Source organism: Somniosus microcephalus, chromosome 6 (genome assembly GCF_052327205.1).
Source record: "Somniosus microcephalus isolate GS21.2 chromosome 6, FLI_Smic_1.0, whole genome shotgun sequence".
NCBI lineage: Eukaryota > Metazoa > Chordata > Chondrichthyes > Squaliformes > Somniosidae > Somniosus > Somniosus microcephalus.
In genome coordinates, this window is record NC_140992.1 from 162,657,471 (window position 1) to 162,801,649 (window position 144,179).

Here is a 144,179-nt window from a genome sequence, read left to right on the forward strand (position 1 = left end):
ACTTAACAATTCTCGGCGGATGAGGTACCTAGCGAGGTCTTGTGCACCTTGTGGCTCGGGTGAGTACTGCTTGGCTGGATTGGCCCAGTGCTGTGGAGGTCTCTGCAAGTAAGTCTTACTTGTTTCTTCCACTTTAAGCTCAGTGTCTCCGAAAACAGGCTGTTTGCTATTGTGGTGATTAGCTGGTTCTGCGTCGAGATACCTGGATGTTTCCTTGAAGAACAATTTGGAGTGTTGCTGGACATACTCACTTGTACGTTGCACTGGACTGAGGGGCTGTTCTAGAACATATGCTTCATGACTGGGCTCCCCGCCTTTGTTCTCCTCACCTTCTTCATAAGCTGCAGCTTCAGCTTCAGCGGCAGCGGCAGCTCTCTGGCTTTGGAGAATGTGGAGACTGGCGTCGAGGTCAGCTCTCTGCTTCATCGCACTAGCGTCGAGGTCAGCTCTCTGCTTCATCACACTAGCTTCTTTTTCAGTGAAGGACAATTGAGCCTGGGCAGCTTTTGCCTTGGCACGTGCTTTGGCGGCTGCAGAAGCTGTCGATTACGACGGTCTGCGGGACCGCTGAGATAATCTAGAGGATGCTTTAGAGGACTGTGACTTGGCATCATTTGCTCGGAGAGGCTCATGCTTCTCGATTGGCTGGTCGACGTCCTCTATGGTATATTGTCATCCTGAGCGTAGACTCATGGTAGCTGAGAGGTATCTTCTTGTGCTTGAGTGCGCTGTGCTGCTGTCTTTTCACTGTTCTGCCCTCGCAGCATGTTCCTATGCAGAGCTAGACAGTTAGCTAACAACTTGATATCTTCCCATAAAAATCACAAGGCTTGCCTTTTCTTGTAAACCTTACTGAAAGATTCTTATTGTGAAACTGAAATACAACACAGAAATGGAAACACACATTAGTATACAAGTACATAACTGATATGCATACACAAATTTAGGTACGCCTGAGCAACACAGTACATTTGGCATGTAAATTACCCAACACGTGGAAACACAGCTTACTGTGAATATACATTTAGCAAACTGGAAGGCATTCTCTTTAAATTAGCCCTGTACATAGTGCATCAAAATACAGCTACTAGTTAACCAGCTAGACAGAGAGCGAGCACTTCACGGCTAGCTGTGTAAGCTTGCTGACAGAGAAAAGTTACAAACTAAACATTTTCTGCAACATATAGTGTACACTAATCATCTATAACATTCTCAAGTACTTACAGACAAATAATATCCAAGGCTCAAGCGTGGGAACAATATAACTTCCCAGACCATGTGCAGCTGTAGGTCTGTAATGTACAGTAGTTTACTTTACTGCACTTACTGTGCTTTACTGCACTTTACTGCGCTTTTACTGCAGTTGCTAGGTACCAAATATCCTCTAGGTTGGGAATCGACCCAACTTACTCAAACCCCTGAATTAACTGGAGAACTAACATAAATTGCTAAAGAGAGACAGCACACCGGTACTGGGATAAGAGGGAGCTGTTCTGTTTGGACGGGCTTCACTTGACCCATGCTGGGGCTAGAGCCCTGGTGAATTGAATAACTAGGGCTGTAAAGAGGGCTTGAAACTAAATAGTGTGGGGGGGATCCAGGTGAGCGGGAATTTAAAAAGTCAATGAGAAATGAGAAAGCAATAGAGCAGGATAGAGATGGGGGAAATAATAACCAGAGTGTGACAGGAAGGGACAGAACATTTAAAAATAAGAGTGCAACAGAAAATTGGGACAAAATAAGGAGAAATGGTAAAAAGACAAAGTTAAAAGCTGTATATCTGAATGCACGCTGCATTTGTAACAAGATAGATGAGTTGACGGCACAAATAGATAAAAATGGGTATCGCCATTACAGAGACGTGGTTGCAAGGTGACCTGGGCTGGGAACTGAATATTCCAAGGTATTTGACAATTCGGAAGGATAGACAGAAAGGAAAGGGAGGTGGGGTGGCTTTATTGATAAAGGATGGGATCAGTGATGTGGTGAGAAATGATATTGGCTCAGAAGATCAAGATGTAGAATCGGTTTGGGTGGAGATAAAAAAATAAGGGTAAAAAGTCTCTGGTGGGCATAGACTACAGGCCCCTGAACAGTAGCAATACTGTTGGATAGAGTATAAATCAACAAATTATGGAGGCCTGTAAAAAAGGTATGGTAATAATCATGGGTGATTTTAATCTCCATATTGATTGGACAAATCAAATTGGCCATGGTAGACTAGAGGAGGAGTTCGTAGAGTGCATCCGGGATGGTTTCCTAGAACAGTATGTAATGGAACCAACCAGGGAGCAGGCTATCTTGGATCTGGTACTGTGTAATGAGACAGAATTGATAAATGATCTCATAGTAAAGGATCCTCTAGGAGAGAGTGATCATAGCAGGGTTGAATTTCAAATTCAGTTGGAAGGTGAGAAAGTTATATCTCAAACCAATGTCCTGATCTTAAACAAAGGCAATTACAATGGCATGAGGGCAGAACTGGCTAAAGTGGACTGGAAAAATAAATAAAGGGTAAGACAGTTGAAATGCAGTGGCGGACATTTAAGGAGATATTCCATAACTCTCAACAAAAATATATTACAGTGAGAAAGAAAGATTTTAAGAGAAGGGAGCACCATCCATGGCCAACTAAGGAAGTAAAGGATGGTATCAAATTGAAAACGAAGGCATACAATGTTGCCAAGATTGGTGGGAGACCGGAGGATTGGGAATTTTTAAAAAACCAGCAAAGGATGTATATAAAAAGGAAGAGAGTAGCTAAATTAAACGTTGGTCCCTTAGAGGATGTTGCTGGGGAATTAATAATGGGGAACGGGGAAATGGCAGAGACTCTGAACAAATATTTTGTATCTGCCTTCACGTAGAAGACACTAACAGCTTCCCAATAATGGATAATCAAGGGACCACAGGGAGGGGGGAACTAAAGACAATCACTATCACTAAGGAAATAGTACTTGGTAAAATAATGGGACTAAAAGTCGACAAGTTCCCTGGACCAGATGGCCTGCATCCCAGGATCTTAAAAGAAGTGGCTGCAGAGATAGTGGATGCATTGGTTGCAATATACCAAAATTCCCTGGACTCTGGAGAGGTCTCAGAGGATTGGAAAACTGCAAATATAACACCACTATTTAAGAAAGGAGGGAGACAGAAAGCAGGAAACTATAGATCTTTAGGAAGGAAGCAGTAGCAGGGCATTTGGAAAATCATAATGCAGTCAAGCAGAGCCAGCATGGTTTTATGAAAGGGAAATCATGTTTAACAAATTTGCTGGAGTTCTTTGCGGATATAACGAGCAGGATGGAGAAAGGTGAGCTAGTGGATGTGGTGTATTTGGATTTCCAAAAGGCATTCGATAAGGTACCACATAAAAGGTTACTGCATAAGATAAGAGCTCAAGAAGTTGGGGGTAATATGTTAGCATGGATAGAGAATTGGCTAACTAACAGAAAGCAGAAAGTCGGGATAAATGGGTCATTTTCTGGTTGGCAAACGGTAACTAGTGGGGTGCCACAGGGATCGGTGCTGGGGCCTCAACTCTTTACAATCTACATTAATGACTTGGATGAAGGGACCGAGTGTAATGTAGCCAAGTTTGCGGATGATACAAAGATGGATGGGAAAGCAAGTTCTGCAGAGGACTCAAAGAATCTGCAAAGGGATATAGACAGGTTAAGTGAGTGGGCAAACATTTGGCAGATGGAGTATAATGTGAGAAAGTGCGAGGTTATCCACCTTGGCAGGAAAAATAAAAAAGCAAATTATTATTTAAATGGAGAAAGATTACAAAATGCTACAGTTCAGAGCGACCCGGGGGTCCTTGTGCACGAAACACAAAAAGTTAGCATGCAGGTACAGCGAGTAATCAATAAGGCAAATGGAATGTTGCCCTTTCACAGAATCACAGAATCACAGAATCTACAGTGCAGATAGAGGCCATTTCGACCCATCGAGCCTGCACCGACACATATCCCACCCTATCCCCATAACCCCACGTATTTAATCCCCTAACACTAAGGGTCAATTTATCATAGCCAAATCAACCTAACCTGCACATCTTTGGACCTTTATTTCAAGGGGGTTGGAAGCTATCGGCCGTTCTGAGCCATCAGGGAATCTATGTGATTATACCGCTCCTACGCCGTAAGGGGATGCATCGCATGCCAGTCTGATTGGCAGTGATGGGTTGTAATGAGCCAAAACTTCCTTGGACGTGATCAAGCCTTTACATTTATGGAAGGCACGCTTACAGTCCTCGCTCCATTCCCAAATTACTCTCGTTTGTAGCAGTTCATTAAGAGGGTGCAGAATAGTTAACAAGTTCTGTAAAAGTTTATGGTAGTAATTTATCAATCCCAGGAACGACCTTAATTGTGAGACATTTTCAGATGCTGGTGCTTTTATGACCACTTCAATTTTCTCAGGGGACTTATGCAACCCTTCTTCATTAATTATGTGTCCACAATATGATATTTGTTTCTGGAAAAATTCGCACTTCGGGCGGTTTGCTCGTAGGCCCCGTTCTCTCAGCCTAGTGAGCACCTTCTCCAAATTGGCAAGGTGTTCGTTGTCATTTTCTCCTGTTACAAGGATATCGTCTAGGTAGCATTGAGTCCCAGGAATCCCTTGCAGGACTTGTTCCATAGATCTTTGCCAGATAGCTGGAGCTGATGCTATTCCAAAAACCAGTCGATTTTACTGGTACAGGCCTTTGTGTGTGTTTATTGTGAGATACTTTTTAGAGGCCTCCTCAACCTCCATCTGTAGATATGCCTGTGCCAAGTCAATTTTTGTGAAACGTTTCCCTCCGGATAGTGAGGCGAAAATATCTTCTATCCTCGGAAGAGGATACTGTACCGTGTGAAGGACTGGGTTTACAGTCACCTTGAAGTCCCCACAGATGCAAATTTTTCTCTGTTCTTCAGATTTATCATTATTTAACATTTTCTTCATGACCGGGATGATGGGTGTTGCCCACTCGCTCCAATCTATCTTGGAAAACACGCCTGCCTTTTCCAAATTCTCCAGCTCTGCCTCGACTGCTGGACGAATTGCGTATGGCACCGGCCTTGCCTTAAAAAACTTGGGAATTGCCACATCTTCCACCTTTACTGAGGCGGTGACGCCTTTCAAGGTTCCTAGTTCCTGTTGGAACACTTCTTTGGCGTTGGCCAAGATGTCTTTTAATCGTTCAGGTATGATGTCATCATCATTTATTTTCTTACTGGTCACCGTCAATGCCTGAATGGATTGCCAGTCCAAACGTATCTTCCTGATCCATTCACGTCCCAACAACGGTGGACCACCATCTTGCAGAACGTATAAATACAACTTCTGTAGTTCCTTGCCGTTGTATACAGCAGGCACCTTTATTTTCCCTTGGGGTATACTTTCTGCCCCGTATATGTTTTCAAGATAATGGATGTGTCTTTCAAAGGTATATGCGGAAATAGCCGCTCGTAATCCCGTCTACTTATGACGGTCAGAGATGATCCTGTATCTAGCTCCATTTTAACTGGGGACCCCGCTATCGTGAGGGTAACCCAAATGTTCTGGTAATCTTCTTTGGCAATTACATTATGTAATTTGAGAGAACTTAGTCTCTTGTTTCCGGAGTCGCTATCACTCTTCTGGTCTTCGGAGCTACTGTCCGTCATCATTTGTACCTTTTTGTACTTTTCCTTATTGATTTTTTTTCTGTCAGTGGATTTTTTGTTTCCAGATCGGCATACACGTGTAATGTCCCATCTTTCTGCATTGCCTGCATGCTTTGTCCTTGAACCAGCAGTCCCTCTGGTCATGGGTGGATCTGCCGCAGCGATAACATCTCTCGAAACCCCGTGTCATTTCATGGGTGCCGAAGTCCTGTGGCTTTTGCTGTATCTCTGCAGCTCCTCTTGCTGCTGTTTTGTATGATACAGCTACACTGAAAGCCTTGTCCAGTGTCAAATCTTTCCCAGAAAGTAGCCTTTTTTGTGTTCCTTCACTTAGGAGACCGCAGACGAATTTGTCTCATAGAGAATCTGCCAGTCCTGCCCTGAATTGGCAGTGTAGGGTATCAACAATCTCCTTAAAATTCTTGTCCATCAGTTTGGCTGGAGTGATTAAGTTTCGTAACAGCCTGTATGTCCTTGTGCCCATTAGATTTAGAAGTACCGATGCCTTTTTATCATCCTTTATTTCATTCGCTGTGCAATATACTTCCACTCTTTCCACATATGTGGCCCAATCCTCTACATCACTATCGAAAGTAGTAATGTTGCCAGTCTTAGGCATCCAAAAAAGAAATGGCGCCTCCCGCGCTTTCCTTTCTTCCTTGCTGAAAAAGAAAATGGCGCCTCCCGCGCTTTCCCGCCGCTGTTGCTGCTGACAACGCTGTTCTCCGCGGTTTTTATTTATAAAAATATTTTTAATAGCCGGAGACTTGTTCCCGCCGGACTCTCTGGGACTTTCCCCGCCCTCTGCGTGGTCCGAACGCCGATCTGCTTTGCAGAGCTAGCCGTCTCCCGAGTGCTCCACCCTTTGTATTTGTTTGACTGTGCCTTCACTGCTTGGCCCCGCTGTAGAGCCAGCCAATCAAGCCCCAGCCCGCCGCCCAGGAAGGATTATTGCAGTATCTGCCACCAGCCTGGCTAGCTGGTGAAACCACAGTTTTTTTTCTTTTTTTCTTCTTCCTTCGTCTGTGGAATCGATCTCCTTGAGGTTCTGCCAAATTGCAGGTAAGTCCATTTCCAATTCGTCGCCACTGTTGTATCCCTGTGTTAATGAAGACACAGAATGCAGGAGTTGGTTTACAGGTGTTTACTGGACAAGGTCTGGAGGTGAACTAAAAGATACAAAACACTATACAGGCTTATATAGCCCGAGTGGCCATTACCGGCATTACAGTACACAGGGGCTCTTAAAGGCACATACACCACAACTGGTAAGACACGTCCACCAGGTCCGCTGGGCAGCAGGTTTTGTTCCAGCAAGCTACAGATGTCTGTGATGAACTAACGTGATAGCCTGAGCCTTCTGAAGAACTGCTGCACAGTCATGTCCAGGAAGCTCATCCTCTGCCTGAATACCCTGTGTTGGGGGCATCGCCTCCGGCACGGTGCAGCCCTGTGTTGACCACCTCCTGTGCAGCATCAGCATGGTGAGGAGAACTCCTCAGTGGTTGCTGCTGCTGCTGCTGGTGTTGTTGGTGCTGCTGCTGGTGTTGTTGGTGCTGGGGCTCATCTTGTTCTGATTCTGAGGTCCAAGGTGAGACAGCATAAGTAGCACCCATGCTGATGTAATAGATGGCAGGTAAAGTGGAGATCAAAGGGCCAATCCCTCAATCATAGCGACTAGCAATGTGGTGGGTGTTGTGTATGTTCCTTTAAGGGAATAACTGGTCTTAGACTGCAGTACCGGCAGTGAACACACCTGTATAAAAGGCCCTAGCAGGCTTCTGTAGTTGCAGTTTCAAGCTGCCTCTTGTTCAGTAAAGTACCTGTTAAACTGTTCTCCCGAAGTCCATGTGTTATTGAGGCGTGGACTTTACAGTGGCGATGAGTAAGTTCAAACTCACCTGCAGTGTGGCATCATCTCACGGGGATCTCGCCTGAAAGGAAGGTTCTGGAAGGTCGTAGTCTGAGCAACGGGCGTCGACCGAAGGCAACCGCCCAAAGAATCCATCGGTGTTTGGAGAATTGCGGGAGAGACTGTGGTTCCAGCGAATCGTGCTGGTAGCAGGTAGTGCGCTGACCCTTCCGGACTGCGGCGGGCTCAAGCTCGATCGAGCGGCTCTACAAATCGGGCCGCGCAGCATTGCCGGGAAAAGAAAACAAGAGAGAGAGGGTGGAGCGCACAGGGCGCGGTCGGTGCTCGAGAACAGGACAGCAGAGAGAAACTGAACGGGTGGGAAGGAAAGCAAGATGCGCCAAAGCTGCGGGTTGCTGCAATTACCCCGTAGAACGCTAGGAGCAGCATGGCAGTAAGGGGAAGAAGCAAAAGCGCAGGAGGCGCCATTTTATCCCGTTGGGGAAGAAGCAAAAGCGCGGGAGGCGCCATTTTATTCCATTGGGGAAGAAGCAAAAGCGCGGGAGGCGCCATTTTAAATCGCCCAAGATGCCGAAAAGTGGCAGTATCACTGCTTTCGACAACGAGGTAGAAGACTGGACCACGTATGTGGAAATAATTGAAGTGTACTGCAAGGCAAATGAGGTGGCTGATGGAAAGAGGACGTCGGTATTATTAAATCTGATGGGTGCGAGTACGTACGGCCTATTGTGGAATTTAATTACCCCATCTAAACCAATGGAGAAAAGTTTTGAGGAGATTGTTCATATCTTACAGGAACATCTAAGCCCTACACCACTGCTGATAGCAGAAAGATTCAAGTTCCATAAAAGAAACCAGCACAAAGATGAGAGCAATGCTGACTATCTTACGGAACTACGCAAGTTATCAAAGCACTGCCAGTTCGGAGCAGGACTGGCAGACACCTTACGGGATAAGTTTGTCTGCGGGCTCCAGAGTGAAGGAACCCAGAAACGACTACTTTCAAAAAAGGACCTGACACTAGAACAGGCTTTCAGCGTGGCAGTATCCTACAAAGCAGCAGCACGGGGAGCTGCGGAAATATAACAGAAACCACAAGAATACAGCGCTAACGAAATGGCGTATGGAGCCGAAAAGTGCTATCGCTGCAGCAGAACAACCCATGAGCAGAAGGACTGCTGGTTTAAAGACAAAATATGCAGGTAATGCGGGAAAATGGGACATATAGCAAGAGTCTGCAGGTCGGGAAAGAAGACAAACATGAAAAGAACTACTAAGGAACAGTACAGGAAAGTAAAGAAACTGACAGATAGTAGTTCAGAAGATCAGGAGAGTGATAAGGACTCCGGGTACAGGCGACTAAGTTGTTTAAAGTTACACAACGTGATCGCAAAAGAAGATCACCGAACCATTTGGGTCACCCTCATGATAGCAGGGTCCCCAATGAAGATGGAATTGGACACAGGACCAGCCCTAACTGTCATGAATCGACGAGACTATGAGCGGCTATTCTCACACATACCCTTAAAGGACACGTCCATTGTATTGAAGACATACACGGGGCAAAATGTCTACCCCAGAGGAAAAATAAGGGTGCCAGTTGCATATAACGGAAAGGAAACACAGAAACTATACATGTATATACTACGAGATGGACGACCACCATTATTGGGACGTGAATGGATCCGAAGACTACAACTGGATTGGCATTCCATTCTGGCACTAACTGTGACTGACAAAAAAGATGATGACGTCGCACCTGGACGTCTGTCACAAATTCTATCTGACGCGGAAGAGGTTTTCCAATAAGGACTTGGGACTCTAAAAGGAGTAAAGGCAACCATAAAGATTGAGGATAACACAACCCCAAAATTTATCAAGGCCAGACCTGTGCCATACGCGATACGCCCAGCTGTGGAAGCTGAACTGGAGAGTCTGGAGCATTCGGGGGTGCTGTCTAAGGTGGACTGGAGCGAGTGGGCCACACCCATCATTCCTGTAATGAAGAAAGCATTGAGCAGCACGCCTGGGGAGCCAAGGAAGGTTCGCATCTGTGGGGACTTTAAGGTGACTGTGAACCCAGTCCTGCACACAGTACAGTATCCACTTCCGCGGATAGAAGATATTTTCACCTCACTATCTGGAGGGAAACGTTTTACAAAGATTGACCTGGCTCAAGCATATCTACAAATGGAGGTGGAAGAAGCATCTAGGAAATACCTAATGATAAACACTCACATAGGCCTTTACCAGTACAATCGACTGGTATTTGGGGTAGCATCGGCCCCGGCTATGTGGCAGAGGATAATGGAACAAGTCCTGCAAGGGATCCCGGGGACCCAGTGTTATTTGGACGACATCCTGGTTACGGGTGAAAATGACAATGAACACCTTGCCAACCTGGAACAGGTGCTCACGAGATTGCAGGAATATGGGCTGCGAGCCAACCGTCCCAAATGCGAGTTCTTCAGGAGACAAATCTCGTATTGTGGCCACATGATTGATGAGGAAGGGTTGCATAAGTCGCCGGACAAGATTGAGGCTGTAGTCAAGGCTCCAGCACCAGAAAATGTGTCGCAACTGAGGTCGTTCCTCGGGTTGGTGAACTACTACGATAAGTTCTTACTGAATTTATCCAGAATTCTGCACCCACTGAACGCCCTCCTTCAAACTGGTGTAACATGGAAATGGAGTGATGAGTGTAAGCGTGCCTTTCAGGAATGTAAATGCCAAATCACTTCAAAAGAAGTATTGGCCCACTACAACCCAACACTACCGATTCGGTTGGCATGTGATGTGTCACCTTATGGCATTGGAGCGGTGCTGTCACACAAATTCCGTGACGGTTCAGAGAGGCCAATAGCCTTTGCATCGCACTCGCTAACCTCAGCCGAGCGTAACTACGCCCAGATTGACAGGGAGGCCCTCAGCCTGGTGTGGGGGGTGAAGAAGTTCAATCACTATCTGCACGGGCAGAAATTCACCCTACTGACTGACCATCAACCCCTGGTCTCAATTTTTAACCCAAAGAAGGGCGTTCCGGTGATGACGGCGCAAAGGCTGCAAAGATGGTCACTTTTTCTAGGGGCACATCAGTATGACATAGAGTACAAAGGTACGAAACAACATGGAAACGCTGATGGGCTGCCGCGCCTACCGTTGCCTACGGCGGAAGAAGCACCTGCAGTGGACCCGGTGGAGATATTCCATGCGACCATAGTCGAATGTTTGCCTGTTACAAACGCAAGCATTGAGAAGGAAACCCGAAATGACCCAACACTCTCTCGGCTCTATGATTTGACGGTGAAGGGATGGCCAGCATATGGCGACTCACTGTTGCCAGCATTCTCGCCAAGGAGGGAACAGCTGTCATTGTGCCGGGGAACCTTGATGTGTGGATCCCGAGTGGTAATTCCACCCAAGTTGAGAGATAGAGTACTCAATGAGCTACACGAGGGTCATCTGGGAGGGGTAAAAATGAAGAGCCTAGCCAGGGCGTTTGTGTGGTGGCCAGGAATCGATAAAGAAATCAAGGATATTACCAAGAGATGCACAGGATGCCAGATGGTCCAAAACGCTCCACCACAGGCCCCGCCACATCCATGGGACTGGCCCTCATCTCCATGGCAATGGGTACACATTGATTTCGCTGGTCCATTTATGGATTCAATGTTTCTAATCGCTGTGGATGCCCATTCAAAATGGCCAGAGGTCATTAAAATGTCCTCCACCACCACGGAGAAAACTATTGCAGTCCTAACGACCATCTTCACCAGGAATGGGTTGCCAGAACAGATCTGTTCCGACAATGGCCCGCAGTTTGTGTCTGAGGATTTCCGGAGGTTCCTGAAGAATAATGGGGTGAAACATTAAACAAATGCCCCATATCATCCAGCCACAAATGGATTGGCTGAGAGGTTTGTTCAGACCTTTAAAAAGGCCATAAAGGCAATGTATAATGACGACATACCACTGCAACACAAGGTGGATAACTTCCTGTTTGCTTACCGGAATGCAACACATGCCAACCAAACTCCAGCCGTACTGTTTTTCAACCGGAGACCAAGATGTCGCTTGGATTTGCTCAAACCAAACATAAGACGAGATGTTGAGGATAAGCAGTTCCAGCACATAAATTAGAAGCCAACCAGGAGCTTCAAGATAGGGCAACCAGTCTTGGCCCGCCATTACCGAACAGAAAAATGGCAGCCAGGCACGCTATGCACACAGCAGGGACCACTAATGTACACAGTGGACATTGGAGAGAGCATCGTGAGACGCCATGCTGACCAGATTCTAGAGTCACAGGAACAAGCCAAACCTGTACCACAAGCATGTGCACCTGGTAATGAGCCTGAAGTACAGATTGTGTCTACCTCAAAAGCAGGGGTATTGGAAGCTGACGAACCAACCAATGACAATGAGCCAGAATTGACTCCACCGCCAGAACAGGATACTCGAGAAAGGCACTATCCAGTCCAGATCAGGAAGCCTCCTCAAAGACTGAACTTATAAATGTCTATTTCAGTTGATGTATATATTACTGAGAAAATTGTAATTGTAATTAATTATTATTTAGTTGTTAAATGAATGTTATGTACTGTTTATCTAAAAGGGGAGGAATTGTTGTGTATGTACCTTTAAGGGAATAACTGGTCTTAGACTGCAGTACTGGCAGTGACCACCCCTGTATAAAAGGCCCTAGCAGGCTTCTGTAGTTTCAGTTTCAAGCTGACTCTTGTTCAGTAAAGTACCTGTTAAACTGTTCTCCCGAAGTCTGTGTATTATTGAGGTGTGGACTTTACAGTGGGGTTGGATTCCAAGGTTACAGAAATGGCCTGCAAACTGCTGACAGCTAAATCTCTGCATAAAATTGAGCCAGCAAGATCCTTTCCATTAGTCAAATAATCAGGTGTAATGTGTTTTTCCCAACTCTCAATTAATGGACTCGCACATTGGCCACTGAGCTTCCACCTCCCTTTCACAGGTTAGGTTCCCGAGGTGCATGAAACCCATGCTCCTGAAGTTAAAGCCAACAGCTGCTGGTAAAAACCCTCTTAAGGATCTCTCATCAAGCATTTACGTACTTGAATGAGGTCGCCCGCCTCTCCCGAGTGGGTCCGTGGCGCATCTCCAAACACTCCCGAGTTAAATGCAGAAGTCGATGGGATGACGGCGGGTTCCCGGGACGCTGTCAATTTCCCTGAGTTTAACTGCCGATCTGCCCCCAAACCCGCACGCTCAGCGACGGGAAAATTCCGGCCATAGAATACAGAAGGAACGAAGTTATGCTGAACCTTTATGGATCACTGGTTAGGCCTCAGCTGGGGTATTGTGGCCAATTTTGTGCAGCACATTTTAGATAGAATGTCAAGGCCTTGGAGAGGGTGCAGAGGAGATTCACCAGAATGGGTACTGATGATGAGGGACTCCAGTTATGTGGAGAGATGAGAGAAAGTCAGATTGTCCTCCTTATAGCAGAAAAAGTTAATGGGAGATGTAATAGAGTTGTTGATAATCATGTAGGGTTTTGATAGAGTAGATCAGAATAAACTGTTACCACTGACAGTGGGGTCAGTAACTAGTGGACATAGATTTATGATAATTGGCAAAAATCCAGCAATTTTTTATAATTTGGAATGCACTTCCTGAAATGGTGGTGGAAGCAGATTCAATACTATCTTTAAAAAGGTAATTGGATATATTCGAAAAGGAGAAATTTGCACGGATATGGGGAAAGAGCAGGTGAGTGGAAGCAATTGGATAGCTTTTCCAAAGATCCAGCACAGACGCGATGGACCGAATGGGCTCCATCTATGCTGTATGAGTCTATAATCCTATGCTACGACAGATACCTTGTTTGGGTACTTGCTGCACAGAACGATGCAAGCTGGCATAAGAATCGCGGGTCAAAAGACCATCCATTAAATTATTGGAAGCAAATTCAGTCACTATGGGCCCACAGCCTGCCGGCCGGCATGCCATGCCAGCACCTTCAGTGCCCAAGTGGTGGAATCAATCCAATTAACTCAAAAATAAGGGATGATAGTTCATTCTTGTAGTCCACTGGTAGGACTAGTCTGGGGCAATAACCTGCAACTGGCAAGGTTTATATACTTGAAGTTACATTTTTGCTGCAGCAAATAGTGATAAAACCATTTAGATTATTTGTGAAATTGAGCATTATAACCTGCAATTTTCCGACAAGCTTCTCCATGGTTGCTTGGTCGTCTGGGAGTTGGAGGCAAAGACATTGGGGTTGTCCAAGTTGGATGCTGTGATGGGTAAATGAGGCAACTGAAGGTTATGCCGATTTCTCGCCATTTTTCGTGTTCAACCGCTGCATAATAAAAAAAGTATCTGTGAGTGGTGCAAACTGTCGCACACTGGCACGGCCAGCCATCAATTCTGTCATGTTTCTTATTCATTCTCAGGGCGCGGACATTGCTGACAAGGCCAACATTTATTGCCCATCGCTTGATAGGATACTTCAGTGGGAAGTTCAGAGTCGACCAAGTTAGTGTCGGATTGGAGTCAGATATAGTCCAGACCGGGTAAGGACGGCAGGTTTACTACCACAAAGGACATTCATGAACCAGTTGGGTTTTACACCAATCCAACAGCTTTGTGGTCACCTTTACTAATACCAGCTTTTTGTTTACAGGTTTTATTAAACTGAATTCATATTCTGAAATTGTCATTGATAACTCGCGTTTTCTGGATTTAGGTAGTTTAGTTAGTCAGTTAATGGGTACAAAATTATAGACTATGCTGGTACGATGTCACAACATACGCTGGGTCCAAGAGGTAAAAGCAGGTTTTTTTTACTATTCAATGCAGCTGATGGTATCTTTTAAACTACACCTTACTTCACAATACACAGGTCACTTGTAATTCGGATGCCTCTGACCTAGAGTCACAGATAATGAAAAATGTTTCCATGTGTGTGTTGCGTAAGTGCTGCTCTCCCTTTGCACTATTTCTGTATGTATCTTTAGAGCGACAGAATAAAATGGGGCCAATTATGGCATTTAATAGATTAAAATGTTCTTATGTATATCCTTACATTTGAAATAAGTTAGGATGAATACCTGTTCATTTCCAATCACCTAACTTTCTCCCTACATGAAACCGGAAGTTGCAGCTCCCGGTTTGAAAGTTGTGCTTACTTTAGTAGAAATACTAAATAATTCCCGGAATTTGCGGTCAGCAGCGAAGTGAAGGTTTTCGCTACTGGCCCCGAAGTTCGCTTCCCACAAAGATATTGCAATCCATGTGTCCAGAACTTCGGGTTTCCCACGGTGCAATTCAAATCAATGAACTATAATGGGGTTCCCCTTCTACAAACTGCTGTGACGTCAACTAGCTGTCTGAGCAGGCAATCAAAACACAGATTTCACAGACAGTGAAAAAGGAAATGAGTAAGCTCTTAAAATTCTAATTTTTAAAAAATAGTTCGAGGGAGGAAAACAAAGATTGGGACTCTCAGATGGTGAATTGAAAACCTGAAATAAAGATTGCCAAACTTGATAAAACATTTTTGGAAAGATTTCTTTAAAAAAATCATTTTTTATTAAAATGGACTAATTTCATATTACACAAAATTAAAAGTAGTTTTCGAGGCCCTTAAAATTACTTTAGCAGTAATAATGCTGTGAAAACCCCAGTTGCACCTAATCCCTTTGGGTTTAACTTTCAGTGGGGAATTTAACAGCGTACTCACTGCAGAAGAGCTGAAGTTTTCATCACTTTCCCTGATTTGGCTGATTACACGGATTGCTGGCTCTGTTGAGGGTGTGGGCACAGCGTAGCCTGTGACGGAGCTGTCAATGACTGACCGCAACTTTGGGATTTCCACCTGCATTCCTGCCAAATCCTGAAGTTGCGGCCAGTTTCAAAGGTGGAACACTGCCAGTTCACCGTCAACCCGACCGCAAATTTTGGGCCAGTTTACCTTTATTTTTCTTTAAGTGACATCGCTTCCCAATGATGAGAGCCAACACCAGGAAAATCGACCCTCCCCCTGCACATGCAGAAATCAGCAAGTAACAGTTTATCTCACCACCTTCAAGATTTAGATGAAATGTATAAATATGAGGTAGTACACTGCACATTTCAACAAGAATGTAGCCTAAAAGATCAGAAACATTTCAATCAATTGTTGCTATTTTAGTGTTTTTATATTTACTGTATAGTTTGATGAAACAAAATAAAAAGTGCTGTGCTATGTTTAATGTTTTCATGCTTGATCAATATTTGTTTCGGCATTACCGTGCCTTTATCCTGCTTTCTTGTTGATATCAGCGGCCAATTGTGATTTTAGCCGATAGTGTATTGAAAGGCCGTTTTGCCTCACTCCCGATTTCTAAGAGATGAAATTTGTCCTGGCATTATCTGCAGATCACTGGTTAAATGCGCATGCGTGAAAACCCGGAACTTGTTAAGTTTCAGCTAGACAGATGTACGATCCGAAGGAAATGGACATTCGCTGGCGCAATGTTGGGCTATTTGCCCAACTACTACCCGGCAAATGCCCATGAAACTCTTACGCCTCGTAAAAGTAGGCATAAGGCCTTCTTTTACCAACGTATGGGTTTAAATAAACATTAAAATAACATTTTAAACATTATTTAAACATTCAAAAACTTTAATATTAGTTTAGGTTAATTTCGGACCCCTTAAAATGTTTAATTTATTTTTCTAAAAGGAAATGTTTGTTTTAAATATTTAATTAAATTGCATTTTAATTTATTTCAAAAAAGTGATAATTAATTTTTATTTAGGTTTTGTGAAAATGTATTTCTTATGTGATTCCGATTATGCTTACGGGGATTCCGTACCTAAATGGAATCATCATAAGCATAATGGGAATCCCCGTTCTTGATTGGTTGGGCCGGCACACGTGATCCCTGGGACTGTTGTGCACCGCATGCGCCCCCGGAATATGTGGGCCTTTAGGCAGGCGTACGCCTGCAGGCCCAGGAGCGCGAGTATTCGTAGATCCGGGGCTATCAGTTAAGTGCGGATTTTACTTACAGTTCAGAGATAGTCGCCCGCGGGAAGCCTCCACCCACAATTTCACCTCCATAATACATATGATCCATTATTGAGCATTTGCAACTTCATTACTCACAGCCACTTTCTTGATTATCCCCTGGTTGGCAGTTAGGATTGACTAATGAGTGGCAGCTCATAGAAATCTTGATGCCCTAGAATTTGTAGAATATCAGATCACATCCATCTAACTTATATTGCCTGTTTGTGTAGTGAAATGTATATTAAACAGCCATGACAGTCTGGTAGTCTCGCTCACAATACTGCTCATTGGTTAGTATATGAATACATTAACGAAATGTCTCCAGAACGTAGAAAAATCTATAGTCCCAGTGGGAATGCGGGTGGAGGGTTGGGGGAGATCAGTATCTCACTGCCCGGATCTCTTTATTGAGATCTTTGATATTTACAGGTTTTGGGAAATGTACACTTCTCAGGGAGATGAGTTTGGAGTGTTGTTAGCAGATACCAATGTTCTCAAATGAAATATAAGGCTAGAGAGCAGGGCAGCGCCAAGTGTGAAAAGAAGGGGAGAGGAAAACGATAACCCCCTGAGCAGGAGCGGAGGAGAGAGAGTGGTGAGCCAAGGCCCGAGAGCATAGGGAGAGCGGTGGGGTTAAAAGGAGCGGGAGTGGAGGAGAGAGATCAAAAAAATCCTCACAGGACAGCAGGCCCAGTCAAGCAGCGGCAGCAGCGGGAGCGGCGGCAGAATTCGAGAGTGACATCACAGTACAGAAAGTGACGCCAGCACAGGGGAAGAAGCTGATTGGTGAGCAGGGGGTGAGTGCTTTTTTTTCTTCAATTTTAAGTTTATTTCTTTTAAGGTAATTCATAGTTAAGGTAGTTCAGGAGAGCGAGAATCTGAGTTTAAATTCGAGGTAAGAGTTTTTTAATTAAAGGTATAGCAGGGGACCTCAGTCCCGTGCGTTGCACAGCATGTGGGAATTCCTAGATGCTTCTTTCACCACATATGCAGTAAGTGCCAACGGTTTGGCCAAATTGAGATCTGGTTTTCGGAGCTCGAGCGTCAGCTGGAGGCACTGCGGTGTATCCGCTAGGCTGAGACTTACATGGATTGCACGTTTTTAGACGTGCTCACCCCACAGCTTAAGAAAGTGACGTCAGAGAGGGAATGGGTGACCACCAGTCAGAAGAAGGGTGGCAGGCAGGTAGTCAGGAAAGCCCCAGAGTGCATCTTACTCAACAACCGTTTGTCTGTGTTGGAAAACGGAGAAAGTGACGGTTCCTCTGAGGAGTGAAGCCAAAGCCAAGTTCACAGCATTGTGGGTGGCTCAGCTGCACAAGGGGGAGGAGTAAGAGTGGAAGGGCATTCGTGGTAGGAGACTCAATAGTGAGTGGTGCAGACAGGCGTTTCTGCGGCCACAGATGTGACTCTAGGATGGTATGTTGCCTCCCTGGTGCCAGGGTGAAGGATGTCACTGAACAGCTGCAGGGCATTCTGAAGGGGGATGGCAAACAGTGAGAGGTTGTGGTTCACATTGGTACCAACAACATAGATAGAAAGAGGGATGAGGTCCTGAAACAAGAATTTAGGGAGATAGGAAGCAGATTAAAAAGCAGGACCTCAAAGGTTGTAATCTCTGGATTACTCCCAGTGCCACGTGCTAGTGAGTATAGGAATAGGAGGATAGAGCAGATGAATGCGTGGCTGAAGAGTTGGTGCAGGAGGGAGGGCTTTAGTTTCCTGGATCATTGGGTCTGTTTCTGGGGAAGGTGGGACCTGTACAAGTCAGACGGGTTGCACCCGAACCGGAACGGGATGAACATCCTTGCGAGGAGGTTTGCTAGTGCTGTTGGGGGGGGGTTAAACTAACTTGGCAGGGGAATGGGATACGGAGTGGAGCTATAGTAGGGGGTGATGCACAGCCAAATATAGAGGAAAAATCAAGTCAGTCTGGAAGGCAGAGTAAGTATGTAATGGCACAAGGGAGTGTGGCAAGGCTGGATGGCATTTATTTTAATGCAAGGAATCTTACGAGCAAAGTAGATGAATTAACGGTGTTCATGAACACATGGGAGTATGATATTGTTGCTATCACAGAGACATGGTGGAGGGAGGGGCAGGACTGGCAACTCAATATTCCGGGGTATAGAATCTTCAGGCGAGACAGAGGGGGGTGTAAAAGAGGGGGTGTCACAATATTAATCAAGGAGTCAATTATTGCAGTAAGGAGGGATGATATCTTAGCAGGTTCCTCTAATGAGGCCATATGGGTAGAACTTAAAATCAAAAAGGGGGCAAGCACTTTCCTGGGAGTGTACTATAGGCCCCCAAACAGTCAGGGGGAGATAGAGGAACAGATATGTAGGCAAATCTCAGAGAAGTGTCAAAATAATAGGGTAATAATAGTTGTGGGTTTCAACTTCCCCAATATTAACTGGGATAGTCAGAGTGTGAAAGGCTTAGAGGTTGCAGAATTCTTAAAGTGCATCCAGGAGAGCTTTTTGAGCCAGCATGTAGAATGTCCTACAAGAGAGGGGACGGTACTGCATCTAATTTCTGGGGAATGTAGCCAGGCAAGTGGTAGAAGTGTCAGTAGGAGAGCATGTCGGTGACAGTGACCATAATTTCGGTGAGATTTAAGGTAGCCATGGAAAAGGACAAGTATGGACCAGAAATAAAGGTTCTAAATTGGGGGAAGGCCGATTTTAGAATGATAAGGAAGGATCTGGCCTAAGTGGACTGGGATCAGCTACTTGTAGGAAAATCCACATCAGAGCAGTGGGAGTCATTCAGAAAGGAAATAGAGAGAGTACAGTGCTAACATGTCCCCGTAAAGGTCAAGGGTGGGACCAACAAACCCAGGGATCCCTGGATGTTAAGGGATATACAATAATGGATTAGGAAAAAAAGGGAGGCTTTTGGCAGATACAAAGGACTAAAAAGAATGGAAGCCCTAGAGGAGTATAGAAAGTGCAGGGGGGTAATTAAAAATAAATTAGGAGAGCGAAGAGGGGACATGAATAAACAATGGCAGGCAAAATAAAGGAATATACCACGGTGTTTTATAAGTATATTAAGGGCAAGAGGATAACCAGGGAAAGAGTAGGGCCCATTAGGGACCAAAGTGGCAAGCTATGTGTAGAGCCGGAAGATGTAGGTGAGGTTTTAATTTAATATTTTGCACCTGTGTTCACTGTGGAGAAGGATGATATAGGCATAGAAATCAGGCAGTGGGATTGTGATATACTTGAATAAATTAGTATTAAGAGGGAGGAGGTACTAGCGGTTTTAGCAGGCTTAAAAGTGGATAAATCCCTAGGCCCAGACGAGATGTATCCGAGGCTGCTGCGTGAGGCAAGAGAGGAGATTGCAGACACAAATTTTCAGAAACTCTCTGGCCACAGGGGAGGAGCCAGAGGACTGGAGCACAGCTAACATAGCACCTTTATTCAAGTAGGGTAGTAGGGATAAACCAGGGAATTACAGGCCAGTGAGCCTAACATCAGTGGTAGGGAAATTATTGGAAAAAATTCTGAGGGGCTGAAATGAAGAGTAGATTTGCCTTTCTAAATCTAGGCTTTATTAACCTTAAAAACCCAGCAGCACATCTTCAACACCCAGTCCCAACCAAGGCTGTAGAGAACTGAATTTAAGATGGCCACCACAAATCACATGACATCAACTACCAATGAGTTTACAGCATATATCTCAATGGCAGGAAACAGACAACCAATCACAATACTTCTTACAAAACAAGAATAATCACCACATTCACCCCTCCTTTTAAAACATACTCCAACCTAAGTAGCATTTACAATTTACAATTAATTATTTATAACTAAAACAATACAAATATAATATTTCAACAATTTTAAAACATTACTATCAAATTATTTTAAAAGTCCATTTTCAATCGGTTGACCGGATATCTTGTTCGTGTCGACCTTCTTAACCTTGGTGAAATTCCTTGCCCTCCCACACCAGGAGACACGGAAGTATCTTCTGCAGGAAGGCGATCCATATCCCCGATTATCAACGGTTTCCGGATTAGAAATCCCATCAGGAGGTAAACTGGGACAGTCATGAACATCCATCGAGGGCTGACTAATAGAATTATAATTATCTGCAATAGGATTGGAAATATTCATAGTATCTGTGACGACATCCACATTATCTGAATCATGACTATTGTTAATATCCTCAGAAGAGGGCTGGCCACCACAAGGAGCCAAGTCTTTAATTGAAACAGTACTTTCTTTCCCATCTTGGAATCGAATATGAGCATATTGGGAATTTGCCTCCAACAGCTCCACCTCCTCCACTAAAGGATCATATTTTGACAATCTAACATGGCGTCGAAGCAGCACAGGTCCCTGCATAGTAAGCCATGAAGGTACCGAATATCCCGTAGTAGATCTCCGTGGATAGTTAAACAGCCTTTCATGGGGGGTCACATTAGTAGCCGTTGAAAGCAATGATCTAATGGAATGCAGGGCACCAGGCAATACCATTTCCCACTGTGTATTCTTAAGGTTCCGGGATGTCAAAGCCAACATAACTGCCTTCCAAATCACCCCATTATATCGTTCGCACTGTCCATTACCCTGGGGATTATACGGGGTAGTTCTACTAGTAGAGATTCCCCGACTCTGGAGGTATTCCTTCAACTGGGAAGACATAAAAGAACTTCCCTGATCCGAATGGATATACGCAGGCATCCCAAAGATAACAAAAAGTTGAGTCAGACATTTGATAACTGTAGCAGCTGATACGTCTGCGCAAGGAAAAGCAAAAGGGAACCTTGAAAACTCATCCACAACAGTAAATATATATCGATTCTGAGTCGTTGAAGGAAGAGGCCCCTTAAAATCAACGCTCAAATGTTCAAAAGGAGAAGTAGCCTTTATAAGATGAGCTCGTTGAGGCTTAAAGAAATTCGGTTTACACCGAGCACAGATAGAACATGATGAAGTCATCCGCTTGACGTCTTCAACTGAAAAGGGCAAATTCTTACTGCGTACGAAGTGTATCATCCTCGTAACACCAGGATGGCACAAAGCCTTATGAAGATTAATAAGCGTATCTCCGTGAATCACAGAACAATAAGCCCTCGACAGCGCATCAGCAGCAACATTATCCTTCCCCGGACGGTAAACTATATCAAAATGGTAGCATGCCAACTCAATCCTCCACCTCATTATTTTATCATTCTTGATCTTTCCAAAATGTTTGACATCAAACATAAAGGACACAGATTTTTGGTCAGTTACCAACGTAAAATGTCACCCCGATAAATAATGTCTCCATTTACGCAGTGCTTCCACTATTGCATACACCTCTTTCTCTATTGAGGAGTGTCTTTTCTCACTATTGTTCAAAATACGTGAGAAAAAGGCCACAGGTCTTCCATTTTGGTTCAGAGTAGCCCCAATTGCAAAATTGGAAGCGTCCATCTCAATCACAAAGGGAACCTGCTCATCAATAGAATGCACAACTGCTCCAAGGATATCCTTTTTGAAATTATCAAAACACGTCCTGGCCTCCCATGATAGAGGATATGTCGTAACCTGAATAAGGGGCCGGATCTTCTGTGAAAAGTTTGCAATCCAATTAGAATAATAAGAAAACAGTCCAACAACTCGTTGCAAAGCCTTAGAATTAGTAGGACAAGGTAAATCAATCAATGGTCGCAGGCGTTCTGGATCTGGTTTAATCTTGTTTCCCGAGATAATATACCCCAGTAGATTTACCTCAGTGGTCGAAAAGATACACTTCTCTTAATTGAAAGTTAAACCAACTTTTTCCGCAGCTTGAAGGAATCTTTCTAAATTAGAATCATGCTCCACTCTTGATTTCACAGAATCACAGAAACCCCACAGTGCAGATAGAGGCCATTTCGGCCCATCGAGCCTGCACCGACACATATCCCACCCAATCCCCGTAACCCCTACACCAACACATATCCCACCCTATCCCCGTAACCCCATGATTTGCCACACACCGTGATGTCATCTAAATATGAAAAGGTGTCAGAGAGAGAGTTATCACTTGTAAAAGCATCCATTGCCCGTTGAAAACAGGCAACACCATTAGTAACACCAAATGGTACTCGGCAAAACTGATACAGCTTTCCACCAGCCTCAAAGGCCGTATATGGTTGATCCCTCTTAACAATAGGAATCTGATGATAAGCACTCTTTAGGTCAAAAGTGCTAAAAACCTTATACTGAGATACTTTGTTGATAAGCTCATCAATCTTAGGCAAAGGGTATGCATCTAATTGAGTATAGCTATTAATAGTTTGAGAGTAGTCTATCACCATTCGTTTCTTATGTCTCTCGTTAGTGGTGACAACTACTTGTGCCCGCCAGGGCGAACAACTAGGTTCAATGATTCCTTCCAATAAAAGACGTTGAACTTCAGAATTAATAAATTCTTTATCCTGACTGCTATACCTTCTTGACTTGGTAGCAATTGGCTTACAATCCAGCATCAAATTGGAAAAAAGTGATAATGGAGAAATGGATAAAGAAGTTAATCCACAAATAGATAAAGGTGGCTTAGTTCCTCCAATAGAAAGACTGAGAGACTCGTGTAATCGAAGCACATCATGACCAATCAAAATATCTGCACAGAGATTAGGCAAAACAGATAGGCGTATATCAGTATACGTATTACCTAGAAGAATTAATTTCACAAGGCAACAACCAGCTACTTGTGAGGTGAGAGACGTCTGAGCCATACACACCTGATAAGTAACAGGCAAAATTTTCAAACGCTTCTCCTTCACAAACTGAAGACTTATAAAACTCTCAGTACTGCCCGTATCTATAAGGGCCTTCACTTCTAACCCATTAACTTGGGCCATAACTATAGCTTTATTTAGGCCATGAGCAAAGGCAGCAGAAACTGATGCAATAAATGCCCTATCTAAAGGCTGAATAGTCACAGAGAAGGCAATTGATTTACAAACACGTGCATAGTGACCTCTCTTGTCACATTTACTACACACAGCCTCCCGAGCAGGATACTTCAGACGAGGGTGCCGGGCGTTCCCACAAAAATAACACTTCTGAATCCTAGAGGCAACAGCAGCCGAAGTAGAAACTGTTTCAGAATCTGGTAAACCATGCCTATTAAGTCCACATAATTCCTTTTCATCCGGAACTGCCGAAACCACAGTCGCAGGCCGATTAAAAAGAGCGTAAGAATCTGAACTTCTCTGAGCCAAATCCAATGTAGAGGCTTGCTCAAAAGCACCCTTGAGATCCAAAGTCTTATTTTCTAATAACCGCTGACGAATTGATCTAGACAGTAATCCATTAATAAAAGCATCCCGTACCGATTCAACCTTATATTCTTCTGCCGACACGGCCTTATAATTACAGTTAGCACCAAGGCGCCGAAGTGCTTGTAAATAAGCATCCAAAGATTCTCCCACCTGCTGCCTACGGGCAGATAGAAGATGACGTGCAAATACCTCATTCTTTGGTTTAACAAAAATCTTTTCCAATGTAGCAATAGCCAATTCGTAAGTTTCACATTCCAAGATATACTTATACACATCCGGAGCAATGTAGTTGATCAGTATATTCAACTTATTTAGAGACTCTTGATCCAACACACCCAAAAAGTTTTTAAATGTACGATACCAGTGTTTCCATTTATCATCCACTCCTGCAGAATTAGGGTCAGCATTAAATCGTTCCGGTTGAAGATATCGCTCCATTCTAACAAAAGGTTAATAAATTGAAATGAAGAGTAGATTTGCCTTTCTAAATCTAGGCTTTATTAACCTTAAAAACACAGCAGCACATCTTCAACACCCAGTCCCAACCAAGGCTGTAGAGAACTGAATTTAAGATGGCCACCACAAATCACATGACATCAACCACCAATGAGTTTACAGCATATATCTCAATGGCAGGAAACAGACAACAAATCACAATACTTCTTACAAAACAAGAATAATCACCACAGGGGCAGAATCAGTCTCCACTTGGAGAGGCAAGGATTAATCAAGAATAGTCAGCATGGATTTGTCAGGGGGAGATCATGTCTAACCAATTTGATTGAATTTTTCGAGGGTGTGACAAGATGTGTGGATGAGGTTACTGCAGTTGATATAGACTACATGGACTTCAGTAAGGCTTTTGACAAAGTCCCGCATGGGAGATTGGTAAAGAAGGTAAGAGCCCATGGGATCCAGGGCAATTTGGGACATTGGATCCAAAATTGGCTTCGTGGCAGGAGGCAGAGGGTGATGGTCGAAGGTTGTTTTTGTGACTGGAAGCCTGTGTCCAGTGGTGTACCGCAGGAATCCGTGCTGGGTCCCTTGCTGTTTGTAGTGTACATTAATGATTTAGATATGAATGTAGGAGGTATGATCAGTAAGTTCGCAGATGACACGAAAATTGGTGGAGTGCTAAATAGCGAGGAGGGAAGCCTCAGGCTACAGGACATTATAGACGGGTTGGTCAGATGGGCATAACAGTGGCAAATGGAATTTAACCCTGATAAGTGTGAGGTGATGCATTTTGGAAAGGCAACTAACAAGGCAAGGGAATACACAATGAATGGTAGCACCCTAGAAAGTGCAGAGGATCAGAGGGAACTTGGTGTGCATGTACATAGATCCCTGAAGGCAACAGGACAGGCAGATAAGATGGTTAAGAAGGCATATGGGATACTTGCTTTCATTAGCATAGGCATAGAATATAAGAGCATGGAGGTTATGATGGAGCTGTAGAAAATGCTAGTTAGGCCACAGCTGGAATACTGTGCGAAATTCTGGTCGCCACACTATAGGAGGGATGTGATTGCATTGGAGAGGGTGCAGAGGAGATTCACCAGGATGTTACCTGGGCTGGAGCGCTTCAGCTATGAAGGGAGACTGGACAGGCTGGGGTTGTTTTCCTTAGAGCAGAGAAGGCTGAGAGGGGACCTGATAGAGGTGTACAAAATTATGAGGGGCTTAGATAGGGTAGATAGAAAGGAACTTTTCCCCTTAGTAGAGGGGTCAATAACCAGGGGGCATAGTTTGAAGGTAAGGGGCAGGAGGTTTAGAGGGGATTTGAGGAATAACTTTTTCACCCAGAAGGTGGTTGGAATCTGGAACTCACTGCCTGAAACGGTGGTAGAGGCAGGAACCCTCACAACATTCAAGAAGCATTTAGATGAGCACTTGAAACGCCATAGCATATTAGGCTACGGGCCAAGTGCTGGAAAATGGGATTAGAATAGACAGGGCTTGAAGGCTGGCGCAGACACGATGGGCCGAAGAGCCTCTTTTTGCGCTGTATAACTCTATGACTATATGACTGAAGCCAAGCTTGGGTTGTTAATCTGTTGTTCCTGAAATACTTTACTGTGCAGCTGATTTTGCACGAGCTGAAGGAACCAAACAAAAGCAAAAAAATCCTGTTTCACAATCAGGATATTACAATATTCATGATCAGCATTATTACACGATTTAAACAACTGGTTCTAAACGATTTATGGGTAAGCATTGGTGTTAGGCAATCTCCTTTCTCCTCTGGTTCACAACAACACGTTTTGAGGAAGCACGATACTTTTGCCCAGACATTCAAATCATATGGAGAGCCTACAGAATGGATCCACCGAGGTGCCAGGGGTTAGAAATTACAGTTATGAGGAGAAAACTGAGATACTTCTTGGGGAAATGTATTAAGGGTTATGGGACCAAGGCGGGTAGATGAAGTTAAGATCCAGGTCAGCCAATTGAATGGTTGAACAGGCTTGAGGAGCTGAATGGCCTACTCCTGTTCCTATGTTTCTATGCTTCCTATATTACGATACAGAATAAATGTGATCGGCCTTTACTGTATACAGAGATTGGATATTCGGTTTCTGTATCTTTCGAGCACACTCTCACAAACTGTTGAAAACCATCCTCCTTTATACACCATATAATATTTTGACTACATCAAAGGAAAATATCAAAATGACCTATCTATTTCCCAAATCCTCTGAAAACAGACTATGTATGCAAACAGTTTGCCCGTGTTTACCTCAGAACCACTTCCTTTAAACAAGACTTCCTTTAACTACTGTTAGCTTTAGCATAAGGACTCACTACCCGTTTTGCTACCTGAAAACTAAAATGACATTTTATTACTAACACTTATTTCCTTACACAAGCACTTTACATAGCAGAAGACAAGCCATGCTTTCACCTCACGACACTTCAAAGTCATCCTGTTCATATCTTGGAAAGCCTGTTGCTTTAAGATGCAAAGAAATTTGACTGTTAACCCTTAACTCTCCAAGATTTCCAACATACATGTCTCCAGGATGTGTACAACTAGTATAATTGTTTAATGGATATTTTTAATTAAAAAATTCGGATAAATTTTCTGCGTGCGCTTTGTGCAACAATATGGTGCAACAACTTTTAGAAAAGAACCATTAGTCATTCCCTCGCATAAAGCTACCAGAAAATATTTCCCCTGAAAGCGACATGTGTTACAGGGTATAATAATTCGTTTTTTCGCCAGGTTCTCTGCGATTTATTCTGTTAGGCATTTTAGGAAAGGACAGTCACATAAGAGACAGAACATTTCTTAGCAATATTATGAAACCATGTTTGAGATTGAAAGTTAGTACTGCACATTTCTCGAACATTAACTGATAGTTTGCTTCAAATTTAACACGCCCAGGTGTCAGGAATGATTGGACTACACACGGTGTTCAAAAATTATTACAAATAGTTTAATCTTGCTGAACACAAATGAGTAAAATAGGTTATAAACAGTCACAACTCATAATGTTAACACTTCATCATGTGTAAATTCTGTTAATAGCGGGTAACATTGGATTACAGATTCTGTTAGTGGAATTACAAGAACATAACAATAAAAAGGCCCGGAGCTGCTATAACCAGACCAGACTGCACACAGTGGATTGGATATCCAACATGCTGCCAGGCGTAAAAGTGGCGTTGCGAATCGGGCGTCCATTATAAAAACTGCCCGATTACTCAAGCCAGATTCATCCTATTTGTTGCACCGTGATGCATTTTTTGTTTAATTGTGGGTGATCTGTGCCTCTTTGTTCTGATTCAGAGCCGGGTGCTGTTTCTCCTTTAATGTTTATCCCTGGAGGTTTTTTTTGGAACTGGTCAATTCTATTGCATCGGAGGGCGGCTTTGCATCCGCGTTTCTCTGCAGCAACTGAGATACAAAATAGGTATTTATTTCTGTTGTTGCTTCAATTGAGCGGACCCCGGTTCAGAGTTGTTGACAGGGAGAGCGGACAGGGAAATCGCCGGTCGGCGGGAGCTGATATTCGGGCCATTTAAATTAACAAACAAAAAAAAGCTCCTGTGACAAGGGATTTAACGATTCGGGAAACCCGATCGCATTAGCCGTCCGTTACTGTTCAATCACAGCGAAAGAACGGGCCTATTTCTCACTGAGCAGAACAATCCAGGTTAAACAGGGTTACAGCTCGCGATTGTTGCAGAAATAAGCGCGAACGATTAGATGGTTTAAGAAGATTAATACTAGTAAATGTGAAGTTTTGTAAATAGTCCAAACATTGGTGTACCAATTATACACTACATGGAAGTAAATCAGCACAGAGCGATTGAGAAAGGGTCTGGGTCTCACCATAGACAGACCACTTGCAATATCCAGGCCCTTGATCAGCTAATAGAATTCTGGAATAAAAACAGAAAATGCTGGAAATACTCAGCAGGGCAGGCAGCATCTGCAGAGAGAGAAAGAGTGTTAACCTTTCAGATCGATGAGTCATCGAAGGGTCATTAACCTGAAACGTTAACTGTGCTTCTCTCTCCACAGATGCTGCCTGACCTGTTGAGTATTTCCAGCATCTTCTGTTATCATCTCAGATTTCCAGCATCCGCAGGATTTTGCTATTGTAATAGAATTCTGGGATATATAACCAGCAGCTGGAATACAGGAGGTCGCGTGAAAGCTTTAACATTAACTTGTGGACCACACTTAGAATATTAAGTTTACTTTTCCACTAAAACTGAAAAAAGAAATATGAATACAGGACTGTGAGAAAAAAAAGAACAAGGCTGATGCTAAATGTAAATAGGGTGAAATAGGAGGAAGTTTCGAGACGCTGTATCTTCCCAAACTGTATATAATGTGGTTCAGAATCTCGTAACTTATGTAAAATTGTCAATGATTTAGATACTGTAGAGCGGATTATTCCTCCAGTCTTTGCCGAGGAGCAGACGATGTGAAGGGAAATAAATCGAGAACAGATATAAGGAAAACACTTGCTTGAAAGACACAGACATATTTGGGAGAATTTTCCAGACACGGTATTGGAGGGAAACGCATTGGAGCTTTGGAGTAAGGCAGGACATGTTCTTGCATGAAAATGATCGAAACGTTCTCAGCTGATTCTGAAAATAACGTTACATCTTTACATGTGACATAAGTTAGGATCAATGAAATAAACAGACCGGCTGTTCCCGAGGGATTGGTGTCTCCTCACTGTTCTCGGCTCCTGGTAATGAATGGAGTTCAATATTTTCCAGTGAATCATTTAATCCGCGGTTGTGCCCCCTTATTAGAACATAACTGGTAGATTTAATGTAAAATTTAAAATTATGTTCACTTTCACATGTTCACGAATTGTTTGGATTCAGACGTGCGCTTGTTACCAATTTACCTGCGACAGTTCTATATCCGAACCCAAGACTGCAGCAATAGTGATGCAAATCCATATTCAAGATTACATAGAATTATATAAAATTCACTGCACATTACAGGCCATTCGGCCGCACAGGTCTATGCCGGTGCTTATAATCCACCTGAGCCTCGTCCCACTCTATTTAATTCATCTCACTCTGTCAGATTATCGAGTTGTTGCATTGTGCGTTCGTTATGTAAGCTGGGCGGGGGGTGGGGGGGGTGGGCGGTGAGGAGAGGGCACTCCTATCTTAAGATGTACAGGGCTAAAAATTCGTTGCCGCCACGAGAGTTACGAGCGTCTGGAAGCGAGGCAGCAGAGCTCGCTTGGCATTGAGGGAAATTAAAAGGGCAATGCCTTCTGAACTAATACAAATAAAAATGAAGTGAAAAAATGAAGTTTTTGGCCCTTACTGCCTTAAAAAATAACATTATAAAGAAGTCCCAAATGGGAGTCTCAAGCTCTTAAAGCTGAATTCCCTTCCGAGCCTCCAAAAATGGGAGAAGTGCTCCAGCACTAACACAAATGGCTCAGCAAGCCAGGGAAGAGGCACCCAGGGTCTCACACGCAAAATTTCAGCTTTGTGTAAGGGGTCAACACTGCAAGAGAGTTTCTCTACCCACAGTGGCCAGGAGGTCCACCAGATAGAAGTATGTGAGACCAGATGATCGGGGCTGTCAATGCCAGCAGTATTGCCCCCACCACCTGGCTCCAGTGCCGAAAGAAATTCATAACATCAGACCACTGGTCAAGGTCAGTGAATGCATCTTCAAAAGCTATCTCCTACCAACTGCATCACTAGCATCACACACTTCTCAATGCAATACTCCCGCCCCCCCCACCAATCACTCACCTACCAACAATCTGTACCAATCACGAGGCACATCTCCCATTCCTACCCTCACCTAACCCCCTTGGAGGAGACAGTGCAGGCCATTCTTGGCAGGTGTGGAGATGCAGGAGTTGGACTGGGGTGGACAAATGTAAGAAGTCACACAACACCAGGTTATAGTCCAACAGCTTTATTTGAAGTCACAAGCTTTCGGAGCGCTGCTCCTTCGTCAGGTGAAGTGGAGAGATGCATAAAGACACAGCTTATATAGTCAGAGAGTAATGTCAGATGTTTACAGGTAATCTTTCGAACTGCCATTTATCACACCTCGGCAGAGAGATAATCACAGCAATCAAAATGTGAATGGTGTCCAAACAGGTCAGTCAGGAAAACATTACATCAAAGAACAATGAGGTGGGGTCACAAGGGGTCAAATGTTGCAGATGCTGGGGTCTGTGTGAAGAACAAAAAAAGTGACAAATACATTTTTTTTGCTGGAAATCACAGCAGGTCCGGCCGCATCTGTGTAGAGAGAACAAGCCAATGACGACTCGAGTCTGGATGACCCTACGTCAGGTGGGGTTACATGTAACGTGACATTAACCCAAGATCCCGGTTCAGGCTGCCCTCATGGGTGCGGAACTTAGCTATCACTTTCTGCTCGACGATTTTGCGTTGTCGTGTTTCTCGAAGGCCGCCTTGGAGAATGCTTACCTGAAGATCAGAGGCTGAATGTCCTTGACTGCTGAAGTGTTCCCCGACTGGGAGGGAACACTCCTGCCTGGCGTTTGTTGTGTGGTGTCCGTTCATCCGTTGTCGCAGTGTCTGCATGGTCTCGCCGATGTACCATGCTCCGGGGCATTCTTTCCTGCAACGTATGAGGTAGACAACATTGGCCGAGTCACATGAGTATGTACCATGTGCCTGGTGGGTGGTGTCCTCACGTGTGATGACGGTATCTGTGTTGGTGATCTGGCATGTCTTGCAGAGGTTGCTGTGGCAGGGTTGTGTGGTGTCGTGGTCGCTGTTCTCCTGAAAGCTGGGTAATTTGCTGCGAACGATGGTCTGTTTGAGGTTAGGCGGCTGTTTGAAGGTGAGTAGTGGAGGCTTGGGGATGGCCTTAGCGAGGTGTTCATCGTCATCGATGACATGTTGAAGGCTGCGAAGAATATGGCATAGTAACCAGGATCTTGGGTTCATGTCACGCTACATGTAACCCCACCTGACGTAGGGTCATCCAGACTCGAGTCATTGTTGGCTTGTTCTCTCTACACAGATGCGGCCGGACCTGCTGTGATTTCCAGCAAAAAAAATGTTTTTTGTCTCTTTCTTTGTTCTTCACACAGACCCCAGCATCTGCAACATTTGACCCCTTGTGACCCCACCTCATTGTTCTTTGATGTAATGTTTTCCTAACTGACCTGTTTGGACACCATTCACACCTTTGATTGCTGTGATTATCTCTCTGCCGAGGTGTGATAAATGGCAGTTAGAAAGATTACCTGTAAACATCTGACATTATTCTCTGACTATATAAGCTGTGTCTTTATGCATCTCTCCACTTCACCTGACAAAGGAGCAGCACTCCGAAAGCTTGTGACTTCAAATAAAGCTGTTGGACTATAACCTGGTGTTGTGTGACTTCTTACATTCTTGGCAGGGGCATGGTTGAGCCCCTGGCCAGTGGCGGGGCAGAAAGAATACAAAGTGCTGGTATCCTCATACATGATCCTCCTTCTGGCATGCACCTCTTGCTTTCCTGCCCTCCCCTCACCACAAATCCACCCTTGTGCCTTCTTCATTTCACACACCAAAGAAATGCAGATTGCCCAGCCAATGGTTGGCCAAGAAGAGGGAGAGGAGAGTGAAGAAGAAGGAACACCGTCTCTTGATTTGACACTCCCAGCCACCAGCTCCTCCAGTTTGACCAGCACGGCCATCTGTAGGGTCCCCCATTGAAAGTCAGCAGCATTCCACCAGCCATGCTGCAGCCACTGGGGTAGCACTGCGTGGAATCAGTAGGATAGGCAAAGGCACACACAAGTCAGTCACTAGGAGAATGCATAAGGGTGATGTGTCGATATCTTGATATCACATTGGATGGATAGATGTATATATACGTGGATTGGAAAGTTTGCTTTGTGGTGGTTTTTATTTCACCATCATAGCCAAGTGGACGCCGTGATGGTCAATAACAGAGGGAAGGTAAGGTGTGGGACTAATGTTGATGGGGGAATTGGGGTTGTGGTCACTGATACCGCAAGGGGATGATTCCATCTGGGATATCCTGGCTAGAATGGGGCTATTTGGGATTCATCCTTACGTCTGCTTCCTCCTCTTTGGCTTCCTCCTTTTCAACATAATCCTCTTCGATTTCTTCCTATGCTGTTTCTTCCTCTCCTTCATCTTCCTCTACTTCGTCTTCCTCGTCCCTTGGCGAGTGGATGCAGTAAATCTAAAATGACACCAAAAATACTGGAAATACTCAGCAGATCAGGCAGCATCTTGACCTGAGTCGTGAACTCTGTTACTCTGTCCACAGATGTTGCTTGACTTACTGAGTATTTGCAGCATTTTCTGTCTTCTCAGCTGTCCTGCAAGCATCCAGCAGCACTCCCTACACAGTTAAAAAAAAACTTTTAACATGTATTGCAGCAAGCCATTACTTCAATAAAATCAAAGAATCAAAGTCCAAAGGCTTAAATGCAAACTTACCTGAAAGATGTATTTGTCCCTTTAAGAGGTGCTGACAGCGCCACTCTCAGGCTGCTGCAAACTTTACCTCGAAGCATAGGATCCAGCGCTGAACTCAGCACTAAGTTCCAAGTTCGCCGTGCTGACGTTAAGTCGGCGATGTTACCTCTCCCTCATTTTAATTTTCAGGGAGTTGGATCTTACCGGCAGCAGCGTCGGGACTGGGAAAATGGAGGACGCCACGATACTCGACACCATCTGGCGAAAGAGCAGCAGCCACCCACTTTACGCAACTTTTTTGCGGGTAATAGGTGATGTTAACCCCCGAATTTTTAGACCATGAGTTGAGTGTAATAGTAGCACATCGCTGTTCTGTTCCTCCAACAGAATACCAGCCCCTTGAACTGTCCAGTTACCCAAATAAACTCCCCTCTGCACCAACTTTTAAAAATTGCGACTGTTTCGTCAGAACAGAGAAGATTATGGGATCATTAGATATGTTTACTATTATGAATGATGGGATAGGTTAGGTAGACATAATTTTGGCGATAGTGTAAAAGGGATGATATGCGATCGGCTGCCCATTATACACCTCGCCCGATTTTGCTTTCCAATGAAGGAAAATCGGACTGATCCAATATCGCCAATTTTACACCATCGCCAAATTACTGTTTCCAGTGATTGAAGGGTCTAGAACGAGCCTATACAGATATAGGATGGAATGTAAGAGAGGAGAATAAACCTTTTTGCACGGAGGGTTGTGAAGATGTGGAATGCACTACCGAAGTTAATAGATGAATCAGAGACCATGCCAATATTTAAGAATAGGTTGGTTGGGAGATGGAAGGAAATGGAGATAAATGAAGCTGGTGAACCCATGGGATTAGACACTGCTGGAGGATAAGCAGTGTTTAGGCTGAAGGGCCCGTTTCGTGTTACAATTTCTATCTAATTCTATGCAATCTGCAGGTAATCTTTATTAAATTCTCTTCCAGAATTTTATAAGTAAAAATTTTTTTTTATTACCTTTACTTTTCTTTAATTAACATCCCTTCGCAATAATCAGCGCCACCATTAGAAATACCAGTCCAACCCATGCACATCTGGAAATCAGTAAGACACGGGAGCTGTTGGCACGATCTAAAATATTAATGTAAATTATATAAATATTAAGAATATGTCCAAATTGGCACCCAACAACAACTATACGTAATGGATTCCTGTCTGAAAAGCATTCTCAGAAAACACGTGGTCTCAATAAACAAAGACATTTTAAATCAATGTTTGCCATTTTGTATTTTTTTCACGAAAGTCTAGTATTATGAAAAACCTATTTTCTCAAAACTCATTTTAATCTGCTTTCTTGTTGATAATAAGATTGCGACTGAAAGTGACAACGGTTAATTTTTAACTTTGCATTGTGTCTAATAGCTGTTGTTACAAGTACAGTTTTCAGCGGACTGAGCACAGATTGTGGGACGCAGGAGGCAGCGATTCTGCAACAACCTGTCGGCCGGAGTTACCGCCCGCTCTTGCCCCAAGAGTCAGTGCCACATCTGAGCCGTGACACCAGGACTGCAGGAGGAGCCGCCCCATAAGGCAGGAGACCACGAGCAGCAATTGTAGAGCTCTTTGAACAGAATTAAACCTGATTAAAAGTGAACAAAGTCAACCAGGAGCCCTACACTTTTATGGATGTAAAACCAGGTGAAAGAGCCGGGGTAGAATAACTACAGAGAAAGGACAGTTTGTCCAACCTGAAGAGTCTCAACAACGGCTCTGTCTGCAGGATAACAGGGATCCACAATCTTACCTGTGGGGTAGTTGACAACGTGGGTGGCCGTGGCTGAAATTTTGAGGGTACTGTGAGACACCAGGCAGGTATAAACGGTCCCGGTCTGGACAGCTTGCGTCTCTTCCAACCGGCTGGAAGCTTCATATAGTCCGTCGGAGTTGGATTGATTAATGTTATGTAACCTTGCTGTAATTATGTTGCCATCCTTATACCAGGTGAAGCTGATACTCTGCGGGTAAAAGGGAGATGTTGTGCACAGTACAGTCAGAGACGCAGGTGAATCCTTTTCAGGTTCCAGAGAGACAATTTTCAGTGGAGTTGGCGGAACTAGAAAAGTGGAGGAAAAGAACTTTACTTGGACATCATTCAAAGTTACCAACCCATCGTTGCATTTGTGATAGGACATTTTTCTCTGTGCGCTATCAGTAGGGACATAGGTAACGGCATCTTCTAAATCTAAACCTGCTGTTCATGTGTCCCTCTTTATTTGTGGATCAATTTTGTCATGTTCTATTACATTTGCGCTACATAATTTTCTGTTGTATTCTATTATTAATCAGTGCTAATTCTTCAGGTTTTTAACATCTTCACAACTTTAACAATTAGCACAAGGAAGTATTGTTCTTGAATGTATCTGATCTAAATTCACGACATTAAAATACATCACAGTCCATTTCCATAAGGGTAAGGAACACAGTCTGCTTCTCCCTCTATATGGCTCCTTGGATGAAGCAAATAATGTGACTTACGCAATTGAGAAAGTTTGCTGAATTTATATTCTGTACATTTAACCGGGGGTCTTATATTTTCGCCGATTTAAAACCTGGTTAAGGTTTTACAGCCGAATTTCAAGACTCTCAATATATGGATCATTATATTATAAACACGCCAATCTGTACTCCAAGAGTAAAGGTCAGCCCTCACAATCCAAGACTGACAATGACGTACTTTTGCATTGTAGTCTTTGTTGGTATGCCAGTACAACAGCAGCTAATTTGCACACAGCAAGGTTCCACAGAGAGTTCCGAAGTAAATAATCAGATAATATGTTTCAGTAGTATTGCTGAGCGATAAATATTGGCAAAACTCCACTGCTATTCCTGGAATAGTGTCATAGGATCTTTTGCGTCCTGAGAGGGCAGATGGTGTCTCGGTTTAAGGTCTCCTCAGACAGATGGCACTTCCGACAGTGCAGCACTCCCTCAGCACTGCACTGAAATGTCAGCCTAGATTAAGTGCTCAAGTATCTGGAGTGGGATTTGAACCAACGACCTCCTGACTCCAAGGCAGGGTGACACCAGTGAGCCATGGCTAACAGTGGGGGAGATTTTCTTCTTGCTGGCTTGGTGTCCCCTATGGGCCAGCGCTTATAAAATCCTGGATTTTCATTTTCACTGATATGGGTGGTTTCTATAACTGCTGGCCCAATCCTAACTCCAATTTTACTCTGGATTTGCAAATTGAATACCTACCCCTTCAAAAAGATGGCAGCAGATAAGCACCAAGGGATAGATTCGATTTTGTACGAGAGTGTAACACGGGTAATTGCAAGTCGACAGTCCGGTTTAACATCTCTACCGATTTTTATTTCCATTGATGTCAATAGAGTTTAAAATCGGAAGAAATGGAAAGCGGGCTGCCGATTCGCCATCAGCCGAATTACATTCTCACACAAATTAAAAACCTACTCCACGTAGATCGTTGCAGCCCAGATACTTCTTGAGGGATGGATCCATTCTTCACTTATACTGCAACTTTCATCTCTACGAGTTTATTATACAGATGGTGCTCTTAAATCTTAGAATGAATCTGTTAACATCTTAAACTCTAGTTTAACTTTTGGGGCCGATTGTTATAGTGATATTTTACTCCATTCACTTCAACGGAAAGGACAATAGGGAGGGTGAATAACGAGCAGTCGCTCCGATACAGCGCCTGTAACACTATCCACAAAATTAAAACGACAATCGATTTGTTTAATAATAGGGAAGTATTGAAATAATCGTCTATATGTAACGCTATCAGTCTTCCGTATAAGTACAATTTATATATATAATAAAACAATTGGAATTTGAGTTCCAAAGTAAATCCTTCAAAGTATAAATGAACAAGGCTGCGAACTGTGAAACAGTGTAGAATGCAAACAATTCCAAAGTATGATTGATCCGCTGGATATATTTGTAGTGAAATAATACAGTCACAGGGATCTCATTCCCCGTTTCTTTTATACTTACCCCAGACAGCTAAATTGGATCCCGTTCCGTTTCCAACTCTTCTGCCTCGATGGGCGACAGTGCAATAAAATACTCCCGAGTCCTGGACACTCACATTGATTATCTGAAGGAAGCCGCTGAATTTAGTTTTGGAGCCAATTACTTTTCTGTCATCAGGTCCTGTGCTTAGATATTTATTATCACCTTGTTTCCACCAGTATACCTTCACCCGTGGTCCGTCTTGAAAGAAGGGAATCGAGCAATGAAAGGAAACGCTTGTACCCGTGATTGCGCTCGCGCTTTCAGGGAGCTGTGTCACTTTGAGCGAAGTTTCACAGGAGCCTATCGGAAAGAAAAGAAAAACCGAATTAGTGAGAATATTATAGGAGAAAAAGTGCGAGTGTCAGTGAGTCAGGCAATGTGTGCAGAGGACAATGAAACATCAAATGGAAGTTAAGCAACTATGCGTTTTAGCGAGAAAGCAAGGTATAGAAGGAGCAGGTACCTGTGGACATGATCCCCAGAACAGAGAGGCACTGAAGTACAGCACTGGCCAACATTCTGAACCAATTGATCACTCGGAGCGACAGACCGTGAACTGGACGGCCGGAGTATGAAATACGTCGCACTGAAACGTGACATCCTGATGTAGAATTTCCCCTGAAGTTATTCGCGAAACCTGCCCAATCTGTGCTGGGGGGAGTTAACGGTGGGAATCGGACATCATGAAATACCGGCCCTTGTGCGTGTTGTTAGAAGTGGAGGGGGTGGTAAGAATGACCGGCACCCCTATTGGCAGTGATAAGGAAATGACAGGTGTTACAGGACGACACCAACCATTCTAAAGCCGTCATTCATGCCAGGTTTGTCCCATCTGACGCTGGGATCGATACCTGCAGCCGGGAATCGAGGTGGAAGTAACTTTTTAAAAGGCGTTATTGGTTCCACAAGAACGATCAATAAGTTAGCAATTTATGAAAGCAAGCCGGCCTTCGATTTGTCTTTGTATGGTCTTTGGGGTAGGTGAAAATATTTTCCTTCGAAGTCATGTATGCTTCACTTAATGGGTTTTCAAAGGGGATTCTTCTGTACAGTGTCTTAACCAGAGCAGGAGGAAGAGCATTACAGGGAAGCAAGCTTCATTTGCCATCAAAGGAGAACGATAACATCTCGATAAATCTTCCTTCCAAGATGGCACTCAAGAGATATGTCTGAGGAGGCTGCACTTACTAAAGAATCTCTACATAAGAAGCCAGACCTGAAAGTAGCTTCCACCACCAGGTCATCACATAGTCTCGGTGAGGCCATTATCCACAAGACCAAAGGGTTGGTTTTGTGACCTAGGCTGACATGATGCTCTTCCTCTAAGAGATCATTTTATTCCACAGGAGACGTTTCCAGTCTCTCAATGTACAGATTGTGTGTGACAACCTGTAGACTGTCCTACAGTTCAATGTGAGGTATGCTAACAGTTGTCACTATGATTCATCCATTGACTTTTAACAGTCCCTGACCACTTCAGGTAGTAAAATCATGTCAACTGATGGCTTGTGGGTGACAAAGCTGTTCTCATTGAAAATGATCTCATGAAACGTGGTCTTAACAACGGCAGGGGAGGGTGACCATCAGATGCAAACATCTATTAGATTGGTCATTGAAAGGACGACCCGTGCTGTGGATAGTACACACTGCAGCCAGAGTACGCCGGCGGTAAAGGGAGTGGAAGTTAAACTTGGTGGATGAGGTGCTAATCAAGGGGACTATTTCATTCTGGAGGGTGTCGAGTTTCTTGACTGTTGTTGCAGCTGCCCCAATCCAGGCTATTGGAGACTATTTCATTATCCTTCTGACCTATGTTTTGTGTATGGTGGAGAAGCTTTCGCGAATCAGGAAGTGAGACTCTCGCCGCAGAATACCCATACTCTAACCTGCTCTACTAGCCATGACTTTTATATGGCTGGTCCAGTTGAATTTCTGGTCATTGGTGACCCCCATGATAGGTATGGTGAGGAAATGGGCAACGGAAATGTCATTGAATGTCAAGGTCAGGCGGTTATGGTCATTGTCTGGCATTTGTGTGGTGCAGAAGTTATGGCACTGATAAGGCGAATCATGGCGGTCTTACTGCAAGATTGCAAGGACTGCATCATTAGCTGAGGAATTCTGATTGGATTTGAACATTCTGCAATCATCAACCTCACTTCTGACCTAATAATGGAGAGAAGGTCATTTTTGAAATACTTGAACTCTTCCCTGCGGACCTCCCACAGAACTTCAGATGGATGCCTCTAACACACCAATCCCTACCTTCCAGGAAAACGTTGCGTATAACATATTGCAAGAATCTGCAACAGGAGGAGGCCGAGTTTGTCTGCACATTAAGGTCCTTGTGCTGGCCATCATGGGCATGGGCAGAGTCATATCTTGGGGGAATTGTAACGCTGGAGAAGAGGCCTCACAGAGCTTCTTGATAATTTGCCCTTATTTTCCCTCCACGCTTCTATCTCACCCTATATTCTGCATGACAAACTGCAGCTACTTTCAATACCCATTTCACTCTCTGCTCTCCCGTCACACTAAAAGTTAACCCTTGTCCCTCTCTTTCATTTCAGATGATGAATATGTGAATACACCTCTGCCATTTCAGGAAGAGGATGCAAACCTTGCTGAAGATGCAGCGTCACTCGACCTGACCGTAGCAAGCAACATCACCGAAACTGGCACCATGCATACTCGAGAGAGAATTCTAGAGGAGGGAGCCTTCACATGCTGAATCACCGGCAGCAGGTGTGCAGGAGATAATGCAGGGTGATAGAATGCCAAAAGTTCCAGATAGCAGGAGGACGAGATCACATGCTATCTCTGCAGAGGGCTTAGATGCTGAATTCGTGTGCCCAGACTGCTGAAGAACGGCATAGACCAGCAAATGCTAGGTGCATTGGCCATTCTGCAAGTGGGCTTGCGTGGAAAGGCACAGAGCACGGAGGAGTCCAGCTTTCATTTGTGCCAGGGCTTGACGCAGAGCATGGAGACCATACTATTTAATATGGACTGAGTGACGAGCTCCATGAAGACGACAGTGACTCCCACCATGATGAAGCTACTGTTGATAGCTTTGATAGTCGCCATGGCAGCTCCCCTGCTGCTATGGAAGCTTAAGCTGCTGTCATCTTGGCTGTGGCAGTCAATGTGTGTGCAGATGCCGGAGTTGGACTGGGGTGGACAAATGTAAGAAGTCACACAACACCAGGTTATAGTCCAACAGCTTTATTTGAAATCACAAGCTTTCGGAGCGCTGCTCCTTCTTCAGGTGAAGTGGAGAAATGCATAAAGACACAGCTTACATAGTCAGAGAATCATGTAAACTTGATGTCTGTGTTGATATGCGCGATCTTCTTGGAGATCCTCTCCACTTTGAGCCGGCAGTTTATGGTGTCGATAGTAGCCATGGTGTGGAGATGCCGGAGTTGGACTGGGGTGGACAAATGTAAGAAGTCACACAACACCAGGTTATAGTCCAACAGAAGATCGCGCATATCGACACAAACATCAAGTTTACATGATTCTCTGACTATATAAGCTGTGTCTTTATGCATTTCTCCACTTCACCTGAAGAAGGAGCAGTGCTCTGTAAGCTTGTGATTTCAAATAAAGCTGTTGGACTATAACCTGGTGTTGTGTGACTTCTTACATTTGTCCACCCCAGTCCAACTCCGGCATCTCCACACCATGGCTACTATCGACACCACAAACTGTCGGCTCAAAGTGGAGAGGATCTCCAAGAAGATCGCGCATATCGACACAGACATCAAGTTTACATGATTCTCTGACTATATAAGCTGTGTCTTTATGCATTTCTCCACTTCACCTGAAGAAGGAGCAGCGCTCCGAAAGCTTGTGATTTCAAATAAAGCTGTTGGACTATAACCTGGTGTTGTGTGACTTCTTACATTTGTCCACGCCAGTCCAACTCTGGCATCTCCACACCATGGCTACTATCGACACCACAAACTGTCGGCTCAAAGTGGAGAGGATCTCTAAGAAGATCGCGCATATCGACACAGACATCAAGTTTACATGATTCTCTGACTATATAAGCTGTGTCTTTATGCATTTCTCCACTTCACCTGAAGAAGGAGCAGCGCTCCGAAAGCTTGTGATTTCAAATAAAGCTGTTGGACTATAACCTGGTGTTGTGTGACTTCTTACAGCAGTCAATGTTGACAGGGCCTTCAAAAGTGGCACATCATTCCTGGACTCAGTCTTTGCAGAGATCCATAGGAATGCTCAGTCACAGTTCCAGGAGAGTGGACTTGGCTACATGGGAGAGGTACTTGTTGTCCTCTCTCAGAATGACAGCATGCCTATATCCCTGCCAACCACTCCGCCAATGCCCTTGTTCGTGCCTCACAGCCAGCTCAATCAACATCACTAAAACAGATTATCAGAGTAGGATAGTATGATACAGCACAGAAAAGGCCATTATCTGGCCATTTATTTAATTCCTGTTTGTGGTGCCTAGCTGTGTGGAGTTTCACCGCATTATTTCCTACATTGCAAAAGTGACTGCCCATCAAGAGTCTTTCATTCGCTGTAAAGCGCTTTGGGAATGTCCTTAGGTCAGGAATGGAGCTAAAAAAATATCAGTCTTTATTTTCTTTCTCGTCGGCTATAAACCAGACACCTCAGATTTTGTGAATCACATCCTCACACTACCGTAACCCCCCCTCGGTTGGTGGATTTTATAAGAGTGCAGGTCTAGCAGTATAACTCCTGCTTCTTATCCTTATTCTATTACCCGATTATAATGAACAGATTCATACAGAATCTCATGGTAGTGATATACCTGACTGATGATTCGTAGCTAAAGAGTACGACACCGCTCGAAGCGTTTTGCCGTTTTGAGTCTCCACTTGCTCTAAAAGTCACTGCTATGTATAGTTCTGATGGACATCAACTATGCAACATCGGATAAGTTTCTTAGCACCTACTGAGGTAGATCTTGACTCTATTCGATCTGGAAATACATTTCGGAGTGATGCAAAACGGGCTGCTGACTCGCTATCACCCGTTTCACACTGTTGCACAAAGTCAAGATCTACGCCATTAACTCGAAGACTATTGTCATGTGATCCTTCAGTGTCCTATGCTACTACACCAGTAGGGGGCAATGCTGCACCACATATATTTCATATTCACTGGAAAGTGAAAGATATTTCGGCGGGAATGTGGATAGCTTCATAGAAGCATAGAAGTATAGAACGATACAGCACAAAATCGGGCCATTCGTCCCATCGTGCCTCTGCCGGATCATTGAAAGTATTATCCAATTAGTCTCACTCGCTGCTCTTTTCCCATAGCATAGGTATTGATCCATTTCCCTTTTGAAAGTTTCTATTGAATCTGCTTCCATCATCCTTTCATGCAGTGCATTCCAGATCATAACAACTGTCTGCCTATATTTTATTTCCTTAAATAGATAGCTAAGATTCACAATTTCCCCAGGAAAATGCCAACAGGCCTGGCATGTTGAGGGTAATTTTGACTTTGAACGATAGCGTAAAACGGGAACAAGGTCGGCTCGGCTACCAGTTAATCATCTCTCCTGATTTTGTTCTCTTTGAAATGACACATTTAACACTATCTGTTCAAATCACCCCTGTTGTGTCCAAATTGTTACACTAACAACACATCCTCCTTACTTAGCTTTGGCCTGCCGAATCCTAATGAACAAGGCTGAAGCGTTTGCAACCATTTTCAGCCAGAATGCCGAGTGGATGATCCATATCGGCATCCTCCTGAGGTCCCTACCATCACAGAAGCTAGTCTTCTGCCGAAATCGATTCACACCACCTTATATCAAGAAATGGCTGACAGCACTGGATACAGCAAAGGCTATGAGCCCCGACAACATCCCAGCTGTCGTGCTGAAGACGTGTGAAGCAGAAATGGCCGCGCCTCCAGCAATGCTCTTCCAGTACAGCTACAACACTGGCATCTGTGGAAAACTGCCCCTGTATATCCTGTCCACAAAAAGCATAACAAATCAATCCGGCCAATTACCACCCCATCAGTCTACTCTCAATCATCAGTAAAGTGAAGAAAGGCGTCGTTGACAGGGCTATTAAGTGGCACTTAATCACCAATAACCTACTTATCGATGCTCAATTGGGTTTCCACTAGGACCACTCGATTCCAGACCTCATTACAGCCTTGATCCAAACACGGACAAAAGAGCTGAATTCCAAAGGTGAGGTGAGAGTGATATCAAGGCAGCATTTCACTGAATGTGTCATCAAGGAGCCGGAGTAAAATTGAAGTCAATGGGAATCGGTGGAAAAGTCTCCACTGGCAGGAGTCATACCTAACACAAAGGCAGATGGTTGTGGTTGTTCGAGGTCAATCATCTCAGCCCCAGGACATCGCTGCAGGAGTTCCTCAGGGCTGTGTCCTAGGCCCGACCATCTTCAGCTTTTTCATCAATGATCTTCCCTCCTTCATAAGGTCAGAAGTGGGGATGTTCACTGATGATTGCATAGTGTTGTTTCATTCACAAATCCTCAGAAAATGAAGCAGCCCATGCACGCATGCAGCAAGACCTGGATGACACTCAGGCTTGGCCTGATAAGTGGCATGTAACATTTGCACACACAAGTGCCAGGCAATTACTATCTCCAACGTACGAGAGTCTAACCACCTCCCTTTAACATTCGACAGCATTACCATCACCGAATCCCCCATCATCTACATCCTGGGGGTTACTATTGACCAGAAACTTAACTGGACTAGCCATATCAATACTGTGGCTACAAGTGCGGGTCAGAGAATTGGTATTCTGCGATGAGTGTCTCATCTCCTGACTCCCCATAGCCTTTCCACCATCAAGGCACAAGTCAGGAATGTGATGGAGTAGTCTCCAGTTGCTTGGTTGAGTGCAGCTCCTACAACACTCAAGAAGCTCGACACTATCTAGGACAAAGGAGCCCGCTTAGATTGGCACCCCATCCAACACCTTAAACATTCACTCCCTCCACCAGCGGTGTACCGTGGATGCACTGTGTACCATCTACAACATGCACACAGAAGATATTCTCATAATACACAGACATTAAAACTGATTTTTGATTTGTTAATGATTTACACAACGTTAGTGGGATTTGTATGCAGACCCCCAAACATTAATGCTGAGGTTGGGGATGGCATTAAATGGGAAATTAGAGATGCGTGCAATAAGGGCACAGCAGTTATCATGGGTGACTTTATTCTATATATAGATTGGTCTAACCAAATTAGTAACAATACTGTGGTAAAGGAATTCCTAGTGTATGCGGGATGGTTTTCATGACCAATATGATGAGGAACCAACTAGAGATCTTAGACTGAGTATTATGTAATGAGAAAGGATTAATTAGCGATCTTGTTGTGCGAGGCACCTTGGGGAGGAGCGATCATAATATGATAGAATTCTTCATTAAGATGGAGAGTGAAGTAGTTGATGCAGAAGTATGGGTACTGAATTTAAATAAAGGAAACTACGATGGTATGAGGTGCGAGTTGGCTAGGATGGATTGGTGAATGTTACTTAAAGGGTTGACGGTGAATAGGCAATGGCAAACATTTAAAGTTCGCATGGATGAATTACAGAATTTGTTCATCCCTGTTTGGCATAAAAATAAAACATAAAGGTAACTCAACATTAGCTAACAAGGGAAATTAGGGATAGCTTAAGATCCAAGGACAGGACATACAAATTGGCAAGTAAAGGCTGCAAACCAGAGGGTTGGAAGCAGTTTAGGATTCAGCAAATGTGGACAAAGGGATTAATTAAGAGGGGGAAAATAGAATATGAGAGTAAGCCTCAGGGAACATAAAAACTGACTGTAAAAGCTTCTATAGATAGGTGAAGAGAAAAAGATTGGTGAAGTAAAGCATAGGTCCCTTGCCGTCAGAATCAGGGGAATTTATAATGGGGGACAAAGAAATGGCTGACCAATTAAATACATACTTTGATTCTGTCTTCACAACGGAGGACACAAATAAACTCCCAGAGATGTCGGGGAACATAGGGTCTAATCAAAGGGAGGAACTGAATTAAATCAGTATTAGTAGGGAAATGAGGTTAGGGAAATTGACGGGATTGAAGGCCGATAAATCCCCAGGGCTGGATAATCTACATTCTAGTGTATTTAAGGAAGTGGCCCTAGAAATAGTAGATGCATTGCTGGTCATCTTCCAAAAATCTATGGACACTGGAACAGTTCCCATGGATTGGAGGTTAGCTAATGTAACCCCACTATTTAAAAAAGTCAATTTTAAAAGATGTAATAGCAGAACACTTGGAAAACAGTGACAGGATCGGACAAAGTGAACATGGATTTAGAAAAGGTAAATCATGCTTAACTAATCCACTGGAATTTTTTGAGGATGTAACTGGTAGACAACATCAGGGGGAACTAGTGGATATGGTTTATTTGGACTTTCAGAAGGCTTTTGATAAGGTCCCGCATAAGAGACTAGCGTGCAAAGTTAAAGCACATGGGATTGGGGGTATGGTACTGACTTGGATAGAAAACTGGTTGGCAGACAGGAAGCAAAGTGTTGGAATAAACGGGCCTTTTTCCGAGTGGAAGGCAGTGACTAGTGGGGTACCGCAGGGATCAGTGCTTGGACCCCAGTTATTCACAATATATATTAATGATCTAGACGAGGGAACTAGATGTAATATCTCCAAGTCTGCCGATGACACAACGCTGGGTGGGCGTGTGTGCTGTGAGGAGGATGCAGAGAAACTCCAGTATGATTTGTACAGGTTGGGCGATTGGGCAGATGCAATGTGGATAACTGCGAGGTAATCCAGTTTGGTGGCAAAAACAAGAAGGCAGATAATTATCTGAACGGCAATAGATTGGGAAAAGGGGAAGTGCAATGAGACCTGGGTGTCCTTGTGCACCAGTCGCTGAAGTTAAGCATGCAGGTGCAGCAGGTGGTTAAGAAGGCAAATGGTATGCTGGCCTTCATAGCGAGAGGATTCAAGTACAGGAGCAAGGATGTCTTGCTGCAGTTGTACAGGGCCTTGGTGAGACCACACCTTGAGTATTGTGTGCAATTTTGGTCGCCTTATCTGAGGAAGGATGTTCTTGCCTTGGAGGGAGTGCAGCGAAGATTCACCAGACTGACACCTGGGATGGCAGGAATGACGTATGAAGAGAGATTGAGTCGATTAGGCTTATATTCGCTAGAGTTTAGAAGAATGAGAGGGGATCTCATTGAAACATTATAAAATTCTAACAGGACTAGACAGCCTAGATGCAGGAAGGCTGTTCCCGATGGCAGGGGAGTCCAGAACCAGGGGGCACAGTCTAAGGATAAGGGGTAAGCCATTTAGGGCTGAGATGAGGAAGAATTTCTTCACCCAGAGAGTGTTGAACCTGTGGAATTCTCTACCACAGAAGAGAGTTGAGGCCAATTCATTAAATATATTCAAGAAGGAGTTAGATATATTTCTTAAGGCTAAGGGGATCAAGGAATATGGGGAGAAAGCAGGGACAGGGTACTGAATTTGGATTATCAGCCATGATCGCATTGAATGGTGGAGCAGGCTCGAGGTGCCGAATGGCCTACTCCTGCTCCTATCTTCTATGTTTCTATGTTACACAGTATTTCTCACCAAATGTTCTGCTGGATCACAACAATGCGATTTCCACCTGTTCTCCTTTACTGTAGCCCTCTATGCTAACTGTAGGATATAATAGCGATATGATCATTGTGGGGGAAAATGCAAGAGAATAACATACATTTCACTTGCAGTAAATACAGGATGAAAAGTGGGCAGTACGTCTGTCGCTGTAGGTTGCAGCAGAAGCATTTAATAATTACCTATTACAAGGTGGATGAGCAAAGAATAGTGAAAGTTAGAGGGGTGAAGTAAAGTGGCCTTATAAGAAGTGGGATGTACAGGAGATATGTGCTTACCCAGCGAAAGAAGGTAGAACTCCGAGTCTAGAGCACTCTAAGACCTGGAAAATTCTGGTCTAGACAAAGAAAGAGATTTAACAGTTAATGGGAGCTAATGAATAATAATTAATGCATTTCTATACTAACTATAAATATTGGAGGCACCTAAGGGGCTGAGACCCCTATTCCAAGGAGCCTTGAATCTTCATGCGTACAGGTTTGTAGCAGAGTGGCTTTTCCCCATGCACAGTTATGGATGTCTCTGAGAGCCCCGATGGGATTCCCTTTTTGTGTAGAGTTTCGAAACTTGCAGATATATGTTACTAAACTACTATTAATGTACTGACTGCTAATTAGTCCACTCTCCATATGTGAATCTTGTTTGCATTCCAACACTAATTAGCCCATGATACCCTTTATCCATACCAACCTCTTACATTATACAACCATACCTACCTCCTACATTCCCCTCCTTGGTACTCAGGAAAATACCTTCCCCATGATTCCACACTCAACAATCTCTTTCACTGCTTCCTTCAAATTCTTCATTTATTTAACCTGCTTCTGGATCCATCTTACCACCAATAATAAGTAATAATAAAGTAAGTAATAATAATACACACATTAATGACTTAGGCACCCACGAGCATCCTGCTGGGCCATCCTATTGCAACACCGTGTCTTGCTTTGTGACTTCACTACCAGAAATCTCCCGCCGTAGCAGGGAGATTCTATAATTTCAATTGGCTGCTTAACAATTCCACCCATCAAAACATATGACTTGTATGACATACAGTTCTGGATGAGCAAAAATTCTCCAATTAAGTAATGGGAAGACCAAAGCCATTGTTTTCGATATAATAGCAAAATACTGCGGATGCTGGAAATCTGAAATAACAACAGAAAATGCTGGAATTACTCAGCAGGCCAGGCAGCATCCGTGGAGAGAGAAACAGAGTTAACGTTTCAGGTCTGGGACCCTTACGTTAACTCTGTTTCTCTCTCCACAGATGCTGCCTGGCCTGCTGAGTATTTCCAGCATTTTCTGTTTTTATTCCATTGTTTTCTGTCCCCGCCACAAACTCCGTTCCCTAGCCACTGACTCCAGCCCTCTTCCTAATATCTGTCTGAGGCTGAACCACACTGTTCGCTACCTTGGTGTCATATTTGACCCTGAAATTAGTTTTTGATCAGATATCCGGATCATAACAATGACCACCTACTTCCACCTCCATAACATCACCCGTCTCTGCCCTTGCCTCAGCTCATCTGCTGCAGAAACCCTCATTCATGCCTTTGTTACCTCTAGACTTGACTATTCCAATGCACTCCTGGCTGGCCTCCCACATTCCACCCTACATAAACTTGAGGTCATCCAAAACTCGGCTTCCCATGTCCTAACTCGCACCAAGTCCTGTTCGCCCATCACCCCGTGCTCTCTGACCTACATTTGCTCCCAGTTAAGCAGTGACACGATTTCAAAATTCTCATCCTTGTTTTCAAATCCCTCCATGGCCTCGCCCCTCCCTAACTCTGTAATCTCCTTCAGCCCCACGACCCACCGAGATATCTGTGCTCCTCTCATTCTGCCCTCTTGAGCATCACTGATTATCATTGCTCAACCTTTGGTGGCCGTGCCTTCTGTTGCCTAGGCCCTAACTCTGGAATTCTCTGCCTAAACCTTTCCACCTCGCTACCTCTCTTTTCTCCTTTAAGACGCTCCTTAAATCCTACCTCCTTGACCAAGCTTTTGGTCACCTGCCCTAATTTATCCTTATATGAATCGGTATCAAATTTTTCATCTTAAAATACTCCTGTGCAGTGCCTTAGGACGTTTACTACATTAAAGGCAGTATATAAATAGAACATGTTGTTGCTGTTGTTCAATCAAAGTTACAGGTATGTTTGAAAATAACAGTTTCTGGGTCCTTACGCACGAAGATGTCTTTACTCCTCGCTTCTCTGCATTGATTAATCATTCTTACTTAATTCAAACAATTTCAACTGACCACGTTTCTTTATACTCAGTAATTCAACTTGAATAATTGGTAAGTGAACAATTTGCAACTAGAGTTGAAGATTTGATCTTGAATTCTTAATGAATGTGAAGAATCAAAGTGAGGGGTTACTCACTGCTCATGACCATAAAACGGTCTGTAAGATGGAGGGCGGAAGCAAATACAACTGCAGGAAAGGCACAAGCGTATTCCCAATTTTTTACATTGTTACATTTAACGACAGCTCGACAGGCACAATGCCTAACCAGATAAGCAGAGGCTTTCCAATATCTAACAATTTCTAACCTTAGGAAATGCAAATCTATGAAAACATACATGACTCATTAGTTGATTGATTACAATTATCACCACCCTTTATATTTCTGTAAAATTGTGCAGCATATTCCTATAGGGGAAGACTGAACTTAATTTGTTGAACTCATTTAAAATGAAACTTAATGTTGCCTAGCTCTGTTTCATGCACACAAAATAGATGAGGCAATGCAGGACCACCTTCGACCTCTCTAGATTTTGGGGTCCAATATTAAATTAAAATAAATCCTCCAAAGGCATCATTCCGTTAATGCTTTCTATTTTAACTAGGTTTTCTTAAATATCAAATATATTTATGTTCGCAGTAGTTAACATAACAAATCTGGTTACCTTTACTACAAGTAACACTTAACGGGCTCTCCTTAATAGCTCAGATACCGCTCAAATTATCCTTCTCTGTGATGGGCGAGGGACTCAAAATAACCATTGTTACATGACAATCCTAATTCAGAGTTCCAGGAGCCTTGAAGCAATTTAATTAACTAACTGTCTGTGGTGGCCATCCCCAGAAATCCATTATTGATAATTTAATAATTTTATCAGATACTCAGACTGTAAATTCAGGTTAAATAGCATCAATTACTTCAATAGAGATCCAATAAAGCACGGAGTGAATATCTCAAAAAATAGCACATATTGGCTTTAAAAATTAACATAAAAGTACGTCAGCAAATGGTTCCAAACACCCACTGGGTTACAAATCATCTCACCATCATTTCTTGTGACTTGATCGTGTGTATTTCTTAGTGGCCATATCCCCATCCTGGGTTTTCTTTTGTTATTTATGTGTCTGTAGAATACTTTACTATTATTATATTCCTTGATATTTTAATTTCATAGTTTCTCTTTGCCTTCCTAATTGTTTTTTGACTGTTTTTCTAACCTTCTCGTCTTCCCTGTTGTCATACTTCTCCTTTGTTTTCTATGTACTCAGTGTATGCCTTTTTCTTTAGTTTCACTTTGCTCTTATTTCTTTATTCATCCATGGTCATTACTGGTTAGCTTGTTATTGCTTTTTAGTTGGATATATTTTCCCTGGACTTTATGATCACTGTTTTAAATATTTCTCACTGCTGTTCTGACTCTTGCTTTGTCAGTCACTTTTTTCAGTTATTTTCCCTAATTCCATCCTCATCCTCTTAAAATCAGTTTGTTTTCAATTTATTATTTTGAGCTTTGTCTTAGTTATGTCCTGCTCAAACTAATATTTCCTGGTTGAGAATCTGCGGCCACAATTTTCTGGCATCCATGTGGGTGGGATGGAGGTGGGTCGGAAGTGAAAATTAAAATAATTTGGAGTGGGTCGGGAACCAGCCAGCACCCCGCCCACACCAGCCAGAATCACACCCCTCACCTCCACTTTCAGTCTTCCAAAGGGACCGCTCCCTCCGTGACACCCTGGTCCACTACTGTATCAACCCCAACACCACTTCCCCTTCGCCTGGCATCTTCCCTTACAAGCACAGGGGATGCAACACATGCCCTTTCACCTCCTCCTTCCCCACTGTCCAGGGCCCCAAACACTCCTTCCAGGTAAAACAGCGATTTACTTGTACTTCTTGCAATTTAGTATACTTTATTCGCTGCTCACGATGTGGTCTCCTCTACATTGGGGAGATCAAATGCAGATTTGGTGATCACTTTGCAGAACACCTCTTTTCAGTCCGTAAGGGTGACCCCGAGCTTCTGGTTGCCTGTCACTTTAGTTTTCCGCTCCACTCCCACTCAGACCTCATCGTCCTCAGCCTCTTACACTGTTCCAATGAAGCTCAACGTAAGTTCGAGGAACAGCACCTCATTCTTCAATTAGGCACTTTACAGCCTTCTGGACATAGAGTTCAACAATTTAGACCATAACCTCTGCCCCTATCCTTTACCCCCCCCATTTTTTTCTCTCTCCCACATGGCAGTTGTCTATCATTCTGCCAGTGCCATTTACACTTCATCTAGAGCCATCTTTTGCTGCTTAACTTGCCCCATCACGATCTACTTTTGCCTTGCACCATCTCTTAAACTCTCTCAATGTCTCTTAATATCTTCTGCCTTCCATCCTATCACAGACCTTCCCTTTTGTTCTTTCCTCCCCTCCCACCTTTCCCTGCCCCTGCACTTACTTAAAAACCATTTCCATCCCCAGCTTTTTCCAGTTCTGATGAAGGGTCATCGACCTGAAACATGAACTCTGTTTCTCTCTCCACAGATGCTGCCTGACCTGCTGAGTATTTCCAGCATTTTCTGTTTTTATTTCAGATTTCCAGCATCCGCAGTATTTTGTTTTTGTACCTGAATGGCAGACGTGGCCGAGCTAATTTACATAATTATTAGGTACATGTCAGACGCATAAGCATCTTTTTAACCCTACCTTTGAAATTTCACTGGATGACCAGAGGAATCACGTAGCTCGGGAACCACGTCTGTGATCCTAAGGCAGAGGTTCACTGGCCATTGAAGGAACTCATTTGTGCACAGCATGGAAAGTACAATAAATATTCCTACCTGACACCTGGTTACTTTCATAAGGCAGATGCTGTTGCTAAGTGCATTGTCATCACAGATTTAGATTTCTAGAGGTTGCAAGTGTTTTCACCAAAGTCGAGATCCACTGTCTCCTTATTGGCAGAACCTATCACACCTTTGGCAGATTGCTTCTTTCAATTCTACTTGAGCTGCCATCAATTACATCAGCATGGTGCCATTCATAGTGCCTCACCTTGGTCTCAGAATCGGAACACAATGAGCCCCAACACCAGCAGCACCAGGCACACCAGCTTTATTGACAACACCACCACTAACATTCTCCTCAACCACCTGATGCTCCACAGGACAGAGGGCATCAGCGCAGGGCTGCACCGTGCCGGGGGCAATATCCCCAACACAGGGTATACAGGCAGGAGATTAGCTTCCTCAACATGACTGAGCAGCAGTGCCAAAGGAAGCTCAGGCTATAATGCCAGTTTGTCTCAGACATTTGCAGAGTGGTGTTGCAAGACCTGCAGCCCAGAGGAGCGGGTGGACATGCCTAACCAGTGGCTGTCAAAGTCACGAGTGCTCTCAACTTCTTCACTTCAGGCTCCTTCCAGGGATCTGCAGCAGACATTTGTGGCATCTTGCAGTTGGTCACCTGCTGATGCATCACACAGATCACCGATGCCCTATTTGATAAGTCTGCCAATTATATCAATGTTGCCACTGATGAAGCCAGTGTTACTGAGCAGCCGTTCACCTTTGTCGCTCTGGCTGGCTTCTCACAGATGCAGGGCATTATCTACTGCACACATGGCCATCAGGGGACCCCATCATCACCCAGGAGTCCTTATCAACCACAAGGGCTTCCACTCCCTCAATGTGCAGCTGGTCTGCAACCATAGGAAGATGATCATGCATGTGTGTGCCAAATTCCCTGGCAGCTGCCATGATCCATTCGTCCTGCACCAGTCCACCATCCCTCAGCTCTTTGCGCCTCCAAACATATTTTCTGGCAGGAAAAAGCTGGAGATGTAACAGATATTCAGCAGGTGCAGAGACAGGGGGTGGGAGTTAGGAGGGGAGGAAGAAACAGAAAGAACATCCTGTACTTTTGTAAGAGGCAGGAAAGATAAAATGTTGCAAATGGGAATGGCAAAAATCATACGGCATGAAAAATGGGGGCAGGGATAATTATCTGAAATTGTTGAACTCAATGTTGAGTCCGGCAGGCTGCAAAGTGCCCAATCGAAAGATGAGGTGCTGTTCCTCGAGCTTACATTGAGCTTCATTGGAACAATGCAATAGCCCGAGGACAGAGAGATCAGAGTGGGAGTGAAGTGGTGAATTAAAGTGACAGGCGACCGGAAGCTCAGGGTCACCAGTATGGACTGAACAGAGGTGTCCCGCAAAGCGGTCGCCCAATCTACGTTTGGTCTCCCCATTGTAGAGGAGACCGCATCGTGAGCAGCGAATGCAGTATATTAAATTGCAAGAAGTACAAGTAAATCGCTGTTTCACCTGGAAGGGGTGTTTGGGGCCCTGGACAGTGGGAAGGGAGGAGGTAAAAGGGCATATGTTGCATCACCTGCGCTTGCACGGGAAGGTGCCAGGTGAAGGAGCAGGGCTGTTGGGGGTGATTGAGGAGTGGACCAGGGTGTCGCGGAGGGAGCAGTCCCTTCGGAATGCTGAAAGGGGGAGTGAGGGGAAGATGTGTTTGGTGGTGGGATCACGTTGGAGGTGGCGGAAATGGCGGAGGATGATCCGTTGAATGTGGAGGCTGGTGGGGTGAAAGGTGAGGACAAGGGGAACCCTATCGTGGTTCTGGGAGGTAGGGGCAAGGGTGAGAGCAGAAGTGCGGGAAATAGAATGGACACAGTCAAGGGCCATGTCAACCACGGTAGAGGGGAATCCTCAGTTGAGGAAAAAGGAAGACATGTCAGAAGCACTAGTATGAAAGGTGGCATTGTCAGAACAGACGCGGCAGAGATGGAGAAACTGGGAGAATGGAATAGAGCCCTTACAGGAAGTGGGGTGGGAGGAAGTGTAGTCCAGGTAGCTGTGGGAGTCAGTGGGCTTGTAGTGGATGTTTGTTGAAAGCCAATCGCCAGAAATGGAGACGGAGAAGTCAAGGAAGGAAAGAGAAGAGTCGGAGATGGAGCATGTGAAGGTGAGGGAAGGGTGGAAATTGGAAGTAAAGTGAATGAACTTATCTAGTTCAGGGCGAGAGCAGGAAATGGCACCAATACAGTCATCGATGTACTGGAAAAAGATGGGAGGGAGGGGACCTGAGTAGGACTGGAACAAAGAATGTTCCACATATCCCATGAACAGGCAGGCATAGCTAGGGCCCATGCGGGTTCCCATAGCAACACCTTTAATTTGGAGGAAGTGAGTGGAGTCAAAGGAGAAGTTGTTCAATGTGAGAACAAGTTCAGCCAGGCGGAGGAGGATGGTGGTAGATGGGGACTGGTTGGGCCTCTGCTCAAGGAAGAAATGGAGCGCCCGAAGGCCATCCTGATGGGGGATGGAGGTGTAGAGGGATTGGATGTCCATAGTGAAAAGGAGACTGTTGGGGCCAGGCAACTGGAAACTGTTAAAGTGACAGAGGGCGTCGGAAGAGTCGCGAATGTCGGTGGGAAGAGACTGGACAAGGGGAGAAAAACTAGAGTCGAGATAGGAAGAAATAAGTTCCATGGGGCAAGAACAGGCTGAAACGATGGGCCTACCAGGGCAGTCCTGTTTGTGGATCTTGGGAAGGAGGTAGAAGCAGGCTGTGTGGGGTTGGGGGACTATGAGGTTGGCGGCCATGGAGGGAAGATCTCCAGAGGAGATGAGGTCAGTGACACACTTGGAAACAATGGCTTGATGTTTGCTAGTGGGGTCATGGTCCAGGCGGAGGTAGGAGGAGGTGTTGGTGACCCTGAGCTTCCGGTCGCCTGTCACTTTAATTCACCGCTTCACTCCCACTCTGATCTCTCTGTCCTCGGGCTATTGCATTGTTCCAATGAAGCTCAACGTAAGCTCGAGGAACAGCACCTCATCTTTTGATTGGGCACTTTGCAGCCTGCCGGACTCAACATTGAGTTCAACAATTTCAGAGAATTATCCCTGCCCCCATTTTTCATGTAGTATGATTTTTGCCATTCCCATTTGCAACATTTTATCTTTCCTGCCTCTTACAAAAGTACAGGATGTTCTTTCTATTTCTTCTTCCCCTCCTAACACCCCCCCCCCCATCTCTGCACCTGCTTAATATCTGTTACATCTCCAGCTTTTTCCAGTTCTGATGAAGGGTCCCAGACCTGAAACGTTAACTCTGTTTCTCTCTCCACGGATGCTTCCTGGCCTGCTGAGTATTTCCAGCATTTTCTATTTTTATTTCAGATTTCCAGCATCCGCAGTATTTTGCAATTATACTTTCTGGCTGGCTGCTTGGAGACAAGGGCTATCTACTGATGATGTGGCTCATGACACCTTGAGGAGGCCAAGTACTGAGGCTGAGGAGAGATATCATGGAAGCCACATTTCCACAGGATGTGTCATAAAACACCCAAGTATTGACCCTTGTGCATCTACTTGGTGTTTCATCTTTCTCTTATGCTTGCTTCTACGGGGTGCTAACCTTATGGCTTCAGCAGAGGCAGATGCAATATTCTCACTGCATAGACACTTTCGGCAGATGTACTCTGGGCCTTGGAGCCTGTGATGGCCCTGCCAATGTCTGCTCCTCCTGCGACTGTGCAAGGGCAGATTCGGCTATCCTGATTCCAGGAGGCATGTGGAGCTCTGACTGAGTGAAGGCCACCAGGGAGAAGTGTGAGCGCTTTGAGAGGAGTCCCCACTTCCCTGTCCCCTCTCACCATCATCCCTCTCATGGGCCTCCCACACTTCCCTGCTAGCAAGGCAGTGGAGAGCACCTTGCTGCACTTCAGTGGGGCCACGAGGACCCATGCCTACATTTACAACCCCCCTAGAGAGGAGGTCTTTGAGAATCTGCCATCTATTCTCCATACAATGCCATCTATTCACCATTGCTCCTAGGTGCTCATGTGTGTGACACAATGGCCCAGAAATTCGGGTCAGGGGCTTCCCGCGGGTGTAAGCCCCTGACCTGCACTTACCTTGCGCACCGGCCGTTGAGCTGTGGGCCCCTGTGGAATTGCGATCCTGGGCCATCTCCAACTGCCGGCACGCAGTGCTTGCATATCCCAGGGGCACAGTAAGTTCGATGCATCCCCTGGGATCACATGGGCCATGGAGAGCCAATGGTAGCAGGGAATGCGTCATTCATAAGTTTGACAGGAAGACCTGTCAAACCTATGAATACTACTAGCCCCAAAATATCACTAAATCTTCAAATAAATTCAAACAAACCATCACATTTTTAAAATAAACTATAAATTACATGAAATAACTATTTTAAACAATAATTTAAATTTTTGAAAAAAATAATTAAATTTTCCAACGGGGCTAAAAATAAACTTACTTTAAAGTATTAAAAAATAATAAACCTGTGGAAAAAATGTTTTAAGTTTAATTAATTCACCACTTACCTTTTAAAAAGCAGGCCTTGCAACTGCTTTTTACATGTCTAACTTCTGGAGACTTACCGTCCCGGGAAAACCTACAAAAAAAACTTACGTTCGATGCGCATGCACAGCCTCTCCTGCACACGCGTTCGACTTCTGAACCCCTTCTTTCAGGGGAATGGAAGTGCCGGTTTCCCACACATGCACAGTGCATGCAGGAAACTGGCACTTCCATTGGGCATACGGGTAAGTACCCCGTGCGTACTCACCCGTGGAGACCCGAATTTCTGGGCCATTTGCTGCTCCCTGCAGGTGACCATCATTTGCATCGAAAAGCATACAGTCACCATCGCATGCGACACAGTGGTGCTCATGTTGGAGATGGACTCCTCCGTTCTCTGCACATTAGCAGACATCGCTGTCACTAAGCCATTCAAAGCCTCCTGCACTTTTTGCTGCACATCCAGGATCGCCCGCTTTCTGGATGGCCACAAAGCTCAGCGTCTGCATGCAGCTGAGCAGAGCTGGGAGCGTCCTGCACCCACCGGCAAGGAGTCTTCAATCTGATTGGTTGAAAAGATGCAGTGTTAATTGGCCTGTTCACACATGTGACAGATCCCCTGTAGAGGGCGCAGCGCTGAAAATTATCTCTACCAACAAAAATTGCCGATCAACTTCTGTGCACAACTGTAACCGCAACGAATGGTAAGCGCTGATCTGTCACCGCTGACTGCAAACTCCAGGCCATTACTGAATTGGTAAACGCGATGAAAAGGCGCAAGGATGATCGGTATACGTATGGCAATTTCATATTTGTGCCTGGTGATTTAGTGAGGCATATTTTGGGATAAAATAGAGGGGGTTCGACTCTTCCATCGATTTCTGCCCTGCTAAGTCCTGAATCTAACATGGGTGGCATAAATAGACAGATTATTTTCATTACCCAGCAGTTATGTGCTTAACTTGAAAAACAAAAGCTTTATTTCGGGAAAGCTAAATATATTAAAGAATTAACTCATGACAGACTAAATTAAATATTACTAACAATGAATAAGGCACCAACTTTGACATTGAATGGAGATCGCCAAAATAATTCGGTACAGTTTACTATGATTACATTTTACATTTTAATAGTTGTCTCCCTGGACAGAGAGTCATGAAAGCACGTCATAATGTTGATGTAAACATATCGGAAACATTACAATTAAGGAGAAATAAACAGCATAAAGATCAGCATCTGAAAGAGAAAGCTCGGATGGAACGCGTCATCGGAGCAGTGATGTCAGATCATATTGTGGATTTCCACTAGTTACTGTTTTAATTTAAGTTTAACAAAACTATCGGGTTGGCCTATATTTTTTACATATTTAACACTAATAGATAAGGCCAGCACGGTCCAGTGAAATGTTACATCCACCAGTAGCATCATTTCGCTCTTCTGTTAGATGAGCAAAGATTCTTTCCTTATTGTTTCGCCTGTTCCTCTGCTTACACTTTTCGTTCTCTTTAGGTTTCCGTCTTTGATTACAACTTATTCCATCTGCAGCAATCTATTTCCTACCGCCCCTTCCGTGGTCTGTAAAATCGAAGTGATTTCCGGTTAGCTCATGACATTAATTAGTCAGCAGAGTGCTGGATGAAACAGAGTGCGATCGGCTGTAGCTAAATTGCAGGTTCACGAATATGTCAGTTGAATAATGAATATATCACTATCAGTATATCATTATTGAAATTGCACAATTTTTCGGCTTGTTCAGACGCGTAATAAAAAACGATTACAATCCTTCGAATTCAAATAATTCCTAGACACTGAAAAGCAGTATAACCTCCTCTACACTCAGTGAGCAACTGCATTGTGCTATACTCTGTATCTAATTCGTGCTGTTTCTGCCTTGGGAGTGTTTGATGGGACAGTGTAGAGGGTGCTTTACTTTGTATACTAACCCATGCTGTACCTGCCCTGGGAGTGTTTGATGGGACAATGTAGAGGGAGCTTTACTCTGTATCTAACCCATGCTGTACCTGCCCTGGGAGTGTTTGATGGGACAATGTAGAGGGAGCTTTACTCTGTATCTAACCCATGCTGTACCTGCCCTGGGAGTGTTTGATGGGACAATGTAGAGGGAGCTTTACTCTGTATCTAACCCCGGGCTATTCCAGCCCTGGGAGTGTTTGATGGGGCAGTGTAGAGGGAGTGTTACTCTGTATCTAACCCGTGCTATTCCTGCCCTGGGAGTGTTTGATGGGGCAGTGCGGAGGGAGCTTTACTCTGTATCTATCCACACTGCACTACCCTGTAGATATTTGATGGGCTGGTGTAGAGGGATCTTCATTCTAGAGGTTCCACTTTAGTCACTAGCGATGATCCGGACGCAAAATGCCCTCATAAATGCGCTAGTTTTGAGAAGGGTTGTTTTCTCAAGTTTCCGCTCAAAATAATTTGCAAAACACCGAACTTAAAATCTGTAATGTACCAGTGTAAACAGGTAGCGGTTTACAATTATTTTTTAAATTGCATTAATATTTATATATTTAAGACTGGTAACCTGGTGCAGCTTTTTTAATACAGCTCTCAATGTGCTTATCAGAAAATATAAGTTTTTAATCAGAGTGTCTTGCCCACAAACTGTGAGTAACCCGATTTTAAATAACTGAAAATAACTGTAAAAACTTTTGTTCTGCCCTCGCAACGCGATCCTATGCAGAGCTAGACAGATAGCGAACAACTCGATATCTTCCAATAAAATCACAAGGCTTGACTTTTCTTGTAATGCTTTACTGAAAGATTCTTACTGTAAAACTGAAATACAACACAGAAATGGAAGGACACATTAGTATACAGACGCATAATTGATATGTATACACAAATTTAGGTACGCCTGGGCAACACGGTACATCTGGCAACGAATTACATTTAGCAAGCTGGAAGGCATTCTCTTTAAATTAGCCCTGTACATAGTGTATCAAATACGGCTGCTAGTTAACCAGCTAGACAGAGAAAGTTACAACTAAACATTTTCTACAACATGCAGTGTATGCTAATCGTCTATAGCATTCTAAGTACTCACAGACAAACAATTTCCAAGACTGAAGCATGGGGACAATACAACCGAGGAGCACCATGGCGCAGGTCTTGTTCCGGCGGCAGCTCCACGAGGAATGAACTTGCAGTGCCGTGGGGAGCGTGGTGACCTCATCACGCTCGGGGTCGTGACGTCGTCGCGTTTGCCGGTAGTTGCGTCGCTGGCCGTTGGGGCCTAGGTCGGGAGCAGGAGCTGGAGGCCAGGCTGGGCCGGTGCTTGCCGCGGGAGCGGAAGATAGCGGCGCTCCCGGCGGCTGATCGATGCGGCTGAAGACGCTGGGCCGGGCTGTGCCGGCAGCCTTTCTGGAGAGCCGAGTCGGGCCGGCAGCCGCCTCACGCACGTCACATCGTACGTGACGTGACGTCAGCACGCTAAGGCGCGTCTTAAAGGGGCAATGGCCCTAAACGGTGAGTTAAAGGGGCAACGGCCCTAACAGGTAAGTTATACATATATAAGTAGGTTATGTACATACAGTAAGGTTAAGTTAGAGGGAGAGGCAGCACACTCCCCGCTTGGTACAATTCCATTTTTACCACTACAGATACAAAATAACCTGGAGAAAACGTCCTTTGGCTGCCACACGCTCAGAGTCCATTCTCTAGATTTCTTCGAAAAGGAGGACTACGATCTCTGAGACTGGCCTCAGAAACACCTTGACAGTCTCTTCCTTGACGATCTTCACCTCCACCTTGCGGACCCTCTTGTCCCTGCTCGGCAGAGTTTTGACGGCCAGTCCCACTGGCCATTCGTTTGTGTGCTTGGCTGTCTTTCAGCAAGACGACATCTCTCACTTTGACATTCGGCTTGGCTTCTGTCCATTTCCTATGGCTCTGTAGGGTGGGCAAATACTCTCCTCCCCATCTCTTCCAAGAAGTGTCTGCACGACACTATACTTGCTTCCACTGCTTCCCGTGCAGCTCGGCCATGTCGAAGTTTCCAGAGGGAGCTGAAATAGCACTCATCTTTTGAGTCAGGAGCATCGCTGGGGTGGGGACTGCAGGCGTGTCTGGGTCGGTGGACCCCGGCACCAGGGTTCTCCTGAGCGAGCAGAGGCGCCCCGCAGCCTGCTCCCCGCTACTCTGAAGACGGCGTCCAGGAGGGCGAAACGGCAGGGGTGCCGCCCAGCTCTGTCTATCGTCCTTGGACCTTTCAAGCACTGAGCATCCTAGGCCATCTGTGCTCACAGTGGGGCCTGCCTCTTCCTCACAGGCAGAGGAGGTTGACCTATGATGCTGCGTCATGTCGTCGTAGTCCTCCTTTACCTGGATCCTGTTTGGGCATGGGCTGAGGCAGGATGTGCGACCGTTGCGCGACATGTTTGCTTTATAGACGCTGACATCCGCTGGTTTGTGGACTGTTCCCAGGCAAACTCCACCCACGAGGACCCATCCCAAGTCAAGCCGCTGCGCATAGGGAGCATCGTGGGGCCCGTTGATGTGCTCACGTACCTTGTGCACCCTTAAGATGTCTCTTCCCAAGAGTAGGAGGATTGGAGCGTCCGGGTCCACAGCTGGAATCTTATTGGCAATTGGCTGTAGGTGGGGCTGATGGCGTGCGACCTCTGGGGAGGGGATTTCCGTCCTGTCCTCTGGCATCATGTCGCACTCAATCAAGGTGGGGAGGGGAAGCTGTAGTTTCCCATCCATGGACTCGATCATGAAGTTCCCGACTCTCCTACCCGTAGTCTCTGTTGTCCCTGCACAGGTTTTTAGCGTGTACGGAGCGGTGCTGGCCTTGACGTCGAAGAGATTGAAGAATTCCGTCTTCGCTAGGGACTTGTTGCTTTGTTCATCGAGCACTGCATACATTTTGATTGCCTTCTCCTTTCTCCCTGCAGGATATGCTTTAACCAAGCAGATTTTGGAGCATGAGCGTGGGCTGCTTGCATTTCCGCAAACCTCTGTACACTTGGAGGTGACTGAAGATGTGCTTTCGCTTTGCTCCCCGCTATCCTCTTTGTCAACCGCGGCGCTCTCGTGGTTGACGGAGGAGGACCTGGATGCAGAGCTGCTATGTGTTTTTCGCTGTTGCACTCAAGGCACTTGATTGTCGCCTTGCAGTCTTTTGCCATGCGCGTAGTCGACCCACAACACCTGAAGCAGATGCGGTTCTCTTTCAGGTATGATGTGCGCTCATCAATGGGCTTGTCTCTAAAGCTTCGACACTTTTTGAGTGGGTGGGGCTTCTTGTGTATAGGACACTGACGATCTGGGTCATCCACTTCATTCCCAGCAGAACTGGATTGGTTGACTGAGGGTTCGGCTGGAACCTCTGTTTTGTGCACACTCACAGAGGCTTTGTTGCTGTCCTTTGTGGGTTTCTCTGTTCTCGAAGGAGCGTAACTGCTGGAGGTGGAGAAAGCGAAACTTGGATCATTCCTCACCCTTGCCTGTTGTTGGACAAACCTGGAGAAGAGAGAGAAGGGGGGAAATGCCACTCCATTTTCCTCCTTGTACTTGGATCCCTTAGCTATCCATTTCTCTTGAAGATTGTGGGGGAGCTTTTCCACTATTGGGTTTACCCCGCGAGCCGTATCCAAATACGAGAGGCCGGTCAGGTAACCTTCTCCCTTGGCACACTCCAGTTCGAGGAGAATGTCGCCCAGTTCTCTGAGCTCGACATTATCCTTGTTGGTTAGCTTCGGGAAGTCCTCAAGCTTCTTGAGCAGTGCGTGTTCGATGACTTCTGGTGTCCCATAACAGTCGTCGAGACGTTGCCAAACCAGGTTGAGGCCTGCTGTGGGATTGAGGACGTGCGCTGAGCGAATTCTCTTCGCCTGCCTTGACAACTCGGCTCCGAGCCACTTTGTCATCAAGTCTAGTTCTTCTCTGGCTGACAGATTCAAGTCCTTGGTGGTACTCAGGAAGGATACTCTCCATGACCAATAATTTTCAGGACAGTCATCGAATTCTAGGAGGCCTGAACTTAATCATTCTCGGCGAGTGAGGTACCTGGCGAAGTCTTGTGCGCCTTGCGGCTCGGGCAAGGACTGCTTAGCTGGATTGGCCGAGTGTTGTGGAGGTCTCTGCAGGCGAGTCCTACTCGTTTCTTCTCTTTTAAGCTCAGTGTCTCCGGAAACGGGCCGTTTGTTGCTGTGGTGAGTAGCTAGTTCTACGTCGAGATACCTGAATGTTTCCTTTGGGAACACTTTGGAGTGTTGTTGGACATACTCATTTGTACGTTGCACTGGACTGAGGGGCTGTTCCAGGTCATATGTTTCCTGGCTGGGCTCCCCGCGTTCGCTCTCCTCATCTTCTTCGTAAGCTGCGGCTTCGGCTTTAGCGGCAGCGGCAGCTCTCTGGCTTTGGAGAATGTGGAGAATGGCAGCGAGATCAGCTCTCTGCTTTACAAGGTCAGCTTTCTGCTTCATCATACTAGCGTCGAGGTCGGCTCTCTGCTTCATGAGGTCAGCTTCTTTTTCAGCGAAGGACAATTGCGCCTGGGTGGCCTTTGCCTTGGCACGTGCTTTGGCGGCTGTAGAAGCTGTCGATGACGACGGTCTGCTGGACCGCCGAGATGACCTAGAGGATACTTTAGAGAACTGTGACTTGGCATCGTTTGCTGGGAGAGCTGTCGGTGATGACGGTCTGCTGGACCGCCGAGATGTTCTAGAGGCTGCTTTAGAGGACTGTGACTTGGCCTCGTTTGCTGGGAGAGGGTCATTCTTCTCGATTGGCTGGTCGACTTCCTCTAGAGTATATTGTTTTCCTGAGCGTAGACTCATGGTAGCTGAGTGGTATCTTCCTGTGCTTGAGCCCGCTGTGCTGTTGTCTTGTTACTGTTCTGCCCTCGCAATGCGATCCTATGCAGAGCTAGACAGATAGCGAACAACTCGATATCTTCCAATAAAATCACAAGGCTTGACTTTTCTTGTAATGCTTTACTGAAAGATTCTTACTGTAAAACTGAAATACAACACAGAAATGGAAGGACACATTAGTATACAGACGCATAATTGATATGTATACACAAATTTAGGTACGCCTGGGCAACACGGTACATCTGGCAACGAATTACATTTAGCAAGCTGGAAGGCATTCTCTTTAAATTAGCCCTGTACATAGTGTATCAAATACGGCTGCTAGTTAACCAGCTAGACAGAGAAAGTTACAACTAAACATTTTCTACAACATGCAGTGTACGCTAATCGCCTATAGCATTCTAAGTACTCACAGACAAACAATTTCCAAGACTGAAGCATGGGGACAATACAACCGAGGAGCACCGTGGCGCAGGTCTTGTTCCGGCGGCAGCTCCACGAGGAATGAACTTGCAGTGCCGTGGGGAGCGTGGTGACCTCATCACGCTCGGGGTCGTGACGTCGTCGCGTTTGCCGGTAGTTGCGTCGCTGGCCGTTGGGGCCTAGGTCGGGAGCAGGAGCTGGAGGCCAGGCTGGGCCGGTGCTTGCCGCGGGAGCGGAAGATAGCGGCGCTCCCGGCGGCTGATCGATGCGGCCGAAGACGCTGGGCCGGGCTGTGCCGGCAGCCTTTCTGGAGAGCCGAGTCGGGCCGGCAGCCGCCTCACGCACGTCACGTCGTACGTGACGTGACATCAGCACGCTAAGGCGCGTCTTAAAGGGGCAATGGCCCTAAACGGTGAGTTAAAGGGGCAACGGCCCTAACAGGTAAGTTATACATATATAAGTAGGTTATGTACATACAGTAAGGTTAAGTTAGAGGGAGAGGCAGCACAACTTTACAGAGCCATTTACTAGTTACATTGGTATACAATTGTCAGTTTCGTAGTAAATTAAAATATATATATTTTTGAAAGCTTGTAAATGTGCCTAAAAGAAAGCTGAATTTTAAGCGCCTCCTCGAAGGCCCTATAATGGGCGCAATTAGAGGAAATTCGCAATGATCTGGGGGGAGTGGGGTGTCCAGTTTTGTGGGTGGGTGCAGATTCTAGTATGGAATTTTTTTAACTAGTGTAAAATTGGCTGAATCTAGATTTGCGCTAAACATAATGGCCTAGAAATTCAGTTGTTTGCACCAGCCGTTTGCGCCAGAAAAGGGTATATTTCCGGTGCTAGCCACTTAGCGCCCGGGCGCCGCCGGATCTGCACCCACGCCGAAATTCAGTTGGGATTTAGCGCCGGCGCAAAGTGTTAGCGCCCGCTCAGCTGCGCGCGCATCTTATGACGTCATTTGGGTGTGCAACGCCGTTTGTGCGCCCCAAACCGGAAATTCAGTGGCGCCCGCCCAATGTGGGTGTGGCGCTGCTAAGAACTGTGAAGTGGAACTCAACAGAGGCCCTGTGGGATTCGGGGAGCGCTAATTAAAGGGCACATCCACTCACCCATACAGGCCAGCCATTTCGCTGCAATGACTTTACTGCTTTGGATTTCTGGACAGAGAGCAAGGCACAGAGATTTCTGATTTCGGACAACATAGGAGAGGTACTTTTGGCTTCTAGCCAGTGCTTTGACATTTGCATCCTTGTGATTTGGCTGTTTGGAACTTTATAATGGGGGCTGTATGGGGTGCCAACCCTCAGTTGCAGCATTTTGTGCGAAGGGCTCGCAGACGCTGTGACAGAGGGCCAGCCATGCCTAGACGCAGAGGGGCCATCAGGCGTCGCCAACGTAGGCCTTACCCAGTCAGGCAATATCGGCAGCAGGTGTCCTATCTCACCATGACTGCGGCGCATTGTGTGAAGAGGCTGCGCTTCAGGAGGGAGGTGGTTGCAGAGATCTGACAGCTGCTTCACGCAGATTTGCGGCCACAGCTCATGTGCAGGACATCTCTCTCGGTGGAAGTGAAGGTCACGGTGGCTCTCAGCTTTTATGCAAGCGGCTTGTTCCAAGCCGCTGCTGCGGACATAGCGAACATCTCCCAGTTTGCCGCACATCGCTGCATCCGGCAGGTCACCGATGCACTTTACGCGAGAAGACACCAATTCATCTCCTTCCCCATGACCCAACACAAGCAGGAGCAGCGTGCAGTCGGATTTGGCTTCCCCATGGTGCAGGGCGCCATTGACTGCACGCATGTGGCTATGCGGGCACCTATCCACAATGCCGAGCATTACCGCAACCGCAAGGGCTACCATTCCCTAAATGTGCAGCTGGTGTGTGACCACAGGCAGCGCATCCTAGCTGTCAATGCCCGCTTCCCAGGAAGCAGCCACGATGCATTTATCCTGCGCCAGACTACTGTGGCTGACATGTTCGAGGCACAGCCTCCACCAAGGGGATGGCTTATCGGGGACAAGGGCTACCCTTTGTGTACATGGCTCATGACCCCGCTCCGCGCGCCCACAACCCCAGCGGAGGTGCCATACAACGAAAGCCATCAAGCCACAAGGAACCTAATAGAGCGAACGATAGGTGTCCTCAAGCAACGATTCCGCTGCCTGGATCGTTCCGGAGGAACTCTTCAGTATTCGCCGGATAGAGTCTCCCAGTTCGTCGTCGTGTGCTGCATGCTGCACAACCTGGCGATCCGCAGGACTCAGGCACTGCCACCTGACATTGCCCCACCACCTCAAGAGGATGAGCTGGAGGACCATGAGGAGGAGGAGGAGGAGGAGCAGCCTAGGAGGGAGCGACAAGGTCCAAGGGCCGTCCGCCGGTGGCTTATTGTTCGACACTTCTAGGCCCCCTGTCAGGGAATGGCCTGTGCCAATGAACGCAGCTGAAGGCAGCCGCTCCGCAAGCCCTCAGCCGCTTAACCCAACAACCAGTTGAAACATGACACCTGCACATGGTGAAAAAATAAAAATCTTTATTTCACAAACTCAGGGCCCTTCCCACATGGAACAGCAAAACAGAGAAGACCTCCAAAAAACAGTCAAAAACTTCTGTCACTCCCAAAACCTGGGGAGGACTAACAAAACTTCCACATGCAAATGGCCTTCCTCACCGGCCTTACAAAAAAACGCCCCCCCCAACACAAACACCCCCATAAAAACAAACAAGATAATGCCCCCCAGAACAGAAGCCCCCGCATGACCAAAACCCGCGCTTGCCACACTCTACTCGGCGTGCTGAGAGGGCGAGTCCTTAGAGTGCGTTCTCTTGCCCCGGCCTGACCTGCAGCTGTGCCTCAAGCTGGGCCCTGAGGCTGGGGCAAGGCTGGGGGAAGGCTCATCAGGGCGACAACGCGTCTCGCCAGATGTCCTTGGGGGTCGCGCCAAACGAGGGCCGGCCCGGGAGGGGCCGGCTGGTGGCTGCTGCAGCTGTGGGTGGCCATCTTCAGTTCCTGCAGCAGCTCGTCGCACCCTGGCTGGGGGAGTGGCAGTGTCACCTGCACCAATGGGGACAAGCTGGCTGATGGCAGGCGCGCGCTGCTCGCCAGAGACACTGGCACTCGGCCGGCCTGGCAGGGGAGCAAGCGCACCAATGTGTTGGCCGCCAGACCGCTGTGCTGCAGCAGGGTGGTGGCTCGCCTGGCGACGCCTCCGCGCCAGTGTGAGGGTGGCAGAAGTTAGTGCCCCAACTGCCCTGGCATGTGCCCGCAGCTGCTGTGCCAGTGTCTGCCCAGCACCTCTCATGTGGCAACTGGCGTGCTGCGCTGCGGCGAGTTGCTGCACCCCCCTGTCGTGTGCTGCCACAAGTAGGTCCACCCCCCTGGCGTGCGCTGCCGCGAATTGTTCCAGGCCCCTGGCCTGTGATTCGGCGAAAGCCACCACACTATGTGCCAGGCTCTCCATGGCGCGAGGCATCTGCTCCACCACCTGCATAAACTCCATGTGGCGCCCCTCCGACGCCGCCATGTCGTGCAGGAGGTGCACCTCCTGGGCGACGTCTGACTCCGGACTGGAGGGCGGACTCGCCCTCTGGGCAGAAGGCTGGCGTGGCGCCGGACCCTTGCCGCGTTCGGCCACCCTACTGGGACCAGGTTCTCCCCTCCCCTCCACCACCTGCCCCCTCTGGGCAGAAGGGCGGCGTGGTGCCGGACCCTTCCCGCGTGCGTCGACGCCACTGGTACCAGGTTCTGGCCTCCCCTCCACCGCCTCCCCGCTCTAGCCAGAAGGCTGCCCTGCTGCCGGGCCCTTGCCGCGTGCGTCCACGCCACTGGTACCAGGTTCTGGCCTCCCCTCCACCGCCTCCCCCCGGCTCTCCTGCATGCCAGATGTCTCCCCTCCATTGCCATCTGCTGGCGCGGAGGAGGGTTCCCCGGAGGTGCCGCCTTCCTCCTGGTCCTCCACGTCCTCCTCCTCTGAGGGCCTGGCTCTCTGTGCTTCAGGGAGCACCTCCTCCTCAGCAGCTGAAAGCAGGAAGGCACAAGTGTAGCTTTAGAGTGAGGACAGGCTGACAGCCAGGGAGGCCGCAGTGGTGCATTATGCGCATTTTGTGGTCAGTGGGGAAGGATGTACATCTGATGAGCGAGGGCAAGGAGAGAGGTGCACCCGGTCATGTCCTTACCAGTGGGTTCCAGTACAGGGTCCGCATCGCCGATCGCGACAGGGCCTGTCACCCGGGCACGCAGGAGTCGTGCCACCCTCTCCTCCAGATCAGTCAGCTCCTGGTAGTCGGGACACCCTCCACCAGTTGCTACCTGGCTCCTGGCGTTCCTCGCCAGCTTGGCCTGCAAGAGAAAGGAGGGCCTCTAAGTACAGTGTGGTGCCCTGCTGCTGTGTGTGAGGCCTCCCATGGTTGAATAGCTTGGACCGTGTGCTGCCCTGTTGCTGTGTGGGAGCCCTCCCATGGCTGAATAGCTTGGACAGTGTGATAAGTGCAGAAAGAGCTTTGATTAACATGCAAGTGCCATTGCAGTGGGAGGAGGGCTGGGCATTAGGCCTTTGATGTCCCTTTGGCCCTAATGGGAGGTGCACATGCAAGGATGAGGGGGACAGTGGAAAGGGTACTCACCTTCACCAGCCGACTGAGGTCATTGAATTTCTTGCGGCACTGGTCCGCACTCCTGGGAACATCGCAGTTGGATGAGACCCTGCGGGCAATTCTGCTCCAGGCATTCCTGAACTGGCTCCTGGGAGCCTTCCTGCCACTAGCCGGGCACACAAGCCGTCTTTTCTTGTGTACCCCATGGATGAGCACACTCAGCGCATGCTCAGAGAAGCGCTGTGCTCTGTCACGGGCCCTCTCCATTCCCCCAGGCGCTGTTTTGGCACACCACCAGTGCTGAGGCCTAGTTGCAGCGCTACAGCATGCAGGGCGTGGCAGCAGTCAAAGTTGACCCTTGCTGGCCGGCGTCAGGGTGTCTGCTGACACTCAACACATGACCGCACCTGCGCTGCACCCGGAATCGGTGATATCAAGCCGCATCGCCGGATTAGCGCCTGAACACAGCGTTGCAGCGCCAGTTTCAGCGCTCGGCCAGAATCTGGTCCAACTTCACTGAATTTCGGCGAGTTGGCCTGCAGTTTCCGGCGGGCGCTAAATTTACCAAGCGCCCGACTTTAGCGCCCCAAAACTGTGCAAACTGAATTTCTAGGCCAATGTGTGCTTAATATTCCTCGGGCAAAAATTCGTGGCCGCCACGAGAGTTGGCGGGACAACTCAGGTTAATGGGCGCTGAAAATGGAGGAAGTGCTACCAGGGGAAAATTCACGCTTGGGGCAAAATGTTTTTACCGTGTAATGCTCTCCTGCTGGCGGCAGTGCAGCGTTCCAGCTTCCAACAGCCTGTGGAGGTGAGGCTATGGAGTTCGCAAGGAACTGTGGGAAATCAAAAGGACAATGTATTAAATAAACTAATGAAAATTAAAATGAAGTGAAAAAATGTAGTTTGCATCTCTCCCTGCCTTTTTTGTTAAGTGAACATTTAAAAGAAATCCCAAATGGGAGTCTTCAGCACTTAAAGCTGAATTCCCTTCTGCACCTCAAAAAATGGGAGAAGTGCTTCAGCATTAACACAAGTGGCTCAGCAAGCCAGGGAAGGGGTCCCAGCGTCTCACATGCAGCACTCCACCTTTGTGCAGGGTGTCAACACTGCATGAGAGTTCCTTTACTCACAGGGGCCAAGAGCCCTCCAGAAATGGGAACACATCACCGAGGTATTCACTGCCAGCTGCGTCGCCCCCACCATCTGTCCACAATGCCCAAAGAAGCTTCAGGACCACAGACCACTGGCCAAGGTCAGTGAATGCATCTTCAAAAGCCATCTCCTACCAACTGCAGCACTAGCCTCACACACTGCTCAATGCGTGAATCGCCCCCCCCCCGCCCCCGCCAATCACTCACCTACCAACAATCTGTACAAAACATGAGGCACATCCCCATTCCTAGCCACACCTCAGCCCATTGGAAGAAACAGTGCAGGCCATTCTTGGCAGGGGCCCTTGGCCAGCGGAGGGGCTGATAGGATACAAGATACTGGTATATTCATACATTATCCTCCTTCTGGTATGCACCTCTTGCTATCTCGTGATCCCCTCACCACAACTCCACCCTTGTGCCTTCCTCATTTCACACACCCAAGAAATGCAGCCTTCCCAACCAATGGTTGGCCAAGATGAGGGAGAGGAAAATGAAGAAGAACAAGAAGAAACACCATCACTAGATTTCACACTGCCAGCCACCACCTCCTCAAGGTCGACCAGCAAGGTCATTTGCAGTGTCCCTCACTTCCACCAGTCATGCTACAATCACTGAGGTAGCACTGCGTGATTTCAGTAGGATGAGCAAAGGCACAAACTAGACAGTCACTAAGGGAATGCATAAGGGTGATGAGTTGATTTCTTGATGCCATATTGGATGGATAGATGTATAAAGTTGGATTGGAAGGTTTGCTTTGTGGACGCTTTTATTTCAGCATTGTGGCCAAGCTGACGCTTTGATTGTCATTAACAGAAAGAAGGTAAGGTGTGGGACTAATGCTGAAACGGGAATTGGAGCTGGGGTCACTGGGACCGCAGGCAGATGATCCCAGCCAGAAATGGTCTGTCTGGGATGCATCCTTCCTTCTGCACTCCGTACATACTTAAACAATCTTTTAACATGTATTGCAGCAAACCGCTACTACAGTAAAATCAAAAAATCCAGTCCTAAAGTTTAAATGTAAACTTACCTGAAAGATGTGTGTGTCCCTTTAAGAGGTACTGACAGCGCCTCTGTGAGTCTGCTTGCACGCTGGGTATACATGCAGAGCTCAGGATCTAACACTGAACTCAGTGCAACTGTTCAGGTTCGCGGTGGTAACGTTAACTCGGCGTTGCATGGAGACTGACATCACCGCACCGCCATTTTAATTTGGCGATGCATCTTACCGGCAGCGCTGCGGGGCCCACCAACTGCTGGCGGTATTTTGACGGTAACGGGTGGCAAAAAGCCCCCGAATTTGGCTAGCACCGGGCGAATTGCGCTGAAAAAAGTAGCGCAACTTAGCGGAAAGTAATGCTACTGCACTAGACCTGTGGTGGGGTGATCATCGGACAGTGTCGTTCGGCCGGTGTGCACCCAGTGCTCTACTTGGCTGGGAATGTTTTGCCCTGGTACTGGGACTGATGATGATTTGTTGATTTATTTACGGTGGCCCCTCGTGGACATGAACACAAACATTTACCGACAATATAAGGAGTAATCGTGTAAAGGGTACATTTGAAAAATGCCTAGTTTAGGATCACATTTTTTTAAATAGTTCAAACATTTTCCAAAATGTAGGAGAGAAACGCACCCGTTCTTCCACAGGGCGAGGCCCCTCTTCGTTTCCGCGGGCGCCTAGTGAAATACAACATTACATATTGACCAGACATCAGCGAGTGAATCACCGAAAGCTCATCCAAAAGCACCTTCAGGTTCACAACTCATGAAACGTTTTGAAAATGTAATCGCAACTCTCCCCTCCCGCCCCCTTGGCTGAACAACGTAGAGGTAAAGTTCCTGAAATGCTTTCAGGGAACACAGGGAATCACTGATTCAAAGCTACAAAACACCACCAAAAAATGCAAAAATCGGTGTTCGTTTATCATATATGTTGAGTGCATTTCAGATCGTGGAACCAAATACAATTGTTCAACATATCTACAGAATTTCATTTCTGTACGACCTTTAACGCTCCTTCATCTACCTGCCGTAATCTTGTTCCCTCTTCATTACAGAATTATCACAGTGAAACTACATAGGTGGCTCCTTACCTTTACAGTTACTGATTTGGCAACTGCTCCCAAGGACGGTGATGAGGGCGAGAGATAGCAATGCACTCCCTCTACAGCCAACGATCAGTAGGTAAAGGGATGTGTATCCATAAACTTCTAGAATCATAATAAAACTTAAAATATTGATAGTCAATGCCCAGCTCTTCGCTGTAGGCGGTGTTTTGCAACCAGACAGTTGAACAATATGTTAGTTGTACGATTTATATTTTCAGTGCTTCCATAGCAGGTCATGATGACTGAGACTGTTAACGTGTCCAAGCTGATATAATTCTATTTATAAAATAGAGTTTCGTTGATTCTTGTTTCCCCTTAAACTGAATCAGACACGTCAATTGTTTACGTTATTGGATTTAAATGTAACTTTTGGATTTTCGTCACAAGACAATGAAGAACTTTGAAGCTAAGAAGACTGTGTCGCAAATTGCCTCTGGTGGAGGCGTTTCCCTCTTTTATCCGCTGTACAAATCCGCAAATGGAAACAATCTTTAAAAGGACTGAGAGCAAATAAACCCAATTTAAAGTGGTCAGTGGATGATAATATTTGTAACAATGTCAGTATCTTACCTGGGTTGGAACTGGAATCAAAGTAAACATCTACGGCTGGACACTGAAGTGTGAGGGGCTGGCTGTGTCGTTTGCAATCTGCTGGAAGCTTCATACATTCCCTGCGAATTCAGCTTATTAATGGTGTTGATCCCAGTCGCAATGTTGGTGTCATTTTTATACCAAGTGAAGGTGAGAGCCTCCGGGTAGAACTCAGCCGTTTCACACACAAGTGTTAGAGTAGATGGGTTGGTTCCGGACACGTTGGGGACCAGTCTCACGGGTTCTGGGGAATCTGTGGAAGAGGGTAAAGAATACACTGATTGCCTAGACTCTGCTATTTTAGTCCCGTTTGGCGTCCAGTCTTCCTGAATATGATGCGATGATTCCAATTCGCATTTTCGTTTCTTAACAATTCGAAATAAGATTTTTCCCATAACCTCCTAGACTAATATGCGGACGATGCAGAAGCGTGTTGCAGTAACAGGAGAAACACTTCAGAGCGACTAGACATTCAGGCCGTCATCGCTTGTGCTGGGTCCACGCAAAGAATTATATTTATATTACAACTCAGCAGCGTTTTGTTCTGTTTTATTATTAGGCAGCTTTAAATCAATACGCAAAACTTATTTCAAACAACTCGCATTAAAATTTATAAATTTGGAACAAAGGGGTAAATGATCCTTTGCGTGGACTTTGCACCTTTTTGCTCAGTTTTCTTATTGAGCATATTTAAATAAAAATGAAAAACTTATTCAGGTAATATTAAGTCAAACTGTTCGCGTTAAGATTTGTAAATCTGAAACAATGGGGCGAAATGATTACCGTCTGGAGAAGCGATACATTGATCCCGGGAATATTGTGGGGCAGAAAAACTAACGTTGTTCAAAACTGTAAAGAGAAAAGAAACAGCTTGGAGGAAAAGTAATTCTGATTTTCATAAATGACCAAAGGGTCCCGAGGACCACATTGTATATTTACATGGACTTTATTCAGATGCTCATAGATTGTAGATCCTCCGTCTCTGTTCTCCATGTATATACAGAGCTCTACCTCGGAGAGGGGCATTGTCACTCTAATCTCCCAGTATTCAGTTTCATTATTGTTACAGTTACAACTCAGTATTCTACTCAATTTACCGAGCTGAATTCGATAGGACCCCGAGGAATTTAACATGCAGGTCAGTTTATATAATTGGACTACCATAAATCTTTGAGGGTGGCAGGACAAGTACATTGACAAGGAAGTGTCAAGGCCTTTGAGACGGTGCAGAACAGCTTTACCAGAATGATACCAGGGATAAGGGACTTTAGTGCTCTGGAGAGACTGGAGAAGCTGGGATTGTTGTCCTTACAGCAGATAAGGTTAAATAGGAAATGTAATTGAAGTGTCCAAAATGATGAGTGCTTTTGATAGGATAGGGAGGGAGAGACTGTTTCTCGTGGCAGGAGGGTCGGCAAGCAGAAGGCACAGATTTAAGATTATTGGCTAAAAAACAGAGAGGAAATTTTTTTTTTTAAATAATTGATAAATTAAGTTCCTCATGTTTCAGGATTTGATCCACCTTCTCTTTCATTGGTTTCCTTTTCAGCAAGTTCATTCTATGCAACATTTGCTGCAGGATCTACTCGCACAAGAGAACCACATTTCTTATATTCTGCTGTGTTTGTAATCATAATTTTCGCATTTCTTGTTGTAATCTGGAATGCGCTGTCTGGCAGGGCGCTGGAAGCAGATTCCATCGTAACTTTCAAAAGGGAATTGAATATATACTTGAAAAGGGAAAGTTTGCAGGGTTATATGGGAATAGCAGGGCAGTGGAACTAATTGGAGAGCTCTTTCACAGAGCCGGCACAGGCACGATGGGCTGAATGGCCTGTTTCTGTGCTTTAAGATTCTATGATTCTATGACGTTAGAGACAGTCGCCGTCATTGTCACAAAAGTTTTAGAATACACAGTTAGAATTTCACGTGAAATGCAGGATCGAAAAAATTCTCTGCAGTTCAGCTGTCCATTCCCAAAATGTAAAACCTCACATCCGTTCACTCCGTCAAATATCGATTCAGTTTTCCCTTAGCATCTTTCACGTAACCTGCGTCCACAGGATAGTCCGTGTCACATATTCACAATTTTCTGCGAAATGTAGTTCAATCTATACTCTCTGTCGTCTCCCTCTGCAAAGTTTCAGCCACTATCCACTGTTTGCCGTCTTTGGGGCAAACTCCAGCTATCTATTATCTTAATAATCTCGAGTACTAGAATAAAACCTCCAATACGCCTTCTGCGTTCCAAAGTAAGCAAACCCAGTCTGGACCTCACTCCGGTTCCTCAATCTAGTTTTAATTTTCCACACTGCGTCCAAAGCTTGTGTATCCTCACTGTAGTTTGGTGATATAGTTGTGCACAGTAATTAAGGTGTAGAAACACATTTGTTCTCTATCCTTGTGGCTAGTCACCCATATCGTGTTTGCTACCACAGCCCGCGCTTTTGGCTTCAGACCCCTCTCCTGTAGATTGTCCTGGATATTTATCCTACATATATGAATATAGAAAATAAAACATTAAAATGGGTGATAACCGCGATACGACTTCAGATCTGATTTTAATTAATGTTCCCTAATCATCTTACACAAAGTAACATCATGGACAAATTCACTAAATAATCAAAACAATTTATACCATCTACTTAATTCTATATACTTAAAGCACCCAAACATAAATATACAAGGGGTCGACTATTAGCAATTTTTGAAATGAAGCTTCATAACATGGCCGCTCCGCCTCGTTTTGTTATTTTTGTTATTTTGGAATGGCGATCCTACAATTGGCGCGGCCGCAACATTCTCCAAGGTCATTTACCGAGCACAACAAGCTTGGATCCGGTTTCATTTACGATCGTGTTTCCTGTGTATCTAACTCCGCAGTAATAGGATCCGGAGTCTGGGACAAGGGCACTCAGGATCTGGAAGGAAGTCTCTCCGTTTCGCAAAGGAAAGAATCGTTTTCTGCCGTCAGAACCTGGTTGTAAGAAGTGATTGTCGCCAAGTCTCCACCAATGAATATTTGCATCTGCATTACCTTGGAGAGAGCTCGTCATGCAATGAAATGTAATGTCTGCACCTGCCATCACACTGATGCTTTCAGGGGTTTGGAACACTGCAGCGGGAGCAACTGTAAAATATTTTTAAAAGTTTGTAATAAAATAGAAACAAAATATACATTGGCACGCATAGATAGATCGCTAAATAGATAGACATAGTTAGATTAATAGATAGAAAGAAATCAAGGAAGCCAAAAACAAAGATTGGAAGATTGATTGGAAGAAACAAAAGGAAAAAGAAATCAGGACCGATTATTACCGAAAATACCTTCGTAAATAATCCACAAGGCCCATAAGTGCTGACACACAGACATTGTATACTGGCTATTCTGCCGAGGAACCGCGGCTCTGATAGTTTGGAAATATTAGTTTGCAGATAATCTGATTTGATTTATGATGTGGTCAGGTGTCGTATCACGTGTCAAAAACTGTTTCCGATAAACTATTTTAGCAGACGGGATGTGAACCTCAATTCAACAGGATCTGTAATCCGAAATTAAAGCAAAGCCCCACTGATCGGCCTGTATGTGCTTTATCTCAATAACATATCAAAGTGACAGGTTCAACGTTGAAGAGACTCATTGATTAATCAATGACATAGTAGAACTGGAGGACGAGATATACAGGATGGGGTCAGGAGGGTCGCTTGGCCAATGAGAAGGTGGGAAAACGTTGAGACAGATGATATTTTGAGATAAATCTGGTCCAAGTGACTCCGTTCATAAGCCACCGGTATTCCCTCCCTCTGCTTGCATTACTTATGCGGTAAAACGGTAATGGTACAGGTTTCTAAAGGCTGCAGCCAGGTAAAGGGGAAATCAGTGTGTGGATTCTCCTCTTTGTGTAGGAATTCGTTCAAGGCGGGTTTTCCATCCGCCCTTCCGAACCCACTCCGATCCTGATCCATGTTTACCTAGTCGAACTTCATCTGATAGGTACCGCGTTTCCCGGCGGTTTTGCCGCCAGGAAGAAACAACTCGCCAGTGCCCAGAGGCTAAATAGCAGTGGATCTCCACTGCAGCACCTGGAGAGGTGGTCAGACATTTAAAGGAGATGAAGAGAACCCAGAGGCCGGAAAGAACGGAAGACCAGCAGTCACAGCAGAGAAGGATGCCCACGCCAGAGGATAAGTGGGGTCAGATTGGAGGGAATAAAGGCCGCTACCAGGTCCATTCACTCTCTCCCTCCATTGGGGTCCTGAAGGCTGTTGCCGCCACATGCCTTGAGTTACCAACACATTGCGCACGGTGGCTCTGGGAAGCAATGCTGAATGCCAGGGACATGTGCATGGGAGCTGAGTCCTGAGTGACCCCCCTCCCCGCAACACCACTTTCATCTGGCGGGAGGACAAGAAGCGATTCTCCTCAGCGCCCGAACGTTCTTTCATTCTCCGGCGCTTATCCAACCCAGTTTCAGGCTGACGCGTGGAGGAGATTCCAGCTTTAAATTTGGAGAAGCAGCGAGTGAAAGATATTCGAGGAAGCAGCAGCGCTTGGGGAGGGAACTCGGTACCAAGAAGAGCGCTCAGATTCTCTGGTGCTCCGTGGAGATGTTGCTGACTCAAGTCAGGGCAGAAGGGATCGACACATAGCAGATGACATTGAATGCAGAGAAGTGTGAAATTATGCGTTTTGGAAGGAAGAATGAGAAGAGGCAATATAAACGAAATGCAACACTTTTAAAAGGGGTGTAGGAGTAGAGAGACCTGCGGATTTAAATCCACAAATCTTTGGAGGTGGCAGGACAAGGTGATAAGTCTGTTTAAAAAGCACACTCGTTCCTGCGGTTTATAAATAAATGCATAGGTTACAAAAGCAAAGACGTTATGCTGAACCTTTAAAATATTTCAAATTATGAGAAGTTTTGATAGAGTAAATGAGTAGAACTCATTTTCATTGGCGGGAGGGGTGGTAACCTGAGGTCACAGATTTAAGGTACTTGGTAAAGAAACCAGAGGGGAGATGAGGAGATTTTTTTTACACAGCGCGTTGTTGTGATCTGGAATGCACCGCCTGATAGGTGGGAGAAGCAGATCCATTGTAACTTTCAAAAGCGAATTGGATAAATACTTGTAAAAGAAAAAGTTGCAGGGCTCTGGGGAACCGGGGGAGAATGGGACAAACTGGTAATGCTTTCATAGAGCCGGCACAGACACGATCGGGCGAATGTCCCGCGAGAAAGGATTAATTAGCAATCTTGTTGTAAGAGGCCCCTTGGGTTGGAGCGATCATAATATGATCGAATTCTTCATTAAGATGGAGAATGAAGTAGTTGACTCGGAGACTAGGGTCCTCAATTTAAATAAAGGAAACTATGGTGGTCTGAGGAGCGAGTTGGGTAGGATTGATTGGGGAATGGCACTCAAAGGGTTGACGGTGGATAGGCAATGGCAAACATTCAAAGACCGAATGGATGAACTACAGAATATGATCATCCCAGTTTGGCATAAAAATAAAACAAAAAAGGTGACCCAACTGTGGCTAACAAGGGAAATTAGGGATTGCATAAGGTCCAAGGAGAGGGCATATAAATTGGCCAGAAAATGCAATAATCCTGAGGATTGGGAGCAGTTTAGGATTCAACAAAGGAGGACAAAGGGATTAATTAAGAAAGGGAAAATAGAATATGAGAGTAAGCTTGCAGAGAACATAAAAACTGACTGTAAAAGCTTTTATAGATATGTGAAGAGAAAAAGATTGGTGAAGTCAAGCGTAGGTCCCTTGCAGTCAGAATCGGGGGAATTTATAATGGGGAACAAAGAAAAGGCAGACCAACTAAATACATATTTTGGTTCTGTCTTCACAAAGGAGGACACAAATAACCTCCCAGAGATGCCGGGGAACATAGGGTCTGATGAAAGGGTGGAACTGAAAGAAATCAGTATTTGTAGGGAAATGGTGTTAGGAAAATTGATGGGACTGAAGGCCGATAAATCCCCACGGCCTGATAATCTACATCCCAGGGTAGTTAAGGAAGTGGCCCTAGAAATAGTAGATGCATTGCAGGTCATCTTCCAGAACTCAATAGACTCTGGAAAGGTACCCATGGATTGGCGGGTAGCTAATGTTACTCCACTATTCAAAAAAGGTGGTAGAGAAAAGGCGGGGAATTATAGACCGGTAAGCTTGACATCGGTAGTGGGGAAAATGCTAGAGTCCATTATAAAGTTGTAATAGCAGAGCACTTGGAAAGCAATGACTGGATCGGACAAAATCATCCTGGATTTACAAAAGGTAAATCATGCTTGACTAATCTACTGGAATTTTTTGAGGATGTAACTGGTAAAATAGATAAGGGAGAAGCAGTGGATGTGGTGTATTTGGACTTTCAGAGGGCTTTTGACAAGGTCCCGCATAAGAGATTAGCGTGCAAAATTAAGGCACATTGGATTGGGGGCAAGGTAATGACTTGAATAGAGAACTGGTTGGCGGACAGAAAGCAAAGAGTTGGAATAAACGGGTCGTTTTCCGAGTGGCAGGCAGTGACTAGTTGGGTACCGCAAGGATCGGTCCTAGGACCACAGCTGTTCACAATATATATTAATGATCTGGACGAGGGAATTGGATGTAATATCTCCAAATTTGCAGATGACACAAAGCTGGGGGAGAGTGTATGCTGTGAGGAGGATGTCGTGAAACTCCAGCACGATTTGGACAGGTTGGGTGATTGGGCAGAAACATGGCAAATGCACTATAATGTGGATAAATGTGAGGTTATCCACTTTGGTGGCAAAAACAGGAAGGCAGATTATTATTTGAATGGTAATAGATTGGGAGAAGGGGAAGTGCAAAGAGACCTGGGTGTTCTTGTACACCAGTCGCTGAAGGTAAGCATGCAGGTGCAGCAGGCAGTTGAGAAGGCAAATGGTATGTTGGCCTTCGTAGCAAGAGAGTTCGAGTACAAGAACAAGGATGTCTTGCTGCAGTTGTACAGGGTCTTGGTGAGACCACACCTTGAGTATTATGTGCAGTTTAGTTCACCTTTCCTGAGGAAGGACGATCTTGCCATGGAAGGAGTGCAGCGAAGATTCACCAGGCTGATACCTGGGATGGCAGGAATGACCGATGAGGAGAGATTATGTCGATTGGGCTTATACTCACTGGAGTTTAGAAGATTGAGAGGGGATCTCATCGAAACCTATAAAATTCTGTCAGGCCTGGACAGACTAGATGCAGGAAGGATGTTTCTGATGGCCAGGGAGTCCAGAACCAGGGGTCATAGTCTAAGGATAAGGGGTAAGCCATTTAGGACTGAAATGAGGAGGAATTTCTTCACCCAGAGAGTGGTAAACCTGTGGAATTCTCTGCCACAGAGGGCGGTGGAGTCCAGTTCATTAAGTATATTCAAGAAAGATTTGGATATATTTCTTAAGGCTAAAGGGATCAAGGGATAAGGGGAGAAGGCAGGGACCGGGTACTGAATTTGGATGATCAGCCATGATCTCATTGAATGGCGGAGCAGGCTCGAAGGGCCGAATGGCCTACTCCTGCTCCTATCTTCTATGTATCTATGTATCTATGTACTGTAAGTTTCGATGATTCAATGAAGTTTGGCGGAAAATCTATGACGGTAAAGTTCAACTTTGGTGATTGTCCAAAGCGGGCAGTCATGGATTGGCCGCTCTCATCCAGTCTGCCTGAGTAGCTTTTCCATTGACTGCAAGGTTATGAGTCCCCGACAAATTCCTGTCAGAACCCCTCAGGGAAGATTAGATTAAAATTAACCCGGGCCGTTCCCCGTCACATTCAGTGGAACGTACGTCGAAGATACGACGCAAAATGGGGAAAACTCCGGCGAAGTATTTGAGTCTGCCTTCCAATCCCCTGACACCTGTCTTGCCGATTCCATGGCCACACGTTTACAGCAGAGGGGCATTTTCACAAATCCTTCCTCATGGTATCGATCCTCCAGAGATCAGAGTCCCATATTACTGTGAAAGTGAACAGAAAAAGGACACAAGATGCACATAGAGAACCACGCCTATGGTTTGACGATAACAGAAATTGTATTGAAATTTACAGGGCATGTATATCAGTATAAGTAAAGACATAGCACTGGAGAAATTAATGGGACTAATTGGCAACAAATCCCCTGGACCTGACGACCTGCATCCTAGGATTTTAAAAGAGTTAGCTGCAGAGATAGTGGATGCACTGGTATTAACCTTCCAGAATTCCCTAGTGGAACAGTCCCCAAGGATTGGAAGGTAGCAAACTTAACCCCGCTATCTAAGAAGGGAGGAAGAGAAATAACGGGGAACTAGAGGCCAGTTAGCCTCACATCAGTAGTAGGCAAAATGCTAGAATCTATTATTAAGGACATGGTAACAGGACACTTAGAAAATCATAATATGATTGGAAAGAGTCAACATGGTTTTATGAAAAGTAAATCGTGTTTGACAAATCTGTTGAGTTTTTTTGAAGATGTAACTAGTAGGATGGTTAAGGGGAACCAGTGGATGTAGTGTATTTGGATTTTCAAAAAGCATTCAATAAGGTGCCACACTAGAGGTTATTACAGAAAATTAGGACTCATGGTATTGGGGGTAATTGGATGAGGATTAGTTAATGGACAGAAAACAGAGAATAGGAATAAACTGAACTGTTTCATGTTGTGAGTCTGTAACTAACAGGCTACCACAAGGATCAGTGCTTGGGGCTCAGCTATTTACAATTCGTATTAATAATGACTTATAAATGAAGGGACTGAGTGTAACATATCCAATTTGCTGTTGATACACAGTTAGGTGGGAAAGTAAGCTGTGGGGAGGATGCAAAGAGACTGCAGAGAGATATAGACAGGTTGACAGAATGGGCAAGAACATGCCAAATGGAATACACTGTGGGGAAATGTGATGTTATTCACTTTTGTAGGAAAAAGAATAAAACAGAATATTTTTTGAATGGTGAGAGACTGGGAAACATTTGCACTCAGAGGGACCTGGGTGTCCTTGTGCATGAATTACAGAAAGTTAACATGTAGGTACAGCAAGCAATTAGGAAAGCAAATGGTATGTTAGCTTTTGTTGCAAAGGGATTAGAGTTTATGTGTAAAGAAGTCTTAGTACCATTATACAGGGCATTGGTGAGGCCACACCTGGAGTACTGTGTACAATTCTGTTCTCCTTACCTAAGGAAAGACCTACTTGCCTTAGAGTGAATGTAACGAAGATTCACTAGACTGGTTCCTGGGATGAGGAGATTGCCCTATGAGGAGAGATTGAGTAGACTAGGCCTATGTTCATTAGAAGAATGAGAGGTGATCTAATTGAAACATATAAAATTCTTAAGGGACTTGGCTTGGTTAATGCTGGGAAAATGTTTCACCTGGCTGGGGAACCTAGAATACGGTGTCACAGTCTCAGAATAAGGGGTCGGCCATTTAGGATTGAGATGAGGAGAAATTTCATCACTCAACTGGTTGCAAATCTTTGGAATTCTCTACCGCAGAGAGCTGTGGATGCTCAGTTGTTGAGTATTTTCAAGACAGAGATCGATAATTTTTTGGGAACTAAGGGAATTAAGGGATATGGGGATAGTGCGGGAAGGTGGAGTTGAGGTATAAGATCAGCCATGATCTTTTTGAATGGTGGAGTAGGCTCGAAGGGCCAAATGGCATACACCAGCTCCTATATCTTTTGTTATTATGTGAAATTTAGAGAAACTCTGCAGTGAAAAAAACTCAGCAGGCCTCCTCAGTATTCCATTTCCTACCTCCGAACTCAACTCTACCATTGGCAGACTCAATGGTTAACGTGAGGCGTAGCAGCTATGATTAAAGACACATTTGAAGATGTGCTGAATTAGCTTTCTTCTGATGTGTGACTTAGTTGTTAAATCTATATTGAAACTTGTTGTGAAATAATTAGTTGATAATCAGATAACGCGTTTCAACTATGCTACAATAAACTTTGTGCTTGAAATACTGGTGCCCTGCGATGTGGTAAGAACCGCTTCCTCTCTTACTCATCAACAGAAATATTAGAACAAATGTAGGGCAACAGTTTTCAGTACAACAGAAACCACATCACAGTTTTGGTAAAATTCGTATCTAGCTGTGTACGTGAGCAGCAAAACCCCACACGTTAACCCTTATACTGCTGTAGTCAAAAGGACACTATTTCTATTTCTTTGAGTATATCATGATTAAACTTAAAGGGGTGACATTTCTATTTACAGCACGCTGGTTATCTTGCAGACATCGCCAGTTGACATAAGAACATAAGAACATAAGAAATAGGAGCAGGAGTAGGCCAATCGGCCCCTCGAGCCTGCTCCACCATTCAATAAGATCATGGCTGATCTGATCCTAACCTCAAATCTACTATCACTCTCCATCCCACCCGAACCCATGTGTTCTCCTGGGAGAGGCGAAAATCCAGTTAAAAAACCCAATGGCCAAAATGGGAGAAAAAATCTGGGAAATTCCTCTCCGACCCATCTAGGCGATCGAAACTCGGCCAGGAGATCACTTTGTTCCTATATTTTCTACAGTACTTACCTTCTGTAAAGGCGATCTCCACCCCAGCCAGGAACAGGAATAAAACCATCTCCTGAAATTTAACAGAATTAGAACACAAGAAGTAGGAGCAGAACCAGGCTACACGGCCCCTGGGCCCGCTCCACTACCCACAGGGCCATGACCATTCTGAACCTAGACTCATGTCCAATATCCTGCCCGCTCGCCGTAACCCTTAATTCCCTTTACTTCTAGGAAACTATTTATTTCTGTTTTAAATGTATTTAATGATGTAGCTTCCACAGCTTTCTGGGGCAGCAAATTCCACAAACCTACCACCCTCTGAGTGAAGAAGTTTCTCCTCATCTCAGTTTTGAAGGAGCAGCCCCTTATTCCAAGATTATGCCCCCTAGTTCCAGTTTCACCCATCTCTGTGAACATCCTCACCGCATCCACCCGATCAAGCCCCTTCACAATCGTATATGTTTCAATAAGATCGCCTCTCATTCTTCTGAACTCCAATGAGTAGAGTCCCAATCTACTCAACCTCTCATCATATGTCCACCCCCTCATCCCTGGAATTAACCGAGTGAACCTTCTTTGTACTGACTCGAGCGCGAGTATGCCTTTTCTTAAGTATGGACACCAAAACTGTATGCACTATTCCAGGTGCGGTGTCACCAATACCTTGTTCAAGTGCAGCAATACCTCCCTGTTTTTATATTCTATCCATCTAGCAATAAAAGCCAACATTCCATTGGCCTTCTTGATCACTTGCTGCACCTGCATACTAACTTTTTGAGTTTCATGCACCAGGACCCAAGATCCCTTTGTACTACAGTACTTTCCAGTTTCTTGCCATTAAGATAATAACTTGCTGTATGATTTTTCCTGCCAAAGTGCATAACCTCACACTTTCCAGTATTGTATTCAATCTGCCAAGTCTCTGCCCACTTACTTAGCCTGTCTATGTCCCTTTGCAGGTTTTTTATGTCCTCCTCACTCACTACTTTCCCTCCCATCTTTGTATCATCTGCAAACTTTGATATGTTACACTCGGTCCCTTCCTCCAAATTGTTAATATAGATTGTAAAGAGTTGGGGACCCAGCACTGACCCCTGCGGAACACCACTAGTTACTAATTGCCAGTCTGAGAATGAACCATTTATCCCAACTCTCAGTTTTCTGTTAGAGAGCCAATCCTCCACCCACGCCAGAATATTACCCCCAATCCCGTGATTTTTTATCTTGAGCAATAATCTTTTGTGTGGTACCTTGTCAAATGCCTTTCGGAAGTCTAAATACACTACATCCATTGGTTCCCCTTTATCCACCCTGTATGTTACTTCCTCAAAGAACTCAAGCATTTTTGTCAAACATGACTTCCCCTTCATGAAACCATGCTGAGTTTGTCCTATTAAATTATGTTTATCCAAATGTCCCGTTACTGTCTCCTTAATAATGGACTCTAAAATTTTACCAACCACAGATGTTAGGCTAACAGGGCTATAGCTTCTAGCCTTCTGCCTACTACCCTTTTTAAATAAGGGTATTACATTAGCAGTTTTCTGATCTGCCGGGACCTTTGCTGAGTCCAGGAACTTTTGGAAAATTATTACCAATGCATCCACAATCCCTACCGCCACTTCCCTCAAGACTGTAGGATGTAAGCCATCAGGTCCAGGGGATTTATCCGCCTTGAGTCCCATTGTTTTATCAAGTACCACTTCCTTAGTGATTTTAATCGTATTTAGCTCCTCCCCCCCTAGAGCCCACTGTTTGTCCATTGTTGGGGTATTCTTAGTATCCTCTACCGTAAAGACTGATACAAAATATTTGTTCAGCGTTTTTGCCATCTCCATGTTTACCACCATTAATTTCCCGGTCTCATCCTCTAAGGGACCAACATTTACTTTAGCCACCCTTTTTCTTTTTATATAACTATAGAAACTTTTGCTATTTTAAAAAATATTTTTTGCTAATTTACTTTCATAATCTATCTTCCCTTTCTTAATCAATCTTTTAGTTATTTTTTGCTGTCTTTTAAATACTTCCCAATCTTCTATCCTCCCACTAGATTTGGCTACCTTATATGCCCTTGATTTTAGTCGGATACTATCCTTAATTACTTTACTTAGCCATGGATGGCTATCTTTTCTTTTACACCCTTCTTTCCTGAGTGGAATATATTGTTTTTGGAAGTTGTAAAGTAACTCCTTAAATGTACACCACTGCTCATGTACCGTCTTACCCTTTAATCTATTTTCCCAGGCCACTCTAATCAATTCCACTCTCATACCTTCATAGTCTCCTTTATTCAAGCTCAGCACGCTTGTTTGAGATCCAATCTTCACACCCTCTAATTGAATATGGAATTCAACCATGTTATGGTCACTCATTCCAAGGGGATCCTTTACTAGGACATTTTTAATTAATCCTGTCTCATTACACAGGACCAAACCTAAGGTTGCTTGCCCCCTGGTCGGTTTAGTTACATACTGCTCAAGGAACCCATCGCTAATATACTCAATAAACTCATCCTCAAGGCTGCCCTGCCCAATTTGATTTGTCCAGTTAATATGATAGTTATAATCCCCCATAATTATAGCTGTTCCCTTATTACAAGCCTCAACTATTTCCTGATTAATACTCCGTCCAACAGAGTTGCAACTGTTCGGAGGCTTATAGTGTACGCCCAGTAGTGTTTTTTTCCCCTTATTATTCCTTATCTCCACCCAAACTGTTTCACTATCCTGCTCCTTTGACCCAATATCATTTCTCTGTATTATAGTGATTCCTTCCTTTATTAACATAGCCACCCCACCTCCCCTTCCTTGCTGCCTGTCCTTCCTGATTGTTAAATAACCTGGTATGTGTAATTCCCAGTCATGGTCACCCTGCAGCCATGTTTCTGTAATGGCCACAAAATCATACCCATATGTAGTTATTTGTGCCATTAACTCATCCATTTTGTTACGAATGCTACGTGCATTCAGATAAAGAAATTTCAAATATGTTTTGTGACACTTAGTTCCTGTTTTCTTCCCTTTTGACTACTTTACCTTTTACTCCATACCTTCTGTCCCTTCCTGACACGTTCTGTTTTTTAATTCCCCCACTGCTACCTAAGTCTGTGACCTTCTCCATTGTCATTTTTATTATTTGTTCTCTAGAAACCTCCCCCCCACTAATTATTTTAAAGCCCTCTCTACAGCCCTAATTGTATGATTCGCCAGGACTCTAGTCCCAGCACTGGCCAAGTGAAGTCCGTCCCAACAGAACAGTTCCCTCCTGTCCCAGTACTGGTGCCAGTGTCCCAAGATGCAAAACCCATTTTTCCCACACCAGTCTTTGAGCCACGCATTTAACTCTTTAATTTTATTTATCCAAGCCAAATTCGCTCGTGGCTCAGGTAATAATCCAGAGATTATTACCCTTGAGGTTCTGTTTTTTATTTTGACCCCTAGCTGCTCATATTCCTTTACAGAAACTTCTTCCTTGTCCTATCTACGTCATTTGTACCAACATGGACCACGACAACTGGATCCTCCCCCTCCCACTCCAAGTTTCTTTCCAGCCCAGAAGAGATGTCCTTAACCCTGGCACCGGGCAGGCAACACAGCCTTCGGGACTCCTGCTCTTGGCTGCAGAGAACCCTACCTATCCCTCTAATGATACTATCCCTACCACTACAACATTTCTTTTTACTCCCTCCACTTGAATGGCCCCCTGTTCCATGGTGCTGTGGCCAGGTTGCTCAACCTCCCTGCAGTCCCTGCTCCTGCCCTCACAGGGAGTAACAACATTGAACCTGCTTTGTACGATGCCTGATGCTAACTAGTTTTTCCTGTTCATACAACCGAATATATTACTGAGCCGTGACCACCTGGAACTTGTGCACAAAGAACCGAGCTTTTTATGTTCATAAATATCTGTACAACTTTCAAAAGTGATAGTGACGATGGGATACGTGGAGCTTGGCAATCTCACCACCGAAATGTTCAATTGAGGTCCTAGATCTCCTATAGATATTGTACAACGATCATTATTAACCACAGAATGACAGAATCACAGAATCACAGAAACACCACAGTGCAGATGGAGGCCATTTCGGCCCATCGAGCCTGCACCGACACATATCCCACCCGATCCCCGTAACCCCTACACCAACACATATCCCACTCTATCCCCGTATTTAATCCCCCTAACACTAAGGGTCAATTTATCATAGCCAATCAACCTAACCCGCACATCTTTGGACTGTGGGAGGAAACCTAATGAGTATAACCAGTATAATGAGTGCCTCACTTTATCATCTCTCTTCACAATTATGCTTTTTTAATTAAAATTCTTTGGTGAAAGTCAAGGAAGCATCATTGTTTCAAAATAGAGGTGGAGAATACGAGATGAATACAAAAGCGCCAATTAGGTGACACCCTAGTACTCCAGCTCTCCCATTATATCACTCAGATGCATTGTCAATCCACCTGGTGTTGGTTCTGTAGCCACTCTTGTCCAGATAGTCCAACCACTGAGTAAAGGACAATATTTCCTGATTCCTCTTCTAAAAATATTTCTTACTTTAGTTATTTTCTGTCCTCTGCTACTATTTCCTGGATTTACTTTGACATTTCTGCATTGATATTATCCATATTATTTAATGTTTTATTCTGCAGTGTAGGTTAATATCAGCATTCATAACTATTTCAATGACTAAATCTTCAATAGTGTGGCCTGTTCTCAATAAAATTAATTGAATGAGCATTGTATACTGCGCAGTTCAGCTGTACGGATGCGCACCAGTGTAATTACCAAACCATAGCAACACTTCCCATTCATTATAGTCTTTATTATAGAGTTCATTCCATGAACCAACCAAATGATTATAATGGTTTTATGGCGTTATATTGGTGTGTTCATGTAACGCCATTTTTGATTAAACACTACAGGGTAATGGGGATATTCATTTTCGAATGAACATTGAAGAGAGGCACTATAAATTAAGTGGTACAATTTTAAAAAGGGGTGGAGGAACAGAGAGACCTGGACTTTCACTTGCACACATTTTGAAGGTGGTAGGTCAAATTGATAAAGCTTATAAAAAAGCATACGGGATCCTTGCCTTTACAAATAGAGACATCTGGGCTGGATTTTGCTATGGGGCGGGTTGGGGTCGTGTTCCCCACATTTCGTGTTTCCCACACGAATCCTGAACAATGTGGGAAATTGATGCAATTTTGATTTTATAGCTCAATTGATTCCCCACGTGTGGGAACCCCTAGCCGGAGAGCTATTCAGGTGGGAAGCTCGCCTCCGATGACATCATCACTGCTGCTTCATTTAAGGGCTTCCACAAGCCTTGCTCACTTCAGCAGACTGCCAAGCTTCTGGCCCTGGCAGCTGCTGCTACCATCATCAATCATGGTGACACATCGGAGTAAGGCATCCCCAGATTTGACGAGGCAGCCCTCCAGGCATTGGTGGAGGGAGCGACAGAGAGCAGGGAGGTGCTCTTCCCCTCCTCGGGGAGGAAGAAGCCACCCCAGCAAACCAAGGCTGTGTGGCTGAGGGTGGCAGAGCAGGTGAACGGCAGCTCGAATACCAGCAGAACATGGATCCAGTGTCGGAAACGCTTCCATGACCTTCTGCGCACTGGAAAAGTGAGTATGATGTTCCCATCACTCTTAATCTGATCCCCATTGCCTTTCCTCACCAGCTCTCAGCTTTACCATTCTCTTCCTCCATATCCCACTTGACACTGACATCCATGCACCCTTTCCCACTCCCTCTCTCTCTATGGTCACATTCACCTAACTAATGGACTATGCAGCCCTCACACTCCCTTTCACTGTCATGCTATGAAAACAACTTACATCACATAGGGAGGGCCTTTGGTCTTGCCATCTCACTCCATCTTTCTCTCCTTCTAAGCATCTATGCCATCGATTCTCTACACTCACTCCTTCATTCTCGCTCAAACTCCACTTGTCTCCCCCATTGCAGGAAAAGAGAGCTCACAACCGAAGAGAGCGAGCCAGGACAGGGGGAGGGCCAGCCTCCTTAGCCCAGCTGACCCCATGGGAGGAGGCGATCCTGGAGATCGTCGGCATCCAGGACGACACACAAGTGGGTGACGGAGAGACCGGTGCAGCAGAGCAAGCTGGTGACAGAAGAGTTCTCCAACTCTCTCAATTGCATTGCATGTCTCGCTGATAATGACTTGGAAGCTCTAGCAGATGGACCTCTGATCATCTGCAATAAGCACTGTGCAGGTAACCCTGGCCTCTCATCTCTGACACTTTCCTTTACTCCCCCACAGGACCATCGCAAGCTCCCGTCTCCAGGACGCAGGAGGAGGTTCAGCCTCAGCATCCAGACTCCTTAGAGGAAGCTGCAACCTCTGAGGGTGCAGCGTCAGCAGAAGGCAACGCACCCAGCACCAGCGCAGACACTCACACCTCGGTGGGACCTTCGGGACATAGAGTAGTGTTGTCACCTGGTGCATCACAGCTCACAAGTGAGCCTCAGCAGATGGTGGAGACAGGGACAGAAGTGGAGAGTCCTAGTCGGAGGGTGCAGCACTCTCCCAGCTCGGCTCAGCTGCATGTCGACCCTCTGCCTCTGGTTCCATCCACAGTATCAGCGGTGATGGCACTCCAGGAAAATATGCAGGAGTCTCTGGCAGCTTTTGTCTCCAGGGTTGCTGCGAGTGTGGAGCGAATGGAGGAGTCCGTCGCTAACATGAGCAGAGCCTTTGTGGAGTCATTGGTGCATCAACGCATTACCACGGAAAGGATGGCAACCTCTGTGGAAAGGCTGGCTATGGCCATGGAGGAGATAAGTCGCGCGAGTGTTGAAAACATGGTGAGTGTTCAGACTAGACTGACATCTCTGGAGGAGCGATGGGCAGCTATTGAACAGAGAAGCCAGACCTTCATGGCAGTCCCCCTGAGAAGGACTGCCAGTCCCAACACGGGTCCCCATGGCTCCTCTGATGTGCAGCAAGGTGCTCTCTCGCCACTTGCAAGCGCTGAGGGGGACCTGACCCATGAGAGGGATGATGGTGGCAGAGAACAAGGAGGTGGGGGCTTCTCTCCAAGCGCTCAAACTTCCATGCTACTGACAAGTCCTCGGTCAGAGCCCCACCTGAGTCAGCACCCAAGTGAGATCAGCGTCTCAACCCCTGCACAGCCACAGGAGCAGCAGACTGTTGCACAGCCCTTACAGGCTCACAACCCCAGAGGACGCCCGCCAAAGGTATCCAGACAGGAGCAGCAAGGAAGTGAGCAAGGGGCCTCCACATCTGCTGATGCCACTGGGGAACCACTATGTAGGAGCACGCATAAGAGAAAGAAACTGCACAAATAGTCACAAGGGTAGTCACTTGGGTGGAATTGAATGTGTTATGGTTGAAAGCCATCAGAATAATGGTAATAAATCATCTGTTGGCTACTGCTGTAGTTGTGGCGTGTGTCATTTCATGAATGGGACTTTCACTTTGAGGTCAGTATGGTGGTCACATCGCTAGAAGTCAGCTGGTTCCTGGCTATTGTCAGTGCTCAGGTTAAAGGATGCGAGGCAATAGTCCCTCATGGGCGAGGCTCAGCAAATCTGCCCAATATGAGCGCGTTCCTTGCATGCTGGCCACCAATGTTCTCACGCACTGCTGCCGCTGGTTGATGAGCCTCTGCAAGATGTTCGTCTTTGCTCTCCTCCTCCCCCTCCTCCTCCTCATCTGAGGAGGATATGTCAGGAGCCACTTGGTCCTCGGCCATCTGCAAGCCACGACACTGTGCCATGTTGTGAAGCACACAGCAAACCACAACGATTCTGGAGACCCTGGCTGCTGAGTATTGCAGGGCTCCACCTGATCTATCCAGGCATCTGAAGCGCATCTTCAGCAGACCAATGGTCTGCTCGATCATGGCTCTGGTGGAAAGGTGGCTGGAGTTGTAGTTCTCCTCAGCTGCGTTGGCTGGCCTCCTCAACGGCGTCAATAGCCACGTCCTCAAGGGATAGCCCTTGTCTCCAAGTAGCCATCCGTTAAGTTGGTGTGGCGGACTGAATAGCGGAGGCACAGTAGACTGGCACAGTACGAAGGAGTCATGGCAACTGCCAGGGTACTTGGCACAAACATGCAAAATTTCCTGCTTGTTGTCACACACCAGCTGAACGTTGAGGGAGTGGAAACCCTTGCGGTTGAGAAAAATACCAGGATTGCAATGGGGAGCCTTAAGGGCCACATGTGTGCAATCAACGATGCCCTGCACCCTTGGAAAGCCTGCAAGATTAGCAAATCCAACCGCTCTCGCCATGACACTTGCTCGATCCTTGGTGAAATGGATGTGATTGTGCACGATGGCAAAGAGGGCATCGGTTACCCGCTTGATGCAGGTGTGTGCAGCCGCCTGGGAGATGCCGCTGATGTCTGCCGCTGATCCCTGGAATGAGCCTGAGGCAAAAAAGTTGAGTGCGATGGTGACTTTGGTGGCCACTGATAAGGGGTGTCCGGCTGCTCCTCTGGGCTCCAGGTCTTGCTGCAGCATTGCGCAGATGTCAGCCACTATCTCTCGTGAAAGTCGGAGCCGCCTTTGGCACTGCTGCTCAGACATGTTGAGGTAGCTGACCCTGCGTCTGTAGACCCTGTTTGGGGGGTATCACCTGCGCCGACGGCTTCCATGCGCTTGCCCCTTCTGGCCTGTGCATCCTCAGGCGGGGCAGCAGCAGCTTGGCGCAACTGTTGTTGCTGCTGCTGTTGGGCGGCCTCATGTAATATCCAGAAGGGCAGGACAGAAATGGCTCCCATGCTTCTGGTAGATGCCTCAGTTGAGGAAGCGCTCAGTGAAGGTGGCGAAAGGGGTTTCCCAGGAGGTCACACTGGAGATGGTTGTCAGGCTGCAAACGTCCAGAGCTGTGGGTATGCCTTCTGAAAGATCCCCCAGACCTGAGAGAGCAAAGTTATGCCACCTGCAATTAAAGCCTGTTCAAATCTGGCATTTAATGGTTGAGCTGCAGCTGCTACTCCGCAAGCCAGTTGTGCTCCCGCCACGTTTCAGATGTGTGTTTCCCACCAGGTGTGTTTCACGTGGGAAAATGATTAAACTTGCAACTGGTTAGGAAATTGGTGTGTTCATGTAACGCCATTTTTGATTAAACACTACAGGGTAATGGGGATATTCATTTTCGAATGAACATTGAAGAGAGGCACTATAAATTAAGTGGTACAATTTTAAAAAGGGGTGGAGGAACAGAGAGACCTGGACTTTCGCTTGCACACATTTTGAAGGTGGTAGGTCAAATTGATAAAGCTTATAAAAAAGCATACGGGATCCTTGCCTTTACAAATAGAGACATCTGGGCTGGATTTTGCTATGGGGCGGGTTGGTGTCGTGTTCCCCACATTTCGTGTTTCCCACACGAATCCTGAACAATGTGGGAAATTGATGCAATTTAATTTTATAGCCCAATTGATTCCCCACGTGTGGGAACCCCTAGCCGGAGAGCTATTCAGGTGGGAAGCTCGCCTCCGATGACATCATCACTGCTGCTTCATTTAAGGGCTTCCATAAGCCTTGCTCACTTCAGCAGACTGCCAAGCTTCTGGCCCTGGCAGCTGCTGCTACCATCATCAATCATGGTGACACATCGGAGTAAGGCATCCCCAGATTTGACGAGGCAGCCCTCCAGGCATTGGTGGAGGGAGCGACAGAGAGCAGTGAGGTGCTCTGCCCCTCCTCGGGGAGGAAGAAGCCACCCCAGCAAACCAAGGCTGTGTGGCTGAGGGTGGCAGAGCAGGTGAACGGCAGCTCGAATACCAGCAGAACATGGATCCAGTGTCGGAAACGCTTCCATGACCTTCTGCGCACTGGAAAAGTGAGTATGATATTCCCATCACTCTTAATCTGATCCCCATTGCCTTTCCTCACCAGCTCTCAGCTTTACCATTCTCTTCCTCCATATCCCACTTGACACTGACATCCATGCACCCTTTCCCACTCCCTCTCTCTCTATGGTCACATTCACCTAACTAATGGACTATGCAGCCCTCACATTCCCTTTCACTGTCATGCTATGAAAACAACTTACATCACATAGGGAGGGCCTTTGGTCTTGCCATCTCACTCCATCTTTCTCTCCTTCTAAGCATCTATGCCATCGATTCTCTACGCTCACTCCTTCATTCTCGCTCAAACTCCACTTGTCTCCCCCATTGCAGGAAAAGAGAGCTCACAACCGAAGAGAGCAAGCCAGGACAGGGGGAGGGCCAGCCTCCTTAGCCCAGCTGACCCCATGGGAGGAGGCGATCCTGGAGATCGTCGGCATCCAGGACGACACACAAGTGGGTGACGGAGAGACCGGTGCAGCAGAGCAAGCTAGTGACAGAAAAGTTCTCCAACTCTCTCAATTGCATTGCATGTCTCGCTGATAATGACTTGGAAGCTCTAGCAGATGGACCTCTGATCATCTGCAATAAGCACTGTGCAGGTAACCCTGGCCTCTCATCTCTGACACTTTCCTTTACTCCCCCACAGGACCATCGCAAGCTCCCATCTCCAGGACGCAGGAGGAGGTTCAGCCTCAGCATCCAGACTCCTCAGAGGAAGCTGCAACCTCTGAGGGTGCAGCGTCAGCAGAAGGCAACGCACCCAGCACCAGCGCAGACACTCACACCTCGGTGGGACCTTCGGGACATAGAGTAGTGTTGTCACCTGGTGCATCACAGCTCACAAGTGAGCCTCAGCAGATGGTGGAGACAGGGACAGAAGTGGAGAGTCCTAGTCGGAGGGCGCAGCACTCTCACAGCTCGGCTCTGCTGCATGTCGACCCTCTGCCTCTGGGTCCATCCACAGTGTCAGCGGTGATGGCACTTCAGGAAAATATGCAGGAGTCTCTGGCAGGTTTTGTCTCCAGGGTTGCTGCGAGTGTGGAGCGAATGGAGGAGTCCGTCGCTAACATGAGCAGAGCCTTTGTGGAGTCATTGGTGCATCAACGCATTACCACGGAAATGATGGCAACCTCTGTGGAAAGGCTGGCTATGGCCATGGAGGAGATAAGTCGCGCGAGTGTTGAAAACATGGTGAGTGTTCAGACTAGACTGACATCTCTGGAGGAGCGATGGGCAGCTATTGAACAGAGAAACCAGACCTTCATGGCAGTCCCTCTGAGAAGGACTGCCAGTCCCAACACGGGTCCCCGTGGCTCCTCTGATGTGCAGCAAGGTGCTCTCTCGCCACTTGCAAGCGCTGAGGGGGACCTGACCCATGAGAGGGATGATGGTGGCAGAGAACCAGGAGGTGGGGGCTCCTCTCCAAGCGCTCAAACTTCCATGCTACTGACAAGTCCTCGGTCAGAGCCCCACCTGAGTCAGCACCCAAGTGAGATCAGCGTCTCAACCCCTGCACAGCCGCAGGAGCAGCAGACTGTTGCACAGCCCTTACAGGCTCGCAACCCCAGAGGACGCCCGCCAAAGGTATCCAGACAGGAGCAGCAAGGAAGTGAGCAAGGGGCCTCCACATCTGCTGATGCCACTGGGGAACCACTATGTAGGAGCACGCGTAAGAGAAAGAAACTGCACAAATAGTCACAAGGGTAGTCACTTGGGTGGAATTTAATGTGTTATGGTTGAAAGCCATCAGAATAATGGTAATAAATCATCTGTTGGCTACTGCTGTAGTTGTGGCGTGTGTCATTTCATGAATGGGACTTTCACTTTGAGGTCAGTATGGTGGTCACATCACTAGAAGTCAGCTGGTTCCTGGCTATTGTCAGTGCTCAGGTTAAAGGATGCGAGGCAATAGTCCCTCATGGGCGAGGCTCAGCAAATCTGCCCAATATGAGCACATTCCTTGCATGCTGGCCACCAATGTTCTCACGCACTGCTGCCGCTGGTTGATGAGCCTCTGCAAGATGTTCGTCTTTGCTCTCCTCCTCCCCCTCCTCCTCCTCATCTGAGGAGGATATGTCAGGAGCCACTTGGTCCTCGGCCATCTGCAAGCCACGACACTGTGCCATGTTTTGAAGCACACAGCAAACCACAACGATTCTGGAGACCCTGGCTGCTGAGTATTGCAGGGCTCCACCTGATCTATCCAGGCATCTGAAGCGCATCTTCAGCAGACCAATGGTCTGCTCGATCATGGCTCTGGTGGAAAGGTGGCTGGAGTTGTAGTTCTCCACAGCAGCGTTGGCTGGCCTCCTCAATGGCGTCAATAGCCACGTCCTCAAGGGATAGCCCTTGTCTCCAAGTAGCCATCCGTTAAGTTGGTGTGGCGGACTGAATAGCGGAGGCACAGTAGACTGGCACAGTACGAAGGAGTCATGGCAACTGCCAGGGTACTTGGCACAAACATGCAAAATTTCCTGCTTGTGGTCACACACCAGCTGAACGTTGAGGGAGTGGAAACCCTTGCGGTTGAGAAAAATACCAGGATTGCAATGGGGAGCCTTAAGGGCCACATGTGTGCAATCAACGATGCCCTGCACCCTTGGAAAGCCTGCAAGATTAGCAAATCCAACCGCTCTCGCCATGACACTTGCTCGATCCTTGGTGAAATGGATGTGATTGTGCACGATGGCAAAGAGGGCATCGGTTACCCGCTTGATGCAGGTGTGTGCGGCCGCCTGGGAGATGCCGCTGATGTCTGCCGCTGATCCCTGGAATGAGCCTGAGGCAAAAAAGTTGAGTGCGATGGTGACTTTGATGGCCACTGATAAGGGGTGTCCAGCTGCTCCTCTGGGCTCCAGGTCTTGCTGCAGCATTGCGCAGATGTCAGCCACTATCTCTCGTGAAAGTCGGAGCCGCCTTTGGCACTGCTGCTCAGACATGTTGAGGTAGCTGACCCTGCGTCTGTAGACCCTGTTTGGGGGGTATCACCTGCGCCGACGGCTTCCATGCGCTTGCCCCTTCTGGCCTGTGCATCCTCAGGCGGGGCAGCAGCAGCTTGGTGCAACTGTTGTTGCTGCTGCTGTTGGGCGGCCTCATGTAATATCCAGAAGGGCAGGACAGAAATGGCTCCCATGCTTCTGGTAGATGCCTCAGTTGAGGAAGCGCTCAGTGAAGGTGGTGAAAGGGGTTTCCCAGGAGGTCACACTGGAGATGGTTGTCAGGCTGCAAACGTCCAGAGCTGTGGGTATGCCTTCTGAAAGATCCCCCAGACCTGAGAGAGCAAAGTTATGCCACCTGCAATTAAAGCCTGTTCAAATCTGGCATTTAATGGTTGAGCTGCAGCTGCTACTCCGCAAGCCAGTTGTGCTCCCGCCACGTTTCAGATGTGTGTTTCCCACCAGGTGTGTTTCACGTGGGAAAATGATTAAACTTGCAACTGGTTAGGAAATTGGGATTATAGAGCCAATTGAGGGCTTGTTAAGGGCCTTAAGGGCCTATCCCGCCTCCTGGAGGTGGGACGGCATCGGGACCAGCAGACACGAATTTAGGAAAATTGCGTAGAGGCGGGATGGAGGCGGGTTTGGGCCCGCATGCCTGTTTTGCGATTTTTATCCCCCACACGCCTCCAATCCCGCCTCCCCGGCCCTAGCAAAATCCAGCCCATAGACTGGAATCGGGTTGCGTGCGTGCGGGTGGCATAGCGGGTTTGGAACCCGAATTTGTCAGCAGCGCGTTGTTCAGTGCGACTTTTATTTAATGGCCCCAGTTAAAGCAGTCAAACGTGTTTCCTGGCCCAATTAAATGGAGTGGGTCTGATTACGTCATCGAGGGCTAGTTTCCACCGCCGATATTTAAAGCAGCCTTTCCCACATCTCACTGAAGGTTGATGAAGGAGTGTTCAAGGTGATTGACAGAGGTCTGACTATTGTTACAAACCTTATAAAATTGTCGGTCATGGATGCACAAAGGCAGAGGACCGCAACAAGATTAAGTGCTGCAGGCCTCGATGTTCTGGTGCAGGCAGTGAGAGCACACAGGGAGGTCCTGTTCCTTGGCGATAGCCGCAAAAGACCACCCAAAGACACCAAAAGGGTATGGTTGGAGATTGCAGAGGCGGTCAGCAGCAGGGATGTTGTCAGTAGGACGTGGATCCAGTGCAGGAATAGATTCAATGATCTCATGAGTTCAGGAAGGGTGAGTTCAATGCATACTATCTGACTAACCACCTTCCACTCCGCCTTTGGCAATGTCACACCACTCCCTCATGGTCAATTTCTGCACATGTAGCCCATTCATTCCTTACACTCATTCCATCACTCTCATTCAAAGTTCTCTTCTTTCCCTCCTTGCAGGAGAAGAGAGTCCAGAACAATAGTGACAGTATAGTGATAGACTCCAAGAGGGCATAGACAGGCTGGTGGAATGGGCGGACACGTGGCAGATGAAATTTAATGCAGAAAATTGCGAGGTAATTCATTTTGGTAGGAAGAACGAGAAGAGGCAATATAAACTAAAGGGTACAATTCTAAAATTGGTGCAGAAACAGAAATTCCTGGGGGTATATGTGCACAAATCGTTGAACGTGGCAGGGCAGGTTGAGAACGTGGTTAAAAAAGCATACCAGATCTTGGGCTTTATAAATAGAGGCATCGAGTACAAAAGCAAGGAAGTGATGAGGAAACACTGGTTTGGCCTCAACTGGAGTATTGTGTTCATTTCGGGGCAACGCACATTAGGAAGGATGTGAAGGCCTTAAAGAGGGTGTAGAAAAGATTTACTGGAATGGTTCCAGGGATAAGGACTTCAATTACTTGGATAGACTGTGGAAGCTGGGGTTGTTCTTCTTAGAGCAGAGAAGGGTGCCAAGAGATTTGATAGAGGTATTCAAAATCATGAGGGGTCAAGACAGAGTAGATAGAGAAATATTGTTCCCATTGGTGAAAGGGATGAGACCAGAGACAAAGGTTTAAATTGATTGACAGAAGAACCAAATGCAACATGAGGAAAAACTTTTTATGCAGTGAGTGGTTGTGATCTGGAATGCACTGCCTGGAAGGGTGGTGGAGGCAAGTTCAATCATGGCTTTCAAAAGAGAATTGGATAAGTATCTGAAGGAAAAAAAAACTGCAGGGCTAAGGGGAAGGGGCGGGGGAGTGGAACTAGCTGAAGTACCCTTGCAGAGAGCTGGTGTGGGCTCGACGGGCCGAATGACCTCCTTCTTCGCTGTAACCATTCTAAGATTCAATGATTTGATGAGGCAGAGAAGCGAAGGCAGTCCTCCAATATTCATTCAATTGACTCCAGCAGAGGAGGAGCCCCTGGAGATCTCTTGAGTTGAAGAGCTGCTGGCGGTGGGAGACAGAGAGAGGGAGACAACCCAGCAACCTTGTGTCAGAATTACATCCAATACAGCCACATGGCATACAACAGTGACTCATATGGGGACTGATGTGAGTAGCCAGTGAAATATCATCATGTGCATAATGGCAACTTTACCCATTCTTATCATTACACCTTTAATTCACTCTTTACTCTCCCACAGGCCTCCCACTGTACAACCAGAGGAGGAAGATGACTCCTCAGAGGAAGCTCCAGCATCTGAGGATGCACCGTCAGCAGACCCAAGCATAGCCAGCACCAGCACAGATATACAATCCTTGGCGAGTCCTGTGTGAGATACAGTAGTGTTGTCACCGGCTGTCTCATACTTCACAAGTGAGCAAAAGCAGCTGGTGTTGACAGGGACAGCAGTGGAGACTCCTCGCCGGGGGGTGCAGGATGCTCCAAGCTCTGCTGAGCTGCATGCAGATGCTGAACCTCGGGGGCTATCGAGAAAGAGGGTGATCTCGGAGGGGCAGCAACAATTGCATGAGGCTCTGGCAGCTTTTGCAGCCACGATTTCTGCAAATGTGCAGAGAATGGCAGAGTCCATCTCCAACATGAGCACCACCATGTCACAGCTGATGGCGATGATGTGCTGTTCCATGGAAAGGGTGGCCACCTGCTTGGCACAGCAAATGTTCCAGTCACACGAGCACATGCTCGCTGTGGGCAACAGATGGCAGAGGCTCATAGACCTCACCTCTAGGAGGGATATAAACATTGATTTAAGCATTCATCGCCCCACTGCTGTGCAGCACGATGTTCTCCCCATCCTTGCTAGTCGGGAAGTGTGGCTGTCCTATTAAAAAGGGATGATGGTGAGATGGGACATGGAAGTGGGGGTTATCCTCAAAGCGCTCCCACTTCTCCCCATTGCCTCCCCCTCAATCTGGGCCCCACATGCTTCCTCGGATCCCGATGGCCTAGTCTGCCCCTGACAGTTGCAGGAGGAGCAGTGTATGGCAGGGACCTCACAGGCTCCAAGACCCAGAGGACATCCACCAAAAGTGTCTAAGCAGTCACAGCAGGGAATTGAGCAGCCTGCCCCCACATCTGCTGCAGGCACAAAGGTTGCACCCCATAGAAGCACTCGGAAAAGTAAAAAGACTCAATCCTAGATGCGCAATGGTATTCACATGGGTGTATGAAAAAATGTTAGTGCTAAGTTTCAGTTATTTTTATGGCACAGACAAACTTATTTTTTGCACCACTTTCCGGTCTTGTCGATTTTTGCCTGCTACCTTGGAAGTGGCTTTGTCACTTGGAGTGAATGGTGAGACTTTAATTCACCTCGAGAAATGGGGGTTTGTGTGACAGGAATGGCTTGGTCATTGTAGGAATGCTTTATGTTGTTGTTGGTGGGTGGGACTTAGTGCAGCATGTGGCAGCCACATGGGTACTTTGGAGCGATTTAAGTCAATCTGGTCATGATGAGACCATCCCAGGCCTCCCGGGCAGCAATGTGTGCCACTGCTGGTGCAATCTCCTCCTCAAGATCCTCCATCTCCTCCTTCTCGTCTTCCACCTGCTCCTCCGCCTCCTCCTCTGAAGAGGAAAAACGATCTGTGTTTTGCTCCTTCTGCAACTCCAGTCCTCGATGTGGTGCAGCACACAGCAAATGACGATGATTCTGGAGACCCTAGCTGGTGTGTACTGAAAGCCTCCTCCACATTTGTCAAGGTAACTGAAGCGTATCTTCCGCCTGCCTATTGCTTGCTCTATGACACATCTTGTGGACATGCGGCTCTCATTATAACACTCCTGGGCCTCAGTATTTGGCCTCCTCAAGGGTGTCATGGCCCATGCCTTCAGTGAATAGTCCTTGTCCCCAAGCAATCAGCCAGTAAGTCTGTTTGGAGGTGTGAAGAGCTGAGGGAGGGTGGACTGGTGCAGCATGAAAGAATCATGACAGCTGTCAGGAAATCTGGCACACACATGCATGTTGATCTTTTTAGGTTTGTAGATGAACTGCACATTGAGGGAGTGGAATTCTTGTCGTTGACAAAGACTCCTGGGTGATGATAGGGTGCCCTGATGGCCACATGTGAGCAACCCTAAATGCCCTGCACCTGTGGGAAACCAGCCAGTGCCGCAAAGCTGAGCACCCGATCAGTAACAGTAGCTCCATCAGTGGCAAAGTTGTTATAATTGGCTGACTTGTCAAGCATGCCATCATTCACCTGAGTGATGCATCTGTGGGCTGCCGACTGCGAGATCCTCCAAATGTCTGCTGCACATCCCTGGAAGGAGCCTGAGGCAAAGTAGTTGAGGGTGGTGGTGACTTTGACAGCCACTGGTAAGACACGTCCAGCAGGTACTCTGGGCAGCAGGTCTTGTTCCAGCAAGGTACAGATGTCTGCAATGACCTAATATGATAGCCTGAGCCTTCTGAAGCACTGCTGCTCAGTCATGTCCAGGAAGCATGTATACCCTGTGTTGGGGGCATCGCCTCTGGCACAGTGCAACCCTGTGCTGACCACCTCCTGTGCAGCATCAGGATGGTGAGGAGAAGGCTGTTGTTGTGGTTGCTGCTGCTGGTGTTGTTGGTGCTGGGGTTCATCTTATTCCGATTCTGAGGTCCAAGGTGAGCCAGCATAAGTGGCACCCATGCTGATGTAATAGATGGCAGGTAAAGTGGAGATCAAAGGGCCAATCCCTCAATCATAGCGACTAGCAATGTGGTAGGGTTGAATTTTGAGATTGCAGAAATGACCTGCAAACTGCTGACAGCGAAATCCCTGCAAAAAATGGAGTCAGCAAGTGCATTTCCATTAGCCAAGTAATCAGGTGTTTTCCCAGCTCTCAATTAATGGACTCGCACAATGGCCACTGAGCTTCCACCTCCCATTCACAGCCAAGGTTCCCAAGGTGCATGAAACCCATGCTCCTGAAGTTAAAGTCAAAAGCTGCTGTTAAAAACCCTCTTAAGAGTCTCTCATCAAGCATTTAAGTACTTGAATGAGGTCACCCTCCTCTCCCGAGCGGGTCCGTGGTGCACCTCCAAATGCACCCGAGTTAAATGTAGAAGTCAACAGGATGATGGCGGGTTGCCAACATGCTCTCAATTTCCGTGAGTTTAACTGCCGATCTGCCTCCAAACCCGCACGCTCAGCAATGGGAAAATTCCGGCCATAGAGTACAGAAGGACGGAAGTTATGCTGAACCTTTATAAATCACTGGTTAGGCCTCAGCTGGGGTATTGTGGCCAATTTTGCGCAGCACATTTTAGGTAGAATGTCAAGGCTTTGGAGAGGGTGCAGAGGAGATTCACCAGAATGGGTACCGGTGATGAGGGACTCCAGTTATGTGGAGAGATGAGAGAAAGTCAGATTGTCCTCCTTATAGCAGAAAAAGTTAATGGGAGATGTAATAAAGTTGTTGATAATCATGTCGGGTTTTGATAGAGTTGCTCAGAATAAACTGTTTCCACTGACATTGGGATCAGTAACTGGTGGACATAGATTTAAGATAATTGGCAAAAAATCCAGCAATTTGTTATAATCTGGAATGCACTTCCTGAAATGGTGGTGGAAGCAGATTCAATATTATCTCTAAAAAGGTAATTGAATATATTCGAAAGGGAGAAATTTGCAGGGATATGGGGAAAGAGCAGGTGAGTGGAAGCAATTGGAAAGATTTTCCAAAGATCCAGCACAGACACGATGGACCAAATGTTCTCTGTCTATGCTGTATGACTCTATAATTCTATGCTACCTTGTTTGGGTGTTTCCTGCACAGAACGAAGCAAGCTGGCATGAGAATCGTGAGTCAAAAGTCCATCCATTAAATTATTGGAATCAAATTCAGTCACAATAGGCCCACAGCCTCCCAGCCGGCATGACATACCAGCGTCTTCAGTGCCCAACTGGTGGAAACAGTCCAATAAACTCAATAAAAAGGGATGATAGGTCATTCTTGTAGTCCACTGGTAGGACTAGTCTGGGGCAATAACCTGCAACTGGCAAGGTTTATATACTTGAAGTTACACTTTTGCTGCAGCAAGAAGTGACAAAACCATTTAGGTTCTTTGTGAAATTGAGCATTATAATGTAAGATCTTAATGATCTCTGAGTTCTTGGACAAGACACCATTAGGCAGCAGCCAGTATGTTTGAGCAATAGATCAAGATTTATTAAGCATACAGCGTAATATACTTAATATTAGGCGATAGTTTTAATGAGTAGCTCGCAGCCCTAGGTCTCTGGAACCTCTCGGACACAGATGGCGTCGTCTTAAGTCTTTTCCTTTGCCCTCTTGGTACTTATGTGTGAAGTTGTTCTTTGGGTATCGAGGTTTGAACCCTTTTCTTATCAACAATTCGTTTGACCAGTGTCCATATATGGTCGAAATACCATTCCAGCCTTTCCAGCATTTTTCCACCAACTTTGACATGTTAAGTGTCATCTTGTTTATAATGTTTCACCCCATTGGAATTTACTTTACCTCTTTCATTTCTAGATTCCCTGGTACAAGGTCTTTATGGCAAGGACCCACTGTTTCACTAGTGTTGAGGTATCCAGACTATCTCACTTTAATGTACCAGATAAATACTTTATCTCCATGATCGCTCTCATTTTATGTCCTTATACTAATTTTTGTTTAAATATCGTTGCAATTAGATTTGTTAAGTGAATTCTAAGTTCTATACAGCATTATAATATGTTATTTAATTATTTAACCTTCACTCACAGTCTGTGGCTGTTTGTTATCAAAACTTAGTCAAAACTGCTTTTGACTGTGCAGCTACATTTTGAACAAGTCTTAGCCTTCCAGTTACCTAGGAGTAACCATGGGCAACATTATTTGGTCATGGCTACACTTGAATTTATACATATATGATTCTCCTCTACTAAATCTCTCTAAATATCTGCCTTTTGTACAATAACCCACAATTTTCTGATAAGCTTCTCCATGGTTGCTCAGTCGTCCGGCTGCTGCGGCGAAGCAGCATATTCCAACCAAGGAGTTTGAGGCAAAGACATTGCGGTTGTCCAAATTGGATGCTGTAATGATCAGTAACCTGTCATTCTGGAATGGTACACTAGGTGGTGCTGTATGTATATAAGAGTGGGCTACCCACGATGCACTAGGCTACCCACAAGGCAGCAGTCAAGATGGAGGCCTCTACAGATACTGTACCTAGTCCACATGTGCTCAATAAAGTGTCTAGCAAAATCTAGCTGTTCTTAATAAAAACGACTAGTTATTAATGAACATAACATGGTACCAGGATTGGTAAGATCTGCTGAATATTGTGCAATGTGACATGGAGAATTTGAAGCCACCAGAGCGTTTGAAGCTCACAGGAAATGTCGACTACAATTGGCAGACTTTTAAACAACAATTCAAACTCTACATTGCTGCCATCGGGTACGGTACGAAGCCAGATGCAAGGAAAATAGCATTGCTGCTCACGGTTGCAGGCCCACAGGCAATAGAGGTATTTAATACATTTGTATTTAATCCAGAGGAGAACAGAGAAAAATTAGACGATGTGCTAAAGAAGTTTGATACACATTGTTCTCCCAAAAAGAATGAAACCTATGAGAGGTGCATCTTCCGTTATCGGACACAGCAGCAAAATGAGACTTTTGATAGCTTTTTGACTGAGCTGAAACTGAAAGCACAGACATGTAATTTCTCTGAGCAGAAAGCATCCATGATTCGTGCCCAGATTGTGTTTAGTATTCATGATAAAGAAGTCAGGGAATGTCTGTTGAGAGAAACTGAACTAACATTGGAAATTGCTGTGAAAATATGCCAAGCTAGCGAGCTAGCTCAAAAGCATGCCAAGACTTTCAGTGAAATCAATGATGATGTGATTGCAGTAAGTGCTGCTGTCGGTGCTGTGTCCTACAAGGGGAAGAAACATGGGCAGAACAGAAGTGAAAAGCAATCGGAGGAAGGAATTTTTAATTGTTAATGCTGTGGTTACAAACACCAGTTAAAACAATGTCTAGCGTTTGGAAAAATGTGCACAAAATGTCATGGAAAGAATCACTTTGCCAAACAATGCTTTTCAAAAGTAAAAACTAAGAAAGGGAAACGGGTTAATGTAATTGAGGACACTGATTTAAGTGAGACATGTTTTGTAGGAATGGTGTCATGTGACAATATCAAAAAGGATACAGAAAATGTGCAGCACTCAGGAATTACCAATGCTGAGCATAAAGTTAATGCAGTAAAAGTGGACAAATGGATGATCCCACTGCAGGTAAATGGAGCATTAGTTACATTGAAACTAGACACTGGGGCAAAAGCAAACTTAATCAGTATGAGTGACATTAACAATATGAAAGAAAAGCCCAAAATACAGAAAAAGTCAGTACTACTGAAGGACTATAATGGACAGAAAATAGATAGCTTAGGTGTATGCAGACTTAAAGTGACAGTCAAAGACAAAGTGCATCATCTCATGTTTTCTGTTGTGGCTGATGTAAGGGGGGTTATCTTACACCCAGGTAGTCCTGGGTACCTCAGGCTGATGTACAGTCCCTGAGGAGTTTGGGGCTTTTGACTGTTTATAGCAAATCACAGTCCTCAGAGAATTTCTCTGAGTAAGTGCTTCTTGGTTGTTTATACCAGATACAACCCCAGGCAGAGTTTCAGCCTGTCCCACTTAATCTAACTGCTCATTCCCAATTGCAGCTCATCCCCCAAATTACTGGCGTGAGGTTTTGAATCCCACTTCCCCCACTACTGTTCTACAACGCGAATTACAGCTTGGACATTTGTGACAGATTCAAATTGCAGTAACCAGAAGCAGACACCGGATAAAAGATACAACTCACTTTATTTGGACACGTGAAACACAAGCAAGGCAATAATCTCAGTACCGAACTCCACACAGCACTTCCCACTGAAAGTTCCTTGATGTCTTTAAACCTGAACAAGTTCTTAAAACAGCACCTTAAACATAGAACTTTAAACTTAACCAATCGTTCTGGGAAGGGAAAACATAGGGTGAAACCGAACTAAAATGACCTTAAACCCTATTCCTATTACCACAAGCCTCCCATCCTCCTATCACTAAGTGGGGTGATCCTCATTGAGGAAAGCTCATACTCACAGTCCCCTTCCGTACGGTTTTGAAAATGCTTTCGGTCTGGAACAGCGCGCTTTTCTCCCCCCTCGCTCTCCGGTCTCTGGTTCCGATGCCTCCGTGTTCCGCGGGCTTCTTCTTCCTTCCTTCTCGTCGGGCGTTCCTTCGACTCTGCCTCCACACGCACATGCTGTCTGTGAGATTCTCACCCCAGTTATACTGTATCTGGGCTTGAGAGTCCTTTGTCTTTAGATACCAATAATGGTCCGGTGATGGCTGTCCCTTTGTGTCCGGTCCGGTGCTCAAAGTGTGAGTAGGTGCGAAGTGTAGACTAGATTGTCCGTTAATCCTTTTCCTTTGTCTTGTTTGGCTTTGGAAGCTCCTGGCTCTGACCAGTCTGTTCCCTCTTTGTGAGGTTTGTTTTGGGTTGAGCTCTTGCCCTGTAGAGGTGTTGCATCTGGTGTTTTGGGTTGGGGTGACCAGGGCCTTTAGATGCTAATGGCCCCCAGTTCACCCTTCCTTCTGGAATGTTCTGTCGGTTGAGAATGATGTGTTGCCTTTTTAAAGAAAATGTTTTTCATGGGATCCAAAAATTCCTCCTTTCCGGGGTCCGGGGACCCCTTCCAACTCTGGGTAGAGGTTCTCGTATGGCTTCTCCCCAACTGGGAGACCCCCACCTTCCCCTCAGCTTAAACTAGAAATTACCACGCACACACAATTCAAAATCACACAGTTTAAACAGGTTTCTGGGGAAATGCCCCCTTCTTAGCTCGGGCAATCCGCAGCTTTCTGGGACCCTGCTGTGTCCTTGGGATCCTTGTGACCCTTACACTGAAGGACTTGATCCACTACTGGGTGACAAAGCTTGTGAGGACTTAGAACTGGTCAAGAGAGTCTACTCTATAAACTGTGCCATAAGCAGACCAGATGACTCGATGGATTCTGTAGTGAATAATTTCCAGGATGTGTTCAAAGGATTTGGAGTTCTACCATTCACTTACAAGATACAGCTAAAGGAGGATGCTCAGCCAGTGGTACATGCTCCACGAAGAGTTCCAGCACCCCTGCGTGACCGGCTCAAGAATGAACTGGACAGAATGACCACACTAGGAGTCATTAGGAATGTCGAAGTGCCAACAGACTGGGTTAACTCCATGGTATGTGTAAAGAAAAAGTACAATAATCTAAAAATATGCATGGATCCAAAGGACTTAAATGCAAACATAAAACGTGAACACTACCAGATTCCCAAGCGAGAAGAAATCACCAGTGAAATGTCAGGTGCCAGATACTTTACAAAGCTCGATGCCTCACAAGGATTTTGGCAACTAAAACTGGATGAAGAGAGCACCAAATACTGTAACTTCAACACACCATTTGGCAGGTATTGTTTCCTCAGAATGCCTTTCGGGATAATATCTGCATCTGAAATCTTTCATAGAGCGATAGAACACATAATTGAAGGTCTGGAAGGAGTTCGGGTCTATATTGATGACGTCATCATCTGGGGCTCCACATTGAAAGAACAAAATGAGAGACTGACTAAAGTGCTACCGAGCATATGCTGGAATGGACTGAAGCTCAACAAAGCCAACTTTCAGTTTGGCATCCAGGAAGTCACTTTCCTAGGAGATAATCTATCTGGTAAAGGAATAGAGCCAGATATGGAAAAAGTAAACGCCATACTCGAAATGCCCCGACCCACTGACAAAAAAGGAGTGCTACGCATCATGGGGATGATAACCTACATTGGAAAGTTCATTCCTAACTTGTCAGCCAAGACAGCCTGTCTGCGAGACCTGCTACGTAAAACAAATGAGTTCGCATGGACAGAAAGACATGAACAAGAGTGGATAAACCTCAAAACAGTGCTGACAACCACACCTGTACTCATCTTCTTTGACCCAACAAAAATAATCAAAGTATCAATGGATGCATCAAAAGATGGCCTAGGTGCAGTCTTGCTACAAGCAGAGGGTGAAGATTGGAAGCCTGTTGCCTATGCCTCCAGGTCTATGACTGATACTGAGTGTCGATACGCCCAGATTGAAAAGGAATGTCTAGGCTTGGTAGTTGGACTAGAAAAGTTTCATGGCTACATATATGGACTTCCCACCTTCCCAGTTGAGACAGACCACAGCCCACTGGTTGCCATCATAAATAAGAACCTGAATGAGATGTCTCCAAGAATTCAATGACTCATGATGAAGCTGCAAAGATATGACTTTGAACTGATCTACACTCCAGGCAAATACATAGGGCTGGATTTTCCTAAACCCCTGGAGTCGGGTTGGAGGCGTGCGGGCGATAAAAATCGGAGATCCGGGGGTCCCGACCCCATCCCGCCTCCAACCCGCCTCCATGTCAATTTCATAGGAGTCGGGTTCCCGACAAGTGCTGGAACCCGACTCCCAGAGGCGGGAAGGGATTAAAGGCAATTAAACTGCCTGTTAACAGGTAGTTAACAGGTAGTTTTTTGCCTATTCGCGATTTTTATTGCAGGTTTGTGGGCTTCCCGACAGCTCCAAACCACAAAAAAATTTTGAGGTGGGACGTGGGTCTGAGGTCTTGGAGGGGTCGAGATGCCCAGTGTTCAGGTGAGTGAGGGGTGCAGGAGTGCAAAGGTAAGTGTTCTGCAAGTGTTTAAATAAGTTTAACTTACTTTTATTTACCTTTACAGGAGTCCTGCATTCCGGTGTCGGGAGTCGGCTGCAAGAACCACAGAAGCTCCGACTTTTAAAAAAAAATCAGCTTCTTTGTTTCTACTGCAAAATGATATTAAAGTTATCCTGAGAAAGGACTGAGGCTGAATTAGCAGTTTTTCAGTGCTTGACAGCTTCAAACAGCTGTTAAACACTGATATTTCATGTGCCAAAAGCTTTTGACAGATGTATTGTCAATCTCTGACGTCACCTGTTGCCGGGTGGCCCTTAATTGGCCTGCTGAGCCCACAGGACGGGCTCAACAAGGTCGATCAGAGGGAAATCCAATGGGTTGGCCACATCTCCATGGAGGCGGGACAACAAGCCCGAATGTGGGTTTCCCACCTCCAACCCGCCCCCGTAGCAAAATCCAGCCCATAGTGTTAGCAGATGCACTAACCCGAGCATGAGTCATGTGAGCTCTACTGAAGAAGATGTGGATGTTCATGTGAGTATGGTCACTGCTGCACTGCCCATATCAGACACAAAATCAAAGCAAATAGCAGAAGAAACAGTAAAAGATACAGTATTACAAACAGTAATAGAGAACATTCATCATGGTTGGCCAAAAGGTTCCTGTCCAAAATATTTTCACATAAGGTCAGAATTGAGTGCCGCAAGTGCACTATTACTAAAACAGAACAGAATAGTCATTCCACAGGCTTTACGTCAAGACATGCTCAAAAGGATTCATGAGGGACACCTCGGAATTGAAAAATGCAAAAGGAGAGCAAGAGACACTGTTTATTAGCCTGGCATAAATAAGGACATTGAGAACATGATAGGCAAATGTGAGATATGTCAGAAACACCAAAGCAAACAAGCAAAGGAACCAATGATAGTAGGTGACATACCAACAGCACCATGACAATAGGTTGGTATGGACCTTTTTCATTTAAATGGTAAAGACTATCTAATAGTGATTGACTACTATTCTAACTATCCTGAGATGGCGCTGCTCTCAAGCACCACAGCAAGCAGTGTCATAATGCATGTGAAATCCATCTTCGCCAGACATGGAATTCCCAGGATTGCTGTTAGCGACAATGGTCCATGCTTCAACTGTAAGGAGAGGCAACAGTTTGCAGCACATTATGACTTTCAACACATCACATCCAGTCCTTTGTATGCTCAGTCGAATGGTAAGGCAGAGAAAGGTGTTCAAGTTCTCAAGCAGCTACTGAAGAAAGCAACAGAAAGCAAGTCTGATCCTTATCTCGCCCTGCTGAGCAACCGACCCGTAGCTTTAGACTCTGGTTCTTCACCTGCTGAACTCCTAATGGGTCGCAAGTTGCATACCACACTACCCTGCTGTGCAAAAGAAAAGCAGAGTAAGGAACTGAGACAGAGACTTCAACTGTTAAAGCTGAAACAGAAATCATACTATGACAAGTCATCCAAAACTCTGAAACCATTGACAAGGGATGATGTTGTCAGGATTGAGGATCCAGATGCATGGAACAGGAAAGCTACAGTTCTTGAGGAAGTAGGACCAAGGTCATACACTGTTAGAACTGAGGAAGGACAGATTCTCAGGAGGAATCGCCGTTCCCTTCTAAAAACACAAGCGACTATCGAAGAGCAAATCAATGATAATGCCACAACTGAACCTTGTTACTCACCACCAGAACAATCTAACACAAATACACATACAGGCTCTCATGAAAACACATCAGACTTACCTGTGCTGAGAAGATCCACACGTGAAGTAAAAAAGCCTGAGAGACTTAATCTTTGAGTACAAAGAAAGCCACATTGAAAATGTATTGACTGTTGAAGATGTTTATGTTGTTATTGATTGATATTGATTGATACTGATTTTGTTTAACCTCAAAGAAAGGGGGATGTAATGATCAGTAACCTGTCATTCTGGAATGGTACACTAGGTGGTGCTGTATATATATAAGAGTGGGCTACCCACGATGCACTAGGCTACCCACAAGGCAGCAGTCAAGATGGAGGCCTCTACAGATAATGTACCCAGTCCACATGTGCTCAATAAAGTGTCTAGCAAAAGCTAGCTGTTCTTAATAAAAACGACTAGTTATTAATAAACATAACAGATGCTATGATGGATAAATGAGGCAACTGAAGGTTATGCCGAATTCTCACCATTTTTCGTGTTCAACCGCTGCATAATAAAAAAAATTATCTGTGAGTGGCGCACACTGGCACGGCCAACCATGAATTCTGTCATGTTTCGTATTCATTCTCAGGATGCGGATGTCTTTGACAAGGCCAACATTTATTGCCCATCGCTTGATAGCATATTTCAGTGGGAAGTTCAGAGTCAACCAAGTTAGTATGGGACTGGAGTCACATATAGTCCAGACCGGGTAAGGACGGCAGGTTTATTACCACAAAGGACATTCATGAACCAGTTGGGTTTTACACCAATCCGACAGCTTTGTGGTTACTTTTACTAATACCAGCTTTTTGTTTACAGGTTTTATTAAACTGAATTCAAATTCTCAAATTGTCATTGATAACTCACGTTTTCTGGATTTAGTTAGTTTAGTTAGTCAGTTAATGGGTACAAAATTATAGACTATACTGGTACGATGTCGCAACATACGCTGGGTCCAAGAGGTAAAAGCAGATTTTTTTTACTATTCACTGCAGCTGATGGTATCTTTTAAACAACATCTTGTTTCACAATCCACAGGTCACTTGTGATTCGGATGCCCCTGAGCTACTGTCACAGATAATGAAAAATGTTTCCATGTGTGTGTTGCGTAAGTGCTGGTCTCACTTTGCACTATTTCTGTATGTATCTTTAGAGCGACAGAATATAACGGGGCCAATTATGGCATTCAATAGATTAAAATGCTCTTATGTATATACTAACATTTGAAATAATTTAGGATTAATAGCCGTTCATTTACTATCACCTAAATTTCTCTCTACATGAAACCGGAAGTTCCAGCTCCCGTTTTGAAAGTTGTGCTTACTGTAGTAGAAATACTAAATAATTCCCAGAAATTGCGGTCAGCACAAAGATATTGCAATCCATGTGTCGAGAACTTTGGGTTTCCCATGGTGTAATTCAAATCAATGAACTGCAGTGGGGTTCCCCTTGTACAAACTGCTGTGACGTCAACTAGTTGTCAGGGCAGCCAATAAAGACACAGAATTCTCAGACATCTAACAAGGAAATGATTAAGCACTTAAAATTTTAATTTTTAAAAAATGGTTAGAGGGAGGACAACAAAAATTGGGGCTCTCAGATGGTAAATTGTAAAACTGAAATAAAGATGGACCAACTTTAAAACATATTTTTTAACATTTTCATTTAAATTTCATTGTCTTTTAAATGGACAAATTTCATACTACACAAAATGAAAACTGGTTTTCGAGGCCCTTAACATTTGTTTAGAAACATAGAAACATAGAAGATAGGAGCAGGAGTAGGCCATTCCTCCCCTCAAGCCTGTTCCGCTATTTAATGAGATCAGGGCTGATCATCCAAATTCAGGATCCTGTCCTTGCTTTTGCTCCATATCCCTTGATCCCTTTTGCCTTAAAAATATATCTAACTCCATCTTGAATATATATAATGAATTGGCCGTAACTGCCTTCTGTGGTAGAGAATTCCACAGGTTCACCACTCTCTCGGTGAAGAAATTCCTCCTCATCTCAGTCCTAAATGGCTTACCCCTTATCCTTAGACTGACCCCTGGTTCTGGATTCCCCCACCATCGGGAATATCCTTACTGCATCTACTCTATCTAGTCCTGTTAGAATTTTATAAGTTTCAATGAAATCCCCTCTCATTCTTCTAGACTCTAGCGAATACAAGACCAATCGACCCAATCACTCTTCATACATCAGGCCCGCCATCCCAGGTGTCAGTCTGGTGAATCTTCATTGCACTCCCTCCATGGCAAGAACATCCTTCCTCAACTGCAAACCAAAACTGCACACAATACTCAAGATGTGGTCTCACTAAAGCCCTGTACAGCTGCAGCAGGACATCCTTGCTCCTGTACTCGAATCCTCTCACTATGAAGGCCAACATACCATTTGCCTTCTTAATGACCTGCTGCACCTGCATGCTTACCTTCAGCGACTGGTGCACAAGAACACCCAGGTCTCGTTGCACTTCCTCTTTTCCCAATCTATTGCTGTTCAGATAATAATCTGCCCTCCTGTTTTTGCCACCAAAGTGGATAACCTCGCATTTATCTACATTATACTGCATCTGCCATGCATCTGCCCAATCACCCAACCTGTCCAAATCATACTGGAGTTTCTCTGCTTCCTCCTCACAACACCCAGCTTTGTGTCATCTGCAAACGTGGAGATATTACATCTAGGTCCCTCGTCTAGATCATTAATATATATTGTGAATAACTGGGATCCTAGCACCGATCCCTGTGGTAAACCACTAGTCACTGCCTGTCACTCGGAAAAAGACATGTTTATTCCAAATCTTTGCTACCTGTCTGCCAACCAGTTCTCTATCCAAGTCAGTACCTTACCCCCAATCCCATGTGCTTTAACTTTGCATGCTAATCTCTTATGTGGGACCTTAACCAAAGCCTTCTGAAAGTCCAAATACACTACATCCATTGGTTCTCCCTTATCGATTCTACCAGTTACAGCTTCAAAAAATTCCAGTTGATTAGTCAAGCATGATTTACCTTTTGTAAATCCATATTGACTTTGTCCGATCCTGTCACTGTTTTCCAAGCGCTCTGCTATTATATCTTTTATAATGGACTCTAGCATTTTCCCCACGACCGATGGCAGGCTTACAGGTCTATAGTTCCCCATTTTCCCTCGACCACCATTTGTGAATAGTGGGGTTACATTAGCTACCCTCCAATCCATGGGAACTGTTCCAGAGTCTATAGAATTTTGGTAGATGACCAGAAATGCATCTATTATTTCTAGGGCCACTTCCTTAAGTACTCTAGGATGTAGATTATCAGGCTTGGGAATTTATGGGCCTTCAATCCCGTCAATTTCCCTAACACCATTTCCCTTCAAATACTGATTTCATTCTGTTCCTCCCTTTCATTAGACCCTATGTTCCCCGACATCTCTGGGAGGTTAATTGTGTCCTCCTTTATGAAGACAGAAACAAAGTATGTATTTAATTGGTCTGCCATTTTTTTGCTTCTTATTATAAATTCTCCTGATTCTGACTGCAAGGGACCTACACTTGACTTCACCAACCTTTTTCTCTTCACGTATCTATAGAAGCTTTTACAGTCAGTTTTTATGTTCTCTGCAAGCTTACTCTATTGTACCCCTCTTAATTAATCCCTTTGTCCTCCTTTGCTGAATCCTAAGTTGCTCGCAATCCTCAGGTTTGCTGCTTTTTCTGGTCAATTTATATGTCCTGTCCTTGGATCTATCCCTAAATTCCCTTGTTAACCATGGCTGAGTCACCTTTTATATTTTATTTTATTTTTATGCCAAACAGGGATGAACAAATTCTGTAGTTCATCCATGCGATCTTTAAATGTCTTCCATTTCCTATCCACCATCAACCCTTTAAGTAAGATTCCCCAATCCACCCTAGCCAACTCACACCTCATACCATCGTAGTTTCCTTTATTTAAATTCAGGACCCTAGTCTCTGAGTCAAATACTTCACTCTCCAGCTTAATGAAAAATTCTATCATATTATGATCGCTCCGCCCCAAGGGCCCTCACACAGCAAGATTGCTAATTAATGCTTTCTCATTACATAATACCCAGTCTAAGATGGCCTGATCTGTAGTTGGTTCCTTGACATATTGGTCCAGGAATCCATCCCGTATACACTCTAGGAATTCCTCCTCCACGGTATTGTTACTGATTTGGTTAGCCCAATCTATATGTAGATTTAAGTCACACATGATAACGGCGGTGCCCTTATTGCACGCATCTCTAATTTCCCATTTAATGCCATCCTAAACCTCAGCATTACTGTTTGGGCGTCTGTATTTAACTTGCACTAACGTTTTCTGCCCCTTAGTATTTCTCAGCTCTACCCATACAGATTCCACATCATCAGAGCTAATATCCTCCCCAACTATTTTATTAATCTCCTCTTTAACCAGCAATGCTACCCCCTCCTTTTGCTTTTTGCCTGTCAATCCTGAATATTGAATACCCCTGAATGTTGAATTCCCAGCCTTGCTCACCCTGGAGCCATGTCTCCGTAATCCAAATTATATCACATCCATTTACATCTATTTGTGCAGCTAATTCATCCACCTTATTAGGAATGCTCCTCACAGTAAGATACAAAGCTTTCAGGCTTGTCTTTATAACATGCTTAGATCTTTTAGAATTATTATTTACTGTGGCCATGTTTGATTTACATCCCTAATTTCTCTGACTGCCACTTTTGCTTTTCTCCTTCCAGTCTTTTGCTTCTATCCTTGCTTCCCTTTCCTCTGCCTCCCTGCACAGGTTCCCAGCCCCCTGTCATTTTAGTTTCAACCCTCCCCAACAGCACTGGCAAACACTCCACCTAGGCCATTGGTCCCGGTCCTGCCCAAGTGCAAACCGTCCAGTTTGTACTGGTCCCACCTCCCCAGAACCGGTTCCAATATCCCAGGAATTTGAATCCCTCCCCCTTGCACCATTCCTCTGGCCACGTATTCATCTGAAATGTCCTTCTATTTCTACTCTGACTCACACGTGGCACTGGTAACAATCCTAAGATTACTGCCTTCGAGGTCCTATTTTTAAATTTACCTCCTAACTCCCTATTTTCAGCTTTTAGGTCCTCATCCCGGTTTTTTCCTATATTGTTCATAGCTATATGCACCATGACAACTCTCCTCCAGAATGCCCTGCAGTGATAATGCTGTTAAAACCCCAGTTGCAACTAATCCCTTTGGGTTCCAAAAAAAACCATCCCTTTGGTATTAACATTTAGTGCGGAATTTAACAGAGTACTTCCTGCGGAATAGCTGAAGTTTTTATCACTTTCCCTGATTTGGCTGATTACATGGATTTCTGACTCTGTTGAGGGGGTGGGCACAGTGTAGCCTGTGATGGAGCTGTCAATGACTAATCTCAACTTCGGGATTTCCACCTGCACACCTGCCAAATCCAGGATTCAGCAAAGGAGGCAAAGGGATTAATGAAGAGGGGGAAAATAGAGTATGAGAGTAAGCTTGCAAGGAACATAAAATTGGATGCTAAAATCGTCTATAGATATGTGAAGAGAAAAAGATTGGTAAAGTCAAGCATAGGTCCGTTGCAGTCAGAATCAGGGGAATATATAATGGGGATCAAAGACATGGCAGACCAACTAAATACATACTTTGGTTATGTCTTCACAAAGGAGGACCCAAATAAACTCCCAGAGATGTCGGGGGACATCAGGTCTAATGAGAGGGAGGAACTGAATGAAATTATTCAACATTGAATCACATGACATCACTGCAGGAATTCCTCAGGGCAGTGTCCTAGGCCCAACCATCTTCAGCTTTTTCATCAATGACCTTCCCTCCATCATAAGGTCAGAAGTGGGGATGTTTGCTGATGATTGCACACTGTTCAGCACCATTTGAGACTCGTCAGATACTGATGCAGTCCGTGTCCATATGCAGCAAGACCTGGATAACATTCAGACTTGGGCTGACAAATGGCAAGTAACATTCGTACCACACAGGTGCCAGGCAATGACCATCTCCAACAAGCGAGACTCTAACCATCTCCCCTTGACATTCAATGGCATTACCATCGCTGAATGCCCCACTATCAACATCCTGGGGGTTACCATTGATCAGAAACTGAACTGGACCAGCCATATAAATACTGTGGGCACAAGAGCAGGCCAGAGGCTGGTAATTCTGCGGCGAGTGTCTCACCTCCTGACTCCCCAAAGCCTTTCCACCATCTACAAGGCACAAGTCAGGAGTGTGATGGAATATTCTGCACTTGCCTGGATGAGTGCAGCTCCAACAACACTCAAGAAGCTCGACACCATTCAGGATAAAGCAGCCCGCTTGATTGGCATTCCATCCACCACCTTCAACATTCACTCCCTCCACCACCGGCGCACTGTGGCTGCAGTGTGTACCATCTATAAGATGCACTGCAGCAACTCGCCACAGCTCCTTCAGCAGCACCTTCCAAACCTGTGACCTCTACCACTTAGAATGACAAGGGCAGCAGACGCATGGGAACATCACCACCTACAAGTTCCCCTCCAAGCCACACACCATCCTGACTTGGACCTGTATCACCGTTCCTTCACTGTCGCTGGGCCAAAATCCTGGAACTCCCTTCCTAACAGCATTGTGGGTGCACCTACACCATATGGACTGCAGCGGTTCAAGAAGATGGCTCACCACCATCTTCTCAAGGGCAATTAGGGATGGGCACTAAATGCAGGCCTAGCCAGTGTTGTGTATGTACCTTTAAGAGAATAACTGGTCTCAGACTGCAGTACCGGCAGTGACCACCCCTGTATAAAAGGCGCTAGAGAGCATCTGTTGTTTAGATTCGTTATGGACTTCCACCAGTGAACATCTGTTTGTTTCTCTCCTGCTTGTCCGTGTCTAAATCATTCACGGACTTAACACTGGCGACGAGTAAAGAAATGATCTTACCTGCAACTCAGCAGCAGCTCCGACGACGTTGTTGAAGGTCGGAGCCAGAAGAAAGAAAAAAAATAGAGGCCATTGAAACTCGAGAAACGGGCGTCGACCGTCAATCATCGAGTTCAAGGCTTTGCAGGAGCAACTTTCCAGAGCCAGGCTGGGTTCCTCGGTCCGTGGTTTCCCAGCTAATCGGGCTGGTGGCAGGTAGTACTCTGATCCTTCCTGGGCTGCGGTGGGCTGAAGCTCGATCGGGTGGCCTTTCAACGGGGCCGGGCAGCGAGTCGGGAAGCAAGGAGAGAGAGAGAGGGTGGAGCACACAGGGCGCGGCCGGTGTTTCAAAGCTGGGCAGTGTTCGGACGTCAGAAGAGGGAGGGAAGTGTCTCAGACGGTCCGCTCCACGACGGGAAAAAAATAAAAGAAAAAGAATACGCGCAAGAAACCGTGGAAAGCAGCGCTAACAACAGCGGGGAAGAAGACAAAGCGCGGGAGGTGCCATTTTGTTAAATCGGAGAAGAAGGCAAAGCGTGGGAGGCGCCATTTTAGATTTGCAAGATGCCGAAGACTGGCTGTATCACTGCTTTGATAATACATTAGAGGACTGGACCATGTATGTGGAAAGAGTAGAGGTATATTTCGAGGCAAACGATATAGAGGAGGGGAAAAAGGCATCGATATTGTTAAACTTAATGGGCGCTAGAACGTACGGCCTATTGCGGGATCTGATTGCTCCAGCCAAACCGAAGGTGAAGAGTTTTAACGAAATTGTTGCTGTTCTACAGGAGCACTTAAACCCTGCACCGCTGTTGATAGCAGAAAGATTTAAATTCCACAGGGGAACTCAGCACAAAGATGAGAGCAATGCTGAGTATCTTACGGAACTACGCAAGCTATCAAAGCACTGCCAGTTCGGAGCAGGACTGGCAGATACCCTACGGGACAAATTTGTCTGTGGACTCCTGAGTGAAGGAACACAGAAGAAGTTACTCGCAGAAAAAGAGCTGACGCTAGATAAGGCTTTCAGCGTGGCAGTATTGTATGAAGCAGCAGCCAGGGGAGCTGCAGAAATTCAACAAAAACCACAGGAATACGGCACCCACGAAATGACACAGGGATTTGCAAAATGTTATCGCTGCGGCAGAACTAACCATGACCAGAAGGACTGCTGGTCCAAAGACAAAATATGCAGAGAATGCAGGAAGATTGGACACATTGCAGGAGTTTGTAGGTCTGGGAAGAAGACCAGCAACAACAAAAAGGCTACTAAGGAACCGTACAAGAAAGTACAAAAGATGACGGACAGTAGTTCCGAAGACCAGATGAGCAATAGTGAATCTGAGAACAGGAGATTAAGCTGTCTCAAACTTCACAATGTAATCGCAAAAGAGGATCACCGAACCATTTGGGTCACCCTCACGATAGCAAGGTCCCAAGTTAAAATGGAATTGGATACAGGATCAGCGCTAACCATCATGAATCGACGAGACTACGAGCGGCTATTTTCACACATACCCTTGAGAGAGACATCCATCGTCTTGACAATGTATACGGGGCAAAAAGTATACCCCAGAGGAAAAATAAGGGTGCCTGTCGAATACAATGGCAAGAAAATACGGAAATTGTATCTCTACATACTGCCAAATGGTGGACCACCGTTATTGGGACGGGAATGGATCAGGAAGATAAACTTAGATTGGCATTCCATTCATGCAATGACGGTGGACGGTAAAAAAGATGACGACGTCACTCCTGGACGATTGTCAACAATCTTAGCTAACGCCAAAGAGGTATTTCAACAAGAACTGGGCAGGCTTAAAGGCGTAACCGCCTCGTTAAAAATAGAAGAGAATGCAGTTCCCAAGTTTTTCAAAGCGGGACCGGTACCATATGCAATTCTCGCAGCCGTCGAGGTAGAGCTGGAGAATCTGGAGAAGGCGGATGTGTTGTCTAAGGTCGACTGGAGCGAGTGGGCGACACCCATCGTTCCTGTCATGAAGAAAACGTTAAGCAATAAGTCTGGAGAGCCAAGGAAGTATCGCATCTGTGGGGATTTCAAGGTGACGGTGAACCCTGTCCTTCACACAGTACAATATCCTATTCCAAGGATAGAAGACATCTTCGCCTCACTGTCTGGAGGGAAGCGTTTTACAAAAATTGACCTAGCACAAGCATATTTGCAGGTGGAGGTTGAAGAGTCCTCTAGGAAGTATCTCACGATAAACACTCACAAAGGTCTTTACCAGTATCATCGATTGGTATTCGGAGTAGCATCGGCTCCGGCGATATGGCAAAGAGCGATGGAACAAGTCCTGCAAGGGATTCCGGGGACTCAGTGTTACTTGGACGACATCCTTGTAACAGGTGAGGATGACAGTGAACACCTTAACAACATAGAACAGGTGCTCACTAGACTACGGGAACATGTGTTGCGAGCCAATCGCCCCAAGTGCGAATTTTTAAAGAAACAGATATCGTATTGTGGCCACGTGATTGATGAAGAGGGGTTACATAAGTCCCCTGACAAAATTGAAGCGGTTGTTAAGGCCCCAGCGCCTGAAAATGTGTCGCAACTGAGGTCATTCCTCGGGTTGGTGAATTACTATCACAAGTTTTTGCCGAATTTGTCGACAATTCTGCACCCAATGAATGTCCTGCTACGAACGGGGGTAGCATGGAAATAGAGCGATGATTGTAAACGTGCTTTTCAGAAGAGTAAGGGCTTAATCACTTCGAAGGAAGTATTGGCTCACTACAACCCAGCACTGCCAATCAGGCTGGCGTGTGATGCGTCTCCCTACGGCATTGGGGTGGTACTGTCACATAAATTCCTTGATGGTTTGGAGAGGCCGATAGATTTTGCGTCACGCTCGTTAACCTGTGCCGGCGTAACTACGCCCAGATTGACAGAGAGGCCCTCAGCCTAGTGTGGGGGGTGAAGAAGTTCAATCACTATCTGCACGGTCAAAAATTTACTCTACTAACCGATCATCAACCTCTTGTCTCAATTTTCAACCCTCAGAAGGGCGTACCGATAATGACAGCACAACGGCTGCAGAGATGGTCCCTTTTCCTAGGGGCACACCAATATGACATCGAGTACAAAGGAACTAAACAGCATGGAAATGCTGATGGATTGTCACATCTACCATTGCCGACGGTGGAAGAAGAAGACCTTGCAGTGGATCCAATGGAGTTATTCCACTCGACCATAGTCGAATGTCTCCCTGTGACGAATGCAAACATAGAAAAGGAAACACGGAATGACCCGACACTATCACTGGTCTATGATTTAACGGTGAAGGGATGGCCAGCACATGGCGAACCACTGCTGCCAGCATTCTCGCCGAGAAGAGAACAGCTGTCAGTGTGCAGAGGAACCTTGATGTGTGGATCCAGAGTAGTAATTCCACCTAAGTTGATGGATAGAGTGCTCAATGAGCTTCATGAGGGTCATCTGGGTGTGGTAAAAATGAAGAGCTTAGCCAGAGCGTTTGTGTGGTGGCCGGGAATCGATAGAGAAATCGAAGAGATGACCAAGAGCTGTGCAGGATGCCAGAAGGTCCAAAACGCCCCACCACAAGCTCCTCTGCATCCATGGGAGTGGCCCTCATCTCCATGGCAAAGGGTGCACATTGATTTTGCTGGTCCCTTCACGGACTCGATGTTTTTAATTGCGGTGGATGCATATTCAAAGTGGCCAGAGGTAATAAAAATATCCTCAACCACCACGGAAAAAACTATCACAGTTTTACGAACAATATTCGCCAGGAATGGGCTGCCTGAACAGATTTGCTCTGACAATGGACCACAGTTTGTGTCTGAAGAGTTCCGGAGGTTCTTAAAGAACAATGGTTTTATGCATTACACATCTGCCCCATATCATCCAGCCACTAATGGATTGTCCGAGAGGTTTGTCCAAACATTCAAGAAGGCTATCAAGGCAATGTGTAATGAAGATATACCCCTACAACACAAGGTGGACAACTTCTTGTTTGCCTACCGGAATGCGACACATGCAGTTACCAACCAAACTCCAGCCATGATATTCTTCAATCGAAGACTATGATGCCGCTTGGATTTGGTTAAGCCAAATGTCCGAAGGGATGTGGAGAACAGGCAGTTTCAGAATATGATTGAAAGGCTGACCAGGAGTTTTAAGATAGGTCAACCAGTTTTGGCGCGGGACTACCGCACTGAGAAATGGCAGCCAGGAACGATTTGTACACGACAAGGACCTCTCATGTATACCATGGACATTGGGGAGAGCATTGTAAGACGCCATGCTGACCAGATTCTAGAGTCACTGGAAAACGTCAACTCCACACCACGATCTGATACACCTGGTAATGAAATCGACGTTCCAATTGCAGCTACCGCAGAACCGGTAATATTGGAAGCAGATGAACCAAACAACGACATTGATTCTGACTCAACATTGCTAGAAGAACCTGTTACCCGAAAGAGGCGTTATCCAGACAGAATCAGGAAGCCTCCTCAAAGACTGAACTTATAATTGCTTAAACTTAACCATTGTATCTAGTAACTGTAATTGTGATTGTAATTCGTTATCATTTAGTTGTTAAATGAATGTTATGTACTGTTTATCTAAAAGGGGAGGAATTGTTGTGTATGTACCTTTAAGAGATTAACTGGTCTCAGACTGCAGTACCGGCAGCGACAACCCCTGTATAAAAGGCGCTAGAGAGCCTCTGTTGTTTAGATTCGTTATGGACTTCCACCAGTAAACATCTGTTTGTTTCTCTCCTGCTAGTCCATGTCTAAATCATTCACGGACTTAACAGCCAGCGATGCCCACAGCCCCTCAATGAATAAAAAAAAAGGTAAATCATGCTTGACTAATCTACTTGAATTTTTTGAGGATGTAACTGGTAGAATAGATAAGGGAGAACCAGTGGATGTGGTGTATTTGGACTTTCAGAAGGCTTTGGATAAGGTTCCCGCATAAGAGACTAGCATGCAAAGTTAAAGCACATGGGATTGGGGGTAAGGTACTGATTGGATAGAAAACTGGTTGGCAGATAGGAAGCAAAGAGTTGAAATAAACGGGTCTTTTTCTGACTGGAAGGCAGTGACAAGTGGGTACCGCAGGGATCGGTGCTAGGACCCCAGTTATTCACAATATATATTAATTATCCTGATGAGGGAACTAGATGTAATATCTCCATGTTTGCAGATGACACAAAGCTGGGTGGACGTGTGTGCTGTGAGGAGGATGCAGAGAAATTCAAGTACGATTTGGACAGGTTGGGCAATTGGGCAGATGCAGTATAATGTAGATGAATGCGAGGTTATCCACTTTGGTGGCTAAAACAGGAGGACAGATTATTATCTGAACCACAATAGATTGGGAAAAGGGGAAGCGCAACGAGACCTGGGTGTCATTGTGCACCAGTTGCTGAAGGTAAGCATGCAGGTGCAGCAGGTGGTTAAGACGGCAAAGGGTATGCTGGCTTTCATAGTGAGAAGATTCGAGTACAGGAGCAAGGATGCCTTGCTGCAGTTGTACAGGGCCTTGGTGAGACCACACCTTGAGTATTGTGTGCAGTTTGTTCTCCTTATCTGAGGAAGGATGTTCTTGCCATGGAGGGAGTGCAGCGAAGGTTCACCAGACTGATACCTGGGATGGCAGGAATGATGTATGAAGAGAGATTGGGTCAATTAGGCTTATATTCACTAGAGTTTAGAAGAATGAGAGGGGATCTCATTGGAACTTATAAAATTCTAACAGGACTAGACAGACTAGATACAGGAAGGATGTTCCTAATGGCGGGGGAGTCCAGAACTAGGGGTCAAAGTCTAAGGATAAGGGGTAAGCCATTTAGGACTGAGATGAGGAGGAATTTCTTCCCCCAGAGTGTTGCGAACCTGTGGAATTCTCTACCACAGAAGACAATTGAGGCCAATTCATTAATTATATTCAAGAAGGAGTTAGATATATTTCTTAAGGCTAAGGGGATCAACAGATAGGAGAAGAAAGCAGTGACAGTGTACTGAATTTGAATGATCTGCCATGATCGCATTGAATGGTGGAGCAGGCTTGAGGTGCCGAGTGGCCCACTGCAGCTTCTATCTTCTATGTTTCTAGAAGTTGCGGTCAGTTTAAAAGGCAGAATGACGGCAAACACTGCCAGTTAACTGCCACCCTGACCTCAAATTTTGGGCCAATTTACCTTTATTTTACTTTAAGTGACATCGCTTCCTAATGATGAAAGACAGGAAATTTGACCCACCTCCTGCACATGCAGAAATCAGCAAGTAACAGTTTATCTCACCACCTACAAGATTTAGATGAAATGTATAAATATGAGGCATTGCACTGCATATTTCAACAAGAGTGTGGCCTAAAAGATCAGAAACATTTTAATCAATTGTTGCTATTTTAGTGCTTTTACATTTAAGGTATAGTTCGATGAAACAAAATAAAAAGTGCTGTGCTATGTTTAATGTTTTCATGCTTGATCAATATTTGTTTCGACATTATCATGCCTTTATCCTGCTTTCTTGTTGATATCAGCGGCTAATTGTGATTTTGGCTGATTGTGTATTGAAAGGCTGTTTTACTTCACTCCTGATTTCTAAGAGATGAAATTTGTCCTGGCATTATCTACAGCCCACTGGTTAACTGTGCATGCGTGACAACCCGGAACTTGTTAAGATTCAGCTTGACAGATCGGATGAATCCGAAGAAATCGACATTCGCTGGTGCAATGTTGGGCTATTTGCCCAACTACCACCCGGCAATTGCCCATGAAACTCTTATGCCTCGTAAAAGCAGACATAAGGCCTTCTTTTACCAATGTATGGGTATAAATAAATATTAAAATAACATTTCTTAAATTGTTTACACATTCAAAAACCTTTAATATTAGTTTAGGTTATTTTCGGACCCCTTAAAAATAATTACATTTATTTTTCAAAAAAAAATATTTTAAATGTTTAATTAAATTGTATTTTAATTAATTTTAAACAAGCGATAATTTATTTTTAATTAGGTTTTGTGAATATGTATTTCTTATGTGATTCCTATTATGCTTACGGAGATTCCGTACGTAAATGGAATCATCATAAGCATAATGGGAATCCCGGTTCTTGATTGTTTGGGCCGGCACACGTGATCCCTGGGACTGTTGTGCACTGCATGCGCCTTCGGAATATGTGGGCCTTTACGCAGGCGTAGGCCTGCATGCCCAGGAGCGTGAGTCTTCGTAGATATGGGTAAGTACGAATTTTACTTGCAGTTCAGAGATAGTCACCCGCGGGAAGCCTCCACGCACAATTTCAGGTCCATAATACATATGACCCATTATTGAGTATTTGCAACTTCATTACTCACAGCCACTTTCTTGATTATTCCCTGGTTGGCAGTTAGGATTGACTAATGCATGGCAGCCCATAGAAATCTTGATGCCCTAGAATTTGTAGAATATCAAATCACATTGTGTTGCCTGGTTGTGTAGTGCAATGTACATTAAACAGTCCTGACAGTCTGGTAGTCTCGCTCACAATACTGTGCATTGGTTAGTATATGGATACATAAGAACTTAAGAAATAGGAGTACGCCATTCGGCCCTTCGAGCCTACTCCGCCATTCAAAGAGTTCATGGCTGATCCTCTGCCTCAATTCCATTCACCGGCCTTATCGCCATATCTCGTGATGCCCTTACTAGTCAGAAATCTATCCACTTCTGTTTTGAATATACCCAATGACTGAGCCTCCACAGCCATCTGGGGTAGAGAATTCCAAAGATTCACCACCTTCTGTGTGCAGAAATGTCTTCTTATCTCAGTCCTGAATTGCCTACCCTTTAACCTGAGGCTATGGCATCTGGTTCTAAACTCCCCAGCCAAGGGAAACATTCTCCCAGCATCCACCCTATCTCACCCTGTAATAATGTTGTATGCTTCAATGAGAAGCCCTCTCATTCTTCTGAATTCAAGAGAATACAGGCCTAGTTTACTCAATCTCTTCTCATACGACAGTCCCACCATCCCAGGAATCAATCTCGTGAACCTTCGTTGCTCTCCCTCTATGGCAAGTATATCCTTCCTTAAGTAAGAAGATCAAACTTGTGCACAGTACAGCAGGTGTGACTCACCAAGGCCCTATATAATTGGAGTAAGACTTCTTTATGCCTGTACTCAAATCCACTTGCAATGAAGGCCAACATACCATTTGCCTTCTGAATGGCATGCTGCACCTGCACATTCACTTTTAGTGACTCATATACAAGGACACCCAGGTCCCTTTGAGCATCTACATTCTCCAATCGTTCACCGTTCAGGAAATACTCTGCCTTTCTGTTTTTGCTACCAAAGTGGATTACTTCACATTTATCCACATTATATTCCATCTGCCATGTTCTCGCACATTCACTGAGCCTGTCCAGAAACCCTTGAAGCCTCTTCACATCCTCTTCGCAACTAACACTGCCACCTAGCTTTGTGTCATCAGCAAATTTGGGAATGTTACATTTAATCCCCTCATCCAAATTATTGATATAGATTGTGAATAGCTGGGACCCAAGCATCGATTCTTGCGGTACACCACTAGTCACAGCCTGCCATCCTGAAAAAGACATGTTTATCTCTACTCTTTGTTTACTGTCTGTTAACCAATTCTCAATCCATGCTAGTATATTACCTCCAATTCTATGTGTCCTAATTTTGTTCACCAACCTCTTGTGTGGGACCTTATCGAATGCCTTCTGAAAATCCAGATACACCAGATCTACGGTTCCCCTTTTTCTACTCCACTAGTTACATCCTCAAAGAACTCCAATAGGTTTGTCAAACAGCAATCCCCTTTCATACATTCATGTTGACACTACCCAATCTTACTATTAGTTTCTAAGTGCCCAGTTATTGCAAACTTTATAATAGATTCCAGCATTTTCCCAACTACTGATGTGAGGCTAACAGGTCTGTAGTTCCCCCGTTTCTCTCTCCCTCCTTTCTTAATTAGCGCGATTACATTTGCTATCCTCCAATCTGCAGGAACCGTTCCAGAATCTATAGAATTTTGGAAGATGACAACCAATGCGTCCACTATTCCAATGCCACCTCTTTCAAAGCCCTAGGATGTAGGTCATCCAGTCCTTGGGATTTATTGGCTTTTATTCCCATTAATTTTGCTAGGACTGTTTTTTTTACTAATAATATTTTTAAGTTCCTCATTCTCACCACAGCCTTGGTTTTCTCGTATTTCTGGGAGGTTTTTTGTGTCTTCCGCCTTGAAGACGGAAACAAAGTATTTATTTAATTTCTCAGCCGTTTCCTCATTCCCCATTATAAATTCTCCCGTCTCTGACTGTAAAGGAGCTACATTTACCTTCGCCAGTATTCTCATTTTCACATACCTATAGAAGGTATGTGAAATCCGTTTTTATATTCTTCACTAGTTTTGCTCATGTTCCATTTTCCCTTTCTTTATCAATTTCTTGGTCCCCCTTTGCTGATTTCTAAAAAATCCCAATCCTCAGGCTGACTGCTTTTCCTGGCAACTTTATAAGCTTCCCCCTTTGACTTAATACTAGCCTTAATTTATTTTGTTAGCCGTGGTTGGATCACTTTTCCTTTTGGGTTTTTATGCCCTCGAGCAATATATGTTTGTTGCAAATTATGCATTATTTCCTTGAATGTTAGCCAATGTATGTCCACTGTCATACCTTTCAGTGTAGGCTTCCAATCTACCATGGCCAATTTGGCCCTCATACCCTTGTAGTTTCCTTTGTTTAGATTGAAGACCTTAGTTTCAGATTGGACTACATCATTCTTAAACTTAATATAAAATTCAATAATATTATGTTCAGTTGTCCCTAAAGGCCCCTTTACCACACATTTATTGATTAGCCCTTTCTGATTACACAGTACCAGATCCAGAATAGCCTGTTCTCTGGTTGGTTTCTCCACATACTGATCCAGGAAACCATCTTGCATGCACTCCAAGAATTCGTCCTCCACTCCATTAGTGGTAATTTGATTTTCCCACTCAATATGTAGATTAAACTCCCCCATGATTACCATATTGCCCTTGTTACATGCACTTCTAATCTCTTGATTAATACTGTGCCCTACATTACTACTACTGTTTGGTGGCCTATACACAACTCCCACCAATATTTTCCGCCCTTTGCTGTTTCTTTAGCTCCACCCAAACTGATTCCAGTTGTACAACATCATCTGCCAAGCCAAGATCTTTTATCTGTACCGTACCGTACCAATCTCATCCCTTAATAACAGCGCTGCACCATCGTCTTTTCCTTTTTGTCTGTCCTTTGTCCTTTGTCTGTCAGACCTACTTGAACATATTAGCATCGAGAGGGAGGAGGTACTAGCGGTTTTAGCAGGCCAAAAAGTGGATAAATCCCCAGGCCCGGACGAGATGTATCCCAGGCTGTTGGGTGAGGCAAGGGAGGAGATTGCAGGGGCTCTGACACAAATTTTCAGAACCTCTCTGGCCACAGGGGATGTACCAGAGGACTGGAGAACAGCTAACGTAGTACCATTATTCAAGAAGGGTAGCAGGGATAAACCAGGGAATTACAGGCCAGTGAGCCTAACATCTGTGGTAGGGAAATTATTGGAAAAAATTCTGAGGGACAAAATTAGTCTCCACTTGGAGAGGCAAGGATTAATCGGGGATAGTCAGCATGGCTTTGTCAAGGGTAAATCATGTCTGACAAATCTGATTGAATTTTTCGAGGGGGTGACTAAGTGTGTGGATGAGGGAAATGCTGTGGATGTGGTTTACATGGACTTCAGTAAAGCTTTTGACAAAGTCCCGCATAGGAGACTGGTCATGAAGGTAAGAGCCCATGGGATCCAGGGTGCCTTGGCGCATTGGATCCTAAACTGGCTGAGTGGCAGGAGGCAGAGGGTGATGGTCGAAGGTTGCTTTTGTGACTGGAAGCCTGTGTCTAGTGGGATACCTCAGGGATCGGTGTTGGGTCCCTTGCTGTTTGTGATCTACATAAATGATTTGGATGAGAATGTAAAAGGTATGATCAGTAAGTTCGCAGATGACATGAAAATTGGTGGGGTGGTAAATTGTGAGGAAGAAAGCCTCAGGCTACAGGAAGATATAAACGAGTTGGTCAGATGGGCGGAAAAGTGGCAAATGGAATTTAACCCTGAAAAGTGCGAGGTGATGCATTTTGGATGGACAAATAAGGCAAGGGAGTACACAATGAGCGGTAGGACCCTAGGAAGTACAGAGGGTCAGAGGGACCTTGGTGTGCATGTACATAGATCCCTGAAGGCAGCGGAACAGGTAGATAAGGTGGTTAAAAAGGCATATGGGATACTTGCCTTCATTAGCCGAGGCATAGAATATAAGAGCAGGGAGGTTATGATGGAGCTGTACAAAACGCTGGTGAGGCCACAGCTGGAGTACTGTGAGCAGTTCTGGTCGCCTCACTATAGGAAGGATGTGATTGCTTTAGAGAGGGTGCAGAGAAGATTCACCAGGATGTTACCTGGGATGGAGCGCCTCAGCTATGAAGAAAGACTAAACAGGCTGGGGTTGTTTTCATTGGAGCAAAGAAGGCTGAGGGGGGACCTGATTGAGGTGTACAAAATGATGAGGGGCATAGATAGGGTAGATAAAGAGGAACTTTTCCCCTTAGTAGGGGGGTCAATAACAAGGGGGCACAGATTCAGGGTAAGGGGCAGGAGATTTAGAGCGGATTTGAGGAGGAACTTTTTCACCCAGAGGGTGGTTGGAATCTGGAACTCTCTGCCTGAAAGGGTGGTAGAGGCAGGAACCCTCACAACATTCAAGAAGCATTTGGATGAGCACTTGAAATGCCATTGCATACAAGGCTATGGACCAAATGCTGGAAAATGGGATTAGACTGGACAGGGATTGATGGACGGCGCAGACACGATGGGCCGAAGGGCCTCTTTCTGTGCTGTAAAACTCTATGACTCTATGACTCTATGATGACTACCCTGGAACATTCAGTTCCCAGCTTTGGTTAACCTGCAACCATGTCACTGTAATGGCAATTACATCATACTCATTTACTTCAATTAGTGCCATTAATTCATCCACCTTTTTGCAAATGCCACGTGCATTTAGATAAAATGCCTTCAACTTTGCCTGTTTAATATTTTTCTGCACTTTGACTGTCTTTACTGTTGGCCTTTGTTTCTGCTCCCGACTAGTTTTGCTGACTACTTTTCTAAATTGCACTTCCAGCTTTGTTTCTCTCTGGGCCTACACTTAGGTTCCCAGCCCCCTGACAAACTAGCTTAAATCCTTCCCAACAGCACCAGCAAACCCCCCTGCGAGGGTATTGGTCCTGTTTCTACCGAGGTGTAACTATATGTCTCCAGAATGTAGACAAATCTATAGTCCCCATGGGACATGTGGCGGAGGGTGGGGGGAGATCAGTATCTCACTGCCTGGATCTCTTCATTGAGATCATTGATATTTACAGGTTTTGGAAAACTAACTCTTCTCAGGGAGATGAGTTTGGAGTGCTGTCAGCAGATACCGATGTTCTCAAATAAAAGAAAAGGCAGGGAGCAGGGCAGCGCCAAGTTTGAAAAGAAGGGGAGATGATTAGGAAAACAATAACATCCTGACGCCAAGCTTGGGTTTTTAATCTGCTGTTTCTGAAATATTTTACTGTGCAGTTGATGTTGCATGAGCTGAAGGGACCGAAGAATAGCAATACATCCTGTTTCACAATCAGGATATTACAATATTTATGAACAACATTAGTGCACAATTTAAATAACTGATTCTAAAAGATTTATGGGTAAGCATTCGTGTTCGGCAACCTCCTTTCTCCTCTGGTTCACAACAACATGATTTGAGTAAGCACAAAACTTCTGCTCAGACATTCAGGTCATATGGAGAGCGTACAGCGTGGCTCCACCGAGATGCCAGGGATTAGAAATTACAGTTATGAGGAGAAACTTGTGATACTTGTTGGGCAAATGTATTAAGGGTTACAGAACCAAGACAGATAGAAGATGCTAAGATCCCGTTCAGCCATGAACTAATTGAATGGCGGAACAGGCTTGAGGAGCTGAATGGCCTACTCTTGTTCCTATGTTTCGATACTTCCTATATTACAATACAGAGTAAATGTGATCGGTCATTAACTGTATACAGAGATTGGATATTCGGTTTCTGTATCTTTCGAGCACACTCTCACAAACTGTTGAAAACCATCCTCCTTTATACACCATATATATTGACTACATCAAAGGAAAATATCAAAATGACCTATCTATTTCCCAAATCCTCTGAAAACAGACTATGTATGCAAAGAGTTTGCCATTGTTTACCTCAGAACCACTTCCTGTAAACAAGACTTCATTTACCTACAGTTATGTTTAGCAAAAGGACTCACTACCCGTTTTGCTACCTGAAAACTAAAATTACATTTTAATACTAACACTTATTTCCTTACAGAAGCACTTTACATAGCAGAAGACAAGCCATGCCTTCACCTCATGACACTTCATAGTCATCCTGTTTATATCTTGGAAAGCCTGTTGCTTTAAGGTGCAAAGATGTTTGACTGTTAACCTTTAACTCCCCAAGATTTCCAACATAAATGTCTCCAGGATGTCTGCAACTAGTATAATTGTTTAACGGATATTATTATTTAAAAATTTCAGATACATTTTCTGCGCGCGCTTTGTGCAACAATATGGTAAACACCTTTAGAAAAGAATCATTAGCCATTCCCTCACGGAAAGCTACCAGAAAATCTTTCCCCTGAATGCGAAATATGTTAAAGGGTATAATAATTCGTCTTGTCACCAGGTTCTCTGCGATTTATCCTGTTAGGTATTTTTAGGAATGGACAGTCCCATAAGAACCAGAACATTTCTTAGCCCAATATTATGAAACCATGTTTGAGATTGAAATTTAGTTCTGCACATTTATCGAACATTAACTGATAGTTTGCTTCAAGTTTAACACGCCCAGGTGTCAGGAATGATTGGACTACGCACGGTGTTCAAAGATTATTACAAGCAGTTTAATCTTGCTGAATACAAATGAGTAACATAGGTTATAAACAGTCACAACTTGTAATGTTAACACTTATCATGTGTAAATTCTGTTAATAGCGGGTAACATTGAAATACAGATTCTGTTACTGGAATTAAAAGAACATAACACTAAAAAGGCCAGGAGCTGCTATAACCAGACCAGACTGCACACAGTGGATTGGATATCCCGCAGGCTGCCCGGCCTAAAACTGGCGTTGTGTATCGGGTGTCAATTGTAAAAACTGCCCGATTACTAAAGCCAGATTCATCCTATTTTTTGCACCGTGATGTATTTTTTGTTTAAACGTGGGTGATCTGTGTCTCTTTGCTCTGATTCCCAGCCGGATGCTGTCTCTCCTTTAATGTTTATCCCTGGAGGTTTTTTTTTGGAACTGGTCAATTCTATTGCTTCGGTGGGCGGCTTTGCATCCGCGTCTCTCTGCAGCAACTGAGATACAAAATAGGTATTTATTTCTGTTGTTGCTTCAATTGAGCGGACCCCGGTTCAGAGTTTTTGACAGGGAGAGCGGACAGGGAAATCGCCGGTCGGCGGGAGCTGGTATTCGGGCCATTTAAATTAACAAACAAAAAAAACCTCCTCTGACAGGGGATTTAACGATTCGTGAAACCCGATCGCATTTGCGGTCCGTTACTGTTCAATCACAGCGAAAGTTAACGATAAGTACGGGCCTATTCCTCACTGAGCAGAACCATCAAGGTTAAACAGATTTACAGCTCGCGATTGTTGCAGAAAAAAGCGCGAGCGATGAGATGGTTTAAGAAGATTAATACTAGTAAATGTGAAGTTTTATACATAGTTCAAACATTGGTGTACCAATTATACAATACATGGAAGTAAATCAGCAAAGAGCGATTAGAAACGATCAGGGTCTCATCATAGTCAGATCACTTGCAATATCCAGGCCCTTAAACAACTAATAGTATTCTGGAATAAAACCAGAAAATGCTGGAAACACTCAGCAGATCAGGCAGCATCTGCAGAGAGAGAAAGAGTGTTAACGTTTCAGATCGATGAGTCATCGAAGGGTCATCAACCTGAAACGTTAACTCGGTTTCTCTCTCCACAGATGCTGCCTGACCTGTTGAGTATTTCCAGCATTTTCTGTTATTATCTCAGATTTCCAGCATCGGCAGTATTTTGCTTTTGTAATAGAATTCTGGGATATATAGCCAGGACCTCGAATACAGGAGGTCGTGTGAAAGCTTTAATATTAACTTGTGGACCACACTTAGAATATTAAGTTTACTTTTCCACTAAAACTGAAAAAAGAAATATGAATACAGGACTGTAAGTAGAGAAAGAACAAGGCTGATGCTAAATGTAAATAGGGTGAAAAAGGAGGAAGTTTCGAGACGCTGAATCTTCCCAAACTGTATATAATGTAAGAAATCACACAACACCAGGTTATAGTCCAACAGCTTTATTTGAAATCACAAGCTTTCGGAGCGCTGCTCCTTCGTCAGGTGAAGTGGAGAAATGCATAAAGACACAGCTTATATAGTCAGAGAATCATGTCAGATGTTTACAGGTAACCTTTCCAACTGCCATTTATCACACCTCGGCAGAGAGATAATCACAGCAGTCAAAGGTGTGAATGGTGTCCAAACAGGTCAGTCAGGGAAATATTACATCAAAGAACAATGAGGTGGGGTCACAAGGGGTCAAATATTGCAGATGACATGATTCTCTGACTATATAAGCTGTGTCTTTATGCATTTCTCCACTTCACCTGACGAAGGACCAGCGCTCCGAAAGCTTGTGATTTCAAATAAAGCTGTTGGACTATAACCTGGTGTTGTGTGATTTCTTACATTTGTCCACCCCAGTCCAACTCCGGCATCTCCACACCATGTATATAATGTGGTTTAGAATCTCGTAACATAGTAAAATTATCAATGACTTAGATACTGTAGAGCGGATTATTCCTCCAGCCTTTGCCGAGGAGCAGACGATGTGAAGGGAAAATAAATCGAGAACCGATATAAGGAAAATACTTCCTTGAAAGACTCAGACATATTTGGGAGAATTTTCCAGACACGGTATTGCAGACAAACGCATTGAAGCTTTGGAATAAGGCAGGACGTGTTCTTGCATGAAATTGATCGAAATGTTCTCAGCTAATTCTGAAAATAACATTACATCTTTACATGTGACATAAGTTAGGATCAATGAAATAAACAGACCGGCTGTTCACGAGGGATTGGTGTCTCCGCATTGTTCTCGGCTCCTGGTAATGAATGGAGTTCAATATTTTACAATGAATCATTTGATCCGCGATTGCTCCCCTAATTAGGACACAACTGGTAGATTTAATGTAAAATTTAAAATTATATTCACTATCATATGTTCACGAATTGTTTGGATTCAGACGTGTGCTTGTTACCAGTTTACCTGCGACAGTTCTATATCCGAACCCAAGACTGCAGCAATAGTGATGCAAATCCATATTCAAGATTACATAGAATTATATAAAATTCACAGCACATTACAGGCCATTCGGTCGCACAGGTTTATGCCGGTGTATATACTCCACCTGAGCCTCGTCCCACTCTAATTACTTCATCACACTCTATTAAATTATCGAGTTGTTGCATTGTGCGTTCATTAAGTAAGTTGTGCGGGGGGCGATGACGAGAGGGCACTCCTATCTTAAGCCATATAGGGCTAAACATTCATGGATGCCACGAGAGATGTCGGTGTCACGACGGCCTCGGTTTAACGGTCGGTGAAAATGGACGAAGTGCTACAACAGAAAAATTCGCCCTGCGGGGCTAAAGATTTTTTAGCCCAGCACTAACTTACCGGTGGCTTTAGTGCAGGCATGGAAGTCGAAGTTCCCGTCCAGGGGCAGCGTTCCAGATTCTACCAGCATCTGGAAGTGAGGCAATAGAGCTCGCTAGGCATTGAGGGAAATTAAAAGGGCAATGCCTTCTGAACTAATAAAAATAAAAATTAAGTGAAAAAATGCAGTTTTTAGCGTTCATTGCCTTAAAAAAAAAGTGTGTCTCAAGCTCTTAAAGCTGAATTCCCTTCCGAACCTCCAAAAATTGGAAAAGTGCTTCAGCACTAACACAAATGGCTCAGCAAGCCAGGGAAGGGGCACCCTGGGTCTCATGCAGCATTCCAGCATTGTTCAGGTGGTCAACACTTCATGAGAGGTTCTCAACCACAGTTGCCAGGAGACCCTCCAGAAAGAAGGATGTGGGACCAGATCAATAAGGTCATCACTGCCAGCAGTGTCGCCCCCACCACCTGGCACCAGTGCCGAAAGAATCTCGTAACATCAGACCATTAGTTAAGGTCAGTGAATGCATCTTCAAATGTCGTCTCCTACCAACTGCATCACTAGTATCACACACTTCTCAATGCAAAACTCCCCCCCACCAATCACTCACCTACCAACAATCTGTACCAATCACAAGGCACATCTCCCATTCCGACCCTCACTTCACCCCTTGGAGGAGACAGTGCAGGCCACTCTTGGCAGGAGCATGGCTGAGCCCCTGGCCAATGGCGGGGCAGAAAGGATAAAAAGTGCTGGTATCCTCATATGTTATCCTCCTTCTGGCATGCACCTCTTCCTTTCCTGCCCTCCCCTCAACACAAATCCGCCCTTGTGCCTTCTTCAATTCACACAACAAAGAGATGCAGCTTGCCCAACCAATGGTTGGTCCAGAACAGGGAGAGGAGAGTGAAGCAGAAGAAGAAAAAGGAACACCATCACTTGATTGGACATACCCAGCCACCGGCTCCTCAACAGCGACCAGCAAGCCCGTCTGTAGTGCTCCTCATTGAATTTCAGCAGCCTTCTACCAGCCATGCTGCAGCCACTGGGGTAGCACTGCATGACATCAGTAGGATAGGCAAAGGCACACACAAGTCAGTCACTAAGAGAATACATAAAGTTGATGTGTCAATATCTTGATATCACATTGGATGGATAGATGGATATATATGTGGATTGGAAAGTTTGCTTTGTGGTTGCTTTTATTTCAGCATCGTGGCCAAGTGGATGCCATGATGGTCAATAACAGATGGACGGTAAGGTGTGGGACTAATGTTGATGGGGAATTTGGGTTTTGGTCAGTGATACCACAGGCGGATGATTCCATCCTGGATATCCTGGCCAGAGAGGAGCTGTCTGGGATTCATCCTTCAGTCTGCTTCCTCCTCTTTGGCTTCCCCCTTTTCGCCTATCTTCTCTTTGATTTCTTCCTCTGCTGTGTCCTCCTCTCCTGCATCTTCCTCTTCACTCGGCGAGCGGATGCTGTAGATCTAAAATGACCCCATAAAATGCTGAAAACACTCAGCAGATCAGGCAGCATCTTGACCTGAGATGTGAACTCTTTTACTCTCTCCATGGATGTTGCCTGACCTGCAGTGTATTTTGAACATTTTCTTTCTTCTCAGAGGTCCTGCAAACGCCCAGCGGCAACCTCTACACAGTTGAAAAACTTTTAAGATGTATCACAGCAAGCCATTACTTCAATAAAATCAAAGAATCAAAGTCTAAAAGCTTAAATGCAAACTTACCTGAAAAATGTATGTGCCCCTTTAAGAGGTGCTGACAGCAACCCTGTCAGTCTGCTGAACACTAGGTTTACCGTGAAGCTTAGGATCCAGCGCTGAACTCAGCACTAAGTTCCAAGCTCACTGTGCTGATGTTAATTCAGCAATGTCAACTCTCCCTCATTTTAATCTGAAGGGAGTTGGATTGTGAAGGAATAGCCATGAGTCAGAGAAATGCACGATACTATGAACAGAGTTCTGATATTATTAATACAGAACTATGTTTAAAAATCTAAAGCCTCAGAGACCACAAGCTGTAAAGCCGTGGAGATACAGGCTGCAAACAGAAACACAGGCTTCTGTGATAAAGGTCAGTTGATAACAAAGTTGTAAACAAGCTTTAAAATGGGAATAAGTTAAATATACTAAAACAATGAAAGATTGAAGCAAACCATTGGTGCTCCTGAAAGGTCTATGGTTTGCAACGAACACAATAAGATCCACATTAATGTGTTACCAAAAAACTCATAAAACAGAAATACAAACATTAAAAGAGGCATTTGCCTTTGAAAACATGACATCAAGTAAAATAAACACCTGCTGATCAAATCGTTTTATGTTAAACTTGGAAAACAGGAACCATAAGATATGCAACCAATTGAGATAGCTAGAAAACAAGTAAACACACAGTGCTAGTGGTTTTGATTTACATATTAGCACTGTTGCCTCACAGCGCCAGGGACGCGGGTTCGAATCCGGCCTCGGGTGACTGTCTGTGTGGAGTTTGCACATTCTCCCCGTGTTTGCGTGGGTTTTCTCCGGGTGCTCCAGTTTCCTCCCACAGTCCAAAGATGTGCGGGTTAGGTTGATTGGCTATGATAAATTGACCCTTAGTGTTAGGCGGGATTAAATACGGGGATAGAGTGGGATATGTGTAGGGGTTACGGAGATCGGGTGGGATATGTGTTGGTGCAGGCTCGATGGGCCGAAATGGCCTCTATCTGCACTGTGGGGTTTCTGTGATTCTGTGATTCTGTGAACAAGAAGGCTTTGAAAATATGACATCAATAGAGACACCAAGCAATTGCTTTGTGTTTATATTAAACTTGGAGCAGAACGGAGTCAAAATGTCTGCTAAAAACCAGCAAAACCAATATTAAGAATTGAATGAAAGCATTTTGTAGGAATGACATCAAACACAAACCATAGCTGTCATTGTTTTTATGATAGTTTTTGGAACACGGAAAGGTAGAGAAATAATTATGCATGCAATAGATGAATTGATAATAAGACAGAATGCATTGGAAAGAGGTATCAATAAAGACAATTAGCTGAGATCAGCAGAGAATATCAAAGAAGAAACCACTGCCAAAAGGGTATAAAAATAAGACCTTTTTAACAGAAAGGCAGAACTCACTGAACGGGCAAAGCATTTCTCAACTTTTCAGAGGCATCTGTGTAAGTCTTTAACTATGAGTCTTGGGAAGTTAAAGTGATTGATTTTGGTGGTTGTTCTGGATTTAGAACTAAGTAGGAAATAAGAAATGTAACAAAGTAAATAATTAAGAATAAGAATCTCTGAGAAATAAGAAATGTAAGCTAATTGTATTTTGAACTGTTAATGTTGTGACTGATTCAACAGATGTTAACTGAACGTCGGCTCTTAAATAAAGCTATATATTTTTAGAATTATCTCAAAGAGTAATTCTTAATAAACTTGCAAACCCACATTTCTTTACACTCTTTTGAAAGGAGTTGCAGAATTCTGGGGGGTATTCTGGACCCTCATAATATCTGGAAGGTTACAGTCTAGTTCAACTTATTAAAAGTACTATCTGGAGGACGGTAACATTTTCAGTCATTCTGTTCCTTTAGGGAGAGATATCCTGAACCTGTAGACCCATTCAAGCAGCTTATGGAATTCGGCTATCTCTAACTTAAGTTGAAGATCTGGGGATTACGCCTGATCTGGGATAGCCCAAAAGAGCTAGGGCTGTAATTATCCCTTCAGATGGCACCCAACGAGTGTGTTAACGAGTTGATACAGAACATATACTTATATTACTATTATCCGTGTTGTAGATTGTTTACTGACAGTGGTTCTAAGACCCAGATTTAAGCCTCTAGAGACGACAAGACCCTGATCAGGCCTTGTAGAACTTAAATCCAAACTTCCTCAAAATACCATTGAGGTCTAGAAGCTTCTTATAAAGTTCATATTAAAACCTAACTGAGGATAGGTCCTGACGACATATTAATCCCTAACCTAGGTTAGGTCTTGAAGAAATGGCAAATCCTGTCGGAATTGGCCAAGATTTTTTATTAGAAAATTTAAATGATTGCCTTATTAGGTGAAATAATCCTATCCCCGTACCTCCACAAAACCAAGTGATAATTTTTGAAATAGAAGCCTTTGATGCCGAAGGAGCTGTTAGAACTCATGGCACAATGAATGTTGATCCGCAGAATCGGGGGATACAGAATATCCTGTGGGATAATCAAATGAATACTCCAAATCCAATAAATTCCTTAGTAATAGGGTGCACACCTGCACAATTGGGAGGCCTAATGAACGGTGCCCAACAAGGTGGTGGCAACCATGGCCGAATAGCAAGACCCAGAGCAGCCTATGCTCCTGGGCACCATGGATTCCGGTTAAGGTGGCAAACTCATGATGAAATAAATGACAACAATCTTCAAGAAAACTATAGACAACTTAGAATTGATTATTATGAATGCTGACAGGCACTAGCTTACACTTATCTAAATGCTGGAGGCGCAATGATTAATGGTCCAGTAAACCAACACCAGCAACCACAAATTGGGCCCCTAGGTCAAGTAAACCTGAGCGCTATCTACACAATGTGTGGTAAACCAGGAAACACCAGCAAGGAAAAAAACTGCTGGATTCTAACTAACCTTGATAAATTGGAAACCTATTGCCAAGATTGGAATGCTCAAAACCTGAGACAACTACTGCAAATGATACTAAGTTCAGACATAATTCCCCCATTAAACCAGTGCAACAACTGGGTTCAAATATATGCTTATGTTCTCATGGCAACTCAGGGCGGGCCTGTAATGGCTTCAATCAAGGAAATACCCACTTATATAGCCAGAACTAAAGGGCTGGTAGCTGCCTACAGATTAGGCAAAGTATTTCCACAGGATAATTGGGACATTGTTCATGGTTGCCTGGCCAATCAATATCAAAATACTGCCCTCAAACCTGCCTATGAGGGTGCTCTAAATGATTATCGAGATAACCAACAAAGATGGGATAATGTCAGTCGCATTATCCAATTAAATCATGACCTCTTTGGTCTGCCCCAAACTAAAGCTATAATGAGATCAGAAACTAGGGATAAAAAAAACGGAGAAGCTACTTTTGGTACTCAGAAAGAAGGACTGTATAGACCCAAGTCTCAAGTCCACCCTGCCCAGACACAAACTCATGGCTCGGGACCCCCAAGAAGGTATTGCAAAAGGTTTACACCCCCAACCCCCAATATGAGACAGATTTCTCCCCAGAAAGATGGGGTAGACGATGGGCTAGACCTCAAAAGGAAAGCAAAGGACAGTGGACTCTCTATGGGGACAGCTTTTAAACTGGCCAAAGTTATCAAAGAGCCATTGGAGGGTACCGAGAAAACCGAAATTGGGATCATAAAGATTCCCGGCAGAACAAACATCCAGCTCAACAGGAGGATCATCAAGAAAGTAAACGGTCCGGTAAACCTCATGAGGGATCTGGAAAACATGAAATCCCCAAGAGGGTGGAACAAAAATCAGTAAAAATAATTAAAGATAAAACAACAAATGAACCTCAGCATCTTCAGGATGATAAATCCCAGCATTGAAGGCCTGTCATCCAGCCAGGACCTTTTGAATTCCCCTATACCTTGGCAACCTTGCCCACAAACGAACAGAGCTTGATTAAACTTGTCCAGAAGGTGAAGGCAAAGACCTCCTCGAGCAACTAATTAATAAATACTATCCTAATCTACAAGCCATTCAAATAAATGTGGAAAGATAGCATATCTCTCCATCATGGAGGATGATAACAAGGAGAGAATCAGACAAATACTTATGAAACCACTTACAGAATAACATCAAGTTATTTACTGTGATGGAACGTCAATTGCGATTAAAAAAGAGACACCCCAACAATCCTCAGCTAGGATGGGGATAGTAGTAGGGACTTTTCTAATTTCCTATTGCTTTATATCCAAAAGAATTACTGTTTAAACCCCTAGGCCATAAGACACCGCAATATGCTGAAGCCGCAGCGTTATGTGTTAAAGAAAGCAGACTTTATTAAACCCACACTGTGGGAAGATATTCGCCATTCGATAATGGAGAAAAAGAAGTTTCAGGTGATTCATATAAACGGGCATGCCACTGGAACAATACACTCAAAAGGAAACAGCCTTACTGATGAACAAGTGAAATTTTCGGTCTGCATGATAGCCCCTCGAGAGGGGCCTGCCAATGTTAGTGTAATTACTAGGGCAGAACGGGCAGCTAATCAGGATGAGGAACTGATTCAGCTATTAGACCCAATAACAGAGAATCCACCAGAATGTCCACCAAGGTATTTTTACTCAGAGACCCCTACGGGTATTTTACTAGTTAAGTTGCCCAAAGGAAACCGAGAACTACCCCCAGCCACAAACGAGAACAGCTTGTAAAAGAAGCTCACAAGGGCATAGGTCAATCACATTGTAGTGCCAGAATAACATTCTGCAAATTGACCCTTTTATATTGGTGGCTTAAATCCTGTAAAACATACGTGGCAAATTGTGAGCCATGCTATTCGACCAATAAGTCATCAATAAATTAAGCCACTGTATTGATTACTTTGTGGGTTCAATGATGAGACATTTATGAAAGAGAATGACTTTTAATCTAAAGTCTGTTCAACTCTTTATACAGCTTTTCAGGAGACATCCAGCTTGTGATGCATCTAGAATGAAACCGAAACTAAACTAAACTGCCTTGCTTTTCTAGGTCACATGACCTCTGCTGGTCAGGCATAAGTAATCAATACATGCAAACATGCTATTAAGGCATCATAATCGAACAGGCAAATAACATCACTATTTGCTGATATCATTACATCTCCCTTTCTTAAAACAAAAGTATTTTACTTTTAACTAACAACATGTTTTCTTTGTATTAATCTGCATTTTAACTGTAACACTTAATGAACTTACATTATCTTTATCATGATCAAGGTTTTTTAACCTTGCTTTGTGTGTTCACATGAAATATGTCAATACACTAGAACTTGAAGAAAGAATAAGATAACATTACTTCCTTCTATAACAATAGTCCTTAAATTTGCTCAATGAGTCTCTCAGGAGGCTTCACGTGTCTTGAGGATTTTCTGATTGATTGTCCTTGAATCTGAGTTGTTGCCTCAGATGATGTGTTCTCAGCTGTGTGATCAGGTTGTTCAACAGTATCAGTCTCTTGACCTGCTGTGGCTGGTCCCATGAGAAGATCTCGACGATTTCTTCTCAGAACAGCACCCTCATCTGTCTGAATGGTGTATGATCTTGGTTGAACTTCACTCAGGACAGTTCCCTTCTGAGTCCATGTGTTTGTTTTGTCTTTGAACCTTACTTGGTCACCAGTGTGGAGTTCAGGTAGGTTTTGTGTTCCTCTGTCATAGTAGTACTTTTGCTTTTCTTTCTGTTGCTCTTTGAACTTCCTCACTTTCTCCCCTCTTTTGTTTTCAGGAGGTTCTCTGGGATGGGTAGGTTTGACCTTAGCATACGTCCCATAAGGAGTTGGGCTGGTGACATACCACACTCGAGCGGCGTTGTGCGGTATACAAGCATGCTTTGGTAGAAGTCAGTTCCACTGTCTTTTGCCTTGTACTTCAGTCTTTTCACTGTGTTTGCGGGCTCTCCTGGGTCAACAGCACTGGACAACGTGTCTGCTGTATACATCAGCTTACCCGGTGTGTACGCAACATTCAGTTCATCATAGACTGTCTCTCCTTCGCTTTCCACAATGAGGACTCTCTTTACCAGGTTCAGTCTCTCACAGGCTTTTAAACCTAGTATGGCTTGCAGATCCTTTGGCACCACGATTAATGCTAGCGTGTGCTCTCTGTCCTTGTGTGTTACTTTGACAATGCATCTTCCTTTCACTGGTATATCAGTACCTGAGTATCCTGTCACTTTCACTTTGATTCCATGTATCTTTGGTCTGGGTCTAATTTTCTTAAAACCAGTCTCTGATATCACATTAACTTGTGCTCCAGTATCCAATTTAAATGGAATGTATATGTCATTCACTTTTAGTGTCAACATCCAGTCTCTTTCTTCTTGTTTGTTTTCAGACACAACATCTACATAGAACTCCTCTATGTCGCTTTCATCTACTGCATGGACCTTGCTTTGTTGCATTTGGTTCTTACAGCAATTGGCATAATGTTTGTTTTTGTTGCAACTATTGCATTTTTTACCATATGCTGGACACTTTTTTGGTGGATGCTGTGTACTGCATCGACTACATGTCTTTCGATTGTCCCTTTCATTTTTGTTTGCTGGCCACGCCTCTTTTTTCACATTGGCGCTCTTTTTGTTAAACAGTTTGTATCCGTTCTTTCTCACTGCATCCACGTTGCAGCTTTTGTCACTGAACAGCTCCTTTGCCTGCAACGTCACAGTCTCTGTAGCCCTACACAGTGCTATGGCTTTTCCCAGGTCTAGATCTTGCTCTCTTAGCAGTCTTTCCCTTAGACCATTATCTAGAATACCACACACCAGTCTGTCTTTTATCAGCGAGTCTGTCAGTCCCCCAAATTCACACGATTTGCTTCTGTTTCTCAGTTCAGTCACATACTGATCAATAGTCTCACCCATTTTCTGTACACATGTGAAAAATCTGTGCCTCTCAAACGTCACGTTATGTTTAGGTATGCAGTAGGCCTCAAACTGTTCCACTATTTTATCTAGTTTCATTTTGTCTCCATTAGCAACGAATGTGAAGTTATTATACACCTCCAGCGCTTCATCACCCACGACATGTAAGAACACGGACGATTTCTGTTTATCACTTTTCTCGTCAGCTCCGGTTGCCGCTAAATACAACTCTAAATGTTGTTTGAACCTTCTCCAATTTTCAGCCACATTACCTGACAACTGAAGCGTCGCCGGTGGGAGTAAACCTTCCATTTTTCACTTCGTTAGCTATTCTCTAATGGTAAGCAACGATGTTCTCTTCTGGCTTGCTAATATGTGGAGAGCTGATTTCGCTTACTTGCCACAACTCCTTTCACTGTCCCATCGAATTGCTAACTTCTGATTTTTTCTCTTCATCTCTTTCAATCGAGCCACTTCTGACACCATGTATTGATTTCTTTGTGGGTTCAATGATGAGACATTTATGAAAGAGAATGACTTTTAATCTAAAGTCTGTTCAACTCTTTATACAGCTTTTCAGGAGACATCCAGCTTGTGATGCATCTGGAATGAAACCGAAACTAAACTAAACTGCCTTGCTTGTCTAGGTCACATGACCTCTGCTGGTCAGGCATAAGTAATCAATACCTGCAAACATGCTATTAAGGCATCATAATCGAACAGGCAAATAACATCACTATTTGCTGATATCATTACAGCCACCACCAATGGCTCCAGTGAAAGCTGATGAGCAAATGGGAAAATTCTTTATTGAATTTATTTGACCATTTTGGGATATAGACATGTTCTCTTTTGTGAGGATGGATGCACTTCCTTCTACTGACTGGTCCCCACAAACTGTTTCAGAAAACGCACTCACCAGGGCTATTTCTGACATAATTACTGTAGCCGGTGCACCCAAAATCTTGCACTCCATTAAAGGCAGAGCCTTTGTCTCTATGGTCTTCAAATACTATTGTAAACAAAGGGGGATTGCGTTAGAGCACAGCACGCCACATCATCTGCAATCAGTAGGGCTGGTGGAATGTATAATATCAGGAAGTAATAAAGTTATTGGTCAAACTGTTGAGAATCAGGGAAATAAGTGGACCACCAGCATTCCGGAAGTACAGCTATCACTCTATAATGTGCCCACATCTGCATCAGGGACAGTGTCCCCTAAGAAACTCCATATTATCTGATGTATAGGATTGAGATGCATACACTGCTTATCCATAGTTCTTTTTTTGCCTCTACACACTCTGAGTCCTTGACCCGACAGCAACAGTTAGATAAGAAAAGTAAGAGAAGAGATCATCGAATTGATCAGAGGATAAGGGATGCAAATAGGCAGAAAAAAATGACAAATAAAGTATGGCAACCCATAGTAAGAGAATGGGTAAAGGAAAGGAAGTTCTAGCAGAAACCTGGTTAAAGATTGAAGTGGAAAAATCCTGTTCAAATACAGTCTGTTATTAACGAAAGAACAGTTCAAATACATATTAACCAGCCAAATGGCAAGTCTATTTTTAAAAATATCTCCATAGACAATAGCAAAAGATGTCCTGAAGGATACCGAAAAGGAGGAATAATACAAGGTGCAGTCGTACACTGTCTTTAAAGACCCAGCTTGGAGGAAAGATCAACGAGTTACTTCAGCGAAGGAGGAAGACACATTTCTGTACACTCTTTTGTAAGGACATGCAGAATTCTGTGGAGTACTCCAGGCTCTAATAATATTCGGAAGGTTACAGTCTAGTTCAACCAATTAAAAGTACTGTCTGGAGGACGGTAACATTTTCAGTCATTACATTCCTTTAGGGAGAGATAGCCTGAACCTATAGACCCATTTAAGCATCGTATGAAATTCGGCTATCTCTAACTTAAGTTGAAGTTGAACGTCTGGGGAATACGCCTGATCTGGGAAAGACCAAAAGGGCTAGGACTGTAATTCTCCCTTCAGGATCATACCGGCAGCGCTGTCGGGACTCGGCAAATGGATGACGCTGCGGGACTCGCCACCAGCTGGCGAAAGAGCAGTAACCGCCCACTTTATGCAGATTTTTGCGGGTAATGGTTGATGTTAAGCCCCGAATTTTTAGCCCATGAGTTGAGTGTACTAGTAGCACATCGCTGTTCTGTTCCTGTGGCAGAATACCAGCCCCTTGAGCTGTCCAGTTACCCAAATAAACTCCCCTCTGCACCAACTTTTAAAAATTGCGACTGTTTCCTCAGACCAGAGAAGATTATGGGGTCATTAGATATGTTTATAATTATGATGGATGGGATAGGTGAGATAGATATAATTTTGGCGATAGTGTAAAAGGGACCATATGAGATCCGCTGCCCATTATACACCTCGCCCGATTTTGCTTTCCAATGAAGGAATAACAATCTGAAATAACATCGCCAATTTTAAACCATCGCCAAAATTACCCCAGAATGTTTACAGTGATTGAAGGGTCTAGAACGAGCCTATACAGATATAGGATTGAATATAAGAGAGGAGAATAAACATTTCTGCAAGGAGGGGTTGTGAAGACTGCAGATAATCATAATTAAGTTATCTTCCAGAATTTTTAAAAATAAAAAAATGATTTATTACCTTTACTTTTCGTTAACTGACATTGCTTCGCAATAATGAGCGCCACCATTAACAATACCAGTCCAACCCATGCACATCTGGAAATCAGCAACCCACGGGAGCTGTTGGCATGATCTAAAATGTTAATGCAAATTATATAAATATTAAGGATATGTCCAAATTGGCACCCAACCACAACTATACGTAATGGATTCCTGTCTGAAAAGTATTCTCAGCAAACACCTAGTAC

At 45.0% G+C, this 144,179-nt stretch overlaps 1 protein-coding gene and 1 pseudogene across 1 annotated transcript; both read right to left on the minus strand.

The window, feature by feature from the left end:
- Positions 1-13,697: 13,697 nt before the first annotated feature.
- On the minus strand, positions 13,698-37,291 carry LOC147116157 (tyrosine-protein phosphatase non-receptor type substrate 1-like). Its single transcript, XM_085992011.1, has 5 exons — positions 37,282-37,291; positions 36,798-37,118; positions 34,582-34,890; positions 15,488-15,598; positions 13,698-13,873 (listed from the first exon to the last, which is right to left on the minus strand). Exons 1-5 carry the CDS (start codon positions 37,289-37,291, stop codon positions 13,698-13,700), a joined length of 927 nt encoding a protein of 308 aa, XP_085848137.1.
- A 2,482-nt stretch (positions 37,292-39,773) lies between these two features.
- On the minus strand, positions 39,774-75,155 carry LOC147116158 (CD276 antigen-like; annotated as a pseudogene).
- Positions 75,156-144,179: the final 69,024 nt, after the last annotated feature.

What these genes read in the sequence shown, in the direction of transcription:
- LOC147116157 (XM_085992011.1), bottom strand. An exon ending in ATCCAATTTAGCTGTCTGGG is followed by an intron (nt 34,891 to 36,797) that starts GTAAGTATAAAA and finishes CCACTTTTCTAG; the next exon opens with TTCCGCCAACTCCACTGAAA. An exon ending in TCACTTAAAGAAAAATAAAG is followed by an intron (nt 13,874 to 15,487) that starts GTAAACTGGCCC and finishes TTTATTATGCAG; the next exon opens with CGGTTGAACACGAAAAATGG.